This window comes from Lolium perenne, chromosome 3 (genome assembly GCF_019359855.2).
Source record: "Lolium perenne isolate Kyuss_39 chromosome 3, Kyuss_2.0, whole genome shotgun sequence".
Classification (NCBI taxonomy): Eukaryota; Viridiplantae; Streptophyta; class Magnoliopsida; order Poales; family Poaceae; genus Lolium; species Lolium perenne.
The window spans coordinates 271,690,148-271,834,326 of NC_067246.2; the positions used below are offsets into that span (position 1 = coordinate 271,690,148).

The 144,179-nt window shown below is 44.3% G+C and overlaps 2 protein-coding genes, 11 long non-coding RNA genes and 1 pseudogene across 15 annotated transcripts; 3 read left to right on the forward strand and 11 right to left on the reverse strand.

The window, feature by feature from the left end:
- Positions 1-6,877: 6,877 nt before the first annotated feature.
- LOC139837663 (uncharacterized) lies at positions 6,878-7,649 on the reverse strand. The gene is made up of 2 exons (XR_011754260.1): positions 7,567-7,649; positions 6,878-7,259 (listed from the first exon to the last, which is right to left on the reverse strand). It is a non-coding gene; the product is annotated as an uncharacterized lncRNA (long non-coding RNA).
- Positions 7,650-17,948: 10,299 nt separating this feature from the next.
- LOC139837664 (uncharacterized) lies at positions 17,949-20,697 on the forward strand. The gene is made up of 3 exons (XR_011754261.1): positions 17,949-18,198; positions 19,246-19,308; positions 20,483-20,697. It is a non-coding gene; the product is annotated as an uncharacterized lncRNA (long non-coding RNA).
- Positions 20,698-27,521: 6,824 nt separating this feature from the next.
- On the reverse strand, positions 27,522-30,597 carry LOC139837665 (uncharacterized). The gene is made up of 4 exons (XR_011754262.1): positions 30,370-30,597; positions 30,148-30,275; positions 27,833-27,950; positions 27,522-27,749 (listed from the first exon to the last, which is right to left on the reverse strand). It is a non-coding gene; the product is annotated as an uncharacterized lncRNA (long non-coding RNA).
- A 17-nt stretch (positions 30,598-30,614) lies between these two features.
- LOC139837666 (uncharacterized) lies at positions 30,615-31,834 on the reverse strand. Its single transcript, XR_011754263.1, has 4 exons — positions 31,706-31,834; positions 31,096-31,242; positions 30,858-31,012; positions 30,615-30,644 (listed from the first exon to the last, which is right to left on the reverse strand). It is a non-coding gene; the product is annotated as an uncharacterized lncRNA (long non-coding RNA).
- An 11,704-nt stretch (positions 31,835-43,538) lies between these two features.
- Positions 43,539-46,904, reverse strand: LOC139838597 (uncharacterized). The gene is made up of 4 exons (XR_011756034.1): positions 44,907-46,904; positions 44,701-44,788; positions 44,104-44,149; positions 43,539-43,796 (listed from the first exon to the last, which is right to left on the reverse strand). It is a non-coding gene; the product is annotated as an uncharacterized lncRNA (long non-coding RNA).
- A 3,512-nt stretch (positions 46,905-50,416) lies between these two features.
- On the reverse strand, positions 50,417-52,761 carry LOC127344542 (uncharacterized). Its single transcript, XR_007878054.1, has 2 exons — positions 51,355-52,761; positions 50,417-51,238 (listed from the first exon to the last, which is right to left on the reverse strand). It is a non-coding gene; the product is annotated as an uncharacterized lncRNA (long non-coding RNA).
- Positions 52,762-61,471: 8,710 nt separating this feature from the next.
- LOC127344541 (uncharacterized) lies at positions 61,472-65,450 on the reverse strand. Of its 3 annotated transcripts, none has more exons than XR_011756032.1 (7): positions 65,011-65,450; positions 64,749-64,843; positions 64,102-64,227; positions 63,049-63,205; positions 62,293-62,737; positions 62,020-62,183; positions 61,472-61,844 (listed from the first exon to the last, which is right to left on the reverse strand). It is a non-coding gene; the product is annotated as an uncharacterized lncRNA (long non-coding RNA). The 3 variants fall into 3 exon arrangements; XR_007878052.2 differs by having other exon boundaries at positions 61,473-61,844; positions 62,293-62,407; positions 62,508-63,205; XR_011756031.1 differs by having other exon boundaries at positions 62,293-63,205.
- Positions 65,451-72,891: 7,441 nt separating this feature from the next.
- Positions 72,892-75,728, reverse strand: LOC127344544 (putative protease Do-like 14). Its single transcript, XM_071828494.1, has 7 exons — positions 75,295-75,728; positions 74,686-74,832; positions 74,448-74,602; positions 73,961-74,236; positions 73,739-73,866; positions 73,218-73,335; positions 72,892-73,133 (listed from the first exon to the last, which is right to left on the reverse strand). The coding sequence occupies exons 1-7, from the start codon at positions 75,680-75,682 to the stop codon at positions 72,915-72,917; spliced, it is 1,431 nt and encodes a 476-aa protein (XP_071684595.1). The 5' UTR covers positions 75,683-75,728; the 3' UTR covers positions 72,892-72,914.
- Positions 75,729-79,600: 3,872 nt separating this feature from the next.
- On the reverse strand, positions 79,601-83,113 carry LOC139838596 (uncharacterized). Its single transcript, XR_011756033.1, has 5 exons — positions 82,972-83,113; positions 82,483-82,758; positions 82,261-82,388; positions 79,952-80,069; positions 79,601-79,868 (listed from the first exon to the last, which is right to left on the reverse strand). It is a non-coding gene; the product is annotated as an uncharacterized lncRNA (long non-coding RNA).
- Positions 83,114-95,252: 12,139 nt separating this feature from the next.
- LOC139838595 (uncharacterized) lies at positions 95,253-100,341 on the reverse strand. Its single transcript, XM_071828495.1, has 9 exons — positions 100,276-100,341; positions 99,788-100,063; positions 99,566-99,693; positions 99,045-99,162; positions 98,868-98,960; positions 96,695-96,763; positions 96,489-96,576; positions 95,891-95,936; positions 95,253-95,583 (listed from the first exon to the last, which is right to left on the reverse strand). The coding sequence occupies exons 2-8, from the start codon at positions 99,971-99,973 to the stop codon at positions 95,917-95,919; spliced, it is 702 nt and encodes a 233-aa protein (XP_071684596.1). The 5' UTR covers positions 99,974-100,063; positions 100,276-100,341; the 3' UTR covers positions 95,253-95,583; positions 95,891-95,916.
- A 5,542-nt stretch (positions 100,342-105,883) lies between these two features.
- On the forward strand, positions 105,884-106,721 carry LOC139837667 (uncharacterized). The gene is made up of 3 exons (XR_011754264.1): positions 105,884-105,978; positions 106,372-106,440; positions 106,559-106,721. It is a non-coding gene; the product is annotated as an uncharacterized lncRNA (long non-coding RNA).
- An 18,771-nt stretch (positions 106,722-125,492) lies between these two features.
- Positions 125,493-134,949, reverse strand: LOC139838598 (uncharacterized). Its single transcript, XR_011756035.1, has 3 exons — positions 134,717-134,949; positions 134,342-134,646; positions 125,493-126,618 (listed from the first exon to the last, which is right to left on the reverse strand). It is a non-coding gene; the product is annotated as an uncharacterized lncRNA (long non-coding RNA).
- Positions 126,505-126,876, forward strand: LOC127344543 (uncharacterized). The gene is made up of 2 exons (XR_007878055.2): positions 126,505-126,638; positions 126,780-126,876. It is a non-coding gene; the product is annotated as an uncharacterized lncRNA (long non-coding RNA).
- On the reverse strand, positions 129,298-130,145 carry LOC127340054 (protein EARLY-RESPONSIVE TO DEHYDRATION 7, chloroplastic-like; annotated as a pseudogene).
- Positions 134,950-144,179: the final 9,230 nt, after the last annotated feature.

A 144,179-nucleotide genomic window follows, 5' to 3' on the forward strand; every position in this document is an offset into this window, starting at 1 on the left:
GTGTGGCGCCCTCTGGTGCCCCACAGGTCATCCTCTGGCACTCCCAGGTGCCTCGTCGAAAAATAGGACCAACGGTATAATTTTTGTGAATTTTTGAAAACTTTGAAAAACGCACATTTCTGGGTTTTTAGTTTATTATTACTGGCCAGGAAAAATTTCGAAATCTTCAAATAACTAAAGAACTTTGCAAATTAAAAGTGCTATAGCAACTAGAGCAAGTGGAGGAAGAAAGATATGTTGTTTACCTCCTCTATGCATATAAAAAGTATCCGTTAACAAGGTTGATCAAGTCTTGTCACCAAATAACCTTTTCATAGCATAAGAAGAAATAAACCTCAAATCAATCATGTTACCTTGAATTGTATTGATATGGATCCAATCACGAGAGTTTGATATTCTTCCTTAGGCTCATATATAGGACAATCAATAGTTCCCACTTTGATAGTTCTCACATTAGAAATAGTATTAACTCCACATGCCTTCTCAATCCTCTTGGGAAAATAAACGGTATGCTCCCTATCATCAACATTGAAAGTAACCTTTCCTTTGTTGCAATCAATAACAGCCCCTGCGGTGTTAGGAAAAGGTCTCCCAAGAATAATAGACATATTATCATCTTCAGGCATTTCCAACACAACAAAATCAGTTAATATCAAGCAGTTAGTAGTAACTTGAACAGGAACATTCTCACATATACCAACAGGAATAGCAGTAGATTTATCAGCCATTTGCAAAGATATATCAGTAGGTATCAACTTATCTAAGTAAAGTCTCTTATAAAGAGAAAAAGGCATAACACTAACACCAGCTCCCAAGTCACATAGAGCAGTTTTAACATAATTATTCTTAATAGAACAAGGAATAGTAGGTATACCTGGGTCACCCAACTTCTTTGGAATTTTCCCATTGAAAGAGTAATTAGCAAGCATAGTGGAAATTTCCTCATTGGGGATTTTCCTTTTGTTAGTAACAATATCTTTCATATACTTTGAATAAGGGGGCAATTTAATAGCATCAGTCAAAGGGATTTGCAAGAATAAAGGTTTCATCCAATCGCAAAATTTATTATAGTGTTCTTCTTCCTTTGATTTTAGTTTCTTAGCAGGAAAAGGCATTTGCTTTTGCACCCAAGGTTCTCTTTCATTACCATGTTTCTCAGCAATAAAATCTTCTTTAGTATACTTTTTATTTTTAGCATGCTTTTCAGGTTCTTCTTCAACCTCTTCTTTATCAGGAGTATCATTCTTATCATTATCATTATCATTATCATGTTCATTACCACTTTCAGTTTCAGCATCAGAAATAGAAATACTATTAGGATCATTAACAGGTTCAGAGGATTCTACAACATTTTTATGTTTCTTCTTCTTTTTCTTCCTAGAATGAGCACTAGGTTCAATGCGTTGAGAATCTTGTTCAACTCTTTTGGGATGCCCTTCAGGATATAGAGGATCCTGGGTAGAGACATCGCCTCTAGTTGTTACTTCATAAGCATGTTTCTCTTTAGAATTATTCCCTAACAAGTCATTTTGCACTTTAGTGAGTTGATCAATTTGAGTTTGAATCATTTGAAAATGTTTAACAAGCATCTTAACATCATTGGAGGTTCTCTCCACAATATCATGCAATTCACTAATAGCTTGAGAATTTTCCATTAAATGATTCTCTACTCTCATATTAAAATTTTCTTGCTTAACAATATAATTATCAAACTCATCTAAGCATTGTGCAGGAGGTTTCGAATACGGAATATCTTCCCTAGTAAAGCGTTGAAGGGAGTTTACCTCAATCATGGATGAAGGGGGAATTATCTCACATATATCTTCAATAGGAGGTAAATTCTTAACATCTTCAGATTTAATACCTTTCTCCTTGAGAGACTTCTTGGCTTCCCTCATATCTTCATCATTCAATTTAATTAAACCCCTCTTCTTCACTATTGGCATTGGAGTTGGTTCAGGCGTATTCCAATCATCATAATTCCGGCCTATTTTAGCCAATAATTCTTCAGCGTCGTCTGGAGTTCTTTTCCTGAAAACACAACCAGCACAACTATCCAGGTATGCCCTAGAATCAATGGTTAGTCCACTGTAAAATATATCAAGTAATTCATGCTTTTCTAAGTCATGGTTAGGCAGAGCTCTAATAAGAGAGCAAAATCTTGCCCAAGCCTCAGGCAATTTCTCTTCATCTCCCTGATCAAAACTATAAACTCTTTGCAAAGCAGCATGTTGAGCACTAGCAGGAAAATATTTCCGAAAGAAAACAGCAAGCAATTCTTTTGGACTTTTAATAGAACTAGGTGGCAAACTATTATACCAAGTTTTAGCGTCATCCTTTAATGAGAATGGAAATATTTTAGCAACAAAGTAAGTACGCTTCTTAACATCATCAGAAAACAAGCTACTCAAAGTAGATAACTCAGTCATGTGTTCAACAGCACTTTCTTTTTCAGTACCACAGAAAGGTGTTTTCTCAACAATAGCTATATGAGATAGATCAAGAGAAAAATCATAATCTTTATCCCTAATGTTTATAGGAGATGTGGCAAATTTAGGATCAGGAGACAGTTTATATCTAACAGTATGTTCTGCAAGCAACTTTTTAATTTTTCTTGCATCAGTAGTAGCATTGCATTTTTCAATAAAATCATCATTAAGCTCCACATAATCTTCCTCAGGATCATCACTAAAATAATCAAGTTCAGGTGAACTAACAGGTGTAGTAGCATTAGGAGTTTCAGTATTTTCAATTTGTCTAGACCTAGCAATTGTAGCATCTAGAAAGGATCCCAATGAACCACTATCATCAAGCACAGCAGAAACATTATCAATATTATGAGAGTGTTCAGATTCAGCAGAAGTACCCGCATGCGAAGCATGTGGCGGTGAAACAAGTTTATCAATCACAGATGGTGAATCAAGTGTAGCGGAGGTATTCAGAATTGTACCTTTTCTTGTAGTGGATGGTAATATGGCGATCTTAGTATCGCGAGGTTTACCCATGATGGAGAATTTGCAGCGAACAATATTAATCCAAGTGAACTTCCAAATAAAGCTATGCTCCCGGCAACGGCGCCGGAAAATAGTCTTGATGACCCACAAGTATAGGGGATCGCAACAGTCTTCGAGGGAAGTAAAACCCAATTTATTGATTCGACACAAGGGGAGACAAAGAACACTTGGAAGCCTTAACAACGGAGTTGTCAATTCGATTGCACTGGAAACAGACTTGCTCGCAAGGGTTTATCGGTAGTAACAGGTTTATAGCATGAGTAGTGAAATAACAGCGAGTAACGAGAGACAGCAGTAGTGATTTTAGTAAACAGCAGGATTAAAATACCGTAGGCACGGGGACGGATGACGGGCGTTGCATGGATGAGAGAAACTCATGTAACAATCATAGCAGGGCATTTGCAGATAATAATAAAACGGTGTCCAAGTACAAAGCAATCAATAGGCATGTGTTCCATATATAGTCGTGCGTGCTCGCAATGAGAAACTTGCACAACATCTTTTGTCCTACCAGCCGGTGGCAGCCGGACCTCAAGGGAAACTACTGGATATTAAGGTACTCCTTTTAATAGAGTACCGGAGCAAAGCATTAACACTCCGTGAACACATGTGATCCTCACGTCGCTACCATTCCCTCCAGTTGTCCCGATTTCTGTCACTTCGGGGCCATCGGTTCCGGACAGCGACATGTGTATACAACTTATAGATAAGACCATAAACAATGATTATCTTCATGAAACAATAACATGTTCAGATCTGAGATCATGGCACTCGGGCCCTAGTGACAAGCATTAAGCATAACAAGTTGCAACAATATCATCAAAGTACCAACTACGGACACTAGGCACTATGCCCTAACAATCTTATGCTATTACATGACCAATCTCATCCAATCCCTACCATCCCCTTCGGCCTACAGCGGGGGAATTACTCACACATGGATGGGGGAAACATGGCTGGTTGATGTAGAGGCGTTGGCGGTGATGGCGGTGATGATCTCCTCCAATTCCCGTCCGGCGGAGTGCCGGAAACGGAGACTTCGGCTCCCGCGACGGAGTTTCGCGATGTGGCGGCGTTACGGAGGGTTTCGGCGACTTCGACTTCTCTCCTGGCGTTTTTAGGTCGAGGCGAATAAGTAGTCCGAAGGAGGGCGTCGAGGCCGGCCGAGGCCACACCACGGGGCCGCGCGGGCCCCCCCTGGGCCGCGCCGCCCCATGGTGTGGGGCCCTCGGGCCTCCACTTCAATTGCCCTTCTGGCTCCGTTAGTTTCCTGGGAAAATAGGGCCTTCTGCATAAATTCCGAGGTTTTTCCCGAAAGTTGGATTTCTGCACAAAAACGAGACACCAGAGCAGTTCTGCTGAAAACAGCGTTAGTCCGTGTTAGTTGCATCCAAAATACACAAATTAGAGGCAAAACAATAGCAAAAGTGTTCGGGAAAGTAGATACGTTTTGGACGTATCAAGGAGTCATGTCAATTTAGCCATTCAGGAATGAATGATGGAAATGAGAAAACTTACATCTGTACGACGGTGTCGAGGAGGCGCGATCGATGGGTCGCCGGTGGTGAGGGTAGACCTGATCTGCGTGAGGGTCCTCTGCGGCTTGATCACCCCACTAAGAAGCTTCGTGCGGCCATGCTCCGCGCCGCTCCCCGCCACTATAATCGCCGTCAAGTCGGTCTCCTGCTCAATAGGATCATCCACCTCCGGATAAAGACCCTTGAACACCGAGCAGTACTTCTCCAACTCCTCTTCGGCATAGCCGAAGTACTCGGGCAGCGAGGGCTGAGGCTGGCTCAGATCGGGCTGCTTCAGCTTCATCTTCTGCCACCCTCCCACCACGGTGAGAGGCTCCCCGAGTTCCGCCTCCTGCACAGCAAGAGAAATATTATGTGTATCAAGTAGTAATATGAGGGAAAATAAATGCAAGTTGTTCCATGTATATATGTACCTTGTGCTTCCTGTAGCGCTCAGTGCTGCGGCTTCCCGCACTGTGTGTTCCTCCGGTGCCCTGGTTTGCCTTGTTGCTGGTGATGTTAGTGGAGAAGACATGGCTATATATAGGACGACGACGGCTGAAACGGCGGGAATACTTGGTGGGAGAGAATGGGCGCGAGAAGAATGGCGGGAAAAAAGGGCGGGAGGGAAGGAGCGGGGAAAATGGCGGGAATGTTGGAGGAAAAATTGGTGGGAAGCTGTGCCGACGGCCTGGCCGTCGGCCCACATAGTGGGAAACTGTGCCGACGGCCTGGCCGTCGGCACAGTCTGGCGCCGTTTGCCACCTGCTGACGCCGTTGTCGGTGGCTGTCGGTGGCCCTACCATCTGCCCATGTGCCGACGGCTAGGTTACGTGTCGTCGGCACATACGGGGTGTGTGCCGACGGCTGAACTATGCCGACGGCGGCCTTCGGCCCTGGAGGTGTTGTGCCGACGGCCACTTTCCTGGGCTGACGGCGTGGCGTTATGTGCTGACGGCGGCCGTCAGCAAAGATTCTGGCCATCGGCCCCGCGGCGGGTTCCCGTAGTGTCATAACTGATTTTCAGCGTACGCAAATTTCACTGGTGCCCAGCTTCTCAAGATGCAATTCGCTCCCTCCTCTTCATCGGGTACTTGGTACGTGGATCTAGCAGTGTACGGCAACGTAGTTTCTCAGAAGAAAGTGCAAACTGTCGACAGCAGCACTAGGCATCGCGCGATGCCCATGGGGGGAGATTCCGCCAACACCATTTATCCGGCCATGGTTTTGCAAAGCCTCTTGAAAAGTTGTTCTCCTGTTAGAGCATTGATTGCTGATCGATGAGGAGACTTGTGGTGCATGTCTTTGACTGCTGCAGCGTCTGTCTTTCCAGAAACGGTTTTGCTATGTCTCAGTCAACTGAGATTTTCTTAAGTCTAAATCACTTACAAAAAAAGTGTTTGAGTGCACTTTTCTGTTAAAAAAGTGCAATTGCACTTTTCTACTAGAAATGTGCAACTGGATCGAGTTGCACTTTTCTTTGAACTGCAGTTGCACTTTTCTAAGGTGACTGAGATTTAAGAAAATCTCAGTGAGACATAGACACACCCTTCCAGAAAACCTCCCGATGATACTTGATCATGGGTAGACCTTGCAATGGTCTATACACTCTAGAGGGATCTGGTTCGAGTCTGAACATGAATTTTTTAATGCAACCGGTTCCTACCATTCTCAATCTGGTCGGTGGTGACCTCGTGATTCGTGCAAATATCACTTTATTTGGAGTCTATTTTACTCCGAAATGTTATATATATGATATTTATTAGATATAAGTGAAATTGGAGTCAAAACTTTGTTATTTTCACCACATTATACATATATTCCTGACATATTTGAATTAATTTTAAAAAAAATTAAGTTACCGTGAATCCTGATTTATATTGGAAAGTTACGATATTTTACTGAAAAAATTATTTAGATTCCAAATATATGTCATATGGAGATGATACACACTAGATATAGAGAAGGGGCCTAACATGAACCGTGAGGTGATGGATACCCGGTAGAAACCAGCTCCGTTAGAAATGACTTTCCCGTTCGAGTCTGAGTCTCTATAGCATCGAACTTTGCGATATTCGTGTTTACAGTGCACTCCGTAGCCTTGTTTGTCCGTGAGTACTCCACAACCCATTTCAAAATATAAGGCTAGATTGGCTTGTCGCGGTCACTAATTCACGTGGCAGTGGCACCCATCCAACGTCTCCATGTGTTTCCCTTCCCTCTAGCAAAAAATTAATCTTGAATAAACACTTACAAAAAAAGAAAAATGCATAGAAAGAAATAAGATGGCTATTGTCTATATGAGATAATATATTTATTTTTTATAAAGCGGGGCGAAAAGCTATATGAAGATATGAGATATAAATCACGTTCACCTAAAATGGGAGCAAGAAATATCTAACTGCGCGCGAGCATGTGCCTCGGGCAGGAAGAGGCAGCAGGTTGCGCTGGCCCAGTTCTGTTTGTCATATGATCCAGTAAAGTGCCTGCCGATGTGTCTAATCCATGACAATGTATGTCCGAGGTCCGACACACCGGTGTCCTTCATATCCGTTGCAAAATGCTAAACGAAAGGCGCATACACAGTTCATGACGGGACTACCTATGTTGTAGGCTCAGTTAGCTACTTAGCTGCTACCTCCTCCTGATTCACACAAAAAACAAAAAAAACTGCTACCTCCTCCTTCCTCCTGGTGCTTAATAGGCGTAACAAAGTTCCTCCTCTTGCCTGTTAAAGAAAATGCACACAATAGATTGATGTGAGAAAAGTACACAATATATTTGCTGTGAGACAAGTCTGAAGCAAAGATAGAAAGACTACTAATTTAGTGTCCCCCAAAAGATTAAGCAATGGCTTCACTATCTCCCAAAAGATCAGGAGGCATTTGCAAGACGCAGGTAAAGTATAGGGATTTGACACAAAATATATTTTTGTCATTTTAAAGATGCCCTCCCTTATATTATACAAACAACACAAGACACCATACATAGTTCACACCACAATAAAGATGCAAAGAAAGGCAATTGTCACTTGCCTGGGCTCACTTGGTGAAGTGCTGGTTCAAGTGGCCATACGGGAAGCTACACAAATAAATACAACTCAGTTAAAGCAATTGTTTGCAAATTCCAAAAACAAAGGCGAATATTTTGTATTTATGTAAATCAAGTCATCCCAGGCATTGACGGTTACGGCAAGCTTTACCAAGAGCATTGACACCGAACTGGTGACACCATCACTAAGGAAGGTCTTGGGTTCCTTCCTAAATGGTGTTCTGGTGCCACAAGAGGTGATAGAGCAGTGTGGGTCCTCATCCCATAGGTAAAAACAACATAGTGCCATGGTCACTGTGCACGCCCTGCATGGCTTGCAGATGGTCGGCTGCTGCCTGGTTGAGCTTTGGACGCAAAGAATGGACATGGGAGAGCGGGATGAAGTGCAGAACTATGTTGGATTATTTTCTTGATTATCTGACGTATTTTGGCGTATACATATCTATTTTACATACATGCTTCTATATTTTGGAGCCTAAATTATACTAACTCTGCCCATGGAGAATTTATATACTTAAAACAAGGAACAAACAATATGGGATCATCTTTAATGTAAGACTCGGCTGAGAAAACCTGTATACCTCTTGCAACAGATTCACCATCTTCAGATACCTTCACAGTCAATATTTTGATTCTCCGAAGATATCTACGCGGGAAGTATACCTGAATCTGTAAAGCCAACGATAAATATTTCTTAGTGATAGCATTGTGCTAATCACGATTTCATATAAAAATACAAACGTCACAGATCAAATAAATCATTATTAGAACATAAAAGTAAGCTTAGCTCCACATCCAGATCAGAATTAAGGCCATCTCCACTGTTCACCACTATGCTCAGCAACATGTTGTCTAACTGATAAACAGTAGCAAAAAATTAAAGAGAAGAATAGCATAAATCAATGTCCCCTCTATTTCAAAACAGATGTCATTTTAGAGTTGCGCACAAGATTAAGTGTGAGTTGGCACAAGAAATAAATGTGAGTGAAATGTCAATATTTCCAGCAAATAGTATCAACAAAGTTTCAGGGGATGTGGACGTGCCTCTGCACAGAAAAAACTTGTAGAGGCAGAGGTCCTGGGTGGAATGGCTGAGAGAAGGAGACCAGAGCAACATGTACTTCCATATGCAGGCAAGCTGTCATCCAACAAAGATAGGATCATGAAACTGAAAGATGGAGATGGAATTTGGGTGGAGAGTGCAGAGAAACATCAGAACAGATGATCTCAGATTTCTTCAAGGTGCTGTACACCAAAGACCCTGATGTCAACCCCAATCAGCTGTTAGCACTCTTTGAGCACAAAGTCAAGGAGTATAAGAACAGGCCCTTATGCAGAGAATTCGGTGATGGCGAAATACATGTTTCAACTAGGTCCCATCACTTCCAGTGAGATTTTTCAAAGTGCACACCGAGAGACAATGGTATCAATGCAGTCAAGGAATTCTTCAGACCAGGGATTATGCTGGCTGGTTGGACGACACTGTTACTTTTCTGAATGGTAACAAATCAGAAGAGCTCATCCTATTGACCAATGTAATGGTGATTTACGAAGTTGTGGCCAAACACTTAGTCAATTGGATGAAATCGATTAACTCCAAATCTCGGAGTGCTTTGTCCAGGGCACATGATTAAGGAAAATGCCACCATGTCCACTGAACTTTGAGTGCTTTCATGTGATCCAATAGTGCAAGAAACCTTATCTATTCCTGTTTGCGGCCGATGGACTAACCTGTATCCTTAATAGAGAAACTGAGAATGAAAATACTACACCCAGTGAGGCCCTGTCATTTCACATTTTCTCTTCGCGGACGACTGTCTGATCTACTTTAAGGGAATTGGGCCAGCAAGAGTGTACAATATATGCATCGTTGGATTTGTACAAGTGCACAAGCCAGCTCCATAGCATCGGCAAGTGTTGTGTCCCCTATAATGAAGATTGCCCAGATGTGATGCAACTAGAGAATAGAGATCAATCAGACTTTGCCAGAGACCAACTCAGATTTCGAGGAGAAATTCACAAAATGACTGAAATTGATCTGAGAAGTACTTATTTGTACAGTGGAAAGAATTGTTTTAGAAGTCAGTTGCTAAGGCCCTTCTAACCTACATTATTGGGTGTCTTCAAATGTTTGACAGATCCTCTGTGGAAGCCACGGGCAGGGAAGTGTGGGGATGGTTGCAAGGAATCATTTAGGAAATGTGTGCTCTCAGTATAGGGCAAAGGATTCAGTTGTACGCATGCGCATGTAGCAGACATTGTCGCGGTAGTTGTGCAGCTTCGACACCAGACCAAAATCTATGTAAGATCGGTTGTCATCGAGACTGAGTTTGCTTCTTTCCGTTTCACAAAGCATTGCCCAGGAAAACAGTGCACCGATCACGATGATGTACTGCTAACAGGAGGCACATAACTTGCTTCAGTTCTTCTCGGAGTGAAGAACTAGCAAAGTTTAAAGCGAGAGCAACAGAGCTGCACATGAACTAAGCAATTTTGCCAGAACACAAGGAGTCGATGCTTCTTCCAAGTGTGCCTAGACTCGACGACCTCGGTTGTTTGTAACAAGTGTAATACTTCTGTTATTTTGTCTGTAAAACTCCCATTTCCCTCAAAAAAAAAAAATCATTGCCCTTCTACGTAAATCTTCCTTTTCCAGACAAAGACACTAAATTATATATTTTTTTCCTCCCAAAACAAAGGCCGCACAAGAAGGGTTAATTGGGAAGGGCAGGCATCAACAAGTGTTAATTAGCTCTTTTCTTGATGACATCAGTGAAGGGCAAGATACCAAGAAAGTGACATAAACTGAATACGTGTAACATCCTGATTTTTACGGACTGAATTTTTTTTAACAAAGGATGTTGCAACGAGGTCGAATAAAATTAAATATTTCGTTTGGAGTTGTTAAAATTAATTTCGAATGTTTTGGAATTAGTTTGGCATATAAAAGAAGGAAAATAATTTCTCTCAATACTTGTATTGTTGTTGATCTGATTTTAATTTGGAATTTCCTTTTAATTTGGTTCTTTTCTAAAATTGCTTTTGAATTTGCCTATAGCTATGCACGTACACGCCATGTTTTGGCGAGCCTTTTTATTTACCTAGATGCATATGCATCGAGTCATTTTCTTTGCCTCTTGATCACCAACGCGACGAGCAAGTTGACCAGCCTTTCACTTCGTGTGAACAACGCTGCATTGCTTTAGTTGGCCACGCCCAGCCACAAGCCCAGCCGAGCGAGCGCTCTTGCCTCTCACGCGACAGCGTTCGTGCGCAGCACAACTAGCCTAGCGAATAGTCGCTCGTTCGTTTCTTCTTCGTCTTCCTGCATACACACACGAAAACGCCGGCCATCAATGCCATAAACTCATGCTAGCAAACTGCTGCCATTACTTCCCATCAATCTCTCTTTAAGCAAATCTTTTAGAACGCCCGTTCCTCTCCTACACAGCCTCAGACCGACGTCCCATTCTCCTCTTTCATCCCACATCAACACTGTAGCTCTAGACCTTCACACAACAAGGCAAACTCGCAAGAACGCCGTCGGACGCCGTTCCCGTTCCCGGTGACTCCAGCCATGAGAGGTTGAGCAGCTGCGCCACCAAGACCGCGAGGAAGAGCAGGACAGACCCACGGAAGAAGAAGGCGAACCGTTGATCACCGACGACACCTCCGGCAACGCGATCGACTCCGGCCACCGACGTCTACCTCAAACTGAGACGAACTCGGTGAGAACCAGCCGTTTCTTTTGCTCGGAACGCGATCCCCATCCATAGAGCTACCTCCTAGACATGATCCTGAGCCTTAGTTCGGTAGTTTGTCGCGCTGCCGGTGAACCGAATGCCACCGGATGGCATCAGCTTGGTAGCCTATCTTCCGCACGTCTACTGATCTTGAGCCCAACCTAGAAACCGCTATATATGACTTGACGAAACCAGCAGTACCGTTAGTTGGTGAATCGTTTGATGTTTAACAAACTAGTTGGCAAATTGAATTAGTATCGTTGCATCACTAGGAGTTTACGACCATGCATGTCTGTGTAGTCTAAGCATATGACTGTACATGTCTGTATAGACTGCATATGTATAACTAATATACTGCGGCTAGTTTTGTTTTCGGTATTGTCACTGTCTAGTTGAATCATAGCTTCTACGTTTGATCACATATGCTTAGCTATAGGATAGATAGCTAGATTTAATTAATGGCTGGCTTACATTTCATTTTCTGCCTTAACAAGTTTAGTTAACGTCAGTAGAACATGGCAGGTTATTTGTAAACCTTATTTGGTATCGTTGCTCACCATGCTCCTAGATTAAAATAACGTTTGGAGCTAATTTTATGGCATGCTTCTTATCATGTTGATTTTTAATTTAGCATGCAATTCTCTGGATTAGCATACCCATGTTAGATGCGGCTCTTGTTGCATGTGTAAACTGTTTTAATCGTAGATGTTTCACTTGTATGCATGTATGTCTAGCTAGTATGCATTTATTTTGTGCATTACATATTAAAATTGTATCGAGTATACATGTTGGCTTGATATATTTTAGTTGTCAAAATGGAACGATCCCCACGCCATATGCCTTAGATAACCCAAATCCGGTACGAACTATTCCGGTCTTTTTCGTGTACTCTATGTTAGCCGAACGACCGACACATACCTCTTATTTGGATCTTTTCATTTGGATCTTATTCACTTTTCATTTGCATCTTATTCATCGTATTGCTTGTATTCATTTGTATTGTTATTGCTTCGATACGACGATTAGGGGGAAACGGAGAGTGGTACGATCACGACCAAGGAGGCGAAGGGCAGGAGTTTGACAACGAAGGCATGCCCTCTCATCATATTTATCCCAGTTTTACAAATTGCATGATATTTTATATTTTACAAATATATATGCTATTTTATTCCAGTAACTAGCGTGTCGATTGACACACCAACCTTGATCTTCTTGTCGCCTTTTACTTGATACCCTGAGTAGAGATTATATAATTATCCTGATAGAGTAGAGATGCTTAGCGTGCTAAATAATCATTAGGACTATTGCCTCTTTGGAGGAATTGATCGACCTTCGGGTCAAACATACCCTTTTGAAAGTTGTTGAGCTCGTTGAGCTAGGCTGATTAGCCATTGTTGCTTCATCTACTCTCTCTTCTACTCTGGGTGAAACTTACCATCTAAACATGGCGCGGGCGACAGCTGAATCAAATGTTGAAGGAGCGATTGGCTGCCCTTCACAAGTTGGAGGGAGCAATCCGTCGTTCGTGCCGCATAAGGGTCCTAATAAGTCTTGGATTTGAAGATTGTGACAACCATACAACCACATGCTATATGGGCACTGGCCTGGTTAAGTAAGTTAGTCAGCCTTAGGTGTTGATGTCGTCGTACCGCAGATGAGGTGGCTGCCTACGGGAGAACCTTCGGCACAGATGGGGGGACCGGTTTGAGGACGTACTCTCAGTACCGTGCGCCAGACCCGGTGGGCATGTCACATCTTTGGGGGATCTAGCTAAAAGACCTTGTCACAATCCCTCTGCCGGTACACCAAATGGTGTGTACTAAACCAGAGGCCACTGGTGGGCAACAAGACGGGGTTGTGTCGTGTGGGCAAAGTGTACAATCTCTGCAGAGTTAAAACTATTCGAATAGCCGTGTCCACGGTCATGGACGACACATGAATCCTTCTTGACATACAGGAACCTGTCTTGCTATTTCCCTCTTCCCCTCTCTTTCCTTTCCTTCTTTCCCTTAGAATCTGAATCCTATGAGTTACGTGAGTTGTCGAGGACAACCACATTGATGAGAAATATTACACTCATTATAAAACATGTTTTCGTCGAAAACTGCTTTTATCAAATATATTGCAAATAAAATTGGCTTTTATGCAAAAGAACCTACAACCTTCCTTTGAAGCCTCATGTAGATATATTAGGTCTTGCATGAGGGGGCATGTTGAGTACGAAATGTACTCATGGCAAAACTTTTGTTGATATTCAGAGTACTATGAAGATGGTGAAGACTATGGCGACTATGATGAAGCTGAGGAGTGAGGCCTCGTGGACTACATCGACTGCCTGTGGCTGAGATGGAGTTACTTCGCATTTTATTATCCGATGTGCTTTCTGGTTGTAATAAATGTCACAAGTCATTTCACTATGTGGCTCAAACTTTGTAATAATTATTACTCTTTGCACGTTCTGCAATGATATTCATTTCGTTGTGTCGTCAACTTGATCTTGGGTTGACGAGTAACACAGGGGGGGTCGGAATGTTAAGTTTCGGTTCTTACAGAAGTGGTATCAGAGCCGACGTCGACCTAGTCACGTGGCCTTAGTTAGAATGGAAAACCTTTAGGAAAAATTTTCTTTTGTTAAAAAAATTATTTATAAAAATCCTCGTAGTCTAATTTTTGAATATTGCTATTCCTTGTCTCACCTTCTTCACCATTGTGTTTTGATTTTACATGCATACTTTCTTATATGGTGGTTATGGGTTAGTTTATTTCCCTCTCATCTATCCTAACCCGAAGTGACACCATGATGAATACCAACCAAGGTTGTGGCCACAAAGGAGGTGGGCACAAAAGTGAACATGGATGTGGGCCAGCTTTTGAAGATAACCTTTTTTAGGGTGAAGTCCATGGTACTGATACTCACAATTAAGATGGAAGAAACATTGAGGACTACAAGCCAAAGTTAGCATCCCAAAATGCAGTAGATAGTCCGATGAATAGTTTGAAAGAGATGGTGGTGACAGATGTAAGAGTTATTAAGGAATACCGAGATGTTTTTTTTCCGGATGAGTTACCAGGTCTACCACCAGACCGTGAGATAGAGTTTGCCATTGAGTTAGTCCCAGGCACCGCTCCTATAGCAAAGAGACCATATAGAATGCCAGCAAATGAGCTAGCTGAGATGAAGAAGCAAATTCAGGAGCTTATAGAGAAGGGATATATTAGACCGAGACCTCACCTTGGGGAGCACCCGTATTGTTTGTGAAGAAGAAGGACGGTACCATGCGAATGTGTGTGGATTATCGTGCCCTAAATGAAGTAACCATCAAGAACAAATATCCTTTGCCAAGGATCGATGATTTGTTTGATCAGTTGAAAGGAGCTTCTGTCTTCTCAAAGATAGATCTAAGGTCAGGATACCATCAGTTGAAGATCCGACCAGAAGACATACCCAAGACAGCCTTTGTTACTCGGTATGGTCTGTATGAGTTTCTGGTGATGTCATTTGGACTCACAAATGCACCAGCTTACTTCATGAATCTCATGAACAAAGTGTTCATGGATTGCTTGGATAAATTCGTCGTGGTGTTTATTGATGATGTATTGATCTACTCCCGTAATGAAGAAGAGCATGAGAAACATCTTCGAATTGTTTTGGAAAGGCTTAGAGAACATCAACTCTATGCGAAGTTTAGTAAGTGCGAGTTTTGGTTGAAGCAAGTGGACTTTCTTGGTCATGTTATCTCAGCTGAAGGAGTAGCAGTGGATCCAGCTAAAGTGGAGTCAGTACTTAGCTGGAAACAACGAAAGAATGTGTCAGAGATACGCAGTTTCCTCGGACTTGCAGGATACTACCGCCGCTTCATAGAAGATTTCTCAAGGATTGCAAGGCCTATGACACAACTGATAAAGAAGGATAACAAGTTCGAGTGGACACCAGCTTGCGAAACGAGTTTCCAAGAACTCAAGAGAAGATTGACATCTGCTCCAGTGTTAATACTGCCGGATATTTGAAAGGACTTCGAAGTTTATTGTGATGCTTCTAAACAAGGGTTGGGTTGTGTGCTCATGCAACAAGGCAAGGTTGTATCCTATGCATCGAGACAATTACGACCCCATGAAGTGAACTATCCGACACATGACTTGGAATTGGCTGCCGTGGTACATGCTTTGAAGATTTGGAGGCACTACCTTATTGGTAACCGTTGTGAAATATATACAGATCACAAAAGTTTGAAGTATATTTTCACTCAACCAGATTTGAACCTCAGACAAAGGAGATGGCTAGAATTAATTAAGGACTACAATATTGGCGTCAATTACCACCCTGATAAAGCGAATGTCGTAGCTGATGCGTTGAGCAGAAAAGTTTATTGTAATAACTTGATGATTCAAGAAGCTCAACCAGAACTTCATGAAGAATTCAGGAAGTTAAACTTGAATGTGAGCCTCGCTGAGAATGAGGATGTGCTAGAAGTCAAGTTCACTCTAGAGGATCGAGTTAGAGAGGCTCAGCATAATGATAAGGGAATCGAAGAGATTCGAGCAAAAATCGAGTCAGGAGAAGCGCTTGAGTATAAGGAGGATGAAAAGGGAAATATTTGGTTCTGAGATCGTTTATTGGTGCTAGACCAAAAGGATCTCAAGGATTCAATCATGAAGGAAGCGCATGAATCAGCATACTCCATACACCCGGGAAGTACGAAGATGTATCATGATCTTAGAGATAGTTTCTGGTGGTCAAGCATGAAACGTGAGATTGCAGAGTATGTATCACAATGTGATGTATGCAGAAGGGTCAAGGCTGAGCATCAGAAGCCTGCTGGATTACTTCAACCACTCAAGGTGCCCGAGTGGAAATGGGAAGAAATAGGGATGGACTTCATTACTGGCCTTCCAAGGACATCTTCCGGATATGATTCTATTTGGGTCATCGTCGATAGGTTGACCAAGTCGGCTCACTTTATCCCGGTGGAGACGACTTTTAAGGTGGAGAAATTGGCCGAATTATACATGGCTAGAATTGTTTGCCTACATGGAGTTCCCAAAAAGATTGTATTTGATCGACGTACTCAGTTCACCTCGAGGTTTTGGAAGAAGATACATGAAGTTCTGGGCACACAGTTGAATTTCAGTACCGCTTACCATCCGCAGACTGATGGACAAACTGAGCGAGTGAACCAAATCTTGGAAGACATGCTTCGGGCATGTGCTCTAACTTGCCAGCGCACTTGGGACAAGAGTTTGCCATACGCAGAATTCTCTTACAATAATAGCTTGCAAGCAAGCTTGCAGATGTCTCCATTTGAAGCATTATATGGACGGAAGTGTCGTACCCCACTCAATTGGCATGAGGTGGGAGAGAACCAAGTCTTTGGACCCGATACTTTAGAGGAGGCAGATAAGCAAGTGAAGATGATTCAAGAAAGGTTACGGGCTGCCCAATCTAGACAAAAGGTCTATGCCGATAGACGTCGACATGAGTTATCTTTTGAGAAAGGTGATGATGTGTACTTGAAGGTATCCCCACTTCGCGGGATGCGACGTTTTGGACTCGAGGGGAAGTTAGCACCTCGATACATTGGACCTTTTACAATCACCGCCTGACGTGGAGAAGTTGCTTATGAGTTAGCATTACCCGAGAAGCTATCGAAAGTGCACAATGTGTTTCATGTGTCTCAGCTGAAGAAATGTTTTGATAAGCCGGAGGAAGTGGCTCGGAAAACATCTTTGGATGACATAGAAGTACAAGATGATTTGACTTATGAAGAGTACCCCGTGAAAATTCTTGACGAACAATTGAGAACAACTAGAAGGAATGTGATCAAGTTCTGCAAAGTTCAATGGAGCAACCATAGCGAGGAAGAAGCGACATGGGAGCGGGAAGATGCCCTTCGGAAGGAGTTTCCAAATCTTTTCTCTTAGGCCGAATCTCAGGGTCGAGATTCCTTTTAAGGGGGTAGAATTGTAACATCCTGATTTTTACAGACTGAAATTTTTTTTAACAAAGGATGTTGCAACGCGGTCGAATAAAATTAAATATTTCGTTTGGAGTTGTTAAAATTAATTTCGAATGTTTTGGAATTAGTTTGGCATATAAAAGAAGGATAATAATTTCTCTCAATACTTGTATTGTTGTTGATCTGATTTTAATTTGGAATTTCCTTTAAATTTGGTTCTTTTCTAAAATTGCTTTTGAATTTGCCTATAGCTATGCACGTACACGCCATGTTTTGGCCAGCCTTTTTATTTACCTAGATGCATGCATCGAGTCATTTTCTTTGCCTCTTGATCACCAACGCGACGAGCAAGTTGACCAGCCTTTCACTTCGTGTGAACAGCGCTGCATCGCTTTAGTTGGCCACGCCCAGCCACAAGCCCAGCCGAGCGAGCGCTCTTGCCTCTCACGCGACAGCGTTCGTGCGCAGCACACCCAGCCTAGCGAATAGTCGCTCGTTCGTTTCTTCTTCGTCTTCCTGCATACACACACGAAAACGCCGGCCATCAATGCCATAAACTCATGCTAGCAAACTGCTGCCATTACGTCCCATCAATCTCTCTTTAAGCAAATCTTTTAGAACGCCCGTTCCTCTCCTACACAGCCTCAGACCGACGTCCCATTCTCCTCTTTCATCCCACATCAACACTGTAGCTCTAGACCTTCACACAACAAGGCAAACTCGCAAGAACGCCGTCGGACGCCGTTCCCGTTCCCGGTGACTCCAGCCATGAGAGGTTGAGCAGCTGCGCCACCAAGACCGCGAGGAAGAGCAGGACAGACCCACGGAAGAAGAAGGCGAACCGTTGATCACCGACGACACCTCCGGCAACGCGATCGACTCCGGCCACCGACGTCTACCTCAAACTGCGACGAACTCGGTGAGAACCAGCCGTTTCTTTTGCTCGGAACGCGATCCCCATCCATAGAGCTACCTCCTAGACATGATCCTGAGCCTTAGTTCGGTAGTTCGTCGCGCTGCCGGTGAACCGAATGCCACCGGATGGCATCAGCTTGGTAGCCTATCTTCCGCACGTCTACTGATCTTGAGCCCAACCTAGAAACCGCTATATATGACTTGACGAAACCAGCAGTACCGTTAGTTGGTGAATCGTTTGATGTTTAACAAACTAGTTGGCAAATTGAATTAGTATCGTTGCATCTCACTAGGAGTTTACGACCATGCATGTCCGTGTAGTCTAAGCATATGACTGTACATGTCTGTATAGACTGCATATGTCTAACTAATATACTGCGGCTAGTTTTGTTTTCGGTATTGTCACTGTCTAGTTGAATCATAGCTTCTACGTTTGATCACATATGCTTAGCTATAGGATAGATAGCTAGATTTAATTAATGCATGGCTGGCTTACATTTCATTTTCTGCCTTAACAAGTTTAGTTAACGTCAGTAGAACATGGCAGGTTATTTGTAAACCTTATTTGGTATCGTTGCTCACCATGCTCCTAGATTAAAATAACGTTTGGAGCTAATTTTATGGCATGCTTCTTATCATGTTGATTTTTAATTTAGCATGCAATTCTCTGGATTAGCATACCCATGTTAGATGCGGCTCTTGTTGCATGTGTAAACTGTTTTAATCGTAGATGTTTCACTTGTATGCATGTATGTCTAGCTAGTATGCATTTAATTTGTGCATTACATATTAAAATTGTATCGAGTATACATGTTGGCTTGATATATTTTAGTTGTCAAAATGGAACGATCCCCACGCCATATGCCTTAGATAACCCAAATCCGGTACGAACTATTCCGGTCTTTTTCGTGTACTCTATGTTAGCCGAACGACCGACACATACCTCTTATTTGGATCTTTTCATTTGGATCTTATTCACTTTTCATTTGCATCTTATTCGTCGTATTGCTTGTATTCATTTGTATTGTTATTTCTTCGATACGACGATTAGGGGGAAACGGAGAGTGGTACGATCACGACCAAGGAGGCGAAGGGCAGGAGTTTGACAACGAAGGCATGCCCTCTCATCATATTTATCCCAGTTTTACAAATTGCATGATATTTTATATTTTACAAATATATATATGATATTTTATTCCAGTAGCTAGCGTGTCGATTGACACACCGACCTTGATCTGCTTGTCGCCTTTTACTTGATACCCTGAGTAGAGATTATATAATTATCCTGATAGAGTAGAGATGCTTAGCATGCTAAATAATCATTAGGACTATTGCCTCTTTGGAGGAATTGATCGACCTTCGGGTCAAACATATCCTTTTGAAAGTTGTTGAGCTCGTTGAGCTAGGCTGATTAGCCATTGTTGCTTCATCTACTCTCTCTCTTCTACTCTGGGTGAAACTTACCATCTAAACATGGTGCGGGCGACAGCTGAATCAAATGTTGAAGGAGCGATTGGCTGCCCTTCACAAGTTGGAGGGAGCAATCCGTCGTTCGTGCCGCATAAGGGTCCTAATAAGTCTTGGATTTGAAGATTGTGACAACCGTACAACCACATGCTATATGGGCACTGGCCTGGTTAAGTAAGTTAGTCAGCCTTAGGTGTTGATGTCGCCGTACCGCAGATGAGGTGGCTGCCTACGGGAGAACCTTCGGCACAGATGGGGGGACCGGTTTGAGGATGTACTCTCAGTACCGTGCGCCAGACCCGGTGGGCATGTCACATCTTTGGGGGATCTAGCTAAAAGACCTTGTCACAATCCCTCTGCCGGTACACCAAATGGTGTGTACTAAACCAGAGGCCACTGGCGGGCAACAAGACGAGGTTGTGTCGTGTGGGCAAAGTGTACAACCTCTGCAGAGTTAAAACTATTCGAATAGCCTTGTCCACGGTCATGGACGACACATGAATCCTTCTTGACATACAGGAACCTGTCTTGCTATTTCCCTCTTCCCCTCTCTTTCCTTTCCTTCTTTCCCTTAGAATCTGAATCCTATGAGTTACGTGAGTTGTCGAGGACAACCGCATTGATGAGAAATATTACACTCATTATAAAACATGTTTTCGTCGAAAACTGCTTTTATCAAATATATTGCAAATAAAATTGGCTTTTATGCAAAAGAACCTACAACCTTCCTTTGAAGCCTCATGTAGATATATTAGGTCTTGCATCGAGGGGGCATGTTGAGTACGAAATGTACTCATGGCAAAACTTTTGTTGATATTCAGAGTACTATGAAGATGGTGAAGACTATGGCGACTATGACGACGCTAAGGAGTGAGGCCTCGTGGACTACATCGACTGCCTGTGGCTGAGATGGAGTTACTTCGCATTTTATTATCCGCTTTGCTTTCTGGTTGTAATAAATGTCACAAGTCATTTCACTATGTGGCTCAAACTTTGTAATAATTATTACTCTTTGCACGTTCTGCAATGATATTCATTTCGTTGTGTCGTCAACTTGATCTTGGGATTGACGAGTAACACAGGGGGGGTCGGAATGTTAAGTTCCGGTTCTCACAATACGAATTGAAGGACAAGAATTTGGACTTAAAATGGAGAGTCCGAAAGACATCTATTTTTAACACAGTGCAAGTAGAATGCAAATGTCACAAAAATATGATATCTATTCATTCTACCTAAACTTAACAATAATAAACATCTAATTAACCAAACCTCCACAGCAGTAGAAACACATTTTCCATCGAAACATTTGATCACGTCCCCAACTCGAATTCCACATCTTTCGGCAGGAGAGCCTGCTGACACCTGAGGTTGAATTGCAATAACTAATCCTTAGTCCAAACGATAAAACAAGCATAACTCAGGAAAGCAACAACAAACAGTATCTACCTCGTGAACAATAAGACCATCATTAATCTTATGCTCGATCAATATATCCTCAACTTGAATAGGGTTTAGAAGGCTGATGGCAGAAAATTTCAATCCAAGGTGGGGTCGCCGGATGCGCCTAACAAAAGAAACTTTAAATATAAAAGAACAGTATCTACCTCTAACAATAAGACCCTCATTAATCTAGCCTCACTTTTACATGATTTTTGCTATATGTGTTATTTAACAGAAATCTATTCAAACATACTCTCCGTAAACATATACGATGACAACCTAGAACACATCAAGGTTACGTCCCCAGCCTTACTCATACGTGATTTATTTCTAACTAAATATTTATGGATTCGAATATAAGAATTGTACAAATATGAACATGAATTGGATGGGAAAATAGAAGAAATAAAAGATAAAACAGACCAATCCAAATATAATTTTTGGAACTTACTCTACTTCTTAGAAAAAGAAATAAAAAATAAAAACGAATTAGCTTGAGTAGAATAGAACTGAGAAGCAAAACATACCCGAAGTTTCTCCACATATGAAAGCACTTGAGTAAAATTGAAGAAGGTATAAAAGACCCTTCTGGACAACTGTCAATCATTCCCACAACCACCCCATCTAAGTCAATGACAGGACCTCCGTTATCATACTACGACATTTGAATTGGTAATATTATTAGAAGTACCATTCGAATAAAGCACTAAAAATACAGTAGCTATAACTCGAGTGGAATGCATGTGTACCTCACGGTCTCGATGTGGACCTTCAATGCACATATGGTGATTCCGCTCATACACGTCTGGATTCGAATATTTCACTCTACCATGATGTATCACTAGTTTGACAGATTCATCTCTTCCAAGCTCAAAAATGTCTTGAGCACATTCCACTTTATCGATAAAATGGGGTAACTGAATAGATGGATGCATTTTAACCCTGAAGAAAGCAAGATTATAGTGCTTCTGGTGGTAGAAGCGTGCCCTTTGCAACGGCGCCACCCGCAAGTGGACGAATCGAAACAACAGTAGTAATAGAATGGCTACCAATAAAGACCAACTGCTGATCATAACAATCCTTTCGACAATATTTGTAATGTTTTTTTAATGTTTCTAGACAATAACAACATAATCCATGCAATTTGCAACTAGCTATGATACGTGCCACCATAGTAGATAACTTGAGAGTTGAGACAGAACAAACCAAAGGTTATTAATAGATTATTACCTTGACATCAGAAGCATACTCATATTTGCATAACCAAGCATCCGGTGATGGGCGCTTTGTGCGAATCAGATGTGCACTCGTCACAACGGTACCAATTCTCTTCTCGCTATCCAAATCAATCCAGAAACCAAAACACCATGCTAGCGGCTCACCATCTGCAATTTCACGCATATATTAGTAACAAACATAAAGTTTCCACAAAAATAGCCAAATTAGATGAGATGGGATGTTATTATACCGAATGATGATGAACGCCCAACAATAAATTGAGCAGCACGAAGCACTATCTTCTTTGAAGATTCACGGATGTGAAGAAGTGTTGGATCATTAACCAGGCAATTTGGAGGTGTAAGCTCACAAAGCATGGACATTTTCATCTGGCGTGCTACAAGAAGACCAACACACACAAAGTAAACACCAATATGCACACAAAAAATGCAGCATTGCAAGGATGATGCGTTGCGGTATTGCACTACAAATCTACATTGGACTTTCCAGGATATGCCTTATGCCCCCACATATGCCCGTCAAGATGTGGTCTCGGTGACACATGGAATGGAGTGGCATGCCATCAAACTCAACTTGGTGGAATCATAGTTCTTCAGTGTTTTTTCTTTATCATTTTTTGTAAATATTGTAATGTAACCTAAAACAATGTCAATGAAGCCATATCCTGAAAAAAAAAACTTGGTGGAATGAACATATCCTGAAATTTCTATGCTTTTTTGTAAATTTCGATTTTTGGACTTCAAAATGATTGGTAACACTATCTTCTGCTGGCTAGATGGTATATGATGAGTAAAGAAACTTCAAAATATGACGAAGATCGAGGGACTTGAATCACTAACCTATTTTCGCGTAGTACTCCTCTTGCATATCCCTATACTTGTCGGATATCGCGCTGTCCATGGGTTTGTTTATTTCAGTGCCATCAGGCATGTAAGGCTCCCGAAGCGGAGAGCTGACTGTCGAGGAGCAGGAGCCATCATCCTCATCCTCCCCCGTATTTCTCTTCTTCGACCTCTTCTCCAACCAATCCTGGCTACTTTTCCCTTTCTTGGAGGACCTCTCCGATGATACTCGCCGGCTGATCCCATCAAGCTTGGCCTTTTTCCTTTTCCCGCAGCCCTCTGATGGCAATCGCTCTTCGCTCCCATCAAGCTTGTTCCTTGCCGATTTGGATCGCGAAGATTGCTGCTGCTCGCGCCCCCTCGACCGGGTCGTCATCCCGAACATGGCCACGGCGGTAGAAGTCCCACCCCTGTTCCGCTTCCTGCAGCGGCGGAGCTCCAATCTTTTTGAATAGGGAGCTCCAATCTTTTTGAATCGGGGACGGAGGCGTCTTATGCAACCTCTATGAGTCCCAATCGCACTCCGGCGAGATCTCCTGGAAAGTGGCGCAACGGCGGCGCAACAGGATGTACGAGCGGTGCGAGGGAGGAGCGAAACAGAGGAGCACGATTCGGTGCTAGAGGAGAGCGATGCGGTGTGGGTTTGCACCGGACCAGGTGCGGCCTAGCTAAATACCACGGTCCACGTGGATACAAACCACTATCAAAACACCTCTCATTGGCATGTGGGGGTAATTTGCCTGGAATGTCGGGGGGGGGGGGGGGGGGTCATATGGAGAACGAGTTAATACTTAGGGGTTCTCTTTCCCAAAGGGGTTTATGTGCACTTCTTTCACTTTTGGTCTAGGTCAAATTTTTAGAAATCTACTCCATCCGTTCAAAACTTGCTTGACATTTATCAATATTTAGATGTATCCAAACCGTGGGGTCCCCCCCTCCGTCCACCTTGAAAAAAAATATTTTGTATCCATGTAAATCAAGTCATCCCAGGCATTTACGATTTTACGGCAAGCTTTACCAAGAGCATTGAGACCTAATTGGTGACACCATCACTAAGGATTAAGGAAGGTCTTGGCTTCCTTCCTAAATGCTGTTCTGGTTCCACAAGAGGTGATAGAGCAGTGTGCCAGATTGGGTCCTCATCCCAAAGGTAAAAACAATAGGGTGCCATGGTCAATGTGCACGCCGTGCATGGCTGGCTTGCAGATGGTCGGCTGTTGCCTGCTTGACCTTTGGAGGCAAAGAATGGACATGGGAGAGCGGGATTTTTTTCTTGATTATCTGACGCATTTTGGCGTATGCATATATATTGTACATACATGCTCCTATATTTTGGAGCCTAAATTATACTAACTCTGCCCATGGATAATTTATATACCTAAAACATGGAACAACAATATGGATCATCTTTAAAATAAGAATTTGCTGAGAAAACTTGTATACCTCTTGCAACAAATTCACCATCTTCAGATACCTTCACGGTCAATCTTTTGATTCTTCGAAGATATCTACGCGGGAAGTATACCTGAATCTGTAAAGCCAACAAGACATATTTCTTATTGATAACATTGTGTTAATCACGATTTCATATAAAAATACAGACGTCGCAGATCAAGTAAATCACTATTAGAACATAAAAGTAAGCTTACCTCCACATCTAGATCAGAACTAAGGCCATCTCCGCTGTTCACCACTATGCTCAGCAACATGTTTTCTAACTGATTAACAGTAGAAAAAAATTAAAGAGAAGAATAGCATAACGCAATGCCCCCTCCATTTCAAAACAGATTTCATTTTAGAGTTGCGCACAAGATTAAGTGTTAGTTGGCACATGTACTAAATGTGAGCGAAATGTCAATATTTCCAGCAAATAGTATCAACAAAGCTTCAGGGGATGTTGACGTGCCTCTGCACAGAAAAACTAGTAGAGGAAGAGGTCCTGACTGGAATAGCTGAGAGGAGACCAGAGCAACTGGTACTTCCATATGTAGGCAAGCTGGCATCCAACAAAGATAGGATCTTGAGACTGAAAGATGCAGATGAAATTTGGGTGGAGAGTGCAGAAACATCGGAACAAATGGCCTCAGATTTGTTCAAGGTGTTGTACACCAAAGACCCTGATGTCAACCCCAATCAGCTGCTAGCACTCTTTGAGCACAAAGTCACGCGGACGACAGTCTGATCTAATTTAAGGAATTGGGCCAGCAAGAGTGTACAACACATGCATCGTTGAATTTGTACAAGAAGTGCACAAGTCAGCTCCACAGCATCGGCAAGTGTTCTGTCCCCTATGGTGAAGATTGCCCAGATGTGACGCAACTAAAGAATAGAGATCAATCATACTTTGCCAGAGACCAACTCAGATTTCAAGGAGAAATATCTAGGGCTCCCGATTCTGAAGAACACATGAAAGGTAGCCAACTCTAGCCGATCAAGGATAAATTCACAAAATGAATGGAATTGATCTGAGAAGTACTTATTTGTACAGTGGAAAGAAATTTTTCTAGAAGTCAGTTGCTAAGGCCCTTATAACCTAAATTATGAGGTGTCTTCAAATGTCTGCAGATTTCTCTGATGATTACATGATGATAAGGAAGTTATGTGGGGAGACGAAGAGGGACACCACAAAGTTCATTGAATGTCGTGATAGAACATGATAAAACCTAAATGTTATGATGGCCTACATGAGTGAGGGGCTCCTGAAAAGAAATGTTATTTGAAGGAGAACCTAATAGACATGGTGTTTGCTACTGCCGTATCTACAGCTTGGTGAGGAATAGAAGACGGATTTGCGCTTCTGAAGAAAGGCCAAATCAAGAAGATAAGGGGATGGGAAGAAGGTACAAATCATTCCTGATCACTGCATTCCACGAGAAAGTTGGTTTACTGTGTTGGGTTTGCACATTCAATCATGGCTATGTTGGGTTCACCAGCTGGCAAATCAGAAACCAAGCAACGGAACACTCCTCTGCACTGCTTGTTCCAGAGCATGAGGTGGAAGGGATCACCGATCAAGTTACCCACCTGAGATGTAGAAGATTTTATTGGTTGTAACTTTGAAAATTGCTTGCTTCTTAGTACAAAGTGTGTACAAGCTTTACTCTTAAGGAATTTCTGAACATCGCCAACAATGGAAGTGATAGATTAAGAGGGTACAGCAGCAGGAAGATATGGAGCACCATCTGGGACACGAAGGTAAAGCAGAATCCTTGCCTCACATATAGCCATCGACTGTCTAGCACCAGAGATAAAAATGGGCATGAACCCTGGAATTGGACAATCTTTAATATGTGTGGTCAAGGTCCAGAGACCCCAACATGCTACGGTTTGGTGCAACAAAGTCATGGACCCTTCTATCTGAATTACACAAAAAGTGTGGGATTTGCCTTCACAGGAAACCTTCAGGGAACTGCTGCTCGAATGGCTTACTATTCTCCTTGCAGTTGTCACTGAAGAAACGAGATGCAAAATCATAATGATGATTTGGAGGGCATGGGATCTGGGAAATGACATTATGCATGAGTGACAAAGGTTGATTCTCCTGGCCGTGTCCTCGATTGAAAAGAATCCATCCAGATTGTCCGAAATAAACAGCAGGGACACAAAAAGGGAAACAACCACTGTATGCGGAGGCAAGGTGGCAGGTGAAACAACAGACCGTGATCCGAGGGTCATGGACAAAACATGATTCGAGGTGGATTAAACTGAATACTGACAGATCCTTTGTTGAAGCTACAGGCAGGGAAGTGCGGGGATGGTTGCAAGAAATCATTGAGGAAATGTATGCTCTCAGTAGGGCAAAGGATTCCGTTGTGCGCATCCAGATGTAGCAGAGATTGTCGCGGTAGTTGTGCAGCTTCGACACCTGACCAAACTCTATGTAGGGTCGGTTGTCATTGAGACCGAGTCTGCTTCCTTCTGTTTCACGGAGCATTGCCCAAGAAAACAGTGCACCGATCATGATGATGTACTGCTAGCAGGAGACATAATCTGCTGCAGTTCTTCTCGGAGTGAAGAACTACCAAAGTTTAAAGAGAGAGCAACAGAGCTGCACAGGAACTAAGCAATTTTGCCAGAACACAAGGAGTCGATGCTTCTGCCAAGTGTGCCTAGAGTCGATGACCTTGGTTGTTTGTAACAAGTGTAATAGTAATGTTAATTTCGTCTGTTAAACTCTCATTTCCTTCAAAGAAAATCATTGTCCTTATATGTAAAGTTTCCTTTTAATTAATTGGGAAGGTTAGGCATCAACAAGTGCTAATTAGCTCTTTTCTTGATGGATTCAGCGAAGGGCAAGATAGGAAAAAGTGACTTAAACTGAATACATATTGAAGGACAAGAATTTGGAGTTAAAATGAAGAGTCTGAAATACATGTATTCTAAAATAGTGAGAGTAGAATGTAAATGTCACAAAAAAATGATATCTATTCATTCTACCTAAACCTAACAATAATAAACATCTAGTGCACCAAACCTCCACAACAGTAGAAACACATTTTCCATTGAAACATTCAACAACGTCCCCAAGTCGAATTCCACATCTTTCGGCAGGAGAGCCTGCTGACACCTAAGGTTGAATTGCAATAACTAATCCTTAGTACAAATGAGAAAACAAGCAAACTCATGAAAGCGACAACAAACAGTATTTACCTCGTTAACAATAAGACCCTCATTAATTTTATGTTCAATCAATATATCCTCAACTTAAACAGGGTTTAGAAGGCTGATGGCAAAAAGTTTCAATCCAAGGTGTGGTCGACGGATGCGCCTATACAAAAGAAAATTTAAATATAGAAGAACAGTATCTAATCTTTTATATCTAAAGGGAGCCCCTCTCCCCCCCACTACCTTATTTCTCTCGACATGCAAGGTTTGGACCTAAGCAATTCTTCCACCTCAGCAAAAAAACTGCCACCATTTTCCACCGGAAATTGTCCACATTAATTTATATTTTATTTGTGCAACAACCCAATCGACAAGAAAATTAGTGACAAAACCCAGAGTACCCACGTATTCATTGTCGCCCAGTCTGTAACGGAAGAACTTCATGGGCGTGGATTACTAATCCTCCTCAGTGCGTTTTAATGTCCTCCACGTCTCTCTATCTTCCATCATATGCCTTGAGGAGATGCAGCCACTCCTCTTAATTTATACCCACGCCTCAGCATATCCCCTTTGCCTTTGCAGGTTAAGCTGCATGTTGCTTCCATTACCTCATAGCTATCCTCTCTGGCCAACCGCTCTTCTCTCAATCGCTGGCATCTGTATATAAGAAGAGGTGCTCAACTCCTGCTCCTTGACATCGCCGGTCTGGTGTATTGATTACATGTTGACACATTTGCCTTTCATACCCGCAACAAATATGTTCGGTGCCTGTGATCTGGAGGTATTATTTGCTTGCTGCTGATATGTTTGATGAGATGAAAATGAGGTCAAGAGGGTGCAGTGATATTTCTGGCATCTAAATTATATATGATTATTGATCAGAACTGAGAACTGAGAGGCATAGTCTTTTGTCTCTTCGTGGAAGTTGTTTTTCTCTCAGTTTCTTCGGATAATCAGAACTGAGAACTGAGAGGCATAGTCTTTTGTCTCTTCGTGGAAGTGGTTTTTCTCTCAGTTCTTGGGATGATCTGTTGCATGAAAATGCGAAACGATGTGCGGCTATGAAACGATTGAATGTATTGTTCTTAAAAATAAATGATCTCGCTGCTGCCTCCTTATGAACCTCTATTCACCGAGTTTAAAGACTTCGGTCTTTAGCATGTCAAGATCACAAAATCACTTCAATCAACTTTTACGCGATGCCCTTTAAAAAGACTTAACTGACGCATCTAGCTGTCTGTTTTTTTACTTTTGGAAGTAAGTAGCTAGATAAGTTCAGTTTACTTATAACTCATTGATCTGAAATATTGATCCTTTACTTATAGGCTTATAGCATCTAAAATTTATTTTTTCTAATCCTGATCATGTGGATGATTGTTGTCTTCTCCGTCTTCATGTATCAATAAGCAAGTTGTTGTCGTCTACCGCTGTTAAGCGTTTGAGCTAGGGAGTGATTTAGTGCTGACAAGAAGGGTACCAGCCGATTCCCACCCTAACCAAACGTTTTTACTGTTGTTTCCTTTCTATCGATCCAAACACTGACAGTACAATCTAGAAAGAAAAACAAAATGACAGGATCAATATAGCATGTACAACTCATATTTTAAAAGACATAAGCTGATCCCACGATTTTTTGCATTCTCCTACACACCTACTCAACCTGATATCGTTAATGATGTTATACTTATGAAATGAGTATATAAATATTCAACAAACTCATACTATTTATGTGTTCCATGAACTCCAATGCTTATTTTACCTATATATATATTTCTTATTTTCTATTACAAAATTGACCGTGTTCAAATGTACCACAAAACATTTTGTTCTTCGAGTGGTGAGTAAATATGTTGGGGCACTCTTGAAATCTTAAAATCATGTTGTAGTGACCAGAAATACCTAATTAACATTTTCATTCACCAATTTCATAATAATACTCATGTATGCGTATCCAAAATTTTCCGCAGAAAAGCACGGGGTATCATCTAGTTCTTTAACAATAAGACCCTCATTAATCTAGCCTCATTTTACATGATTTTTGCTATATGTGTTATTTAACAGAAATCTATGCAAACATACCCTCTGTAAACATATAAAATACTAAGATGACAACCTAGGACTCATCAAGGTTATGTTCCCAGCCTTACTTATACATGATCTTTTCTAAATAAATATTTATGGATTCAAATATAAGAATTGTACAAACATGAACATGAATTGGATGGGAAAAGAGAAGGAAAAAAAGATAAAACAGACCAATCCAAATATAATTTTTGTAACTTACTCTACTTTTTAGAACAAGAAATAAACAATAAGAACGAATTAGCTTGAGTAGAATAGAACTGAAAAGCAAAACATACCCAAAGTTTTTCCACAGATGAAAGCACTTGAGTAAAATTGAAGAAGGTATAAAAGACCCTTCTGGACAACTGTCGATCATTCCCACAACCTTCCCGTCTAAGTCAATGACAGGACCTCCGTTATCATACTACGACATTTGAATTGGTAATATTATTAGAAGTAGCATTCGAATAAAGCACTAAAAATACAGTAGCTATAACTCGAGTAGAATGTATGTGTACCTCACGGTCTCGATGTGGACCTTCAATGCACATATGGTGATTCCGCTCATACACGTCTGGATTCGAATATTTCACTCTACCATGATGTATCACTAGTTTGACAGATTCATCTCTTCCAAGCTCAAAAATGTCTTGAGCACATTCCACTTTATCGATAAAATGGGGTAACTGAATAGATTGATGCATTTTAACCCTGAAGAAAGCAAGATTATAGTGCTTCTGGTGGTAGAGCAGTGACCCTTTGCAACGGTGCCACCCCGCAAGTGGACAGTAACCTGAAACAACAGTAGTAAGAGAATGGCTACCAATAAAGACCAACTTCTGATCATAACAATCCTTTCGACAATACTTGTAATGTTTTTTTTAAATGTTTCTAGACAATAACAACATAATCCATGCAATTTGCAACTAGCTATGATACGTGCCACCATAGTAGATAACTTGAGAGTTGAGACAGAACAAACCAAAGGTTATTAATAGATTATTACCTTGACATCAGAAGCTTACTCATCTTTGCATAACCAAGCATCCGGTGATGGGCGCTTTGTGCGAATCAGATGTGCAGTCGTCACAACGGTACCAGTTCTCTTCTCGCTATCCAAATCAATCCAGAAACCAGAACACCATGCTAGCGGCTCACCATCTGCAATTTCACGCATATATTAGTAAGAAACATAAAGTTTCCACAAAAATAGCCGAATTAGATGAGATGGGATGTTATTATACCGAATGATGATGAAAGCCCAACAATAAATTGAGCAGCACGAAGCACTATCTTCTTCGAAGATTCACGGATGTGAAGAAGTGTTGGATCATTAACCAGGCAATTTGGAGGTGTAAGCTCACAAAGCATGGGCATTTTCATCTGGCGTGCTACAAGAAGACCAACACACACAAAGTAAACACCAATATGCACACACAAAAAATGCAGCATTGCAAGGATGATGCATTGCGGTATTGCACTACAAATCTACATTGGACTTTCCAGGATATGCCTTATGCCCACACATATGCCCGTCAAGATGTGGTCTCGGTGACACATGGAGTGGCATGCCATCAAATTCAACTTGGTGGAATCATAGTTCTTCAGTGTTTTTTTCTTTATCATTTTTTGTAAATATTGTAATGTAACCTAAAACAATGTCAATGAAGCCATATCCTGGAAAAAAAAGTTGGTGGAATGAACATATCCTGAAATTTCTAAGTTTTTTTTTGTAAATTTCGATTTTCGGACTTCAAAATGATCAGTAACACTGTCTTCTGCTAGCTAGATGGTATATGATGAGAAAAGAAACTTCAAAATATGACTGAAGATCGAGGGACTTGAATCGCTAACCTATTTTCGCGTAGTACTCCTCTTGCATATCCCTATACTTGTCGGATATCGCACTGTCGATGGGTTTGCTTATTTCAGTGCCATCAGGCATGTAAGGCTCGCGAAGCGGAGAGCTGACTGCCGAGGAGCGAGGAGCAGGAGCCATCATCCTCATCCTCCCCCCTATTTCTCTTCTTGGGCCTCTTCTCCAACATATCCCTATCCTGGTTACTTTTCCCTTTCTTGGAGGATCTCTCCGATGATACTCGCCGGCTGATCACATCAAGCTTGGCCTTTTTCCTTTTGCCGCAGCCCTCCGATGGCAATCGCTCGCCGCTCCCATCAAGCTTGTTCCTTGCCGATTTGGAGCGCAAAGATTTCTGCTGCTCGCGCCCCCTCGACCGGGTCGTCATCCCGAACATGGCCGCGGCGGTAGAAGTCCCACCCCTGTTCCGCTTCCTGCCGCGGCGGAGCTCCAATCTTTTTGAATAGGGAGCTCCAATCTTTTTGAATCGGGGACGGAGGCGGCGGATGCAACCTCTATGAGTCCCAATCGCACTCCGGCGAGATCTCCTGGAAAGTGGCGCAACGGCGGCGCAACAGGATGTACGAGCGGTGCGAGGGAGGAGCGAAACAGAGGAGCACGATTCGGTGCTAGAGGAGAGCGATGCGGTGTGGGTTTGCACCGGACCAGGTGCGGCCTAGCTAAATACCACGCTCCACGTGGACAGAAACCACTATCAAAACACCTCTCATTGGCCTGTGGGGGTAATTTGCCTGGATTGTCGGGGGGTCATATGGAGAACCAGTTAATAGTTAGGGTGCGTCTAGCGGGCACCCGCGTGCCCGTCGGTAGTCTCGGGCGGTCAGCAAATTTAGGAAAGTTCCTGCTCCACTCGTCTTCCAAAAAGATCTCATCCCCGCCGGAAATTACTCTCTCTGCTGCTCGACCGAACTCCACCCCACGCACATGTTCCTCAACCGCCGCCGCCACACCAGCTGCTCCCGCGCCGGACCCTGCCGGCATGGGCATGCACATCGCCGCCCTCATCCCCGGAGCCTCCCTCCTGTGCCACCACCGTCTCCTGCTGCCAGTCACCGTGGAGCATCATTTGGCAACCACGATAGAATCCTCGCACGCCCTGCCCTCCGCGGTGACCGCGCCTAGGCCTGGAGCAGCAAGCGGAGCAGCAACACGCGGGGGAACGGGGTCAGGCCGGTGGGGATCTAGGAAAGAGGAGGTCGGCGGGGCTCCTCTGGTGAACGGGAGCGGCAGAGGAGACTTTTGGCAGCCGGAATCGACGATGGTAAATGTCTTGACTGGAAGCAAGAGAGAGAACCAGGAGGGGGATGCGGTGGGAGGAAGAAAGGAACAAGGAGAGAGAGGAGATCGACCCGCGGACACATATGCCATGCCGCTCCTTTCGACCCAACTCCTGCTCCAACACATGACCTCAGTTCTGGAGCGACCTCCCGGTGTGGCGCGCCCCTCTCCCTACCTTGAAGTTGCCTAAAATCCACATATAGGTGGGAAAAGTGTATTTGACTCATGGGCACCAGTGCTCCTGCTGTTTTAAAAAATTCAAAAATCATACGTATTTGTTTCAAAAAAAATCTGGACATAATAAATAACCTAACCTACAAGCGTGTAAAATTTTAATATGAAATTCTTTATATTGTAGACTACACAAAAAAGACAAAATCTATTGAAATTTGGAGATTTGAAATATGTATATCCAGATCCACATGTTTACTACCTCCGTTTCAAGGAATAAGGCGCACGCTTATTCCAAGACGAACTTTGACCATAAAAATTGAGCAACAAAATCTTGATTATATTATATGTATATATTATCGTTGGATTCGTATTGAAAAACACTTTTAATGATATTAATTTCATACAAACAATCTTTATCTATTTGAAGTAATTCTTGGTCAAACAAAAAGCTCGTAAAACGAGGACGCCTTATTCCTTGAAACGGAGGTAGTATTATTTTTGTGTAGCCCAGAATTTTTTATATTTGAAATTGAAATTTTGCACGTTTATGGGATAATTCATTGGCTACACCATGATTTTTTTAATATTTTTAAAACACATAAATATGATTTTTATTTATTTTTAAATAGCAGGAGCACTGGTGCCCAGGAGCACCAAATCTCGGACCCATATAGGTGCCAATTTGTTGCCTATAATTACATAATAGTTGCTAAAAATGCTAGCTTCTTTCCTAAAATCATATAATAATTACTGGCCAAAAATTACCGTAGTTGTAATTTTCCCTATATGCACTATAGTTACCAAAATTTGAAATTGCGTGTCGGTGATATTAAATTTCCTAAGGTGTTGCGAATGGGGGGGTCACCATCCACACCGATGGCGGTCGATGTTTCACCAGATGTCAAGAGTGGTCCTCGAAAAGGTCCATAGAGGCACTCGAGAACTCAAGGGCACCAAGTTGCGCTTTCGACCACCTAAGTTGTGTTAAGTTGATTGTTGATCACTAGAATTGCACCGTCGGAAATAAAATACCAAAGTTGCGGTCGTGAAGGACCAAAGTTTCTTTGAGGCACTAAAATCAACTTAACACCTTCGCAATAGAGGTGCAACCCAACTAGTGATAGGCACTTCACATTAACTAAAAGCTGGTAGTGCATCGAAAACAACTACACATGTAACTACAGGTCATCGGCTTTGCCATGATCCAATTTAGAAGGTTTGGTTCATTGTGGCTGCCTCCACGCCCCTCGAACTCGTGTGACCGTCGCTTTGGCGCGAGGCACATAAGGGGCTGTGTAGGGATTGCTCGTTGGTAAAGAAAGAAGCATGAGAAGAAACAAAGACAGAGAAAAAAAAGGAAAAATACTTGGGTGTGAGAATTGCACCATTGGACTTCAAAGTTGCTTTATCACGCACAAAAGTTGCTTTATCATGAACCAAAGTTGCTCAGTTGGGCATCAAAATTGCTCCGTAGGGCACTATAGTTTCTTCGATGGACGCCAAATTTGGGTCGTCATGTACCAAAGTTGCGTCGTCGGGTACCAAAATTGCTTTATCGGATGCTAAAGTTGCTCCGCATGATTCAAAAATTACATCGTCTGGCACCAAAATTCTTTGGCGCGAGGCACACAAGGGGCATAGTGGAGAGATTGACCGGATCTATTCCTCATTTTTTCTGATATGGATTACTTGTTAGGAAATAAAGGGACGGGAGAACAAAATAAGGACAGAGGACAAGAGGGAAAAAAATTATTGGATCGTGCTCATGATTTGTCGGCTACAAAGTTGTGCACCAGAATTGCACCATCGGATACCAAAGTTGCAATGTTGCGCACCATAGTTGCTCTATTGGAACCAAATTTGCTCCACCAAGAAGCAACTTTGTTGCGTGAAGAATATATTAGATTCAGAATATCAGAAGCAACTTCGCAACCGCTATAGGAAATTTCAGAACAACAGTAGGCAACTTTATAATAACTAAAAGCAACTTAGCAATGTTTGGAAGGAAGAAACAACTTTGGTGCCCCACAAAACGAAATTGATTCCGATGAAGTAAATTTGGCAACGAAAAAACGACTTTGGTGCAGGACGAAGCAACTTTGATCCGAAGGAAGCAAATTTCAGACAATTGATTATCACAACACATAGTAATTGCTCAATTATCTCAATTTTTTGCCTCAATAACTCTGAGTGGCATCCTTGGCCAAGTTATCATCTGGAAAGTAACTTGATAACATCGGTAGACAGCTTTGTACCACCGGACACCAAAGTTGGGCCATCGGACATCAAACTTGCTCTTTTAGGCACTAAAGTTGCATCTTCCGGCACCAAAGTTGCACCGTCAGATATCAAACTTGCACCGTCTAGCATCAAATTTGCTCTTTTGTGCATCAAAGTTGCGCCGTTTGATATCAAAGTTGTGGGATCACACAGTAAATTTGCTCTTTTCGGCATCAAAATTGCGCTTTTGAGCACGAAAGTTGTGTTTTCCGGCATAAAAAATATCTAGCAGTAGAAAGTTGATTTGTCGAGCACCAAAATTACGTTATGAGGCACTAAAATTCCATTGCTGCATTGGAGCTAGGCATAAAATTCACTTTCTTCTTTGGAGCTTGCCCACTATGGAGCAGTAAGCTACAGCCTCGATCTCGCGAGATCTAGTCTCGTATCTAAGCCAGGAACCAAGAAAGACATAATACACAACAAACTGAAGTGATGCATAAACTGAACAGGGATTATGTAGCTTCAGGAGTGAAACAAGTCGGCAAAACTCAGTCAACCAGCCTGCATCCCATGGAGCGAGAGGCCGGCAGCGCGATTCAGAGAAGGTACATGGAGGGGATTCTGTTGGAGCGAGAGGTCGGGGTAGGTGCAGGCGGCGCGCTGGGTTGGTCAGCCGGCGCAGGCAGCCAAGGCGCTGGTCCGCAGGGAAGGGAACCGGATGGCGGGTGGTGCGTTGGGGAGCCGGCGTGGGGCGTGCTGCAGTGTTCCCTGCCGGCGCATGGACCGAGTGCAGCACGCTTGTTGGGTGGTCCGCCGGCGAAGGAAGTCAGGGGTGGTGAGGCGAGCCTGAAATTGGCGATAAACGGTGGCGGAGTGGGATGTCGCCGCTCGCCGGAGCAGCATGATGACGCGGGAGCACCAAAATTCGAAGGAGACCGGGGTGAGAAGCAGCGCCGGAGGAGAACGGTGGAGGGTTTGGCGGCGGCGGGAGATATGCGCCGGTGGGGAAGATGGATGGTTAATTAGGCGGCGAGAATCCGTGGCAGAAGGTTGCCGAAGGGATAGGGAGAGAGGTTTGCTGCTACGCGCGTGTGCTCGACTCGTCCAACGAGAGATACTTCCCCTCAGCTCGTTTTGTTGTTTAGCGTATGTGCTCAGGATGTTCATCTGGCACGCGCCCGCTCCGAAGAATTTGGGTAATAGTTAGGGGGTTCTCTTTTCCAAAGGGGTTTATGTGGACTTCTTTCACTTTTCGTCTAGGTCAAATTTTTAGAAATCTACTCCATCCGTTCGAAACTTGCCTGACATTTATCAATATTTAGATGTATAGATAAATTTTAACAAATTTAAGACAACTTTTTATGAGATGGAGGAAGTAACTACTAAATTTATAGAAAAGAGTATCAAAATATATGACATCAAATCTGCATATAATAAAAGTGCGTGTCAAGACAAATCAAGGTGTCTAAAATGTTGTAGTAACCTTTTTATTCATACAATTAATCAAATCTTAAAAAAAAATTGAATGGTCATCTCGGGATAGGTTTCCCACCTGAATTTTCCATTCATAAAAAAGACTAAAAAACCATTCAGTAGAAGTACTCGAGGGAGGAAATAGAGAGAATAGAGGGGTTTAAGGGTTAGGGCGGGGAGCAAAACACTCGTCCCATGAGTCAGTGTCGCCATGGATAGCTTCTAATGCTCCGGCGCACCACCGCGCGGCATCGCGGTGACAAGCGGCCAGGAGTCGAGGGAGCGATGGGTTGTCATTCTGAAAATGACCTTGTTCCGGTGCTTCCAAATATATATGCTAGCAGCAAAGGATGATGAAGGTAGATGCGGAGGCGGGCAACGTGTCGGCCGCCGCGGGAGCGGCGTATTCCAGGAGGTGGCGGACGTCGGCATCACGGACGTCGGCATCACGTAGGAAGCGGCTCCACGCGCGCCCAGCCGAGCGCGACGCCCGAGTATGTGAGGACCACCTCGGCGCGGTCGGCGCACGCCTTGGTCATCCGCAGCGTGAGGTTGAACGCCAGCGAGACGACGCTGGCCGGTCGGGCCACGTCGATGCCGTGGTAGCCGCCGGCGAGGGCGACGGAGAAAGCCGGCATGTTGGTCTGCACCAGGTACTCCACGGGCCCAATCATGACCACCATGAGTACAAGCGAAACAAGTATTGCGATTGGAAAGGCCCATTCTTCTTTGCAAGTCGCCGACGGTGGCGCGTTGCCGAGGACGGGTGGTTGGTCGTGGTGCGGATCGGCAGGGATGGCGTGGTAGGCCGGCTGTTCCAGGTCTACGCCCATGGTTGTGGTTTCCGAACCACGTGTAAATTCCGAACACTATATGCCTGTCAGCCCGTGGGTTCAGTTCGTAAGCCCAACTGCTGCATGCACGAACATATCGGCCAGGTGACCAGGTCTCAGCTGGAAGCAGTTTGGGACTGGATCCATATCCAGGCAGCAATAGATCGAACGATATGCAGAGCGCGTTGGATGAAAGAGAAACTATGGTGATCGGACGGCCTGTACCTAATTATCTCCGCCTTCTACGTGCGAGACGGCGTCCATGACGCGCATATCGCGCGTCCATGACGAAAACCTAATTAACGTCAGTTAGTTTCATTTCATTTCATCATCAAAAGAAAAGGCTCCAAACTTGAATCTAGGCGACCTCATCACCTCTGAGGTAGGTAACATCCATCCATGGAGAAAACTTCGCGCAGAGGCACCCTCGGCTCGCGGGGGTGTTGATCGTTTCCGTGGGTCTGCTCGCCGCGACCGTCATCATCGTCGTCAGTTTAACGATGGACTCCACTACGCCCGAGTTCTCCGCGACCGTCAGCGGCTACGATGGCCTCGTCCGGAGCGCGGGCGCGGGGTCCACGCCGCCCTCCTTCCGCGTCGCCCTCCGCGTCAAGAACGGCAACGTGTGGCGGCACTGCTTTGCGGCGCGGGCGACGGTGCAGTACGGCGGCGTGCCCCTGGCCTTCGCCTCCGACCTCGACGGGTTCTGCGTCCCGGCGAAGAGCGTCGTCGAGGTGCCCGTGGTGGTCAGTGGCGAGGGGTTGGGGATGCCCGACCAGCTGTACGCGAGCCTTCAGAGCCGGCGCGAGCGGCAGGAGCGCGTGCCGCTGGAGGTGAGGCTGATGCTGGAAGAGAAGGATACGGTTAAGGACTTACGGTTCATGCTGCTGCGGTGCACGGCGAAGCTGGATGGGATGCCGGACTTGCCGTCTCGCTGCCTGCTCTTCTTATTGGTGGAGCCAGGTAGGATTGATGGCGAGTGACTCGATCGTGCAGTCGGATCGAATATCAGGACATGATCGTGAACTTGTTCTCTGCTCGGCCTTTTCTATGATGTGTGTGACTAATTGTCGGATCTGATATAATCGTGAACTCTCATGATCTCTCTCAATAAAGATTGCTTCCGTTCCTCTTTGCCCATGCATCAAATGTTTGTAAATCCTCCCAGGCTCGCACATCACACTACGGGAACCCGCCGAGGGGCCGATGGCCGGCGGCCGTCGGCACAGCCTGCCTCACCGTCGGCCCACGCCTGTGCCGACGGCAACCGTCGGCACCTTGCCGTCGGCACAATATGGCATCGGCACAGCCATAGGAGCTGTCGGCACACGTCTGGCCGTCGGCACAGTCGCTAGCCCGACGGTGGGACGTCGCCGTCGGCACAGTTGCCGTCGGCCCCTTCGTCGAGGGCCCCACAACGCCCAAACGGCCGTTAGCCTAGCCCATCTTCTGTGCCGACGGCCAAGCCGTCGGCCTAGTCGCCTCGCTCGGACAGCCAGCACCTGCCACGCGTCCCCTGTCCATCTCCTGTGCCGACAGCCAAGCCGTCGGCCCAGGTTCATCGGCCCAGCCGCGTCGAAGCAGCTCCGCCCAGCTGCTGGCCGCCACCTTCCTGTGCCGACAGCAGCTCCTGCCATTTGGCACATCCAGGGGGCTATGCCGTCGGCACATACCATGCCATTTGGTTTTCCGCTTTATTTTCTGGCACAACACAGCAAGCATAGCAAAAATAGCAGTAATATACATTGAAATGCATCACAAATGTTGCGCAGCACATAATCATCATCGTCATCATATCAAATGTAGCAACAACATCATCGTTATCATATCAAATGTAGCAACAACATCATCGTGATACAAATATGTGGCATGTAGCACACACGATCATCATACATCGTCGACACATGGCACACACGATCGACGCACACCCGCTAGACACCTAGCTAAGGGAAACTAAGATCAGGGGGTCCAACCAAGTTCCTGACTCGTAAATTCAGGCGTCCGGGCTTTGTCGAGGTAGACCGAAGTAGAACCATGGCCTGAACCATCGCCAGCTGGAGAAAACCCTGAAGCACCGGGAGAATGGCGGCCGGGGTGCATTGGTGTGCCCTCGCGCGACGAACCAGGAGAGGGTCAGTTCCGCGAATTTCCCGTGCCCTACATGTTTGATAAGAGTTAGCATCTTAGACATGCGAAAGGAAAGCGGTGAAAGCATCTTAGACAATGTGATGCGGCCTAAGGCCACGTGGGTTGCCCGATCTCACGAATTGACCGAGGGAAAGGCGGGGGAGAGGAAGAACACAAAGAACACGGCGATGAACACGATGAACACACGCAAACACACACCAACCCGATACAATTCCGGTTTACTCCCGATAGCCCGAACCACTATCCCGATAGAATCTCTCAAGGGAGAGACACACGGTAGAATCCCCGAGAGGAAGATCGGTATACGATCGGTGGAATCACACGAGTGAGAGACCGGTGGTAGAATCACAAGTGTGAGAGACTAATCATATAAGGAGTGCCTTGTACAATAGATTTGGATAATCTAAGGAGGGGGTTACCCTAATCCCAAAGGGATGGTGGAGGCATGAGCCTAATTCTCTCAAGTTCATTCCTAACCTAATGAAGGGGGAGGTGGGAGCCTATATATAGGGAGCCACTAAGGAGGGGTAGTTTAGGCATACAAAGAGCATAGTGGGATGGTTTATATTATGAGCTTCATAGTGGGGACGGCGGTGTCGGCGTAGGCATGGCGACAGTGCCGTCTTCCTCTGGCGTCGAGTAGGGTGGCAGTGTCGGCCACTCCGTGGCGGTAGTGCCGGCCTTCCTAGACGCGTCTCCTTCTTCCGTCTCCTCTTCCATGCTTCCGTGACGTCGGACTTGAGCGTAGTTCTTGATGATGACCATGATGCGGATAAGACCGAAGGTCGGGCTGCATCACAATGGTTAGGCACAGGACTTACCGGAGTCCGTGCGTAGTATGTGGCCGCGAAAGCTTCCCTCGATGGGCACACTGGAGTCGGCCCCGGCCAAGCTGGCTCCTCTTCCAGAAGTGTGATCCTCTCTCCAGTCAAGAAGAACGTCCTGAGCGTCTGCAAGATAGTTTAGATGTCAAGCGCTGCAGATATAAAAAAGGGGAGGTGGGACTTGTCATGTCTTTGAACCATAAAAGATTGGAACTTACACGACTCGTCGCCTCCTGGTACTCTTCCCAAGCCGCTCTCTTGAGGTCCCACTCTGCTACAACCGTCAAATACTTCTCATCAGTGGCCGCGTAGGCGGCCTCAAAGTTAGCCTACAATTTCCAAGAAAAGGAGTCATGTCAATTTAGCCATTCAGGAAAGAATGATGGAAATGAGAAAACTTACATCTGTACGACGGTGTCGAGGAGGCGCGATCGATGGGTCGCCGGTGGTGAGGGTAGACCTGATCTGCGTGAGGGTCCTCTGCGGCTTGATCACCCCACTAAGAAGCTTCGTGCGGCCATGCTCCGCGCCGCTCCCCGCCACTATAATCGTCGTCAAGTCGGTCTCCTGCTCAATAGGATCATCCACCTCCGGATGAAGACCCTTGAACACCGAGCAGTACTTCTCCAACTCCTCTTCGGCATCGCCGAAGTACTCGGGCAGCGAGGGCTGATGCTGGCTCAGATCGGGCTGCTTCAGCTTCATCTTCTGCCACCCTCCCACCACGGTGAGAGGCTCCTCGAGTTCCGCCTCCTGCACAGCAAGAGAAATGTTATGTGTATCAAGTAGTAATATGAGGGGAAATAAATGCAAGTTGTTCCATGTATATATGTACCTTGTGCTTCCTGTAGCGCTCAGTGCTGCGGCTTCCCGCACTGTGTGTTCCTCCGGTGCCCCGGTTTGCCTTGTTGCTGGTGATGTTAGTGGAGAAGACATGGCTATATATAGGACGACGACGGCTGAAACGGCGGGAATACTTGGTGGGAGAGAATGGGCGCGAGAAGAATGGCGGGAAAAAGGGCGGGAGGGAAGGAGCGGGGAAAATGGCGGGAATGTTGGAGGAAAAATTGGTGGGAAGCTGTGCCGACGGCCTGGCTGTCGGCCCACATAGTGGGAAACTGTGCCGACGGCCTGGCCGTCGGCACAGTCTGGCGCCGTTTTCCACCTGCTGACGCTGTTGTCGGTGGCTGTCGGTGGCCCTACCATCTGCCCATGTGCCGACGGCTAGGTTACGTGTCGTCGGCACAGACGGGGTGTGTGCCGACGGCTGAACTGTGCCGACGGCGGCCTTCGGCCCTGGAGGTGTTGTGCCGACGGCCACTTTCCTGGGCTGACGGCGTGGCGTTATGTGCCGACGGCGGCCGTCGGCAAAGATTCTGGCCATCGGCCCCGCGGCGGGTTCCCGTAGTGTCATAACTGATTTTCAGCGTACGCAAATTTCACTGGTGCCCAGCTTCTCAAGATGCAATTCGCTCCCTCCTCTTCATCGGGTACTTGGTACGTGGATCTAGCAGTGTACGGCAACGTAGTTTCTCAGAAGAAAGTGCAAACTGTCGACAGCAGCACTAGGCATCGCGCGATGCCCATGGGGGGAGATTCCGCCAACACCATTTATCCGGCCATGGTTTTGCAAAGCCTCTTGAAAAGTTGTTCTCCTGTTAGAGCATTGATTGCTGATCGATGAGGAGACTTGTGGTGCATGTCTTTTACTGCTGCAGCGTCTGTCTTGCCAGAAACGGTTTTGCTATGTCTCAGTCAACTGAGATTTTCTTAAGTCTAAATCACTTACAAAAAAAGTGTTTGAGTGCACTTTTCTGTTAAAAAAGTGCAATTGCACTTTTCTACTAGAAATGTGCAACTGGATCGAGTTGCACTTTTCTTTGAACTGCAGTTGCACTTTTCTAAGGTGACTGAGATTTAAGAAAATCTCAGTGAGACATAGACACACCCTTCCAGAAAACCTCCCGATGATACTTGATCATGGGTAGACCTTGCAATGGTCTATACACTCTAGAGGGATCTGGTTCGAGTCTGAACACGAATTTTTTAATGCAACCGGTTCCTACCATTCTAAATCTGGTCGGTGGTGACCTCGTGATTCGTGCAAATATCACTTTATTTGGAGTCTATTTTACTCCGAAATTTTATATATATGATATTTATTAGATATAAGTGAAATTGGAGTCAAAACTTTGTTATTTTCACCACATTATACATATATTCCTGACATATTTGAATTAATTTTAAAAAAATTAAGTTACCGTGAATCCTTATTTATATTGGAAAGTTACGATATTTTACTGAAAAATTATATATGTCATATGGAGATGATACACACTAGATATAGAGAAGGGGCCTAACATGAACCGTGAGGTGATGGATACCCGGTAGAAACCAGCTCCGTTAGAAATGACTTTCCCGTTCGAGTCTGAGTCTCTATAGCATCGAACTTTGCGATATTCGTGTTTACAGTGCACTCCGTAGCCTTGTTTGTCCGTGAGTACTCCACAACCCATTTCAAAATATAAGGCTAGATTGGCTTGTCTCGGTCACTAATTCACGTGGCAGTGGCACCTATCCAACGTCTCCATGTGTTTCCTTTCCCTCTAGCAAAAAATTAATCTTGAATAAACACTTACAAAAAAAGAAAAATGCATGGAAAGAAATAAGATGGCTATTGTCTATATGAGATAATATATTTATTTTTTATAAAGCGGGGCGAAAAGCTATATGAAGATATGAGATATAAATCACGTTCACCTAAAATGGGAGCAAGAAATATCTAACTGCGCGCGAGCATGTGCCTCGGGCAGGAAGAGGCAGCAGGTTGCGCTGGCCCGATTACATTTGTCATATGATCCAGTAAAGTGCCTGCCGATGTGTCTAATCCATGACAATGTATGTCCGAGGTCCGACACACCGGTGTCCTTCATATCCGTTGCAAAATGCTAAACGAAAGGCGCATACACAGTTCATGACGGGACTACCTATGTTGTAGGCTCAGTTAGCTACTTAGCTGCTACCTCCTCCTGATTCACACAAAAAACAAAAAAAACTGCTACCTCCTCCTTCCTCCTGGTGCTTAATAGGCGTAACAAAGTTCCTCCTCTTGCCTGTTAAAGAAAATGCACACAATAGATTGCTGTGAGAAAAGTACACAATATATTTGTTGTGAGACAAGTCTGAAGCAAAGATAGAAAGACTACTAATTTAGTGTCCCCCAAAAGATTAAGCAATGGCTTCACTATCTCCCAAAAGATCAGGAGGCATTTGCAAGACGCAGGTAAAGTATAGGGATTTGACACAAAATATATTTTTGTCATTTTAAAGATGCCCTCCCTTATATTATACAAACAGCACAAGACACCATACATAGTTCACACCACAATAAAGATGCAAAGAAAGGCAATTGTCACTTGCCTGGGCTCACTTGGTGAAGTGCTGGTTCAAGTGACCATACGGGAAGCTACAAAAATAAATACAACTCAGTTAAAGCAATTGTTTGCAAATTCCAAAAACAAAGGGGAATATTTTGTATTTATGTAAATCAAGTCATCCCAGGCATTGACGGTTACGGCAAGCTTTACCAAGAGCATTGACACCGAACTGGTGACACCATCACTAAGGAAGGTCTTGGGTTCCTTCCTAAATGGTGTTCTGGTGCCACAAGAGGTGATAGAGCAGTGTGGGTCCTCATCCCATAGGTAAAAACAACATAGTGCCATGGTCACTATGCACGCCCTGCATGGCTTGCAGATGGTCAGCTGCTGCCTGCTTGAGCTTTGGACGCAAAGAATGGACATGGGAGAGCGGGATGAAGTGCATAACTATGTTGGATTATTTTCTTGATTATCTGACGTATTTTGGCGTATACATATCTATTTTACATACATGCTTCTATATTTTGGAGCCTAAATTATACTAACTCTGCCCATGGAGAATTTATATACTTAAAACAAGGAACAAACAATATGGGATCATCTTTAATGTAAGACTCGGCTGAGAAAACCTGTATACCTCTTGCAACAGATTCACCATCTTCAGATACCTTCACAGTCAATATTTTGATTCTCCGAAGATATCTACGCGGGAAGTATACCTGAATCTGTAAAGCCAACGATAAATATTTCTTAGTGATAGCATTGTGCTAATCACGATTTCATATAAAAATACAAACGTCACAGATCAAATAAATCATTATTAGAACATAAAAGTAAGCTTACCTCCACATCCAGATCAGAATTAAGGCCATCTCCACTGTTCACCACTATGCTCAGTAACATGTTGTCTAACTGATAAACAGTAGCAAAAAATTAAAGAGAAGAATAGCATAAATCAATGTCCCCTCTATTTCAAAACAGATGTCATTTTAGAGTTGCGCACAAGATTAAGTGTGAGTTGGCACAAGAAATAAATGTGAGTGAAATGTCAATATTTCCAGCAAATAGTATCAACAAAGTTTCAGGGGATGTGGACGTGCCTCTGCACAGAAAAAACTTGTAGAGGCAGAGGTCCTGGGTGGAATGGCTGTGAGAAGGAGACCAGAGCAACAGGTACTTCCATATGCAGGCAAGCTGTCATCCAACAAAGATAGGATCATGAAACTGAAAGATGGAGATGGAATTTGGGTGGAGAGTGCAGAGAAACATCAGAACAGATGATCTCAGATTTCTTCAAGGTGCTGTACACCAAAGACCCTGATGTCAACCCCAATCAGCTGTTAGCACTCTTTGAGCACAAAGTCAAGGAGTATAAGAACAGGCCCTTATGCAGAGAATTCGGTGATGGCGAAATACATGTTTCAACTAGGTCCCATCACTTCCAGTGAGATTTTTCAAAGTGCACACCGAGAGACAATGGTATCAATGCAGTCAAGGAATTCTTCAGACCAGGGATTATGCTGGCTGGTTGGACGACACTGTTACTTTTCTGAATGGTAACAAATCAGAAGAGCTCATCCTATTGACCAATGTAATGGTGATTTACGAAGTTGTGGCCAAACCCTTAGTCAATTGGATGAAATCGATTAACTCCAAATCTCGGAGTGCTTTGTCCAGGGCACATGATTAAGGAAAATGCCACCATGTCCACTGAACTTTGAGTGCTTTCATGTGATCCAATAGTGCAAGAAACCTTATCTATTCCTGTTTGCGGCCGATGGACTAACCTGTATCCTTAATAGAGAAACTGAGAATGAAAATACTACACCCAGTGAGGCCCTGTCATTTCACATTTTCTCTTCGCGGACGACTGTCTGATCTACTTTAAGGGAATTGGGCCAGCAAGAGTGTACAATATATGCATCGTTGGATTTGTACAAGTGCACAAGCCAGCTCCATAGCATCGGCAAGTGTTCTGTCCCCTATAATGAAGATTGCCCAGATGTGATGCAACTAGAGAATAGAGATCAATCAGACTTTGCCAGAGACCAACTCAGATTTCGAGGAGAAATTCACAAAATGACTGAAATTGATCTGAGAAGTACTTATTTGTACAGTGGAAAGAATTGTTTTAGAAGTCAGTTGCTAAGGCCCTTCTAACCTACATTATTGGGTGTCTTCAAATGTTTGACAGATCCTCTGTTGAAGCCACGGGCAGGGAAGTGTGGGGATGGTTGCAAGGAATCATTTAGGAAATGTGTGCTCTTAGTATAGGGCAAAGGATTCAGTTGTACGCATGCGCATGTAGCAGACATTGTCGCGGTAGTTGTGCAGCTTCGACACCAGACCAAAATCTATGTAAGATCGGTTGTCATCGAGACTGAGTTTGCTTCTTTCCGTTTCACAAAGCATTGCCCAGGAAAACAGTGCACCGATCATGATGATGTACTGCTAACAGGAGGCACATAACTTGCTTCAGTTCTTCTCGGAGTGAAGAACTAGCAAAGTTTAAAGCGAGAGCAACAGAGCTGCACATGAACTAAGCAATTTTGCCAGAACACAAGGAGTCGATGCTTCTTCCAAGTGTGCCTAGACTCGACGACCTCGATTGTTTGTAACAAGTGTAATTCTTCTGTTATTTTGTCTGTAAAACTCCCATTTCCCTCAAAAAAAATCATTGCCCTTCTACGTAAATCTTCCTTTTCCAGACAAAGACACTAAATTACATATTTTTTTCCTCCCAAAACAAAGGCCGCACAAGAAGGGTTAATTGGGAAGGGCAGGCATCAACAAGTGTTAATTAGCTCTTTTCTTGATGACATCAGTGAAGGGCAAGATACCAAGAAAGTGACATAAACTGAATACGTGTAACATCCTGATTTTTACGGACTGAATTTTTTTTAACAAAGGATGTTGCAACGCGGTCGAATAAAATTAAATATTTCGTTTGGAGTTGTTAAAATTAATTTCGAATGTTTTGGAATTAGTTTGGCATATAAAAGAAGGAAAATAATTTCTCTCAATACTTGTATTGTTGTTGATCTGATTTTAATTTGGTTCTTTTCTAAAATTGCTTTTGAATTTTCCTATAGCTATGCACGTACACGCCATGTTTTGGCCAGCCTTTTTATTTACCTAGATGCATATGCATCGAGTCATTTTCTTTGCCTCTTGATCACCAACGCGACGAGCAAGTTGACCAGCCTTTCACTTCGTGTGAACAGCGCTGCATTGCTTTAGTTGGCCACGCCCAGCCACAAGCCCAGCCGAGCGAGCGCTCTTGCCTCTCACGCGACAGCGTTCATGCGCAGCACACCCAGCCTAGCGAATAGTCGCTCGTTCGTTTCTTCTTCGTCTTCCTGCATACACACACACACGAAAACGCCGGCCATCAATGCCATAAACTCATGCTAGCAAACTGCTGCCATTACTTCCCATCAATCTCTCTTTAAGCAAATCTTTTAGAACGCCCATTCCTCTCCTACACAGCCTCAGACCGACGTCCCATTCTCCTCTTTCATCCCACATCAACACTGTAGCTCTAGACCTTCACACAACAAGGCAAACTCGCAAGAACGCCGTCGGACGCCGTTCCCGTTCCCGGTGACTCCAGCCATGAGAGGTTGAGCAGCTGCGCCACCAAGACCGCGAGGAAGAGCAGGACAGACCCACGGAAGAAGAAGGTGAACCGTTGATCACCGACGACACCTCCGGCAACGCGATCGACTCCGGCCACCGACGTCTACCTCAAACTGAGACGAACTCGGTGAGAACCAGCCGTTTCTTTTGCTCGGAACGCGATCCCCATCCATAGAGCTACCTCCTAGACATGATCCTGAGCCTTAGTTCGGTAGTTCGTCGCGCTGCCGGTGAACCGAATGCCACCGGATGGCATCAGCTTGGTAGCCTATCTTCCGCACGTCTACTGATCTTGAGCCCAACCTAGAAACCGCTATATATGACTTGACGAAACCAGCAGTACCGTTAGTTGGTGAATCGTTTGATGTTTAACAAACTAGTTGGCAAATTGAATTAGTATCGTTGCATCACTAGGAGTTTACGACCATGCATGTCCGTGTAGTCTAAGCATATGACTGTACATGTCTGTATAGACTGCATATGTCTAACTAATATACTGCGGCTAGTTTTGTTTTCGGTATTGTCACTGTCTAGTTGAATCATAGCTTCTACGTTTGATCACATATGCTTAGCTATAGGATAGATAGCTAGATTTAATTAATGGCTGGCTTACATTTCATTTTCTGCCTTAACAAGTTTAGTTAACGTCAATAGAACATGGCAGGTTATTTGTAAACCTTATTTGGTATCGTTGCTCACCATGCTCCTGGATTAAAATAACGTTTGGAGCTAATTTTATGGCATGCTTCTTATCATGTTGATTTTTAATTTAGCATGCAATTCTCTGGATTAGCATACCCATGTTAGATGCTGCTCTTGTTGCATGTGTAAACTGTTTTAATCGTAGATGTTTCACTTGTATGCATGTATGTCTAGCTAGTATGCATTTAATTTGTGCATTACATATTAAAATTGTATCGAGTATACATGTTGGCTTGATATATTTTAGTTGTCAAAATGGAACGATCCCCACGCCATATGCCTTAGATAACCCAAATCCGGTACGAACTATTCCGGTCTTTTTCGTGTACTCTATGTTAGCCGAACGACCGACACATACCTCTTATTTGGATCTTTTCATTTGGATCTTATTCACTTTTCATTTGCATCTTATTCGTCGTATTGCTTGTATTCATTTGTATTGTTATTGCTTCGATACGACGATTAGGGGGAAACGGAGAGTGGTACGATCACGACCAAGGAGGCGAAGGGCAGGAGTTTGACAACGAAGGCATGCCCTCTCATCATATTTATCCCAGTTTTACAAATTGCATGATATTTTATATTTTACGAATATATATGCTATTTTATTCCAGTAGCTAGCGTGTCGATTGACACACCAACCTTGATCTGCTTGTCGCCTTTTACTTGATACCCTGAGTAGAGATTATATAATTATCCTGATAGAGTAGAGATGCTTAGCATGCTAAATAATCATTAGGACTATTGCCTCTTTGGAGGAATTGATCGACCTTCGGGTCAAACATACCCTTTTGAAAGTTGTTGAGCTCGTTGACCTAGGCTGATTAGCCATTGTTGCTTCATCTACTCTCTCTCTTCTACTCTGGGTGAAACTTACCATCTAAACATGGCGCGGGCGACAGCTGAATCAAATGTTGAAGGAGCGATTGGCTGCCCTTCACAAGTTGGAGGGAGCAATCCGTCGTTCGTGCCGCATAAGGGTCCTAATAAGTCTTGGATTTGAAGATTGTGACAACCGTACAACCACATGCTATATGGGCACTGGCCTGGTTAAGTAAGTTAGTCAGCCTTAGGTGTTGATGTCGCCGTACCGCAGATGAGGTGGCTGCCTACGGGAGAACCTTCGGCACGTATGGGGACCGGTTTGAGGACGTACTCTCAGTACCGTGCGCCAGACCCGGTGGGCATGTCACATCTTTGGGGGATCTAGCTAAAAGACCTTGTCACAATCCCTCTGCCGGTACACCAAATGGTGTGTACTAAACCAGAGGCCACTGGTGGGCAACAAGACGGGGTTGTGTCGTGTGGGCAAAGTGTACAACCTCTGCAGAGTTAAAACTATTCGAATAGCCGTGTCCACGGTCATGGACGACACATGAATCCTTCTTGACATACAGGAACCTGTCTTGCTATTTCCCTCTTCCCCTCTCTTTCCTTTCCTTCTTTCCCTTAGAATCTGAATCCTATGAGTTACGTGAGTTGTCGAGGACAACCACATTGATGAGAAATATTACACTCATTATAAAACATGTTTTCGTCGAAAACTGCTTTTATCAAATATATTGCAAATAAAATTGGCTTTTATGCAAAAGAACCTACAACCTTCCTTTGAAGCCTCATGTAGATATATTAGGTCTTGCATGAGGGGGCATGTTGAGTACGAAATGTACTCATGGCAAAACTTTTGTTGATATTCAGAGTACTATGAAGATGGTGAAGACTATGGCGACTATGACGACACTGAGGAGTGAGGCCTCGTGGACTACATCGACTGCCTGTGGCTGAGATGGAGTTACTTCGCATTTTATTATCCGCTGTGCTTTCTGGTTGTAATAAATGTCACAAGTCATTTCACTATGTGGCTCAAACTTTGTAATAACTAGATGATGCCCCGCGCGTTGCAGCGGACATAAAAGAACAATAACTATGCGAAATCAGCATAAATAGTTTTGTGGAGAAAAAAGACGTGTACTATGTAGAGGAGTTTGCATAGATACAAATGAATACATCTGTTAGAAAATAGAATTCAATATTTTCACACGAAAATGGGAATACAATTCAACAAATAGTCATTCGGTACAGGTTGCGGTCTAAAACCTACAATGAGCTCCAAAAGATAAAGGAGATAAAAGTCATCAAACGGATAAACCAAATGCTAAATGTATATTGGCTCATAAAAGTGCAGTATAGATTGGTGGTGAAGCCAAACAAAGGAAGGACCCATGGTGACGACTGCGGCAATCTAGCTATCTTGAAGTTTAGTTACTTGGAATGCATTTGAATAAACAACCTTTTTGCCAAATACCTTTCCAGCGCGAAAAATGAAGGTACATCTGTACTGAACTTACATACCTGCATGTATACTAAGACTGATTCAATTGAAGGTACTTGAGTCACATCATTGGTTAAATTCGAAAATTACAAAGTCGTTTCCATTCTCCATGGACATAAAGTATTTCTTTATGAACAGGCAAAATGTTGGTGCAGAAATGGTATTTTGTTAGGACATTAAAAAACTAAAAGGTGGGTCAAGTTGTAACAGCTGACTGCTGGTAGAAACTGAGTCCTTCAGCAGTTGCATACATGTGGTGAAAGTCTACAGCCAAAGTGATGCAAAATCTGCAATATGTAGAGATGTAGTTCTTCAAATATATGAAAAACTGTCTAGCTGCCTCGCTCCTCACGATGAACATGAGCATGCTCTCAGTTGACAACTCTCATCTATGTGATGAGTAATCCAAAATACACCAAAAGCTGAATATACTGCTCTGATATGCTCTGATATAATGATATCTGGTTATTGAAAAGAAAAAAACCCACTTCTATGTGATGACCTGTGAAGATACGGACGCGAGTAAGACCACTGTGACAATTATGTACTATATGTATCTCGAGGGATGGACACTCGACTGCCTGAAAGTGACTTCAGAATGAAATTTTGTTTATTCACCTGTATGAAAGTGTCCATTATCATGCACAACCAAGTCCTTGTTAGCTACAGTTGAAGTCTCATATACCATCGAAGAAATCAAACCTGGGCATAAAAATTTAGAAAGGCAAGAGCAGTTGCCATACCCCAAATTGTTATAGAACATAGGAGAATAATGAGCTGGCATATGAACCCACTAAAAGAAATCTCTGTTTTACTAAAAGAAAGTGTGTCATATACTCATACCCTGAACTCCTACTGGGCTACACAACATTGGAGAAGAATGAACTCTGACGGAGAACTTGCACTGATGTATGAGCCTATCGAAAGTACTCTGTTTTCAAGATGAACTAAGAGGAAAAAGTTTGCCATATACCAAACTGCTGCACTGCACTGGAGGAGAATAAGCTCTGAAGGAGGAATTGCACTGATATATGAGCCCATGTGTAGAACTCAGTTTCCACAATAGAACTAAAAAACATAATCACAGGGAGAAATATACTTACAGGGGGTCCTTTAGTGAATATCGCTATGCAGTTTTGTAGTCCACCTCAAGAACTCAACAGGGAGTAAATATACTTCTCGTAATCAATCTGGAAAATTCCTAATCTTTGCAGATAAAATTATAGATAAACCAAAACAGGGGAGAGAGCGAATCAGTATTCTAGATCAAAATCCGCTAAATATTAACCACTCCAACGATAAACCAAAACAGGGGAAAGAGCAATCAGTATTGTAGATCAAAATCCGCTAAATATTAACCACTCCATCAATGTCAACGGGCAAGTAGAGATATGACTTGTCAAGATCTGCTGGTGGAACATGGCCGCAAGCCCCAACGGCAAGGCGACGGCCGGTGCAGGCCGGGGAAGGAGAAGCAATATTTTATTATGAAGGCAGATAACTAATCTTACTTTGGAGGTTTGGATAGATCAAATTTTGTAGATCTTCTAGCCGTGGCGTTCCTCAACGACTTTCAGATGCAGGCGGCCGCTTCCTCAACGAATTTTGTGGATCTCGAGCAGCTTGTACAATCCAATCAAAACCCAATCAAATCAGGTGCCGTGGGGAAATGTGGATCAACTCTCGAGCCGGGTGGAGCACAACCTGAAACACTAACAAACATATGCTGAGGGATTGAGAAAAGGAAAGATGAATTAGAATGGGGAGCGGCCATGTGTGGAGGCGTGAGCATGCTATCGTGCTTCATGCGGATGGCAGCAAGGCCTAGTTTTTAACATGGAGGCGGCGGCGACGGATGAGTTCCATCGAGCCGTTTTCACTCATTCAATCCCCGGATTTATTGGGTGATTTTATGAGAATTTGTGAGGAGGTCATAGCGGGAACATTCATGGCGAGGAAGCGCGTTGTTCTGGCGACGAAGGGCAGCAAGGATTCATGTGCCTCCGTTCGGGCTTGGTGCTGGAAAGGATTGGCCACCGAGCGTGTCAGGGCGTGTCGGTTGGCCAGATTTTTAACCTAGTGACGTGGCTTGCTGTGAGGGCAGCAAAATGGGGCCATCTATTAAGAAATAGAAGATTATTACTCTTTGCACGTTCTGCAATGATATTCATTTCGTTGTGTCGTCAACTTGATCTTGGGTTGACGAGTAACACAGGGAGGGTCGGAATGTTAAGTTCCGGTTCTCACAGAAGTGGTATCAGAGCCGACGTCGACCTAGTCACGTGGCCTTAGTTAGAATGGAAAACCTTTAGGACAAATTTTCTTTTGTTAAAAAAATTATTTATAAAAATCCTTGTAGTCTAATTTTTGACTATTGCTATTCCTTGTCTCACCTTCTTCACCATTGTGTTTTGATTCTTCTTCCTAGCCACTTCTTTAGTATATCATTTCCTATCTAGGAGAAGTAATCTCAAGAAAACATGGATTCAAGACTCTTATATCAAGCACTTAATTCTTCAAGGCTGAAGATGCTGAGAGAAGACAAACATATAGGATGAGTTTTTGTAGAACCCTTTAGATAGGTACTACGTATGTTGGAGAATTTTTTTTATGAGTATCGACTACATTTGTTTGTTGTTTTATGTAGTCATACTAAAACCTTATTTTACAAAATAATTTGCTTGAAGTTTTTATTTGGATTTTACATGCATACTTTCTTATATGGTGGTTATGGGTTAGTTTATTTTCCTCTCATCTATCCTAACCCGAAGTGACACCATGATGAATGCCAACCAAGGTTGTGGCCACAAAGGAGGTGGGCACAAAAGTGAACATGGATGTGGGCCAGCTTTTGAAGATAACCTTTTTTAGGGTGAAGTCCATGGTACTGATACTCACAATTAAGATGGAAGAAACATTGAGGACTACAAGCCAAAGTTAGCATCCCAAAATGCAGTAGATAGTCCGATGAATAGTTTGAAAGAGATGGTGGTGACAGATGTAAGAGTTATTAAGGAATACCGAGATGTTTTTTTTCCAGATGAGTTACCAGGTCTACCACCAGACCGTGAGATAGAGTTTGCCATTGAGTTAGTCCCAGGCACCGCTCCTATAGCAAAGAGACCATATAGAATGCCAGCAAATGAGCTAGCTGAGATGAAGAAGCAAATTCAGGAGCTTATAGAGAAGGGATATATTAGACCGAGACCTCACCTTGGGGAGCACCCGTATTGTTTGTGAAGAAGAAGGACGGTACCATGCGAATGTGTGTGGATTATCGTGCCCTAAATGAAGTAACCATCAAGAACAAATATCCTTTGCCAAGGATCGATGATTTGTTTGATCAGTTGAAAGGAGCTTCTGTCTTCTCAAAGATAGATCTAAGGTCAGGATACCATCAGTTGAAGATCCGACTAGAAGACATACCCAAGACAGCCTTTGTTACTCGGTATGGTCTGTATGAGTTTCTGGTGATGTCATTTGGACTCACAAATGCACCAGCTTACTTCATGAATCTCATGAACAAAGTGTTCATGGATTGCTTGGATAAATTAAATCGTGGTGTTTATTGATGATGTATTGATCTACTCCCGTAATGAAGAAGAGCATGAGAAACATCTTCGAATTGTTTTGGAAAGGCTTAGAGAACATCAACTCTATGCGAAGTTTAGTAAGTGCGAGTTTTGGTTGAAGCAAGTGGACTTTCTTGGTCATGTTATCTCAGCTGAAGGAGTAGCAGTGGATCCAGCTAAAGTGGAGTCAGTACTTAGCTGGAAACAACCAAAGAATGTGTCAGAGATACGCAGTTTCCTCGGACTTGCAGGATACTACCGCCGCTTCATAGAAGATTTCTCAAGGATTGCAAGGCCTATGACACAACTGATAAAGAAGGATAACAAGTTCGAGTGGACACCAGCTTGCGAAACGAGTTTCCAAGAACTCAAGAGAAGATTGACATCTGCTCCAGTGTTAATATGGGATATTCGAAAGGACTTCGAAGTTTATTGTGATGCTTCTAAACAAGGGTTGGGTTGTGTGCTCATGCAACAAGGCAAGGTTGTATCCTATGCATCGAGACAATTACGACCCCATGAAGTGAACTATCCGACACATGACTTGGAATTGGCTGCCGTGGTACATGCTTTGAAGATTTGGAGGCACTACCTTATTGGTAACCGTTGTGAAATATATACAGATCACAAAAGTTTGAAGTATATTTTCACTCAACCAGATTTGAACCTCAGACAAAGGAGATGGCTAGAATTAATTAAGGACTACAATATTGGCGTCAATTACCACCCTGGTAAAGCGAATGTCGTAGCTGATGCGTTGAGCAGAAAAGTTTATTGTAATAACTTGATGATTCAAGAAGCTCAACCAGAACTTCATGAAGAATTCAGGAAGTTAAACTTGAATGTGAGCCTCGCTGAGAATGAGGATGTGCTAGAAGTCAAGTTCACTCTAGAGGATCGAGTTAGAGAGGCTCAGCAAAATGATAAGGGAATCGAAGAGATTCGAGCAAAAATTGAGTCAGGAGAAGCGCTTGAGTATAAGGAGGATGAAAAGGGAAATATTTGGTTCTGAGATCGTTTATTGATGCTAGACCAAAAGGATCTCAAGGATTCAATCATGAAGGAAGCGCATGAATCAGCATACTCCATACACCCGGGAAGTACGAAGATGTATCATGATCTTAGAGATAGTTTCTGGTGGTCAAGCATGAAACGTGAGATTGCAGAGTATGTATCACAATGTGATGTATGCAGAAGGGTCAAGGCTGAGCATCAGAAGCCTGCTGGATTACTTCAACCACTCAAGGTGCCCGAGTGGAAACGGGAAGAAATAGGGATGGACTTCATTACTGGCCTTCCAAGGACATCTTCCGGATATGATTCTATTTGGGTCATCGTCGATAGGTTGACCAAGTCGGCTCACTTTATCCCGGTGGAGACAACTTTTAAGGTGGAGAAATTGGCCGAATTATACATGGCTAGAATTGTTTGCCTACATGGAGTTCCCAAAAAGATTGTATTTGATCGAGGTACTCAGTTCACCTCGAGGTTTTGGAAGAAGATACATGAAGTTCTGGGCACACAGTTGAATTTCAGTACCGCTTACCATCCGCAGACTGATGGACAAACTGAGCGAGTGAACCAAATCTTGGAAGACATGCTTCGGGCATGTGCTCTAACTTGCCAGCGCACTTGGGACAAGAGTTTGCCATACGCAGAATTCTCTTACAATAATAGCTTTCAAGCAAGCTTGCAGATGTCTCCATTTGAAGCATTATATGGACGGAAGTGTCGTACCCCACTCAATTGGCATGAGGTGGGAGAGAACCAAGTCTTTGGACCCGATACTTTAGAGGAGGCAGATAAGCAAGTGAAGATGATTCAAGAAAGGTTACGGGCTGCCCAATCTAGACAAAAGGTCTATGCCGATAGACGTCGACATGAGTTATCTTTTGAGAAAGGTGATGATGTGTACTTGAAGGTATCCCCACTTCGCGGGATGCGACGTTTTGGACTCAAGGGGAAGTTAGCACCTCGATACATTGGACCTTTTACAATCACCGCCTGACGTGGAGAAGTTGCTTATGAGTTAGCATTACCCGAGAAGCTATCGAAAGTGCACAATGTGTTTCATGTGTCTCAGCTGAAGAAATGTTTTGATAAGCCGGAGGAAGTGGCTCGGAAAACATCTTTGGATGACATAGAAGTACAAGATGATTTGACTTATGAAGAGTACCCCGCGAAAATTCTTGACGAACAATTGAGAACAACTAGAAGGAATGTGATCAAGTTCTGCAAAGTTCAATGGAGCAACCATAGCGAGGAAGAAGCGACATGGGAGCGGGAAGATGCCCTTCGGAAGGAGTTTACAAATCTTTTCTCTTAGGCCGAATCTCGGGGTCGAGATTCCTTTTAAGGGGGGTAGAATTGTAACATCCTGATTTTTACGGACTGAATTTTTTTTTAACAAAGGATGTTGCAACGCGGTCGAATAAAATTAAATATTTCGTTTGGAGTTGTTAAAATTAATTTCGAATGTTTTGGAATTAGTTTGGCATATAAAAGAAGGAAAATAATTTCTCTCAATACTTGTATTGTTGTTGATCTGATTTTAATTTGGAATTTCCTTTTAATTTGGTTCTTTTCTAAAATTGCTTTTGAATTTGCCTATAGCTATGCACGTACACGCCATGTTTTGGCCAGCCTTTTTATTTACCTAGATGCATGCATCGAGTCATTTTCTTTGCCTCTTGATCACCAACGCGACGAGCAAGTTGACCAGCCTTTCACTTCGTGTGAACAGCGATGCATCGCTTTAGTTGGCCACGCCCAGCCACAAGCCCAGCCGAGCGAGCGCTCTTGCCTCTCACGCGACAGCGTTCGTGCGCAGCACACCCAGCCTAGCGAATAGTCGCTCGTTCGTTTCTTCTTCGTCTTCCTGCATACACACACGAAAACGCCGGCCATCAATGCCATAAACTCATGCTAGCAAACTGCTGCCATTACGTCCCATCAATCTCTCTTTAAGCAAATCTTTTAGAACGCCCGTTCCTCTCCTACACAGCCTCAGACCGACGTCCCATTCTCCTCTTTCATCCCACATCAACACTGTAGCTCTAGACCTTCACACAACAAGGCAAACTCGCAAGAACGCCGTCGGACGCCGTTCCCGTTCCCGGTGACTCCAGCCATGAGAGGTTGAGCAGCTGCGCCACCAAGACCGCGAGGAAGAGCAGGACAGACCCACGGAAGAAGAAGGCGAACCGTTGATCACCGACGACACCTCCGGCAGCGCGATCGACTCCGGCCACCGACGTCTACCTCAAACTGCGACGAACTCGGTGAGAACCAGCCGTTTCTTTTGCTCGGAACGCGATCCCCATCCATAGAGCTACCTCCTAGACATGATCCTGAGCCTTAGTTCGGTAGTTCGTCGCGCTGCCGGTGAACCGAATGCCACCGGATGGCATCAGCTTGGTAGCCTATCTTCCGCACGTCTACTGATCTTGAGCCCAACCTAGAAACCGCTATATATGACTTGACGAAACCAGCAGTACCGTTAGTTGGTGAATCGTTTGATGTTTAACAAACTAGTTGGCAAATTGAATTAGTATCGTTGCATCACTAGGAGTTTACGACCATGCATGTCCGTGTAGTCTAAGCATATGACTGTACATGTCTGTATAGACTGCATATGTCTAACTAATATACTGCGGCTAGTTTTGTTTTCGGTATTGTCACTGTCTAGTTGAATCATAGCTTCTACGTTTGATCACATATGCTTAGCTATAGGATAGATAGCTAGATTTAATTAATGGCTGGCTTACATTTCATTTTCTGCCTTAACAAGTTTAGTTAACGTCAGTAGAACATGGCAGGTTATTTGTAAACCTTATTTGGTATCGTTGCTCACCATGCTCCTAGATTAAAAAAACGTTTGGAGCTAATTTTATGGCATGCTTCTTATCATGTTGATTTTTAATTTAGCATGCAATTCTCTGGATTAGCATACCCATGTTAGATGCTGCTCTTGTTGCATGTGTAAACTGTTTTAATCGTAGATGTTTCACTTGTATGCATGTATGTCTAGCTAGTATGCATTTAATTTGTGCATTACATATTAAAATTGTATCGAGTATACATGTTGGCTTGATATATTTTAGTTGTCAAAATGGAACGATCCCCACGCCATATGCCTTAGATAACCCAAATCTGGTACGAACTTTTCCGGTCTTTTTCGTGTACTCTATGTTAGCCGAACGACCGACACATACCTCTTATTTGGATCTTTTCATTTGGATCTTATTCACTTTTCATTTGCATCTTATTCGTCGTATTGCTTGTATTCATTTGTATTGTTATTGCTTCGATACGACGATTAGGGGGAAACTGAGAGTGGTACGATCACGACCAAGGAGGCGAAGGGCAGGAGTTTGACAACGAAGGCATGCCCTCTCATCATATTTATCCCAGTTTTACAAATTGCATGATATTTTATATTTTACAAATATATATGCTATTTTATTCCAGTAGCTAGCGTGTCGATTGACACACCGACCTTGATCTGCTTGTCGCCTTTTACTTGATACCCTGAGTAGAGATTATATAATTATCCTGATAGAGTAGAGATGCTTAGCATGCTAAATAATCATTAGAACTATTGCCTCTTTGGAGGAATTGATCGACCTTCGGGTCAAACATACCCTTTTGAAAGTTGTTGAGCTTGTTGAGCTAGGCTGATTAGCCATTGTTGCTTCATCTACTCTCTCTCTTCTACTTTGGGTGAAACTTACCATCTAAACATGGCGCGGGCGACAGCTGAATCAAATGTTGAAGGAGCGATTGGCTGCCCTTCACAAGTTGGAGGGAGCAATCCGTCGTTCGTGCCGCATAAGGGTCCTAATAAGTCTTGGATTTGAAGATTGTGACAACCGTACAACCACATGCTATATGGGCACTGGCCTGGTTAAGTAAGTTAGTCAGCCTTAGGTGTTGATGTCGCCGTACCGCAAATGAGGTGGCTGCCTACGGGAGAACCTTCGGCACAGATGGGGGGACCGGTTTGAGGACGTACTCTCAGTACCGTGCGCCAGACCCGGTGGGCACTGGCGGAGCTTCCTTAGGGCCAAACCGGGCCATGGCCCGCCCAGCTATTTCGTCAAAAAATTGTTAGTGTATTATTGGCCCAGCCCACCAGTTTCTGGTCCCAACCTTTCACGCTGCCTTCTAGATTCCTGAGTCCCGATCTTTACCTGTCTGGCTGTCTCCATGTATGCGCTCGTTTGCCGAACACTCCCAGATTGATGCGGTTGCTTGGCACGGCTGCTCGCTACTTCGCTAGATCTAGAACACAAGAATAGACCAGAAGCCGAGAGGGAGGGAAGCAGCAGCATGGCAGACAGCCGCCGGCCGCAGCGAGGCCCGGTGTCGCCGGACCGCCGGATGCATGGGGCGGCCGCACCGGCCATAGGTCCGGCAGCAGGCCAGCGATGGAATCGAGCCAGCGAATCATGCCCCTTCTCATCTCTAATTTCCTTGCCACCTATTTTTTCTTTCCCAAATTTGTAGCTATCAATTTGACAGCATGCTATCTTCTATTCTTCACTCAATTCGTTCTTTACATTTTACAAATTGCAACAGTTACATCTGTGAGAAAGGCTAGGCAGAGAAGAATTGGTTTATTTAAAGCAAAAATATATGACATAAGTGAAGCTGAGAAAGGCCTTTCATCACCAGTAGCCGATCCTTTGCCATTGCTTGAATTGGAACAATAATAAGGACTAATTTCTAGTAAAATGGTATGATTTTAGGAAAAAAATCGTGCTCTCCTTTAACTTGGCCCGCCCATCACTTTCTTTGAAGCTCCGCCACTGCCGGTGGGCATGTCACATCTTTGGGGGATCTAGCTAAAAGACCTTGTCACAATCCCTCTGCCGGTACACCAAATGGTGTGTACTAAACCAGAGGCCACTGGTGGGCAACAAGACGGGGTTGTGTCGTGTGGGCAAAGTGTACAACCTCTGCAGAGTTAAAACTATTCGAATAGCCGTGTCCACGGTCATGGACGACACATGAATCCTTCTTGACATACAGGAACCTGTCTTGCTATTTCCCTCTTCCCCTCTCTTTCCTTTCCTTCTTTCCCTTAGAATCTGAATCCTATGAGTTACGTGAGTTGTCGAGGACAACCACATTGATGTGAAATATTACACTCATTATAAAACACTAGGAAGTGGGCGGCGGTGCTGTTCGTGTTGCGGAGTTTGTGTTTGACAACAGTTCAGTTATATACGTGTTGGTGGTTTGTTGAATAATTTGAGAAGAGGAGCTAGATGGATGTATTTGAGAAGAGAAGGGAAGGTAGATGAGTATAATGAAAGACACTTAAATAGACGCTAAGTGAAAAAAAGAAGTCTAGCTGCTAGCGTCATGCGTCTGGAACTCAACCCGCCGACCGACAGACCTACACGAACAGTCACCTGTTCACACTTCACTTTCCCAGCTCGCCGGCATCCTCTCTTTAGCACTTCCAAAGTCGTTCAGCAGGCGGCTCCCATCCACAGCGAACTCAACCCGGCGGCGGCGTGGCAGTGATTTCATCTACGCCCCCATCGATTTCGGTTCCTGGAGGAGCCGGGGCCGCCGATGATGTCTCAATCTCGGCGCCACCATCTTCGGCCGCGTCGGGGCATGGTGACACGCGCCTACGCATCTCCTCGGAGACCCCTCGCTAACTCCAGGCAAGCCCCGAGCAGGCCGCTAGGTCGGAGCTTCTCGGTCTCCATCGCGCCGTCGCCGACGATTTCAATCCCTGGAGAGTGGATCTCCCACTCATGCGCGCCCGTGCAGCTCATCTGGCCTGCCAATCCGACTCGATGTATGTGGATGGAAAAACATGGGTGAGCTGAGATTGATACAACAGGAGCTGAAATGGGATCCCGAAGAGAAGTGCAGCAGAGCAGCGGTTTTCTGCTGCTCTTGAACTGCAGAGGAGGAGATAAGTTAACTCGATGCTTATCTGTCGTGAGGAGAAGAGAGAGTAAGCCTGCTATTGGGATATTGCTTCAATTGGATTTCGACCATGGTCGGAGTTCATCAGGTATAATGGATAAGCTATGTGTATCTTTTCCCGCTGGTCTATTTGGGTGATTCATGGACTTAATTAATCGGTGCATGCGCTGTAAAGTCATGGCTTTTGCACTACATCTTTTAGTTGTAACTAATGCATATATGCTAGTAATGTGAGCATTGTTTGGCCAGTCAATTGGGGTTACACCAGTACATAGCAGTTACATAAAATGGAAACTTGTATGCAAATGAGAGGAACAACAACCCATCCAAAAATTGTCAATACAAATGAATCTGGTTGTAATAAGGTAAACAGATTAAGATATCTTATTACAAAAACTGAGAGCAATATTAAAAACAATCATGGCTTGTAGATCTTTGCCAATTCGGGATGGTTCCTTAGGAATGCCCGCATGTTTATTACTGTGAAGGTTTCATCATCTTTGCCTCTTCCCTCTTCCGCATGTCTACTCCATTTGAGGAAGGAGTTGCACGACCCTCCAATTCCTTTTTTCCTAGCGCCTCCACCTGCAAGAAAATTCGGCTTAGAGCGTAACTCAACTTTTCCCGTCGACGGAAGCATAAATCCCTCGGTCGGTATTTTAGCATAACTACCAGGAAATGGATTCTAGCGTCTGGCTTAAGCTCCTACAGGGCACATAGTTATCTGCATTATGCTTATTGTTTACCTGCATAGATTTACCTGTTTTTTTTACATGTGTTGCTCTTCCTTGGAGCAGCAGCTGGGACATCGGCGTGAATTTCCGGCTGGAACCATTTTTTCTCAAGCAGAGTTTGCATGAATAAGTCCACCTGTATGTGGATCATCTACTTCGGTGACTACTATGCTAGCTTGTAGTGGTTCCCCTGTATGGTTCAGTAGCATTTAGTTGATAAGGTGACCATGGTAGGTCTGACACTTAAGAGAAATAAGGGCAATCAATATACGTGGATTGTCATTGCAAAGTATTGCTACCTATACTGTATGTTAGACCTTTCATCCTTTAAGTAGACATGCCTTCTTGGTTCTCCATCACCCGTTGATGGAATAAGTTCAGTTAGCCTGATCACTACTCCAACGATATCTAAAACTGACAGTAAAGGAGAGAACTGAATGAGCATGAGAGGTTGGTAAGTTCCCTTAAGTGTCATTTGATGCTTGTAATAAGTAGTCATTTTTTTGCTGGAGACCTGATAAGAGCATATTGTTTTCTGTGCGTGGCAGAATAGCATCAAATGAATTTGCGTCGTATGCATATAGAGTAAGTTTTCAGGCTCTGGATCCTGATTCTGTCAGGGTGCTTAGCTGTCCTGTATTGGTTCCAGGGACCAACAACCATGAAAGATTAGAGCCTGTAGATCTAGCCCTCTTTTAGCTTCTCGTTGAACTGATCCACTCAGTTGGCTAGTAGGGAGCCTTTCTACATTTAATGTAAAGAATCATCAGTTCTTGTAGTAATCACTCGCACAATAAAATTGCACTTACTGCTGTGTAGTGGCAGCCAGTAAAGAGAAGATGAACATGTCGAGCTAATTGTAGGAGTTTCATAGATGATAGCAGCTAGTGTAACCAAAATTCAAATGCTCGGATGAAAGATATTGTCATAGACTTCATCATCTAAAGGTTGAGTAAGTATCGACAGATAACTGAATGAGAATGCTAAGCTAACTGCCTGAATCTCATGTGTAGGTCATCATGGAGGGATCAAGAAGCTGAGTGTTCAGGAGCTACCAGGTGGTCAACGACAATGAACCCCAATTCATACACATTCAATTATTGGTCCTTGTTCTCCAAGATCCACGAAACAAGCGCAGGAGCTTTCATCGAAATCAAGGTGAGATATCTTTCACTCACTGGTGTGGCCTCCATTGCTACTTTCTTAAGTTTTCTGCAAGAAAAGTGTGGAGATCATGTGTGAACTGATTGAGTATAAAAAACCGACGCAAGAATGATCAATCTAAACCGATGCATAGGAGTACTGTTACTGCATGCACATGCTGTGAGGTCATATATTAATCTAGTGTTCAAGAATCAAGATCATAGAATCATGGCAGAGCCATCATGACGAAGCAAATGAATCAAAAGCTTGTGTGGATAGTTCAGATCATTTTTACCAAAAATTAAAACAAATTCATAATGCGGGTGGAGAAGGTAATAAGGAAACATAAATTATGAACATCTGGGCGTAATTTTCTAGCCTTTTAACTTTAAAGCAAGGTAGTAGTTTGAACAACTACTGCAATGGTTCTAAATCTGTGTCTCGCTCCTCTGGCCATTGGACTATCAAAATGAAGCTTCACGAAGCACTTCTTCAATGAAAGTTGTGAGTTGTGACAACACACTCTTAAAGGAGAATTGATTGTCAGAACACTGAACCTCTGTATGATGATGACCTTATAAAGAACATAGTAAACTCATAAAAGAAAAAATATATGTTATTGAAAACTTCAGTAGGCTAATTTAGGTATGTTTCTGAAAACAAAACAAAAATCAGAAAATAGAAGAGGCAACCTGCTACTATATTTACACCATGAAAAAATTTGTGCTTTTGTTTGTGTAACATCAACTTAGTCTGCATCTCCTCTGTTACACTGGAAAGGAAACATACATAAATATCTTGATATTGTAACCTACGTATCATGTGTATTTCTCAATGGTAGTCAAATGTGTAACTATCACTTGCAAATTTCCATGTGCTTTCTACATCAAGTTCAGTACCTTGGCATGTTTTATTTGATATTTCGTTTGAGATCATCACATAATTAAAATAGGAAGGATACATACCATAGGTATCTCAAGCGACTAAGCATAGTCCATTGCTTGAAAAATTTGTGAACACAAAGATTGATTGGGCCACCATTGCAAAGAACTCCTACACGCCAGGCAACAATGTAAGCATTTCACCATTGCCTGAAATGAGAAGATAGAGCCAGAGTAAGAGAACTTAACTTAACCAGATCAGTTGGGTCTATGCAGGGGTAAGCTTAGACCGAAATATGCAAACAGTGGAAGACAATTTCACTGAAGCTGTAATACCAAATGTAAAAAGAGGAGAAAATTTGTGCATAATAACACTAATCGAAAATGCATTCAAATATTAGTAGTGTATCTGAAACAAACAAAAAAGGCAACCTAGTTATAATAGTGCATTCTGTTATGTAAGTCTTCCCCACAAGAATTGATGAGCAACAGTTCAGTAAGGGCTTCATCTGCTATTTAACATACGTAAGGTTATCTCCAAGCAACATAAAATGTATACACCTATTAACTAAGTATTCTAAATGCTCAAAAGATAAAAGACATAGTTGTTTGGTTCTGCAAAAAAATAGATTTATCTCTGGTCAGAAACAAATATGTTGTCTATCAGACGGAAACTTGTGGTTTGAAATCTGCAAGCACTCCAAATTTGGCTCAGCTGCACCGAAACCAACCTTTTCAATTTGATTGTCTTGTAGATTATATTGCGTGGCCAGAATTGGAAGATCTGAAGACGCGAAGAGAGGTTCTGCAAATTTGCTCGGCACTGCTGCAGATTGAACAACAAACCTAGAATGAGTAGTAGAAAAAAAATGGCGTTCCGGTGAACCGATGATATCCCCGCTTGACTAACTTAGAAAGGAAAATAGAAGATGAGAGAGAAGACCAGATCGAGGGGAAGGAGGTGCAGTGGGAAGAGGAAGTAAGGAGTAGCACCTGGACGGTGGAGTTTCGACGCTGCTTGTCGGTGGGCTCACCGGCATGCTCGCCCCGGAGCCATACTGCACCGGCTGTTGTTGTCCTTGCGTTGCTGGCAGCGGCCTCACCTTCCTCTGCTCCCCTTGGCCTGGCTCCCACCTACGCGAGGTAACGCTTCCGGCGTTGCTCCTCCAGGTACAGCTCATGGTCCATGGCTGTAGCAGCGGACGGCGGGACTGGCGAAGACCTCAAAGACGCAGGTGTAGTACCCTTTGGTCATCTCTGCCGTGGCGGCGGATGGCCGGACCGGCGATGTGCTCTGGATGAGAGAGAAGCTCCCAGGGAAGGCCGGTGGAGGTGGAAATTGGGTAGGGAGAGGGCCAATGAGGAAGGTCGTGAGGGAATTGGGCAGAGTTTCTGGTTTGTTCGGTGGTGGGCCCCTATCACCGCTTTGACCGAACCCACGGAGGCATGATCTACCGGAGCACCGGGATTCACAGGTGTAAAAGAGGAAAAAAAATTAAACTGATAGCAGGATTACCGGAAGGATAAGATATGCTACCGGATACCAGCCAGTCAATCCGAATTTCACACGGGAAAAAAAATGAGAAGGGAGAGACATGCTTGACCATCTACAGACTTCGTTTCCTCTATGAACAGTGAAAAACCTATCGTGGCTAAAGCTGATTGGAGTAAACTGAAGGAGTAACAGTATCCAAAATACTCTCCTTACGGCAAAGGGGTTCAGCTTTTATATAGGTACTAGAAAGTTTGCGGCGTGGCCGCGCCCGGCACGTCTATGGTGCGGCATTCTTTTTTAAAAAACGGCGTTTTTAGGTTTAAGAGTGCGGGATTCTTTTTCAAAAATAGCTGAAGAAACATCTAAAACTCGACCGCGCCTTTGGTATAATGATCGTTGGTTACAATTTTGTAGAAATAATACAATATTTGGGTTGCTAAAGTACAACAGAAGTGCCAATGAAATAGACGGCGAATGGTTTAGTGCTTTTGTGTCTAGATCGTTGGTTAAAATATTGTAGAAATAAAACAATATCTGGTTGGTTGCTGAAGTACTGTAGAAGTGTCGGTGAAATAGGCGGCGAATGGTGGAGTGCTTTTGTTTTCGGTGTTTCTACAAAATGAAATGGTAGTATTTCTCCGGCCGAAAGAGACAACGGGCGATGGAGTAGAAGAAGGTCTAGACGGCGGTAGTTGTTGTGCCTAGAGCATTTTTGGAGTTGCTACATGCTACTGAAAGAGGCGGCGAACGGTAGAATAAGTATATTTTTTTGAATATAGTAATATTTTTTCGGGTGAAAGAAGCGACGAATGGAGTATTTTCATAGGGTAAAAGATGGCCGTAGTCTAGACGAAAGATGGTTAAGTAACAACATGTTCTGATGGTTCCCGAGCAAATGTTAGTACTATTTCCCCAGATAAAAGAGCCATACGATGGTCGTCGTAGTATAGGAGACAGAATGGTGGATAAACTATATAGTTCCGAGGAGATTTCGTAAAGAAGATGGTATGATTTTCCCGGCTAAAAGAGGCGGCAGACGGTGAATTTTTTTTGTTTCCGGTGTTGCTACCAAAGAAGGCAATAGTACTTCTCTCGGCTAGAAGAGGTGGCGGATAGTGTAGGAAATATATTTTTTCGAAAGCGTAGAAGAAGATTGTATTGTTTGTCCGGTTGAAAGATTGCAGTAGTATAGACGGCATACATGCAAAGAGTAACTATACTTTCCGAAAATATCATAGAAAAAAGGAGTAGTATTTTCCTAGAATAAATAGTGTTAACAAATGATGCAGTTTGTCCCAATAATTGTTCATGTAGCAATGAAGAAACATCTAAAACTCGACCGCGCCTTTGGTATAATGATCGTTGGTTACAATTTTGTAGAAATAATACAATATTTGGGTTGCTAAAGTACAACAGAAGTGCCAATGAAATAGACGGCGAACGGTTCAGTGCTTTTGTGCCTAGATCGTTGGTTAAAATATTGTAGAAATAAAACAATATCTGGTTGGTTGCTGAAGTACTGTAGAAGTGTCGGTGAAATAGGCGGCGAATGGTGGAGTGCTTTTGTTTTCGGTGTTTCTACAAAATGAAATGGTAGTATTTCTCCGGCCGAAAGAGACAACGGGCGATGGAGTAGAAGAAGGTCTAGACGGCGGTAGTTGTTGTGCCTAGAGCATTTTTGGAGTTGCTACATGCTACTGAAAGAGGCGGCGAACGGTAGAGTAAGTATATTTTTTTGAATATAGTAATATTTTTTCGGGTGAAAGAAGCGACGAATGGAGTATTTTCATAGGGTAAAAGATGGCCGTAGTCTAGACGAAAGATGGTTAAGTAACAACATGTTCTGATGGTTCCCGAGCAAATGTTAGTACTATTTCCCCAGATAAAAGAGCCATCCGATGGTCGTCGTAGTATAGGAGACAGAATGGTGGATAAACTATATAGTTCCGAGGAGATTTCGTAAAGAAGATGGTATGATTTTCCCGGCTAAAAGAGGCGGCAGACGGTGAATTTTTTTTGTTTCCGGTGTTGCTACCAAAGAAGGCAATAGTACTTCTCTCGGCTAGAAGAGGTGGCGGATAGTGTAGGAAATATATTTTTTCGAAAGCGTAGAAGAAGATTGTATTATTTGTCCGGTTGAAAGATTGCAGTAGTATAGACGGCATACATGCAAAGAGTAACTATACTTTCCGAAAATATCATAGAAAAAAGGAGTAGTATTTTCCTAGAATAAATAGTGTTAACAAATGATGCAGTTTGTCCCAATAATTGTTCATGTAGCAATTTGCATACATGTACTGTTCATATGCATTTGCATGAACAGTAGCCAAGGGGGCTGAGGAGGCAGCAAATGGGGTCAGCCTTTATATATAGTATATATATGTTTTCGTCGAAAACTGCTTTTATCAAATATATTGCAAATAAAATTGGCTTTTATGCAAAAGAACCTACAACCTTCCTTTGAAGCCTCATGTAGATATATTAGGTCTTGCATGAGGGGGCATGTTGAGTACGAAATGTACTCATGGCAAAACTTTTGTTGATATTCAGAGTACTATGAAGATGGTGAAGACTTTTAGGAACTAATGATTGAGAGAATCAAGTGATGTTTCATTGATGATTGTTGGGGGTATATATACCCACCGAACAGACGCCAATAAGGCGGTTACAAAGGCACCTCTTCGGTATTACAGCGTTTGGACAAAACTAACTGCCTACTTAGCTTAGGACCTAAGCTAATCTTAATAACTGCCTAGTGAGCTTAATATCAAAGCTATCCTACTTCTAACACTCCCCCTTGGACAACGCTGTTTCTTGAAAATCTCTTGTGCAATCTTTAAGATCTTCTCGCATAGTCTTGAAAGTCTTCTTGCTTATATATGAGGATGTCCTTGTAAATAACTGTGCTCTTTGTAAATATTCTATCATCTTGAAAGTCATCATCTTTAAAATCTCTCCCCCAAAAACCCTGTGGGAAAAATATGAGGAGAGTTGTATTTGATATGTTGTTAAAACTCCTTTAAACCCTTTGGGGAAAATAAGGAGAAAATAGTACAACATGTAAAGATTGTTGTCTCCATGAGAACTCATATGAGAAAACCTTAGAGAAAGGAAAAACCTCACGAATGAGTTTGGAGAACAATAAATATGCCTTTTGTACTTCCTTTAAAAACCCCAGCGGGGAACATAGGAGGCACGGCATATATCTTGTGTAAATATTGCAAAGAGTGCAATATGATGTGCCACGGAAAACTCCTTTAAAACCCAATGGGAAAAATATAAGGAGAAAACAATGTGGTATATCTTAACACGTGTATTTATATCGTCTCATTAAAAACCTTTTATGAGAAACCATTAGGAAAAACTCATTAAGGGAAAAAGAGTACAATATATGATCTAATGATCATCAACGGGTTATAATTTGGGAGTTTTACTCCCCCTGGACTTTGCAAGACTAAGAGTTGTCTCACGCCAATCCATGAACTTAAGTTCTGGAATATGGAAATATGTAAAGCACTGTGAATAAATCTATTAGATTTCACATGATATGTTTGCAAAGTGTTTATCTCCCTAGTTTGGAAAATATTAATTTAACCCTTATGCATTTGGGCAATACAAGTGGTATTATTTGATAAATAATGGTGGGTGATTCTGTTGAATCTCAACCACATGATCTTGAATGGGGTCAGTCATTATATGAATCCAATAGAGTTTATTTTGTTCTCTTAGTTAGAAGGCTCTTTCATTGAATTCAGTCTATGATATGGCATTTTTGGGATCGGTAATATTATAGCCAATGTAGAGTACACGATGGTCAAATCTTGATATTCCTAAGGGAATTAATCAAGATCATTTGAGCCTTAAATATATCGGAGGATATTACTTACACCAACCTTTTAGTTGGGGCTTGCACTTTAAAGAAGTTGACAACAAAATATTCACATGAATGATGTAGTTTGTATTGAGATATGGAACAAGAGGTCCAATATCACTCCATTACTACTACAATGTATGAATGAATTTGTATCCCTGTTAGGGATAGTGTGACCATATGTATCTTTGATTTGATTTATCCATATTTAATTTCTCCAAAACTTTATGGACATATAAAGACTGATAGATATGTATTCCGAAGGAATATACTCAAGTTATAAACTTGGTTAATACTTGGTTCAATCCAAATCTCCGTCTTGATATGATTGAAAGGACCTTTCATGTATATTATAAACTTTGATGATAAAAGCATTGATATATACAAAGGTCATGTAGAATCCAATTAGGGATTTTGTTTATGACTACATATAAGCAATCATCATTGTACGAGTAATCCTTTATAAGAAGGAGCTCTTATAGTCAATTGTACCACACAATTTGTGTTTGACTATTTTAAAATCATAGAGTGACTTATGTATTATTACACATATGTTGCGATTTAATTTTGTATTTGGATTTATAAGTCTTTAAGGACTTTAATATAGATATCCAAATTGAGTGACCCATATGATTATGTAATCACTACATCCATCAGCTGCATGGATAATTTATTTATAACTGCTTATCCCTTTTACCATGTCTACTGTGATTTGTTTTGTCATTTTACATCCACTTTACATTGATTTCTCATGGTCCTTTTTGTGACCATTGAGATTTTTAGTATTTTGAGTACTAATATGAATTTCAGGTATTGGTATATCACCCGTAGGGTGTTTCACATGAGTCTTCATAAGAAGATAAGATGTGTTATTACCCTGAAATAAATATGATAATTTATTGCATTATCAACAAAAGAATAGGTAAAGTGATTTTGAGGTTTGAATCAGATTTTTATATCACAAACAATCAACTTCGAGTTGATTTTGTAGACACTAGGAAAAAAAACTACAATGTACTAGAAGTACTCAAAAGTGTTTGAGAAACTATTAACATTGTGTTTATGCATCATATATCTCCTTGCTGGAGATTTATGGAGAAATCGATATGTATCCAATTTCTCTCATGTAATGTGAGTTTAGTGATCTCCACTAATATAAATGCTAGGCATGTCCAAGAGATGATCATGCTACTCATTTACTGTGATATATTAATGGTCAAGTTGTTAATGACCATTGGTAGACATTTAAATGTTGATACATTAAATGATACTTCTATCAATGATTTGAACTTTATTCCCAAAGTGATGGGTGATGTTACATTATATATACTATTGACATTGGTTGTTCATGGTGAATATAATTATCACCACATGATGTAGAACTTTTGATAGTTTATGAGAAATTTCTATTTATCATGGATTGTCTTGATAGACATTGCATCCATGTCCAATGATTAATGATTCCACATCTTACCAACATAGTAGAAGCATGCAATAATCATGCATCATTTTTTTTTACTATGATAGTAAAATTTATTTTGGTAAACAACAAATATGCTCTAGAGGAATTATTTGAATATTAAGCTGATGCTTTTATGCCATATATGTGTGTGTCTATATCAAACTCCATATTTATGGGGTAGATCTCTCGGTAATGGAAGATATGCAATTTTTGCAGTCCATGCCATTACCTTGTGATTCATAATATATATTTTTTAAGGATATTCACATATTTTATTGGCAATATCATCACGTATTTTCAATGAGAATTTTGCAAGAAAAAAAAATGATTTGAATTGCAAAATAATTTTATTAGACCAAAATACCATGTTATGGAGAATGCTAGTGAAGGAAAACACATTGAGTGTGTCTCAAAATCCACATGAAAAAGATCTTGAATATAGGCAAAATATTATTTTGCTATAGCATTGCCTTGTCTGTACATCTAAATGCAAAATTATTTAATGAATATGCAATATATGACCTGAGGGCCACATATTGCTAGTCTAATAGCTTAAGCTTGGACAGACTTTTACATTTAGCCAGAGGGTTGTAAGAAAAATCAACTAAATAAATGAGACTAATCTCCATAATAAGTACAGAGTTATAAGGCGAGCTCTACGTTGTAAAGTCTCATAAGTCTGAGAACTTATATGTATTATAGGCAGAAATTTAACGACTAATTTGCATAGTACGTTTCAGCCTGAGAGTCAAACAGAGAAAGCATGAACTAATACGTAAATGCTATGAAGCTAGAGTGTCAAATTAAAAAAAAAATAACCGAAGGGATAAGGTTCCCGTCGTTTTCCTCCATTGCTGTGTGCATGAATCAATCGATTCTTTTGCTGATAGCTTCATACAGAGTCCATGATCGTTGTAGGTTCGTGTACGCCGGAGGACGCCGCCGGTTGAGCCGGCTCCCGAAGAGGCGCAGCGCTGCTGGGAGCCGTGGGCTCGGGCGCCGCCGTGCCTCCTGTCGTGGCCCGGCCGCGGCTGCGGTGGTCGCACCGCTCGTCAGGGTCTGTAGCTCCGCCGCCGAGCCGCAGGCTGGCTGTGGGCATCAATTGGAGTTGCCTCCGTGCCGGTAGGAGTCAGGACGAGAGGCGGGGCCGCGCGCTCCGCCACGCCGGTGAGGGCCGAGCCGAAGGCTGCCGGGTGCGCCCGCACCGGTGGCGCAACCGTGTGGTGCGCTGTCCGTTCGACGCCGTCTCTGCGTCCACCGCGAGGAGTCGGTCGAGGGCCGTTGTCACACGGAGAGCCGGCTGTTGGCCGTCGTCCCCTTCGCCGCGCGAAAGTAACCGCCACCGTCGCGTGCGCGCTGGCCGTTTTGCCGGAGTTGCGCGCCGAGGAGTGCTAGCCACGGCGTTGCAGGAGCCGCGACCTCGGGCGCCTCCCTGCTGCGGCCTCCGCCGCGGGACGCGAGGGAGTTTGTGCCTGCAACGCCCGTTTCGCCGACAACCAGTACTTTTCTTGGCCTGCCGCTCTTTGGAGAGCAAAGTGCGTGATAACGTTTTAGGAACTAATGATTGAGAGAATCAAGTGATGTTTCATTGATGATTGTTGGGGGTATATATACCCACCGAACAGACGCCAATAAGGCGGTTACAAAGGCACCTCTTCGGTATTACAGCGTTTGGACAAAACTAACTGCCTACTTAGCTTAGGACCTAAGCTAATCTTAATAACTGCCTAGTGAGCTTAATATCAAAGCTATCCTACTTCTAACAAAGACTATGGCGACTATGACGACGCTGAGGAGTGAGGCCTCGTGGACTACATCGACTGCCTGTGGCTGAGATGGAGTTACTTCGCATTTTATTATCCGCTTTGCTTTCTGGTTGTAATAAATGTCACAAGTCATTTCACTATGTGGCTCAAACTTTGTAATAATTATTACTCTTTGCACGTTCTGCAACGATATTCATTTCGTTGTGTCGTCAACTTGATCTTGGGATTGACGAGTAACACAGGGGGGGTCAGAATGTTAAGTTCCGGTTCTCACAATACGAATTGAAGGACAAGAATTTGGACTTAAAATGGAGAGTCCGAAAGACATCTATTTTTAACACAGTGCAAGTAGAATGCAAATGTCACAAAAATATGATATCTATTCATTCTACCTAAACCTAACAATAATAAACATCTAATTAACCAAACCTCCACAACAGTAGAAACACATTTTCCATCGAAACATTCGATCACGTCCCCAACTCGAATTCCACATCTTTCGGCAGGAGAGCCTGCTGACACCTGAGGTTGAATTGCAATAACTAATCCTTAGTCCAAACGATAAAACAAGCATAACTCAGGAAAGCAACAACAAACAGTATCTACCTCGTGAACAATAAGACCATCATTAATCTTATGCTCGATCAATATATCCTCAACTTGAACAGGGTTTAGAAGGCTGATGGCAGAAAATTTCAATCCAAGGTGGGGTCGCCGGATGCGCCTAACAAAAGAAACTTTAAATATAAAAGAACAGTATCTACCTCTAACAATAAGACCCTCATTAATCTAGCCTCACTTTTACATGATTTTTGCTATATGTGTTATTTAACAGAAATCTATTCAAACATACTCTCCGTAAACATATACGATGACAACCTAGAACACATCAAGGTTACGTCCCCAGCCTTACTCATACGTGATTTATTTCTAACTAAATATTTATGGATTCGAATATAAGAATTGTACAAATATGAACATGAATTGGATGGGAAAATAGAAGAAATAAAAGATAAAATAGACCAATCCAAATATAATTTTTGGAACTTACTCTACTTCTTAGAAAAAGAAATAAACAATAAAAACGAATTAGCTTGAGTAGAATAGAACTGAGAAGCAAAACATACCCGAAGTTTCTCCACAGATGAAAGCACTTGAGTAAAATTGAAGAAGGTATAAAAGACCCTTCTGGACAACTGTCAATCATTCCCACAACCTTCCCGTCTAAGTCAATGACAGGACCTCCGTTATCATACTACGACATTTGAATTGGTAATATTATTAGAAGTACCATTCGAATAAAGCACTAAAAATACAGTAGCTATAACTCGAGTGGAATGCATGTGTACCTCACGGTCTCGATGTGGACCTTCAATGCACATATGGTGATTCCGCTCATACACGTCTGGATTCGAATATTTCACTCTACCATGATGTATCACTAGTTTGACAGATTCATCTCTTCCAAGCTCAAAAATGTCTTGAGCACATTCCACTTTATCGATAAAATGGGGTAACTGAATAGATGGATGCATTTTAACCCTGAAGAAAGCAAGATTATAGTGCTTCTGGTGGTAGAGCAGGCGGCCCTTTGCAACGGCGCCACCCCGCAAGTGGACAGTAACCTGAAACAACAGTAGTAAGAGAATGGCTACCAATAAAGACCAACTGCTGATCATAACAATCCTTTCGACAATACTTGTAATGTTTTTTTAATGTTTCTAGACAATAACAACATAATCCATGCAATTTGCAACTAGCTATGATACGTGCCACCATAGTAGATAACTTGAGAGTTGAGACAGAACAAACCAAAGGTTATTAATAGATTATTACCTTGACATCAGAAGCATACTCATATTTGCATAACCAAGCATCCGGTGATGGGCGCTTTGTGCGAATCAGATGTGCAGTCGTCACAACTGTACCAATTCTCTTCTCGCTATCCAAATCAATCCAGAAACCAAAACACCATGCTAGCGGCTCACCATCTGCAATTTCACGCATATATTAGTAAGAAACATAAAGTTTCCACAAAAATAGCCAAATTAGATGAGATGGGATGTTATTATACCGAATGATGATGAAAGCCCAACAATAAATTGAGCAGCACGAAGCACTATCTTCTTCGAAGATTCACGGATGTGAAGAAGTGTTGGATCATTAACCAGGCAATTTGGAGGTGTAAGCTCACAAAGCATGGACATTTTCATCTGGCGTGCTACAAGAAGACCAACACACACAAAGTAAACACCAATATGCACACAAAAAATGCAGCATTGCAAGGATGATGCGTTGCGGTATTGAACTACAAATCTACATTGGACTTTCCAGGATATGCCTTATGCCCCCACATATGCCCGTCAAGATGTGGTCTCGGTGACACATGGAATGGAGTGGCATGCCATCAAACTCAACTTGGTGGAATCATAGTTCTTCAGTATTTTTTCTTTATCATTTTTTGTAAATATTGTAATGTAACCTAAAACAATGTCAATGAAGCCATATCCTGAAAAAAAAACTTGGTGGAATGAACATATCCTGAAATTTCTATGCTTTTTTGTAAATTTCGATTTTTGGACTTCAAAATGATCGGTAACACTATCTTCTGCTGGCTAGATGGTATATGATGAGTAAAGAAACTTCAAAATATGACGAAGATCGAGGGACTTGAATCACTAACCTATTTTCGCGTAGTACTCCTCTTGCATATCCCTATACTTGTCGGATATCGCGCTGTCCATGGGTTTGCTTATTTCAGTGCCATCAGGCATGTAAGGCTCCCGAAGCGGAGAGCTGACTGCCGAGGAGCAGGAGCCATCATCCTCATCCTCCCCCGTATTTCTCTTCTTCGACCTCTTCTCCAACCAATCCTGGCTACTTTTCCCTTTCTTGGAGGACCTCTCCGATGATACTCGCCGGCTGATCCCATCAAGCTTGGCCTTTTTCCTTTTCCCGCAGCCCTCTGATGGCAATCGCTCTCCGCTCCCATCAAGCTTGTTCCTTGCCGATTTGGATCGCGAAGATTGCTGCTGCTCGCGCCCCCTCGACCGGGTTGTCATCCCGAACATGGCCGCGGCGGTAGAAGTCCCACCCCTGTTCCGCTTCCTGCCGCGGCGGAGCTCCAATCTTTTTGAATAGGGAGCTCCAATCTTTTTGAATCGGGGACGGAGGCATCTTATGCAACCTCTATGAGTCCCAATCGCACTCCGGCGAGATCTCCTGGAAAGTGGCGCAACGGCGGCGCAACAGGATGTACGAGCGGTGCGAGGGAGGAGCGAAACAGAGGAGCACGATTCGGTGCTAGAGGAGAGCGATGCGGTGTGGGTTTGCACCGGACCAGGTGCGGCCTAGCTAAATACCACGGTCCACGTGGATAGAAACCATTATCAAAACACCTCTCATTGGCCTGTGGGGGTAATTTGCCTGGATTGTCGGGGGGGGGGGGGGGTCATATGGAGAACCAGTTAATACTTAGGGGTTCTCTTTCCCAAAGGGGTTTATGTGGACTTCTTTCACTTTTGGTCTAGGTCAAATTTTTAGAAATCTACTCCATCCGTTCGAAACTTGCTTGACATTTATCAATATTTAGATGTATCCAAACCGTGGGGTCCCCCCCCCCCCCCCCCCGTCCACCTCGAAAAAAAATATTTTGTATCCATGTAAATCAAGTCATCCCAGGCATTTATGATTTTACGGCAAGCTTTACCAAGAGCATTGAGACCTAATTGGTGACACCATCACTAAGGATTAAGGAAGGTCTTGGCTTCCTTCCTAAATGCTGTTCTGGTTCCACAAGAGGTGATAGAGCAGTGTGCCAGAGTGGGTCCTCATCCCAAAGGTAAAAACAATAGGGTGCCATGGTCAATGTGCACGCCGTGCATGGCTGGCTTGCAGATGGTCATTGTTGCCTGCTTGACCTTTGGAGGCAAAGAATGGACATGGGAGAGCGGGATTTTTTTCTTGATTATCTGACGCATTTTGGCGTATGCATATATATTGTACATACATGCTCCTATATTTTGGAGCCTAAATTATACTAACTCTGCCCATGGAGAATTTATATACCTAAAACATGGAACAACAATATGGATCATCTTTAAAATAAGAATTTGCTGAGAAAACTTGTATACCTCTTGCAACAAATTCACCATCTTCAGATACCTTCACGGTCAATCTTTTGATTCTTCGAAGATATCTACGCGGGAAGTATACCTGAATCTGTAAAGCCAACAAGACATATTTCTTATTGATAACATTGTGTTAATCACGATTTCATATAAAAATACAGACGTCGCAGATCAAGTAAATCACTATTAGAACATAAAAGTAAGCTTACCTCCACATCTAGATCAGAACTAAGGCCATCTCCGCTGTTCACCACTATGCTCAGCAACATGTTTTCTAACTGATTAACAGTAGAAAAAAATTAAAGAGAAGAATAGCATAACGCAATGCCCCCTCCATTTCAAAACAGATTTCATTTTAGAGTTGCACACAAGATTAAGTGTTAGTTGGCACAGGTACTAAATGTGAGCGAAATGTCAATATTTCCAGCAAATAGTATCAACAAAGCTTCAGGGGATGTTGACGTGCCTCTGCACAGAAAAACTAGTAGAGGAAGAGGTCCTGACTGGAATAGCTGAGAGGAGACCAGAGCAACAGGTACTTCCATATGTAGGCAAGCTGGCATCCAACAAAGATAGGATCATGAGACTGAAAGATGCAGATGGAATTTGGGTGGAGAGTGCAGAAACATCGGAACAAATGGCCTCAGATTTCTTCAAGGTGTTGTACACCAAAGACCCTGATGTCAACCCCAATCAGCTGCTAGCACTCTTTGAGCACAAAGTCACGCGGACGACAGTCTGATCTAATTTAAGGAATTGGGCCAGCAAGAGTGTACAACACATGCATCGTTGAATTTGTACAAGAAGTGCACAAGTCAGCTCCACAGCATCGGCAAGTGTTCTGTCCCCTATGGTGAAGATTGCCCAGATGTGACGCAACTAAAGAATAGAGATCAATCATACTTTGCCAGAGACCAACTCAAATTTCAAGGAGAAATATCTAGGGCTCCCGATTCTGAAGAACACATGAAAGGTAGCCAACTCTAGCCGATCAAGGATAAATTCACAAAATGACTGGAATTGATTTGAGAAGTACTTATTTGTATAGTGGAAAGAAATTTTTCTAGAAGTCAGTTGCTAAGGCCCTTATAACCTAAATTATGAGGTGTCTTCAAATGTCTGCAGATTTCTCTGATGATTACATGATGATAAGGAAGTTATGTGGGGAGACGAAGAGGGACACCACAAAGTTCATTGAATGTCGTGATAGAACATGATCAAACCTGAATGTTATGATGGCCTACATGAGTGAGGGGCTCCTGAAAAGAAATGTTATTTGAAGGAGAACCTAATAGACATGGTGTTTGCTACTGCCGCATCTCCAGCTTGGTGGGGAATAGAAGACGGATTTGCGCTTCTGAAGAAAGGCCAAATCAAGAAGATAAGGGGATGGGAAGAAGGTACAAATCATTCCTGATCACTGCATTCCACGAGAAAGTTGGTTTACTGTGTTGGGTTTGCACATTCAATCATGGCTATGTTGGCTTCACCAGCTGGCAAATCAGAAACCAAGCAACGGAACACTCCTCTGCACTGCTTGTTCCAGAGCATGAGGTGGAAGCGATCACCGATCAAGTTACCCACCTGAGATGTAGAAGATTTTATTGGTTGTAACTTTGAAAATTGCTTGCTTCTTAGTACAAAGTGTGTACAAGCTTTACTCTTAAGGAATTTCTGAACATCGCCAACAATGGAAGTGATAGATTAAGAGGGTACAGCAGCAGGAAGATATGGAGCACCATCTGGAACACGAAGGTAAAGCAGAATCCTTGCCTCACATATAGCCATCGACTGTCTAGCACCAGAGATAAAAATGGGCATGAACCCTGGAATTGGACAATCTTTAATATGTGTGGTCAAGGTCCAGAGACCCCAACATGCCACGGTTTGGTGCAACAAAGTCATGGACCCTTCTATCTGAATTACACAAAAAGTGTGGGATTTGCCTTCACAGGAAACCTTCAGGGAACTGCTGCTTGAATGGCTTACTATTCTCCTTGCAGTTGTCACTGAAGAAACGAGATGAAAAATCATAATGATGATTTGGAGGGCATGGGATCTGGGAAATGACATTATGCATGAGTGACAAAGGTTGATTCTCCTGGCCGTGTCCTCGATTGAAAAGAATCCATCCAGATTGTCAGAAATAAACAGCAGGGACACAAAAAGGGAAACAACCACTGTATGCGGTGGCAAGGTGGCAGGTGAAACAACAGACCGTGATCCGAGGGTCATGGACAAAACATGATTCGAGGTGGATTAAACTGAATACTGACAGATCCTTTGTTGAAGCTACAGGCAGGGAAGTGCGGGGATGGTTGCAAGAAATCATTGAGGAAATGTATGCTCTCAGTAGGGCAAAGGATTCAGTTGTGCGCATCCAGATGTAGCAGAGATTGTCGCGGTAGTTGTGCAGCTTCGACACCTGACCAAACTCTATGTAGGGTCGGTTGTCATTGAGACCGAGTCTGCTTCCTTCTGTTTCACGGAGCATTGCCCAGGAAAACAGTGCACCGATCATGATGATGTACTGCTAGCAGGAGACATAATCTGCTGCAGTTCTTCTCGGAGTGAAGAACTACCAAAGTTTAAAGAGAGAGCAACAGAGCTGCACAGGAACTAAGCAATTTTGCCAAAACACAAGGAGTCGATGCTTCTGCCAAGTGTGCCTAGAGTCGATGACCTCGGTTGTTTGTAACAAGTGTAATAGTAATGTTAATTTCGTCTGTTAAACTCTCATTTCCTTCAAAGAAAATCATTGTCCTTCTATGTAAAGTTTCCTTTTAATTAATTGGGAAGGTCAGGCATCAACAAGTGCTAATTAGCTCTTTTCTTGATGGCATCAGCGAAGGGCAAGATAGGAAAAAGTGACTTAAACTGAATACGTATTGAAGGACAAGAATTTGGAGTTAAAATGAAGAGTCTGAAATACATGTATTCTAAAATAGTGAGAGTAGAATGTAAATGTCACAAAAAAATGATATCTATTCATTCTACCTAAACCTAACAATAATAAACATCTAGTGCACCAAACCTCCACAACAGTAGAAACACATTTTCCATTGAAACATTCAACAACGTCCCCAAGTCGAATTCCACATCTTTCGGCAGGAGAGCCTGCTGACACCTGAGGTTGAATTGCAATAACTAATCCTTAGTACAAATGAGAAAACAAGCAAACTCAGGAAAGCGACAACAAACAGTATTTACCTCGTTAACAATAAGACCCTCATTAATCTTATGTTCAATCAATATATCCTCAACTTGAACAGGGTTTAGAAGGCTGATGGCAAAAAGTTTCAATCCAAGGTGTGGTCGACGGATGCGCCTATACAAAAGAAAATTTAAATATAGAAGAACAGTATCTAATCTTTTATATCTAAAGGGAGCCCCCCCTCCCCCCACTACCTTATTTCTCTCGACATGCAAGGTTTGGACCTAAGCAATTCTTCCACCTCAGCAAAAAAACTGCCACCATTTTCCACCGGAAATTGTCCACATTAATTTATATTTTATTTGTGCAACAACCCAATCGACAAGAAAATTAGTGACAAAACCCAGAGTACCCACGTATTCATTGCCGCCCAGTCTGTAACGGAAGAACTTCATGGGCGTGGATTACTAATCCTCCTCAGTGCGTTTTAATGTCCTCCACGTCTCTCTATCTTCCATCATATGCCTTGAGGAGATGCAGCCACTCCTCTTAATTTATACCCACGCCTCAGCATATCCCCTTTGCCTTTGCAGGTTAAGCTGCATGTTGCTTCCATTACCTCATAGCTATCCTCTCTGGCCAACCGCTCTTCTCTCAATCGCCGGCATCTGTATATAAGAAGAGGTGCTCAACTCCTGCTCCTTGACATCGCCGGTCTGGTGTATTGATTACATGTTGACACATTTGCCTTTCATACCCGCAACAAATATGTTCGGTGCCTGTGATCTGGAGGTATTATTTGCTTGCTGCTGATATGTTTGATGAGATGAAAATGAGGTCAAGAGGGTGCAGTGATATTTCTGGCATCTAAATTATATATGATTATTGATCAGAACTGAGAACTGAGAGGCATAGTCTTTTGTCTCTTCGTGGAAGTTATTTTTCTCTCAGTTTCTTCGGATAATCAGAACTGAGAACTGAGAGGCATAGTCTTTTGTCTCTTCGTGGAAGTGGTTTTTCTCTCAGTTCTTGGGATGATCTGTTGCATGAAAATGCGAAACGATGTGCGGCTATGAAACGATTGAATGTATTGTTCTTAAAAATAAATGATCTCGCTGCTGCCTCCTTATGAACCTCTATTCACCGAGTTTAAAGACTTCAGTCTTTAGCATGTCAAGATCACAAAATCACTTCAATCAACTTTTACGCGATGCCCTTTAAAAAGACTTAACTGACGCATCTAGCTGTCTGTTTTTTTACTTTTGGAAGTAAGTAGCTAGATAAGTTCAGTTTACTTATAACTCATTGATCTGAAATATTGATCCTTTACTTATAGGCTTATAGCATCTAAAATTTATTTTTTCCTGATCATGTGGATGATTGTTGTCTTCTCCGTCTTCATGTATCAATAAGCAAGTTGTTGTCGTCTACCGCTGTTAAGCGTTTGAGCTAGGGAGTGATTTAGTGCTGACAAGAAGGGTACCAGTCGATTCCCACCCTAACCAAATGTTTTTACTGTTGTTTCCTTTCTATCGATCCAAACACTGACAGTACAATCTAGAAAGAAAAACAAAATGATAGGATCAATATAGCATGTACAACTCATATTTTAAAAGACATAAGCTGATCCCACGATTTTTTGCATTCTCCTACACACCTACTCAACCTGATATCGTTAATGATGTTATACTTATGAAATGAGTATATAAATATTCAACAAACTCATACTATTTATGTGTTCCATGAACTCCAATGCTTATTTTACCTATATATATATTTCTTATTTGCTATTACAAAATTGACCGTGTTCAAATGTACCACAAAACATTTTGTTCTTCGAGTGGTGAGTAAATATGTTGGGGCACTCTTGAAATCTTAAAATCATGTTGTAGTGACCAGAAATACCTAATTAACATTTTCATTCACCAATTTCATAATAATACTCATTTATGTGTATCCAAAATTTTCCGCAGAAAAGCACGGGTATCATCTAGTTCTTTAACAATAAGACCCTCATTAATCTAGCCTCATTTTACATGATTTTTGCTATATGTGTTATTTAACAGAAATCTATGCAAACATACCCTCTGTAAACATATAAAATACTAAGATGACAACCTAGGACTCATCAAGGTTATGTTCCCAGCCTTACTTATACATGATCTTTTCTAAATAAATATTTATGGATTCAAATATAAGAATTGTACAAACATGAACATGAATTGGATGGGAAAAGAGAAGGAAAAAAAGATAAAACAGACCAATCCAAATATAATTTTTGTAACTTACTCTACTTTTTAGAACAAGAAATAAACAATAAGAACGAATTAGCTTGAGTAGAATAGAACTGAAAAGCAAAACATACCCAAAGTTTTTCCACAGATGAAAGCACTTGAGTAAAATTGAAGAAGGTATAAAAGACCCTTCTGGACAACTGTCGATCATTCCCACAACCTTCCCGTCTAAGTCAATGACAGGACCTCCGTTATCATACTACGACATTTGAATTGGTAATATTATTAGAAGTAGCATTCGAATAAAGCACTAAAAATACAGTAGCTATAACTCGAGTAGAATGTATGTGTACCTCACGGTCTCGATGTGGACCTTCAATGCACATATGGTGATTCCGCTCATACACGTCTGGATTCGAATATTTCACTCTACCATGATGTATCACTAGTTTGACAGATTCATCTCTTCCAAGCTCAAAAATGTCTTGAGCACATTCCACTTTATCGATAAAATGGGGTAACTGAATAGATTGATGCATTTTAACCCTGAAGAAAGCAAGATTACAGTGCTTCTGGTGGTAGAGCAGGCGGCCCTTTGCAACGGCGCCACCCCGCAAGTGGACAGTAACCTGAAACAACAGTAGTAAGAGAATGGCTACCAATAAAGACCAACTTCTGATCATAACAATCCTTTCGACAATACTTGTAATGTTTTTTTTAAATGTTTCTAGACAATAACAACATAATCCATGCAATTTGCAACTAGCTATGATACGTGCCACCATAGTAGATAACTTGAGAGTTGAGACAGAACAAACCAAAGGTTATTAATAGATTATTACCTTGACATCAGAAGCTTACTCATCTTTGCATAACCAAGCATCCGGTGATGGGCGCTTTGTGCGAATCAGATGTGCAGTCGTCACAACGGTACCAGTTCTCTTCTCGCTATCCAAACCAATCCAGAAACCAGAACACCATGCTACCGGCTCACCATCTGCAATTTCACGCATATATTAGTAAGAAACATAAAGTTTCCACAAAAATAGCCGAATTAGATGAGATGGGATGTTATTATACCGAATGATGATGAAAGCCCAACAATAAATTGAGCAGCACGAAGCACTATCTTCTTCGAAGATTCACGGATGTGAAGAAGTGTTGGATCATTAACCAGGCAATTTGGAGGTGTAAGCTCACAAAGCATGGGCATTTTCATCTGGCGTGCTACAAGAAGACCAACACACACAAAGTAAACACCAATATGCACACACAAAAAATGCAGCATTGCAAGGATGATGCATTGCGGTATTGCACTACAAATCTACATTGGACTTTCCAGGATATGCCTTATGCCCCCACATATGCCCGTCAAGATGTGGTCTCGGTGACACATGGAGTGGCATGCCATCAAATTCAACTTGGTGGAATCATAGTTCTTCAGTGTTTTTTTCTTTATCATTTTTTGTAAATATTGTAATGTAACCTAAAACAATGTCAATGAAGCCATATCCTGGAAAAAAAAGTTGGTGGAATGAACATATCCTAAAATTTCTAAGTTTTTTTTTTGTAAATTTCGATTTTTGGACTTCAAAATGATCAGTAACACTGTCTTCTGCTGGCTAGATGGTATACGATGACAAAAGAAACTTCAAAATATGACTGAAGATCGAGGGACTTGAATCGCTAACCTATTTTCGCGTAGTACTCCTCTTGCATATCCCTATACTTGTCGGATATCGCACTGTCGATGGGTTTGCTTATTTCAGTGCCATCAGGCATGTAAGGCTCGCGAAGCGGAGAGCTGACTGCCGAGGAGCGAGGAGCAGGAGCCATCATCCTCATCCTCCCCCCTATTTCTCTTCTTGGGCCTCTTCTCCAACATATCCCTATCCTGGTTACTTTTCCCTTTCTTGGAGGATCTCTCCGATGATACTCGCCGGCTGATCACATCAAGCTTGGCCTTTTTCCTTTCCCCGCAGCCCTCCAATGGCAATCACTCACCGCTCCCATCAAGCTTGTTCCTTGCCGATTTGGAGCGCAAAGATTTCTGCTGCTCGCGCCCCCTCGACCGGGTCGTCATCCCGAACATGGCCGCGGCGGTAGAAGTCCCACCCCTGTTCCGCTTCCTGCCGCGGCGGAGCTCCAATCTTTTTGAATAGGGAGCTCCAATCTTTTTGAATCGGGGACGGAGGCGGCGGATGCAACCTCTATGAGTCCCAATCGCACTCCGGCGAGATCTCCTGGAAAGTGGCGCAACGGCGGCGCAACAGGATGTACGAGCGGTGCGAGGAAGGAGCGAAACAGAGGAGCACGATTCGGTGCTAGAGGAGAGCGATGCGGTGTGGGTTTGCACCGGACCAGGTGCGGCCTAGCTAAATACCACGCTCCACGTGGACAGAAACCACTATCAAAACACCTCTCATTGGCCTGTGGGGGTAATTTGCCTGGATTGTCGGGGGGTCATATGGAGAACCAGTTAATAGTTAGGGTGCGTCTAGCGGGCACCCGCGTGCCCGTCGGTAGTCTCGGGCGGTCAGCAAATTTAGGAAAGTTCCTGCTCCACTCGTCTTCCAAAAAGATCTCATCCCCGCCGGAAATTACTCTCTCTGCTGCTCGACCGAACTCCACCCCACGCACGTGTTCCTCAACCGCCGCCGCCACACCAGCTGCTCCCGCGCCGGACCCTGCCGCCATGGGCATGCACATCGCCGCCCTCATCCCCGGAGCCTCCCTCCCGTGCCACCACCGTCTCCTGCTGCCAGTCACCGTGGAGCATCATTTGGCGACCACGATAGAATCCTCGCACGCCCTGCCCTCCGCGGTGACCGCGCCTAGGCCTGGAGCAGCAAGCGGAGCAGCAACACGCGGGGGAACGGGGTCAGGCCGGTGGGGATCTAGGAAAGAGGAGGTCGGCGGGGCTCCTCTGGTGAACGGGAGCGGCAGAGGAGACTTTTGGCAGCCGGAATCGACGATGGTAAATGTCTTGACTGGAAGCAAGAGAGAGAACCAGGAGGGGGATGCGGTGGGAGGAAGAAAGGAACAAGGAGAGAGAGGAGATCGACCCGCGGACACATATGCCATGCCGCTCCTTTCGACCCAACTCCCGCTCCAACACATGACCTCAGTTCTGGAGCGACCTCCCGGTGTGGCGCGCCCCTCTCCCTACCTTGAAGTTGCCTAAAATCCACATATAGGTGGGAAAAGTGTATTTGACTCATGGGCACTAGTGCTCCTGCTGTTTTAAAAAATTCGAAAATCATACGTATTTGTTTCAAAAAAAATCTGGACATAATAAATAACCTAACCTACAAGCGTGTAAAATTTTAATATGAAATTCTTTATATTGTAGACTACACAAAAAAGACAAAATCTATTGAAATTTGGAGATTTGAAATATGTATATCCAGATCCACACGTTTACTACCTCCGTTTCAAGGAATAAGGCGCACGCTTATTCCAAGACGAACTTTGATCATAAAAATTGAGCAACAAAATCTTGATTATATTATATGTATATATTATCGTTGGATTCGTATTGAAAAACACTTTTTAATGATATTAATTTCATACAAACAATCTTTATCTATTTGAAGTAATTCTTGGTCAAACAAAAAGCTCGTAAAACGAGGACGCCTTATTCCTTGAAACGGATGTAGTATTATTTTTGTGTAGCCCAGAATTTTTTATATTTGCAATTGAAATTTTGCACGTTTATGGGATAATTCATTTGCTACACCATGATTTTTTTAATTTTTTTAAAACACATAAATATGATTTTTATTTATTTTTAAATAGCAGGAGCACTGGTGCCCAGGAGCACCAAATCTCGGTCCCATATAGGTGCCAATTTGTTGCCTATAATTACATAATAGTTGCTAAAAATGCTAGCTTCTTTCCTAAAATCATATAATAATTACTGGCCAAAAATTACCGTAGTTGTAATTTTCCCTATATGCACTATAGTTACCAAAATTTGAAATTGCGTGTCGGTGATATTAAATTTCCTAAGGTGTTGCGAATGGGGGGGTCACCATCCACACCGATGGCGGTCGATGTTTCACCAGATGTCAAGAGTGGTCCTCGAAAAGGTCCATAGAGGCACTCGAGAACTCAAGGGCACCAAGTTGCGCTTTCGACCACCTAAGTTGTGTTAAGTTGATTGTTGATCACTAGAATTGCACCGTCGGAAATAAAATTGGCATGTCAACACCAAAGTTGCGGTCGTGAAGGACCAAAGTTTCTTTGAGGCACTAAAATCAACTTAACACCTTCGCAATAGAGGTGCAACCCAACTAGTGATAGGCACTTCACATTAACTAAAAGCTGGTAGTGCATCGAAAACAACTACACATGTAACTACAGGTCATCGGCTTTGCCATGATCCAATTTAGAAGGTTTGGTTCATTGTGGCTGCCTCCACGCCCCTCGAACTCGTGCGACCGTCGCTTTGGCGCGAGGCACATAAGGGCTGTGTAGGGATTGCTCGTTGGTAAAGAAAGAAGCATGAGAAGAAACAAAGACAGAGAAAAAAAAGGAAAAATACTTGGGTGTGAGAATTGCACCATTGGACATCAAAGTTGCGTTATCACGCACAAAAGTTGCTTTATCATGAACCAAAGTTGCTCAGTTGGGCATCAAAATTGCTCCGTAGGGCACTATAGTTTCTTCGATGGACGCCAAATTTGGGTCGTCATGTACCAAAGTTGCGTCGTCGGGTACCAAAATTGCTTTATCGGATGCTAAAGTTGCTCTGCATGATTCAAAAATTACATCGTCTGGCACCAAAATTCTTTGGCGCGAGGCACACAATGGGCATAGTGGAGAGATTGACCGGATCTATTCCTCATTTTTTCTGATATGGATTACTTGTTAGGAAATAAAGGGACGGGAGAACAAAATAAGGATAGAGGACAAGAGGGAAAAAAATTATTGGATCGTGCTCATGATTTGTCGGCTACAAAGTTGTGCACCAGAATTGCACCATCGGATACCAAAGTTGCAATGTTGCGCACCATAGTTGCTCTATTGGAACCAAATTTGCTCCACCAAGAAGCAACTTTGTTGCGTGAAGAATATATTAGATTCAGAATATCAGAAGCAACTTCGCAACCGCTATAGGAAATTTCAGAACAACAGTAGGCAACTTTATAATAACTAAAAGCAACTTAGCAATGTTTGGAAGGAAGAAACAACTTTGGTGCCCCACAAAACGAAATTGATTCCGATGAAGTAAATTTGGCAACGAAAAAACGACTTTGGTGCAGGACGAAGCAACTTTGATCCGAAGGAAGCAAATTTCAGACAATTGATTATCACAACACATAGTAATTGCTCAATTATCTCAATTTTTTGCCTCAATAACTCTGAGTGGCATCCTTGGCCAAGTTATCATCTGGAAAGTAACTTGATAACATCGGTAGACAGCTTTGTACCACCGGACACCAAAGTTGGGCCATCGGACATCAAACTTGCTCTTTTAGGCACTAAAGTTGCATCTTCCGGCACCAAAGTTGCACCGTCAGATATCAAACTTGCACCGTCTAGCATCAAATTTGCTCTTTTGTGCATCAACGTTGCGCCGTTTGATATCAAAGTTGTGGGATCACACAGTAAATTTGCTCTTTTCGGCATCAAAATTGCGCTTTTGAGCACGAAAGTTGTGTTTTCCGGCATCAAAAATATCTAGCAGTAGAAAGTTGATTTGTCGAGCACCAAAATTACGTTATGAGGCACTAAAATTCCATTGCTGCATTGGAGCTAGGCATAAAATTCACTTTCTTCTTTGGAGCTTGCCCACTATGGAGCAGTAAGCTACAGCCTCGATCTCGCGAGATCTAGTCTCGTATCTAAGCCAGGAACCAAGAAAGACATAATACACAACAAACTGAAGTGATGCATAAACTGAACAGGGATTATGTAGCTTCAGGAGTGAAACAAGTCGGCAAAATTCAGTCAACCAGCCTGCATCCCATGGAGCGAGAGGCCGGCAGCGCGATTCAGAGAAGGTACATGGAGGGGATTCTGTTGGAGCGAGAGGTCAGGGTAGGTGCAGGCGGCGCGCTGGGTTGGTCAGCCGGCGCAGGCAGCCAAGGCGCTGGTCCGCAGGGAAGGGAACCGGATGGCGGGTGGTGCGTTGGGGAGCCGGCGTGGGGCGTGCTGCAGTGTTCCCTGCCGGCGCATGGACCGAGTGCAGCACGCTTGTTGGGTGGTCCGCCGGCGAAGGAAGTCAGGGGTGGTGAGGCGAGCCTGAAATTGGCGATAAACGGTGGCGGAGTGGGATGTCGCCGCTCGCCGGAGCAGCATGATGACGCGGGAGCACCAAAATTCGAAGGAGACCGGGGTGAGAAGCAGCGCCGGAGGAGAACGGTGGAGGGTTTGGCGGCGGCGGGAGATATGCGCCGGTGGGGAAGATGGATGGTTAATTAGGCGGCGAGAATCCGTGGCAGAAGGTTGCCGAAGGGATAGGGAGAGAGGTTTGCTGCTACGCGCGTGTGCTCGACTCGTCCAACCAGAGATACTTCCCCTCAGCTCGTTTTGTTGTTTAGCGTGTGTGCTCAGGATGTTCATCTGGCACGCGCCCGCTCCGAAGAATTTGGGTAATAGTTAGGGGGTTCTCTTTTCCAAAGGGGTTTATGTGGACTTCTTTCACTTTTCGTCTAGGTCAAATTTTTGGAAATCTACTCCATCCGTTCGAAACTTGCCTGACATTTATCAATATTTAGATGTATAGATAAATTTTAACAAATTTAAGACAACTTTTTATGAGATGGAGGAAGTAACTACTAAATTTATAGAAAAGAGTATCAAAATATATGACATCAAATCTGCATATAATAAAAGTGCGTGTCAAGACAAATCAAGGTGTCTAAAATGTTGTAGTAACCTTTTTATTCATACAATTAATCAAATCTTTAAAAAAAATTGAATGGTCATCTCGGGATAGGTTTCCCACCTGAATTTTCCATTCATAAAAAAGACTAAAAAACCAACTGTTTTCAGTAGAAGTACTCGAGGGAGGAAATAGAGAGAATAGAGGGGTTTAAGGGTTAGGGGCGGGGAGCAAAACACTCGTCCCATGACTCAGTGTCGCCATGGATAGCTTCTGATGCTCCGGCGCACCACCGCGCGGCATCGCGGTGACAAGCGGCCAGGAGTCGAGGGAGCGATGGGTTGTCATTCTGAAAATGACCTTGTTCCGGTGCTTCCAAATATATATGCTAGCAGCAAAGGATGATGAAGGTAGATGCGGAGGCGGGCAACGTGTCGGCCGCCGCGGGAGCGGCGTATTCCAGGAGGTGGCGGACGTCGGCATCACGTAGGAAGCGGCCACCGATTGTGTCCCAGAAAACCACCGCAAACAAGCAGCCGAAGACGATGTTTGAACATCAATGAAAAGTATTACAATATGTCTCTTACTTATAAAAATGTTAAATTTAACTGTGCTAGCCTTTTATTTTTCCCACCAAAAGGAAAAGTGCCACAACAACAAAATACCACGTTAATTGGTGAAAAACATGTTCAACTTGCCACGGTCGGTGTATATCAGCACGTCGGCGTTGAGCTCGACCTGCCCGGAACGGCGCCACTCCGCCGCCAATGCGCTCCCAGAGGCTTCTGGAGAGACCCACGCCGTGGGCCTTGCTGACCACCTCGACGTCTCTCCCCCAGGGCTCCCGGGACACGCAGCCGCGCGGCTCCACGCGCGCCCAGCCGAGCGCGACGCCCGAGTATGTGAGGACCACCTCGGCGCGGTCGGCGCACGCCTTGGTCATCCGCAGCGTGAGGTTGAACGCCAGCGAGACGACGCTGGCCGGTCGGGCCACGTCGATGCCGTGGTAGCCGCCGGCGAGGGCGACGGAGAAAGCCGGCATGTTGGTCTGCACCAGGTACTCCACGGGCCCAATCATGACCACCATGAGTACAAGCGAAACAAGTATTGCGATTGGAAAGGCCCATTCTTCTTTGCAAGTCGCCGACGGTGGCGCGTTGCCGAGGACGGATGGTTGGTCGTGGTGCGGATCGGCAGGGATGGCGTGGTAGGCCGGCTGTTCCAGGTCTACGCCCATGGTTGTGGTTTCCGAACCACGTGTAAATTCCGAACACTATATGCCTGTCAGCCCGTGGGTTCAGTTCGTGAGCCCAACTGCTGCATGCACGAACATATCGGCCAGGTGACCAGGTCTCAGCTGGAAGCAGTTTGGGACTGGATCCATATCCAGGCAGCAATAGATCGAACGATATGCAGAGCGCGTTGGATGAAAGAGAAACTATGGTGATCGGACGGCCTGTACCTAATTATCTCCGCCTTCTACGTGCGAGACGGCGTCCATGACACGCATATCGCGCGTCCATGACGAAAACCTAATTAACGTCAGTTAGTTTCATTTCATTTCATCATCAAAAGAAAAGGCTCCAAACTTGAATCTAGGCGACCTCATCACCTCTGAGGTAGGTAACATCCATCCATGGAGAAAACTTCGCGCAGAGGCCTCTGCGCCCTCGGCTCGCGGGGGTGTTGATCGTTTCCATGGGTCTGCTCGCCGCGACCGTCATCATCGTCGTCAGTTTAACGATGGACTCCACTACGCCCGAGTTCTCCGCGACCGTCAGCGGCTACGATGGACTCGTCCGGAGCGCGGGCGCGGGGTCCACGCTGCCCTCCTTCCGCGTCGCCCTCCGCGTCAAGAACGGCAACGTGTGGCGGCACTGCTTTGCGGCGCGGGCGACGGTGCAGTACGGCGGCGTGCCCCTGGCCTTCGCCTCCGACCTCGACGGGTTCTGCGTCCCGGCGAAGAGCGTCGTCGAGGTGCCCGTGGTGGTCAGTGGCGAGGGGTTGGGATGCCCGACCAGCTGTACGCGAGCCTTCAGAGCCGGCGCGAGCGGCAGGAGCGCGTGCCGCTGGAGGTGAGGCTGATGCTGGAAGAGAAGGATACGGTTAAGGACTTACGGTTCATGCTGCTGCGGTGCACGGCGATGCTGGATGGGATGCCGGACTTGCCGTCTCGCTGCCTGCTCTTCTTATTGGTGGAGCCAGGTAGGATTGATGGCGAGTGACTCGATCGTGCAGTCGGATCGAATATCAGGACATGATCGTGAACTTGTTCTCCGCTCGGCCTTTTCTATGATGTGTGTGACTAATTGTCGGATCTGATATAATCGTGAACTCTCATGATCTCTCTCAATAAAGATTGCTTCTGTTCCTCTTTGTCCATGCATCAAATGTTTGTAAATCCTCCCAGGCTCGCACATCACACTACGGGAACCCGCCGAGGGGCCGATGGCCGGCGGCCGTCGGCACAGCACCGTCGGCCCACGCCTGTGCCGACGGCAACCGTCGGCACCTTGCCGTCGGCACAATATGGCATCTGCACAGCCATAGGAGCTGTCGGCACACGTCTGGCCGTCGGCACAGTCGCTAGACCGACGGTGGGACGTCGCCGTCGGCACAGTTGCCGTCGGCCCCTTCGTCGAGGGCCCCACAACGCCCAAACGGCCGTTAGCCTAGCCCATCTTCTGTGCTGACGGCCAAGCCGTCGGCCTAGTCGCCTCGCTCGGACAGCCAGCACCTGCCACGCGTCCCCTGTCCATCTTCTGTGCCGACGGCCAAGCCGTCGGCCCAGGTTCATCGGCCCAGCCGCGTCGAAGCAGCTCCGCCCAGCTGCTGGCCGCCACCTTCCTGTGCCGACAGCAGCTCCTGCCATTTGGCACATCCAGGGGGCTATGCCGTCGGCACATACCATGCCATTTGGTTTTCCGCTTTATTTTCTGGCACAACACAGCAAGCATAGCAAAAATAGCAGTAATATACATTGAAATGCATCACAAATGTTGCGCAGCACATAATCATCATCGTCATCATATCAAATGTAGCAACAACATCATCGTTATCATATCAAATGTAGCAACAACATCATCGTGATACAAATATGTGGCATGTAGCACACACGATCATCATACATCGTCGACACATGGCACACACGATCGACGCACACCCGCTAGACACCTAGCTAAGGGAAACTAAGATCAGGGGGTCCAACCAAGTTCCTGACTCGTAAATTCAGGCGTCCGGGCTTTGTCGAGGTAGACCGAAGTAGAACCATGGCCTGAACCATCGCCAGCTGGAGAAAACCCTGAAGCACCGGGAGAATGGCGGCCGGGGTGCATCGGTGTGCCCTCGCGCGACGAACCAGGAGAGGGTCAGTTCCGCGAACTTCCCGTGCCCTACATGTTTGACAAGAGTTAGTATCTTAGACATGCGAAAGGAAAGCGGTGAAAGCATCTTAGACAATGGTTAGGCATAGGACTTACCGGAGTCCGTGCGTAGTATGTGGCCGTGAAAGCTTCCCTCGATGGGCACACTGGAGTCGGCCCCGGCCTAGCTGGCTCCTCTTCCGGAAGTGCGATCCTCTCTCCCGTCAAGAAGAACGTCCTGAGCGCCTGCAAGATAGTTTAGATGTCAAGCGCTGCAGATATAAAAAAAGGGGAGGTGGGACTTGTCATGTCTTTGAACCATAAAAGATTGGAACTTACACAACTCGTCGCCTCCTGGTACTCTTCCCAAGCCGCTCTCTTGAGGTCCCACTCTGCTACAACCGTCAAATACTTCTCATAAGTGGCCGCGTAGGCGGCCTCAAAGTTAGCCTACAATTTCCAAGAAAAGGAGTCATATCAATTTAGCCATTCAGGAATGAATGTTGGAAAGAAGATGGAAATGAGAAAACTTACATCTGTACGACGGTGTCGAGGAGGCGCGATCGGTGGGTCGCCGGTGGTGAGGGTAGACCTGATCTGCGTGAGGGTCCTCTGCGGCTTGATCACCCCACTAAGAAGCTTCGTGCGGCCATGCTCCGCGCCGCTCCCCGCCACTATAATCGTCGTCAAGTCGGTCTCCTGCTCAATAGGATCATCCACCTCCGGATGAAGACCCTTGAACACCGAGCAGTACTTCTCCAACTCCTCTTCGGCATTGCCGAAGTACTCGGGCAGCGAGGGCTGAGGCTGGCTCAGATCGGGCTGCTTCAGCTTCATCTTCTGCCACCCTCCCACCACGGTGAGAGGCTTCCCGAGTTCCGCCTCCTGCACAGCAAGAGAAATGTTATGTGTATCAAGTAGTAATATGAGGGGAAATAAATGCAAGTTGTTCCATGTATATATGTACCTTGTGCTTCCTGTAGCGCTCAATGCTGCGGCTTCCTGCACTGTGTGTTCCTCCGGTGCCCCGGTATGCCTTGTTGCTGGTGATGTTAGTGGAGAAGACATGGCTATATATAGGACGACGACGGCTGAAACGGCGGGAATACTTGGTGGGAGAGAATGGGCGCGAGAAGAATGGCGGGAAAAAAGGGCGGGAGGGAAGGAGCGGGGAAAATGGCGGGAATGTTGGAGGAAAAATTGGTGGGAAGCTGTGCCGACGGCCTGGCCGTCGGCCCACATAGTGGGAAACTGTGCCGACGGCCTGGCCGCCGGCACAGTCTGGCGCCGTTTGCCACATGCTGACGCCGTTGTCGGTGGCTGTCGGTGGCCCTACCATCTGCCCATGTGCCGACGGCTAGGTTACGTGTCGTCGGCACAGACGGGGTGTGTGCCGACGGCTGAACTGTGCCGACGGCGGCCTTCGGCCCTAGAGGTGTTGTGCCGACGGCCACTTTCCTAGGCTGACGGCGTGGCGTTATGTGCCGACGGCGGCCGTCGGCAAAGATTCTGGCCATCGGCCCCGTGGCGGGTTCCCGTAGTGTCATAACTGATTTTCAGCGTACGCAAATTTCACTGGTGCCCAGCTTCTCAAGATGCAATTCGCTCCCTCCTCTTCATCGGGTACTTGGTACGTGGATCTAGCAGTGTACGGCAACGTAGTTTCTCAGAAGAAAGTGCAAACTGTCGACAGCAGCACTAGGCATCGCGCGATGCCCATGGGGGGAGATTCCGCCAACACCATTTATCCGGCCATGGTTTTGCAAAGCCTCTTGAAAAGTTGTTCTCCTGTTAGAGCATTGATTGCTGATCGATGAGGAGACTTGTGGTGCATGTCCTTGACTGCTGCAGCGTCTGTCTTTCCAGAAACGGTTTTGCTATGTCTCAGTCAACTGAGATTTTCTTAAGTCTAAATCACTTACAAAAAAAAGTGTTTGAGTGCACTTTTCTGTTAAAAAAGTGCAATTGCACTTTTCTACTAGAAATGTGCAACTGGATCGAGTTGCACTTTTCTTTGAACTGCAGTTGCACTTTTCTAAGGTGACTGAGATTTAAGAAAATCTCAGTGAGACATAGACACACCCTTCCAGAAAACCTCCCGATGATACTTGATCATGGGTAGACCTTGCAATGGTCTATACACTCTAGAGGGATTTGGTTCGAGTCTGAACACGGATTTTTTAATGCAACCGGTTCCTACCATTCTCAATCTGGTCGGTGGTGACCTCGTGATTCGTGCAAATATCACTTTATTTGGAGTCTATTTTACTCCAAAATGTTATATCTATGATATTTATTAGATATAAGTGAAATTGGAGTCAAAACTTTGTTATTTTCACCACATTATACATATATTCCAGACATATTTGAATTAATTTTAAAAAAATTTAAGTTACCATGAATCCTGATTTATATTGGAAAGTTACGATATTTTACTGAAAAAATTATTTAGATTCCAAATATATGTCGTATGGAGATGATACACACTAGATATAGAGAAGGGGCCTAACATGAACCGTGAGGTGATGGATACCCGGTAGAAACCAGCTCCGTTAGAAATGACTTTCCCGTTCGAGTCTGAGTCTCTATAGCATCGAACTTTGCGATATTCGTGTTTACAGTGTACTCCGTAGCCTTGTTTGTCCGTGAGTACTCCACAACCCATTTCAAAATATAAGGCTAGATTGGCTTGTCGCGGTCACTAATTCACGTGGCAGTGGCACCCATCCAACTTCTCCATGTGTTTCCCTTCCCTCTAGCAAAAAATTAATCTTGAATAAACACTTACAAAAAAGAAAAATGCATGGAAAGAAATAAGATGGCTATTGTATATATGAGATAATATATTTATTTTTTATAAAGCGGGGCGAAAAGCTATATGAAGATATGAGATATAAATCACGTTCACCTAAAATGGGAGCAAGAAATATCTAACTGCACGCAAGCATGTGCCTCGGGCAGGAAGAGGCAGCAGGTTGCGCTGGCCCACTTCTGTTTGTCATATGATCCAGTAAAGTGCCTGCCGATGTGTCTAATCCATGACAATGTATGTCCGAGGTCCGACACACCGGTGTCCTTCATATCCGTTGCAAAATGCTAAACGAAAGGCGCATACACAGTTCATGACGGGACTACCTATGTTGTAGGCTCAGTTAGCTACTTAGCTGCTACCTCCTCCTGATTCACACAAAAAACAAAAAAACTGCTACCTCCTCCTTCCTCCTGGTGCTTAATAGGCGTAACAAAGTTCCTCCTCTTGCCTGTTAAAGAAAATGCACACAATAGATTGTTGTGAGAAAAGTACACAATATATTTGCTGTGAGACAAGTCTGAAGCAAAGATAGAAAGACTACTAATTTAGTGTCCCCCAAAAGATTAAGCAATGGCTTCACTATCTCCCAAAAGATCAGGAGGCATTTGCAAGACGCAGGTAAAGTATAGGGATTTGACACAAAATCTATTTTTGTCATTTTAAAGAAGCCCTCCCTTATATTATACAAACAGCACAAGACACCATACATAGTTCACACCACAATAAAGATGCAAAGAAAGGCAATTGTCACTTGCCTGGGCTCACTTGGTGAAGTGCTGGTTCAAGTGACCATACGGGAAGCTACACAAATAAATACAACTCAGTTAAAGCAATTGTTTTGCAAAGTCCAAAAACAAAGGCGAATATTTTGTATTTATGTAAATCAAGTCATCCCAGGCATTGACGGTTACAGCAAGCTTTACCAAGAGCATTGACACCGAACTGGTGACACCATCACTAAGGAAGGTCTTGGGTTCCTTCCTAAATGGTGTTCTGGTGCCACAAGAGGTGATAGAGCAGTGTGGGTCCTCATCCCATAGGTAAAAACAACATAGTGCCATGGTCACTGTGCACGCCCTGCATGGCTTGCAGATGGTCGGCTGCTGCCTGCTTGAGCTTTGGACGCAAAGAATGGACATGGGAGAGCGGGATGAAGTGCAGAACTATGTTGGATTATTTTCTTGATTATCTGACGTATTTTGGCGTACACATATCTATTTTACATACATGCTCCTATATTTTGGAGCCTAAATTATACTAACTCTGCCCATGGAGAATTTATATACTTAAAACAAGGAACAAACAATATGGGATCATCTTTAATGTAAGACTCGGCTGAGAAAACTTGTATACCTCTTGCAACAAATTCACCATCTTCAGATACCTTCACAGTCAATATTTTGATTCTCCGAAGATATCTACGCGGGAAGTATACCTGAATCTGTAAAGCCAACGATAAATATTTCTTAGTGATAGCATTGTGCTAATCACGATTTCATATAAAAATACAAACGTCACAGATCAAATAAATCATTATTAGAACATAAAAGTAAGCTTACCTCCACATCCAGATCAGAATTAAGGCCATCTCCACTGTTCACCACTATGCTCAGCAACATGTTGTCTAACTGATAAACAGTAGCAAAAAATTAAAGAGAAGAATAGCATAAATCAATGTCCCCTCTATTTCAAAACAGATGTCATTTTAGAGTTGCGCACAAGATTAAGTGTGAGTTGGCACAAGAAATAAATGTGAGTGAAATGTCAATATTTCCAGCAAATAGTATCAACAAAGTTTCAGGGGATGTGGACGTGCCTCTGCACAGAAAAAACTTGTAGAGGCAGAGGTCCTGGGTGGAATGGCTGAGAGAAGGAGACCAGAGCAACAGGTACTTCCATATGCAGGCAAGCTGTCATCCAACAAAGATAGGATCATGAAACTGAAAGATGGAGATGGAATTTGGGTGGAGAGTGCAGAGAAACATCAGAACAGATGATCTCAGATTTCTTCAAGGTGCTGTACACCAAAGACCCTGATGTCAACCCCAATCAGCTGTTAGCACTCTTTGAGCACAAAGTCAAGGAGTATAAAAACAGGCCCTTATGCAGAGAATTCGGTGATGGCAAAATACATGTTTCAACTAGGTCCCATCACTTCCAGTGAGATTTTTCAAAGTGCACACTGAGAGACAATGGTATCAATGCAGTCAAGGAATTCTTCAGACCAGGGATTATGCTGGCTGGTTGGACGACACTGTTACTTTTCTGAATGGTAACAAATCAGAAGAGCTCATCCTATTGACCAATGTAATGGTGATTTACGAAGTTGTGGCCAAACACTTAGTAAATTGGATGAAATCGATTAACTCCAAATCTCGGAGTGCTTTGTCCAGGGTACATGATTAAGGAAAATGCCACCATGTCCACTGAACTTTGAGTGCTTTCATGTGATCCAATAGTGCAAGAAACCTTATCTCTTCCTGTTTGCGGCCGATGGACTAACCTGTATCCTTAATAGAGAAACTGAGAATGAAAATACTACACCTAGTGAGGCCCTGTCATTTCACATTTTCTCTTCGCGGACGACGGTCTGATCTACTTTAAGGGAATTGGGCCAGCAAGAGTGTACAATATATGCATCGTTGGATTTGTACAAGTGCACAAGCCAGCTCCATAGCATCGGCAAGTGTTCTGTCCCCTATAATGAAGATTGCCCAGATGTGATGCAACTAGAGAATAGAGATCAATCAGACTTTGCCAGAGACAAACTCAGATTTCGAGGAGAAATTCACAAAATGACTGAAATTGATCTGAGAAATACGTATTTGTACAGTGGAAAGAATTGTTTTAGAAGTCAGTTGCTAAGGTCCTTCTAACCTACATTATTGGGTGTCTTCAAATGTTTGACAGATCCTCTGTTGAAGCCACGGGCAGGGAAGTGTGGGGATGGTTGCAAGGAATCATTTAGGAAATGTGTGCTCTCAGTATAGGGCAAAGGATTCAGTTGCACGCATGCGCATGTAGCAGACATTGTCGCGGTAGTTGTGCAGCTTCGACACCAGACCAAAATCTATGTAAGGCCGGTTGTCATCGAGACTGAGTTTGCTTCTTTCCGTTTCACAAAGCATTGCCCACGAAAACAGTGCACCGATCATGATGATGTACTGCTAACAGGAGGCACATAACTTGCTTCAGTTCTTCTCAGAGTGAAGAACTAGCAAAGTTTAAAGCGAGAGCAACAGAGCTGCACATGAACTAAGCAATTTTGCCAGAACACAAGGAGTCGATGCTTCTTCCAAGTGTGCCTAGAGTCGACGACCTCGGTTGTTTGTAACAAGTGTAATACTTCTGTTATTTCGTCTGTAAAACTCCCATTTCCCTCAAAAAAAATCATTGCCCTTCTACGTAAATCTTCCTTTTCCAGACAAAGACACTAAATTACATTTTTTTTTTCCTCCCAAAACAAAGGCCGCACAAGAAGGGTTAATTGGGAAGGGCAGGCATCAACAAGTGTTAATTAGCTCTTTTCTTGATGACATCAGTGAAGGACAAGATACCAAGAAAGTGACATAAACTGAATACGAATTGAAGGACAAGAATTTGGACTTAAAATAGAGAGTCTGAAAGACATCTATTTTTAACACAGTGCAAGTAGAATGCAAATGTCACAAAAATATGATATATATTCATTCTACCTAAACCTAACAATAATAAACATCTAATTAACCAAACCTCCACAACAGTAGAAACACATTTTCCATCGAAACATTCGATCACGTCCCCAACTCGAATTTCACATCTTTCGGCAGGAGAGCCTGCTGACACCTGAGGTTGAATTGCAATAACTAATCCTTAGTCCAAACGATAAAACAAGCATAACTCACGAAAGCAACAACAAACAGTATCTACCTCGTGAACAATAAGACCCTCATTAATCTTATGCTCGATCAATATATCCTCAACTTGAACAGGGTTTAGAAGGCTGGTGGCAGAAAATTTCAATCCAAGGTGGGGTCGCCGGATGCGCCTAACAAAAGAAACTTTAAATATAAAAGAACAGTATCTACCTCTAACAATAAGACCCTCATTAATCTAGCCTCACTTTTACATGATTTTTGCTATATGTGTTATTTAACAGAAATCTATTCAAACATACTCTCCGTAAACATATACGATGACAACCTAGAACACATCAAGGTTACGTCCCCAGCCTTACTTATACGTGATTTATTTCTAACTAAATATTTATGGATTCGAATATAAGAATTGTACAAATATGAACATGAATTGGATGGGAAAATAGAAGAAATAAAAGATAAAACAGACCAATCCAAATATAATTTTTGGAACTTACTCTACTTCTTAGAAAAAGAAATAAACAATAAGAACGAATTAGCTTGAGTAGAATAGAACTGAGAAGCATAACATACCCGAAGTTTCTCCACAGATGAAAGCACTTGAGTAAAATTGAAAAAGGTATAAAAGACCCTTCTGGACAACTGTCAATCATTCCCACAACCTTCCCGTCTAAGTCAATGACAGGACCTCCGTTATCATACTACGACATTTGAATTGGTAATATTATTAGAAGTACCATTCGAATAAAGCACTAAAAATACAGTAGCTATAACTCGAGTGGAATGCATGTGTACCTCACGGTCTCGATGTGGACCTTCAATGCGCATATGGTGATTCCGCTCATACACGTCTGGATTCGAATATTTCACTCTACCATGATGTATCACTAGTTTGACAGATTCATCTCTTCCAAGCTCAAAAATGTCTTGAGCACATTCCACTTTATCGATAAAATGGGGTGACTGAATAGATGGATGCATTTTAACCCTGAAGAAAGCAAGATTATAGTGCTTCTGGTGGTAGAGCAGGCGGCCCTTTGCAACGGCGCCACCCCACAAGTGGACAGTAACCTGAAACAACAGTAGTAAGAGAATGGCTACCAATAAAGACCAACTGCTGATCATAACAATCCTTTCGACAATACTTGTAATGTTTTTTTTAATGTTTCTAGACAATAACAACATAATCCATGCAATTTGCAACTAGCTATGATACGTGTCACCATAGTAGATAACTTGTGAGTTGAGACAGAACAAACCAAAGGTTATTAATAGATTATTACCTTGACATCAGAAGCATACTCATCTTTGCATAACCAAGCATCCGGTGATGGGCGCTTTGTGCGAATCAGATGTCACAGCGGTACCAATTCTCTTCTCGCTATCCAAATCAATCCAGAAACCAGAACACCATGCTAGCGGGTCACCATCTGCAATTTCACGCATATATTAGTAAGAAACATAAAGTTTCCACAAAAATAGCCAAATTAGATGAGATGGGATGTTATTATACCGAATGATGATGAAAGCCCAACAATAAATTGAGCAGCACGAAGCACTATCTTCTTCGAAGATTCACGGATGTGAAAAAGTGTTGGATCATTAACCAGGCAATTTGGAGGTGTAAGCTCACAAAGCATGGACATTTTCATCTGGCGTGCTACAAGAAGACCAACACACACAAAGTAAACACCAATATGCACAAAAAAAAATGCAGCATTGCAAGGATGATGCGTTGCGGTATTGCACTACAAATCTACATTGGACTTTCCAGGATATGCCTTATGCCCCCACATATGCCCGTCAAGATGTGGTCTCGGTGACACATGGAATGGAGTGGCATGCCATCAAACTCAACATGGTGGAATCATAGTTCTTCAGTGTTTTTTCTTTATCATTTTTTGTAAATATTGTAATGTAACCTAAAACAATGTCAATGAAGCCATATCCTGAAAAAAAAAACTTGGTGGAATGAACATATCCTGAAATTTCTATGTTTTTTTTGTAAATTTCGATTTTTGGACTTCAAAATGATCGGTAACACTATCTTCTGTTGGCTAGATGGTATATGATGAGTAAAGAAACTTCAAAATATGACGAAGATCGAGGGACTTGAATCACTAACCTATTTTCGCGTAGTACTCCTCTTGCATATCCCTATACTTGTCGGATATCGCGCTGTCCATGGGTTTGTTTATTTCAGTGCCATCAGGCATGTAAGGCTCCCGAAGCGGAGAGCTGACTGCCGAGGAGCAGGAGCCATCATCCTCATCCTCCCCCGTATTTCTCTTCTTCGACCTCTTCTCCAACCAATACTGGCTACTTTTCCCTTTCTTGGAGGACCTCTCCGATGATACTCGCCGGCTGATCCCATCAAGCTTGGCCTTTTTCCTTTTCCCGCAGCCCTCCGATGGCAATCGCTCGCCGCTCCCATCAAGCTTGTTCCTTGCCGATTTGGATCGCGAAGATTGCTGCTGCTCGTGCCCCCTCGACCAGTTAATACTTAGGGGTTCTCTTTCCCAGAGGGGTTTATGTGGACTTTTTTCACTTTTGGTCTAGGTCAAATTTTTAGAAATCTACTCCATCCGTTCGAAACTTGCCTGACATTTATCAATATTTAGATGTATAGATAAATTTTAAAAAATTTAAGACAACTTTTTATGAGATGGAGGAAGTAACTACTAAATATATAGAAAAGAGTATCAAAATATATGACATCAAATCTGCATATAATAAAAGTGCGTGTCAAGACAAATCAAGGTGTCTAAAATGTTGTAGTAACCTTTTTCTTCATACAATTAATCAAATCTTTAAAAAAATTGAATGGTCATCTCGGGATAGGTTTCCCACCTGAATTTTCCATTCATGAAAAAGACTAAAAAACCAACTGTTTTCAGCAGAAGTACGCGAGGGAGGAAATAGAGAGAATAGAGGGGTTTAAGGGTTAGGGGCGGGGAGCAAATCACTCGTCCCATGAGTCAGTGTCGCCACGGATAGCTTCTGATGCTCCGACGCACCATCGCGCGGCATCGCGGTGACAAGCGGCCAGGAGTCGAGGGAGCGATGGGTTGTCATTCTGAAAATGACCTTGTTCCGGTGCTTCCAAATATATATGCTAGCAACAAAGGATGATGAAGGTAGATGCGGAGGCGGGCAACGTGTCGGCCGTCGCGGGAGCGGCGTATTCCAGGAGGTGGCGGGGGTCGGCATCACGTGGGAAGCGGCCACCGATTGTGTCCCAGAAAACCACCGCAAACAAGCGGCCGAAGACAATGTTTGAACATCAATGAAAAGTATTACAATATGTTCCTCCTACTTATAAAAATGTTAAATTTAATTGTGCTAGCCTTTTATTTTTCCCACCAAAAGGAAAAGTGCCACAACAACGAAATACCACGTTAATTGGTGAAAAACATGTTCAGCCTTTTGGAACAAACACATAAATAAATATTTATGGAAGATAAGAATAAATCCTGAAAAAGGGGGTAGATGCAATAAGTAAGAGAGTGCATACTGCATAGAAGAAAAAAATAAAAAATGCTCCAATGCGTGCCGGTCTAGGACTCCAGGTGGAGGTTATGCGGCCCACTTCGACTCGGGAGACAATCCAATTCACCCCTCGTACTAATTTCTTTGTCTCACAAACTAACTCTTCCCGCTTTTTAAAAAAAAAAACTAATTTCTTCCCGCAGCGTACAGGAAAACCTGCTCGAGGGGAAGAACGCGGTCGACGACGCTTCTGGAATTCAGGATAACCCCTGCTGTGCCCCGCCGCAGCAACCGGAACAGGTGAGGGAGCTATACCACCGCAGTCCGCAGCCATGTCCACGATGTCGACCCGGTCGAGAGGGCGCGCGCAGCAGCCATCTCCGGGCTCCCAGTCCGCGCGAGCACCATCGGAGCGGTCCAAGAAAGGGAAAAGGACCAAGCCTGCTAGCACCAGTCATGATAGGGCAGAGAGGGAGGCGAAGAAGAGGAATCAAAGTAGGAGGGAGGAGGAGGAGGACGACGACGACTCCTGCTCCTCTGCAGTCAGCTCTCCCCTTCGCGAGCCGTACATGCCTGCAGTGGAAGTCGAACGGTATCCTGATGGCACACAGATACGTAGACCAGTCGACAGGGAGATATCCAGCGCCTATAACCACATGAAAGCGATCTACTACGAAAAAATAGGTTTGCTATTGAAGTCCCCTCGATCTCTCGTCAAGTTTTGAAGTTCCTTTTCCCCGTCCTATACCATGCATCTAGTAGAACCAACAGAAGAGTACCAGATCACTTTAAAATTTAGATATCTACAAAATTTACAGAACATGGGATCTAGAAAAACGTTACCAATGGATATGCCACTCTACCAAGTTGAGTTTGGGGATATTCCACTCCATGTCTCACTAGGATCACATGTCATGTCAACGAAAATATGTGAAGCATAGCCTGAAGGTTAAGTTCTGCATATCCTGAAAACCCCATTGTACTGAGACATCACAAGCATCATCCTTGCTATGCCTTTTTTTTTGCATACTGGTGTTTACTTTGTGTGTCTTGGTCTTCTCATAGAACGCCAGATGAAAATGCCAACGCTTAATCCGGATACACCTCCAAATTGTCTGGATAATGATCCAACGCTTCTTCACATCCATGAATCTGCAAAGAAGATAGTGCTTCATGCCGCTCAATTTATTGTTGGGCTTTCATCATCATTCGGTATAATAACATCCCATCTCATCTAATTTGGTTATTGTTGTGGAAACTTTATGTCTCTTACTAATATATGCGTGAAATTGCAGATGGTGAGCCGCTAGCATGGTGTTCTGGTTTCTGGATTGATTTGGATAGCGAGAAGAGAACTGGTACCGTTGTGACGACTGCACATCTGATTCGCACAAAGCGCCCATCACTGGATGCTTGGTTATGCAAAGATGAGTTTGCTTCTGATGTTAAGGTAAGCTTTTAATGCATGGGAAGTGCACTTTCTACTTGTAGTTGACTCGATCTATGGTTTATTTTGTCTTAAGTTATCTCAAATAACTCTCTACTATGGTGGCATAGCTAGTTGCAAATTACATGGATTATGTTGTTCTTGTCTAAAAACTTTTTTTGGAAACTTACAAGTCTTGTCCAGAGGATTGATATGGTCTGCAGCTGGTCTTTATTGGTAACCATTTTCTTAAATTGTTTTTAGGTTACTGTCCACTTGCGGTGTGGCACCGTTGCAAACGGCTGCTTCCTCTACCACCAGAAGCACTATAATCTTGCTTTCTTCAGAGTTAGAATGGATTCATCTATTCAGTTACCCTCTTTTAGCGATAAAGTGAAATGTGCTCAAGACATCTTTGAGCTTGGAAGAGATGAATCTGTCAATCTAGTGATAAATCACGGTAAAGTGGAATATTAAAATCCAACCGGGTATGAGAGGTACCACCATATGTATATTCAAGGTCCACATCGAGATCGCGAGGTACACATATATTCAACTCGAGTTGTATCTAATGTATTTTTAATGCTTCATTCGAATGTAACTTGTAATATTACCATGTTGTAGTATGATAAAGGAGGTCCTGTCATTGACTTGGACGGTAAGGTTGTGGGAATGATCGACAGTTGTCGAGCAGGGTCTTTTGTACCTTCTTCAATTTTACTCAAGTGCTTTCATCTGTGGAGAAACTTAGGGTATGTATGTTTTCATTTTCAGATCTATTCTATCCAAGCTGAGTTCCTTGTTGTTTATTTCTTGTTCTAAGAAGTAGAATAAGTTCAAATAATTATATTTCCCATGCAATTTATGTTCATATTTACAGTTGTGATATTTGAATCCATAAATACTTATTTAACAAAGATCATGTATAATGGGTATGTAACATTGACGAGTCCTAGGTTGTCATCTTATATGTTTACGGTAAGTATGTTTGAATAGACTTCTTTTAAATAGCACATATAGCAAAAAATTATGTACAAGTGAGGCAAGGGTGGAAAGAATTGAAGCAGAAAAACACCAACAAAGATCATGAATGATTCATAGTGAAATATTTATGGAGGAAGTGGGTGGTTAACAATCTATTCGCTAGCATGTGTTATCAGTACTCCCTTTATGTCTCATTAAGTGTTGTTTTGGACAATGATATGGTCTCCAAGGCTACACATTGAGCATCAGTTCCATAAAATTATGTACCCTTTAATCAAAATAGAAGTATATATTATGAAGTATATTTCTGATAGATCTAGCTAGACCGTAGATGATGCCATTTTTCGCGATATTAATGGCCAGATCTTAAAATGTTGAACAATGTGGATCCCAAAAACGACATCTATTGTGACACAGAGGGGTCGTATTTATAGCAAAAGACACACGAAAATGATCAGTTGAAAAGATGTTTCTGTTAGCTTTGATAGCCTTTTAATTTCCATGAACCGCAGTCATATTTCTAGGAATGTGGGGTATATCAACACTAAGATGTACATAGGAGGACCAAGTTTCTGTGATAACTTTATTTGTGTTGATTGTAGCATATTGGAATTTAAGGTTATGATATGCCCTCTTTGAGCTTCTTAAAATGCTAATTTATGTCAAGTTATTTGATGTACTATTTGCAAATTATAATTATGTTGGCCACATGGTTTTAACCAGAATTATTTATTTAGATTGGCCCGCATTATTGTATTTACTTAATTTAAACTTAATATAATTTTATTTTGTATAGGCGCATCCCTCGACCCCACCTTGGATTGAAATTTGATGCCATCAGCCTCCTAAACCCTGTTCAGGTTGAGAAGATATTGATCGAGTACAAGATTGATGAGGGTCTTATTGTTCATGAGGTAGATGTTGTTTGTTGATTTCTTGAGTTTGATTGTTTAGTCTTCCATACTAAGGATTAGTTATTTTAATTGAACCTCAGGTGTCAGCAGGCTCTCCTGCCGAAAAATGTGGAATTAGAGTCGGGGACATTATTGAATGTCTCAATGGACAATGCATTTCTACTGTTGTGGAGGTTAGTGTATGACACGTTTATTATTATGGTTTAGGTGGAACGAATAGATATCATATCTATGTCACATTTGCATTATAACATCCATAGATATCTTTCAACCTGTCCATTTTTTACTCAAAATACTTCTCTGTCAGTTCATATTCAGTTTAAATCACTTTGTTCATATCTTTCCCTTCATATATTTATGTCATCAAAAAAAGAACTAGTGAACCCTTCTCGTGCCTCCAGACTCCTTCTCTCACCGGTACATGACTTCTTGTGCATCACACTTAATTTTTTGTTTGTAGAAATACTGACATTTCAGTCACATTTAATTCTTGTGCATCACACTTAAATGGAGAGAGTATTGCTTTGTACTATTCACGTCTGTAATTTCTTGCTGTTGTTTATCAGTTGGAAGACATGCTGCTGAGCATAATGGAGAACAGTGGAGATGGCCTTAAGCCGGATCTGGATGTTGAGGTAAGCTTACTTTTATATTTTGATTGTGATTTACTTGATCTCTGTAGTTCATATTTTTGCACGAAACCTTGATTAGCACAATGGTGTCCCTAAGAAATATGTCTAGTTGACTTTACAGATTCAGGTATACTTCGTGCGTAGACATCTTCGGAGAATCAAAACATTAAGGGTCAATGTGTCTGACGATGGTGAAATTGTTGTAAGAGGTATACATATTTTCTCAGGCAAGCCTTATTAGAGATTATCCACGGTGTATGTTCCATGTCTCAAGTTATTTACATTTCTCCTTGGGTAGTTACTATAGTTTTGGCCCGAAAAGTAGAAGTATATATATGCATTTATACCCCAAAATGTATTAGATAATCGGGAAAACAGTCTGAAATAGTTCAGCACTTCAGCCCGCTCAGCAAATATGCAATGAATCAGCGATAGTTCGAGATACAGCCTCTGATCTTCTTGCAAGTATGATTACTCAAATGGAAGCCACTCATACATCAATTAGCCACAACTTGAGCGACAGATCTTAGCAGCACCTCCCATCTGGCAGAAAACTCAATTTCTTCTTACTCCATCGTGGAACCAGGTTCCTTCTTCTCTCTGTGATTTTCTCGAAGGCCCCCTTTGTTGAGCGATACAAAGCTGCTGGAAGGTCTAGATAATCCAATACTCAGGTAAGAAATCCAAGCGGCATTAATACCGATACGAATTCTATTGGACAAATGCCTTGGACCTGGTATTTTACAAAGCAGGACAAACCATTAGCGCGCATAAGAAACAAGTAGGGTGAGATGGCTTGTCGTCCATAAGCATCCTATCAGTTCTGACCTGAGCTGTATTCCTCTCCAGGGGCGAAAAACTCTTGGTCACCAGTAACACTGACAGGGAAGGTGACAGAACGGACAAACTCCATGATTCTGCCATCCATGCTGAGGCAAAGCCCATCTTTAATTACTCAAGATAATCACATTCGACCCGATCAAGCTTTGGCCTTTTTTTTAGATAACAGGCATTCATGCCCAGTTCCATTTCATCTGAAACGAAACTACAAATGTCAGGATTCTTTTGAGTTTGTTGTTCCAAAACTAGACCCTCTCACACCTCTCAAGAGGCTAACTTCTTACAACTAACACCAAGCAAAACCCCAAAACATGTCCAGACTTTGACATTCCATCAGGAAAGATACAAAGCTACCAACAATGTCATTTTCACCACTCTTTTTTATCAACTTCCATCTGCTGCAAATTTTTCCCGTCCGAGGATGGCCAAAACTCTTCTTTTTTTGCTTTCCTTTTCTTCATTCTCACAGCTTCACTCTAATGTCTTCACGCGCCTCCAGCGTCCCCGGCCCGGTCATCTTCGTCACAATCTTCCTCTTCATCTGCTGTCATTTGGAATTTGTGGAAGATGAGAAATGAATTACATTTTGGAAGTCTAACATGGACTGGTTTTCAGGTGCTCCCCAAGATTTATAAATGAATGGTTGTTTTAATTTTGTGATTGGCTCCTGGAACATCCGTGGCCTCGGTGATTCTGATAAATGTGACATTGTGCGTGCGACCCTTCTGTCCGCTAAACCTAGCATCATCTGCGTGCAAGAATCCAAACTTGGAACCATCTCCTTGGCAAAAGCCTCCTCCTTCCTCACTCCCCCTTTGCGCGCTTTCGACAATGTCGACTCTGTTGGGGCTTCCGGTGGACTTGTTTCTGCCTGGGACCCTGATCTCTTCACCCTCATGGGATCGATCGCTTCTCGTCATGCCTTATCCGTTGACCTATCCTTCACAAATAATGGCATGCCCTTTCGGTTCACAAATGTCTATGCGCCTTGCGACCGTGAAAGAAAAATCCTCTTCCTCCGTAACTTAGGGGCTCACTATCCCGGGGATGGCCTCCCCTGGCTCGTTGCGGGTGACTTTAACCTAACCCGCGACCCGTCGGATAGGAACAACGCCAACTTCTCCTCTACTGACGCCAACCTCTTCAATGATTCCATCAACGACCTTGCCCTCATTGAGCTCCCCCTCCGGAATCGTCAATTTACCTGGTCTAATGGTAGGGCCTCCCCCACTCTTATCTGCCTCGACAGGGTCTTTATCAACCAAGCTTGGAACGACTCTTTTCCGGCCTCTAGCCTTGTCTCCGTCAACGGGGATACCTCTGACCATGTTCCCCTTATGGCAAAAAGCTCCTCGTCCATCCCCAAGGGTGGGTTCTTCCACTATGAGCCTTCCTGGAGCATGCATGCTAGGTTTCGCCAGATCATCCACTCTGCCTGGAGCTCTACCTCTACGGCTGACGCCACGGCTAGAATGGTTGCTCGCCTCCGTTTGTGCAGGACCAAATGTAAAACTTGGGCGCGACGTATCTCCCCCTGTTCTTAGAGGGAGACTGGCTGCTGTCTCCTTATTAGTTTGCTCGATGTGCTGGAGGAAGGGCGAGCCCTGTCCCCTCCGGAGAACCTGCTTCGCTCTCTTACTATGGACGCTCTTCACCTGTTCATCAAGGAAAGGTCCATGTACTGGAAGGCCAGAGCAAAAATTCGCTTTGCTCTGGAGGGGGATGAAAACACTAAGTTCTTCCATTCCTCTGCAACTTGTCGGATGCGGTGCATTGTTATCCCTTCCCTCCTCGTGGATGGGGTCAAGATCACAGACCACTGCGCTAAAGCTGCCACCCTGAAAAGCTTCTACACGGACCTCCTAGGTACGATTGTCCCCACGACCTGGCGCTTTGACATTGGTTCTCTCTATGGTGATGCCCCCCCGCCTGCCAACCTTAGTAACCCCTTCTCCCCTGAGGAGATAAAAAATGCCTTCCAGGGCATGAATAAGTTGTCCTGTCCTGGGCCTGACGGCTTCGGTCCGTCCTTTTTCTCTACTTTCTGGGACACTGTCGCTCCGGATACTTATAAGGATGACAAACTTAATTGTGGTAGACTTTTATTTTTCCCACCAAAAGGAAAAGTGACACAACAACGAAATATCATGTTAATTGGTGAAAAGCCTAGGTTGTTCTCGCGCGGGGGCAGGTCCAGAGGGCACCCAACCCTAATAGAACCTCACCAGATCCCAACCACTCCTAGCCGCAGAAGGCGGAGGGCATGGCGGGGCATCCCCTAGACCTCACATGCACGTTGAGAGGCGGCGGTTCTAGGGGTCGCATGGGGCGGCGCGGCGGCCCGTTGGCGGGTGTTGTGGTGCGAGTTCGGCAAGGAGATGGTGCGGCGGAGGTTCAGGAGGCGTCGACGGAGGCTCGGGAGGCATCGATAATGGTTGCGAGCTCGGCGGCGCTTCACGGGTGGCGCTGGCCCATTCTGGGCCTGCTCTGGGATGCAGCGCGCTGTAGAGAAGGCAAGGTGGAAGCCAAGGGATCCGGTGAGGGAGGCAGGCTGTGGCGGCGGTGTCCGTCCTGCGTGCGTGTTCTGGTCGGGTCGGGGCACCAAAGGCCCTACAACGTGGGGCTTCGGTGGAGCTGGGCGGCTAACCCAGGATCTCGGTGGTGGCTCCTATGCGGCGGTGGCGCTGTTGCCGCGCAGGAGGTGTGTTTCAGCGGGGGGCGGGCTGGCGGCTGATGCCCACAAGTATAGGGGATCACTGAAATCTTCGATGAGAAGTATTACCCAAATTTATGAGGGAAACACAAGAATACCAATAAGAATTTAGCAATTGAGACGTCGCTCTTAGCCACATCTATATCAATAAACTCACAAAGCAAGTGGTGATTTTGTAGCAGTTAATTTAAAGGAGTAAAGATAAGTAGTAAACAATAGCAGCAAATTTCTAGTTTTCACCGAAAGTAGTAATGTGTAACTTTCAGTAACTAAAAGCGTAGGCATGAGGTAGTTGTGGGGTGTTCTATGATATTTATCATATAATGCAATCCAACTAGCAAAGAATCCATTTCTAATTCAGTTATGTGTAGGTGTGTGATCCAAATATAGCTATGCATACTAATAAAGAGAATTTGCATAACATCTTTTATCCTGCTTGCCCATTTTACCGGAGCCAACTTGAAACTACAAGCAATTAAGGTCTGTCATTACGAATAACATGGAACAAAGCAGTAAGTTTCATGAACACAAAATATCCTCAAAGTATCACATATTCCTCTAGTTTTTCCGTATCTAACACCTTAGGGATTCACAAGTTTAACACAATAATAAGTAATACACCTTGCAAATAGATACAAACCTCATATATATGATAAAACAATATAGGTTCAGTACTGAAATCATGTCACTCGGGTCCTAGTAATAAGCATTAAACATAGCAAAGGTGTACGAACACTCATACATGAATATATCCTCAAGGCAAATACCTCAAATGTCGATACATATGAATGATTACATACATGATCAATCTCATCCAAACCCCATCCATCTCTTAGGCCTACATAGAACTACTCACTCATGGTGATGGAGAGTGAGCCCATGGTTGTTGATGATGATGTTGGTGGCGGTGATGATGAAGAAGCCCTCGAAATCCCTCTCTTCGGGGTGGAGTGCAGGATCAATCTCACCCCTGAAACGAAGATTACGGGCTCTGCAGCGCTTTGTTTCGCGAAACGCTTTGTGCTGGAAGGGTAGGTTTTAGGGTATATAAGGTAACACGTGAGGGGAGGGCGAGACGATGATCGAGGGCCAAAAGGGCCTTGGTGGCGCGCCCAGGGCAGGGGCGCGCCACCCAGGCTCTTTTGACCCATCATGACCACTTCGAGTTCGTGGTGATGCCCTTCGGCCTCACCAACGCGCCAGCGACATTCCAGGCCCTAATGAACGATGTACTCCGCCCCTATTTACGTCGGTTCGTGCTCGTTTTCTTTGATGATATTTTGATCTACAACACCTCGTGGGCGGAGCACTTACAGCATGTCGCCATCGTCTTCAACGAGCTTCGAGCGCATAATCTTCACCTTAAGCGCTCGAAGTGCTCGTTCGGGACGACTTCGGTCGCCTACCTCGGCCACGTCATCTCCGCCGAGGGGGTGGCCATGGATGCCGACTCCTCGTACGCCGCGCACTCTCTGTGGCTTCCTGGGTCTCGCCGGGTACTACCGAAAATTCATCCGGGACTTCGGCATCATCGCGACACCTCTCATGCGGCTCCTACGCCGCGACGCCTTCGCCTGAGATGACGAGGCCACCGCCGCGTTCGAGGCCCTGAAGGGGGCCCTCACGACGGGCCCCGTTCTCCAGATGTTGGACTTCGCGCGGCCGTTCATCGTCGACTGCGACCCCTCCGGAGTGGGGTTCGGTGACGTGCTTCACCAGGGCGATGGGCCGCTTGCCTACTTCAGCATGCCCTTCGCCGCGCGCCATCTCAAGCTTGCGACGTACGAGCAGGAGCCCATTGGCTTGGTGCAGGTCATGTGCCATTGGCGTCCCTACCTTTGGGGGCGCTCGTTCCAGATTCGCACAGACCACTACAGCCTCAAGTACTTGTTGGATCAGAGTCTCTCGACTGTTCGGCTTTGATTTCACCGTGGAGTACCGACCCGGGAGCCTCAACATTGTCGCCGACACTCTCTCCCGCCGCGACGCTGCCGACGAGGATGGCGCACCCGAGGGGATGGCGTTGTGCATTCGTTCGGGCCCCTCCTTCGCCTTCTTCGACACCATCCACCAGGCTACTGCGGAGGCGCCTGACGCCCAGCTTCTGCGACAACAGATGGAGGCGGGCGAGTTGGAGGCGCCATGGCGCCTGGCTGAGGGGCTCCTCTTGCATGGAAGCCGTATCTTCGTGCCCGACCATGATTATATTCGACACCAGGTGCTCCTGCTGGCCCATTCATCCGGCCATGAGGGTGTCCAGAAGACCCTCCACCGTCTCCGCGCCGACTTCTACATCCCTGGTGATCGGGCCTTGGTCCGGGACTGGGTGCGCTCTTGCGAGATATGACATCGCAACAAGATGGGGATGCTGCGACCGGCGGGGATGTTGCAGCCACTGGAGGTGCCCTCCCAGGTCTGGGCCGACATCTCCATGGACTTCATCGAGGGCCTCCCCAAGGTGGGCAGCAAGTCCGTCATCCTCACGGTGGTCGACCGCTTCTTCAAGTACGCACACTTCATCGCGCTAGGCCACCCGTACACCGACGCATCCGTTGCTCGTGCCTTCTTCGACGGCATCATCCGCACGGTTTTCCCGCGTGGATCGTCAGTGATTGGGATCCGGTGTTCACGGGGCACGCCTTTTCAGGATGGCGGGCGTCAAGCTCCGGTTCAGCACGGCGTTCCATCCTCAGATGGACGGCCAGTCCGAGGTGGTTAACAAAATGATCGCCATGTACTTACGTTGTGTTACAGGTGATCGTCCTCGCGCATGGGTGGATTGGCTCGCTTGGATGGAATATTGCTACAACACCTCCTACCATTCCGCCCTCCGTGCCACACCATTTGAGGTGGTCTACGGTCGACCGCCACCGCCCATCTTGCCGGTCGATCCGGCGACCACTCGGACGGAGGCTGCGGGGGAGCTTCTCCGCAACCGTGACGAGATACTTGCTGAGGTGCGGCAGCGTCTCGTTCAGGCCCAGAAGCTCGCCAAGCACTACTACGACGGCCATCATCGCGAGGTGGACTATGCGGTGGGAGACTGGGTGTGGCTGCGCCTTCTTCATCGATCCACCCAGTCCCTCGACCCGCGTGTGAGGCGCAAGCTTGATCCTCGCTACGATGGCCCCTTCGTCATCTTGGAGCGGGTGGGAACACTTGCATATCGCCTTCAGCTGTCAGAGGGCTCTCGCATCCATGATGTCTTCCATGTGGGCCTACTGAAGCCATACCATGGGGAGCCGCCCGCAGCACCACCGGCGTTACCATCGATCGCCGATGGCCATCTCCTACCGCGCCTGGCGAAGGTGTTACGTGCCCAGCTCCGTCGTGACATTTGGTACTTGCCGGTGCAGTGGGAAGGCCTTCCGGAGGAGGAGGCCACTTGGGAGAAGCGCGATGAGTTCAGCCAGCACTACCCCGACTACCAGCTCGAGGACGAGCTGTTTGCACAGGCGGGGAGAGATGTTATGACCGGTATCAGTTATGTGAGGAGGAGGCCCAACCGTGGGCCCAACTAGGGGATTAGCCCATTAATCTTTATCAGTTTTAGCTCTTTATATACCATTTGTCAATGAGGCAAACACCAAGCAATAATAATAATCATTATTGCCGACTCCGAGAGGAGTCGGTATCCCTAACCTAGCCGCCGCCTCTCCTCTTCGACGCGCACGACGACGCCTTGTCGATGGCGTCCGTCGCCTCGTCCACACACCGCCCCCTCTTTCCCCTACAAGCTACGCCCTAGGGCCGGTAGAGCAGTTGGTTCTACCACAACCCTTCTCTTGTGCCTCCAGACTCCTTCTCTCACCGGTACATGACTTCTTTTCTGCCGAACCTCATCAACATACACTGAAACATTCTTGATATTGTTTGCTAGAAATAGTGACATTTCAGTCACATTTAATTATTGTGCTCAAATCTATTTTATTTTGAAATGGAGAGTATTGCTTTGTACTATTCACGTCTGTAATTTCTTACTGTTGTTTATCAGTTGGAAGAAATGCTGCTGAGCATAATGGAGAAAAGTAGAGATGGCCTTAAGCCCCATCTAGATGTTGAGGTAAGCTTACTTTTATATTTTGATTGTGATTTACTTGATCTCTGTAGTTCATATTTTCGCACGAAACGTTGATTAGCACAATGTTATCACTAACAAATATGTCTAGTTGACTTTACAGATTCAGGTATACTTCGTGCGTAGACATCTTCGGAGAATAATATTAAGGGTCAATGTGTCTGGCGATGGTGAAATTCTTGTAAGAGGTATACATATTTTCTCAGGCAAGCCTTATTAAAGATGATCCACGGTGTATGTTCCATGTCTCAAGTTATGTACATTTCTCCACGGGTAGTTAGGGTAGCTTTAAGTTTTCAAAAAAAAAAAAAAATGATAGACATTTTAAAAACTAAAATCCTTTGAGATGCCCATGTGTTATGTCATCTAGTTTTAAGGAAAATTAACAAAAATGAATTTCGAATTTGTTTTACAAAATGGCGCCATGTTTTAGTAAAACGTTTTTTTCTCGTTGCATACGACCTCCGATGAAAAAGTCTTTTATATGAAAATGTATCTATAAAAAAATTACATTCAATTTCAACGATTATGACCGTTTACCAATTTTTTAGATTCCGCAAAATCGAAAAGAAAATATGAGTTTTTGGAGGTTTAAGATTTTGGTGAAAAATCGAAAACTTAACCTACCAGATCAGCTACCCGCCCTGACTCCACCTTATCATGTCCCGTCCACAAAACCCTCACCCATTCCTCTCTCACCTTCCTCTTCTTCCTTACTCTCTCTCAGAAGGATACGGTGGCATTCCTCTCTTTGGTGTCCCTGCCACCTCTCTGGCAAGTGGGGCATCTAAATAGCAAGATATAAGAGTAAATCCTCACATAACATTTAATCTGATTAGTAATTTTCATTTGGCCGGGACATAGAATGGTATATGATGCATGATAATTTAATATTTGGATTCCTCATATTTTTCTGATACAAATAGACATAAATTTTGTTGCATTTGGAAAGTAGAAGTAGAGATATGGAATTTCCAAGTTTCAAGGGCCACCCCTCCACTTTGGCCATTGCATCCTCCTCCGGCCGCCGGCCCCTGCCACCTCTCCGCCTGCCCGCTCCTCCTCTCCGGCTGCTTGTCCGCCCCTCCTCCCTCCGGCCCGCCCCTCCTCGCTCCTTCGACCACTAGATAGGGTTAAGAGAACGAATATATTAACAAATAACCAAAAAAATGAGCAAAAAAGCGCAAAAAAAAGGAAAAAAACGCAAAAAAGCGCATTTTTTTAAAAAAAAAATCCAAGTGTACACGTGGCGCACGACGAGTAGTGTGCCACGGGTAGCAAAAAATGTGCACCACGGGTAGCTTTTTCCACTAGTGCATCTGGCAAAACTCAATTTCTTCTTACTCCATAGTGGAACTAGAGCATCTCCATTCGCGTCCCCAAACCGTCCCCAAAGGGATTTGGGACATGTCGGACAAAAAGACGTTCCCAGCCACGCGCCCCAAAGGCCTTTTTTGTCCAGCGCGGCCGAATACGGTGTCCGGCGTCCCGAGCCCATCCCCGCTACACAGGGGACGCTCCGGACGCGTCGGACACAACGAAATGAGAGGCGAGGAGGCGCGGGCCCGACGCGTCAGCGGCTCGGATGCTCGACTGCCGCCTACGTAGCGACGGTGCAGTTGCCGGGAAGCGGAACCGTTGCATTGGCAACCGCGTCGACCGACGCGCAACCGCCGGAATGGAGCGCGAACTCCTCGGAAGAGCAACCACCGCTCTCTTCGACTTCTGTATCGCCGTTCATACGTCGGCGCTTTTGGATCTTCAACCGGCCGCCATTCATCCAAGTTCCCATACGACACCTCCAGCGATGATGAGCTACATCTCGGAGCTTCCATCCGACACCTCCAGCGAGGGCAAGCCTGCTGGATGGTGCCATTGGTGGGACAGTACCCGGACAGCCAGCAGCGGCGACGATTCCCCGTCGTCAGTTGACAACGCGGAGGAATGGCTGGGCGTGGAGGAGGACGCAGAGGAGGAAGGGTCGGAGGAGGCGGTGGCCCATGCGAAGGCGGAGGCAGACGCGAAAGCGAAGACCAAGGCCAAGGTCAAGGCCAAGGCGCAGCCAGCGAGCACTGGCGACGATGAGGATGCTGATTTGTCGCCACACTGGTGATGCCAAACTCTTGCCCCTCGCCAAAGGTGTGGACTTCGATTTGCACCAGGCCGTGGTATGTTGTTGACTCTTATCACAAGAGTTCAGTTCAAGCCCCACGATTTCGCCGCCACGGCCTACCTCCAGGTCCAGATCTTGCGAGGCAGGGGCTGATGGGGTGACCTCGCTTGATCCGGTCCCCAGAGAGTTGCAGAAGTAAGGGCATCTCTAACGGGCGACCCATCCCGCGCCCGCGCGTCCGAATGTGTCGAACCAGACAAAAACGCGGCCCAGCGTGCGGACCCATCCCTAAAACAGATGACCGCAGCGTCCGGGATGACCCAAACCCGTCCCAAATCTGGGACGAGTTTGCGTGGCCGCGGACGCCGAAGGCTGGTCGCTCGCGTCCTCCCCTTGTCCGCCCCTGGCCCGCCTGTCAGTCTCCCAAAACAGAAACCCCTAGCACACATCTCCCGCCGCTCCGCCGCCAGCCAAGGACCGGCGATTTGGGAGCAGCGTCGACGCCGGCCACCGTCGTCGAGACGCCGGCAAGCGGGGCGGAAGCATAGGTCGCGGCCCCGCGCTGCTTTCGCCGCGTCGTAGCAGAGTCGGAGGACGCCGTCGCCGTCGCTGTTGTCCTCTCATCGTCGCGAGACCTCCCCCGTTCGCAGGTGCACCGTTGCCGCCGGAGGTGAGCTGTGGTGACCCGGCATACCACTGCATGGTGTAGTATGCAAGTCTGATATAACACCAATGAAACACCGTTCCACTCGTATTATATCGCTCAGAGTGGTACAACAGAAACATATGCGGGTCCAAGGCATGTCTATAGAATTACAATAGACTCTGTTACATAAGATCAGCACAGCCTCCTACTTTACAATGAGGTAAATCTGCAAATAAACTCCAGAAGAACGACTCGTAGTCTAGTCTTATCACGGACTCTATTTGGAGAGTATTTAACTAGCTACAGAGGCTACGAATAGATTCTAGCTAAATAGGAGCTAGGTTTAGGAAGCTAGTTTCCCTCTATGGCTAGACTAGGTTTTCTCCTTGTTGGATGGGGTATCTGACTCCTCTGCCAGGGTCCTGTCTCTTGAAGTAGTTGTTGACTTCTTGGTCCTTGAGTTGCGTTGTAGATCCTCCTTCGATGCCTCCATATCTAAGCAGGGGATTTAAGAGTGGGATGAGTACGAGCGTACTCAACAAGTTCATTATAGGAAAGAGGTGTTTAATGCACTAGCTACAGCATTAGACCAGAAAGTCTAATACCCATGCAAGTTTTCATAACCATTTCTTCAAAAGGTTGCTTTTATTCAGAAGAACTATGTCCGTCAGCCTTCACCGGTTTACTAGAACTTCATGGAGCTCCTTTCCGGCCGCGTTCGCAGTTCCATATCCCGGAACAGGGAGTGACAGGTCACGGTTCTTTACACTCTGCAGAGGTGTGTTGCTTTACCCATAAGAGATCTTAACCTTGGTGCCAACCGGGCATATTCCCCGTCCACACTTCCTATGGTGTGAGGCCCGGTATAAGGTCTAGCCAATCATGTTCCTCCGCTACCTCGAACACCCACCCTTTGTTGCATGCGCCGACCCTGGGTCCACGTCGGTCCCATTATTCCCGTAATTTCAGGGTGGACCCCGACCACGACAACAGTGCTGGGCTCTACCATACACTCCTACGCCGGTGGCTGCAACCCATCATAGACCGCAATACCGTGGGGACTTAAGGCTTCCCCAGCCTACCGCTTGTTCTTCGAACGACAAGTGTCTACGGACTGTGCCGTGGGGACTTAAGGCTTCCCCAGCCTACCGCTTGCCGCCGACAGATACAAGTATCTACGGTAAAGCGCATCCGTTGATGAACGAGAGGTGGAAACACTTTTGACTACTCCGTCCCACTCCGGATCTTATGGTTAACACGGGTATTACGGCACAAGAATCACTGGCGACATTTGTTGTTTAATCCTAGATGGATATAAACCCGTGCAATGGAACCTCCACCATATCAACACAATCCATGGTTCCATTGCCCACCACTTAGTCATATTCATAGTTATGAAAGTAGTGGTTTTGATTTTCATGCAATAGTGATAACCATAATATTTTGTAAGTAATTTGATAGAAATACTCAAATGACATGAGCAAGTGATGAACTTGCCTTTCTTGACTGCAAGATTATGCAGTCAAGGTCTTCGTTACGCAATAACTCCAAATTCTGAAATAGCATCATCGTCCGGTAAGGACGATGTTTAAAAGATTGGCAAGGATGCAATAATGCATAAGTATGAGATGCAATCGCTCTAAGCGTGATCTAACCCCGATGATTTAGGATTAGTGAGTTGTAATGATTAGTTCAGGGTGTGTTGCACTTTTAGAGTGATTCAAAGATTCACAAATAAGGTTCTTATTAAGAATTGGTTGCTTGTTATCATAAACAGGTGCTGTAATAAATAATAATAACTAGAATAACACATAGCATTAACAATTGGTATAATCTTAACATGTAGTGAATAGTGGTTTGTTTTAGCACTATATGGTATGGTTAATGATTAATTATCATATATTTCAAAAGAATAACTTTTGAAGAACATATTCTTTAATAAAGAACAAGTATGATAATTAGATTGAGGGGGTTCTATGGTTGACTATGGTTTCAGTTAATTTTGGGAGTAAGTATTAGATGGATCCTAACAGGGTTGGATTCATTAATAACTAGGGCTTTTATGGATTGAGTTAATGCCTAGGCATCCTAAGCAATTCATTATACATGGTTGTTGTCAAGGTGGGTTTATCTTGCTAGTGATAGCTAGCTAAGGTTGATAGGTCCTTATAAGCAGGGTTGGTGATGATTCTTTATTTACTTCAAAAGAATAACTTTTGAAGAACATACTTCTTAAGTAATAAGAAGTATATCAATTAGGGTTGAGGTTGTCGAGGGTTTGCTATTGGATTCACTAAGTAAAGAATGGTGGTTTCCTAAATAGGATGATTAATAATTATCTCACACAGATAGGGTTTAGTGGAGTATGGTTAGGTAATGCAAGATAATGGCATGGTTGCTATTAGGGATCATCACCATGGTGTGATGCTAATTAAATAGGAATGGTTAAGGTTGATAAGTTGGATGATAGGAACTAGGGTTTAGATGTGGTTGATCCAATTGGATCAACAAAGTTGGATAGGTATGCGTATATGACTACTATATGATTGATGATGGGGCTCCTACAATTTTTATGTGGCATGGCATGTGTTTAATTCCTGTTATGATATTATGGATGAAAAATAGAATACCATGATTACATGTGAGGATCTAGGGTTTAGGTTTTTCACATGAAATGATAAGGTTGTATTATCATTCCATGTGGAATTTAGGGTTTGCTATTTATCATTTAATTCTATGATTAATAACTTCATGTTAAAGTTGAAGTTATTAATAACTTGGAAAAATAAAATAATATGGAATTTGGTATTTTATTATTTTTAAACAATAAATAATTAAGGTAATTATGATTTAGGGTTTAATTTCCAATATTAAGGATTAAATAAGTTACAAATAAATAAAATTAGTGTTAATGTTTTCTTTATTTACTTTACTGGTTTTTATTTATTTTGGAAAGTTTTCCTAATTATTGAATTTTGATTGAACTTAGAATTAATAAATAAAGCTTAAATAACCAGTATTAAATAATTGAATTTTTAATAAAAATATAAATTTCATTTTATATTTTTATTGGATAGAGTTTTCCTTTCTAAGAATTTTAATATCTTATTTATATTTTTCTGACTTATAACGAATTTTATACGTTTATTTAAAGTTGCAGAGATAATTGGATTTGAATTAAAACGAAAAGGAAAATGCTAAATGTACCCGGGCTAGCCTACACTCAGTGGCTGACTGGTGGGCCTAGGCCACATCAGCTGCCACTGTGTCCTTGACCGTGGTCAAAATTGACGGGGTGGAGTTACTGTGGCCGACCGGCGGTCAGACGGCGATGATCGCCGGCGATTTGGCGCTCGCGTGGACGGAAGACTACTTGCATTCGGTTCGGGGTGGTGTGGTGAACGTTTTGAGGGTGGCGCCGCTAACTATTTGTCGCCGGAGCCTGCTCGCCGGCGTTGGCGAGCGGCGGTGCTCACAGACGTGCGACGCAACAACGATAGAAGGCGCGCGCGAAGGGGCTACGGGGTGCTCTTGAAACAGGAGCTCACCGTGATTACGCAGGAGGCATCGGCGAGGGCTGAGGTGGTCTGCATCGCCCGAATTGGATGCTCCCGGCGTCGGGGTTGTCGAGCTCGACGCGAATGATTCTGAGAGCGGGGGCTCGATTCCTTGCGCATGGTGAACACGTCGAGGACGGTGACGACGGTGGTGATCACGCCGTGGCTTGGGAAGGCTCCAGTCACCGGCGATAGGTGGTGGCCGTGGAGGCTAGGGTTTCGGGCATGGGGAGAATTTAGGAGAGGAGAGGAAGAAGACGATGGCCAGGGTTGCTCTGGGTATTTATACCCCTCCGGCGTTCGTCGATGGTCGCGGAAGTCCTCGTTGGCGGCCGGGACGTGGCTCGCCGGTGTCGTGGCGCTCACCTGCGCGTCGAGCAGGCAGAGACGAAGACGAAGACGTTGTCTTCGGTCTTATCCTGGCGAAGGGTTAAGTGGGCTATGTGGGATGCGACTTGGGCCGTGGTGCTGGGCTCCTCTGCAGGCTGCTGCTGGGCTGTGGTAGCCCAATAGGTATGTCCCTCCTTTTCTTATTTTCTTTACTATTTTCTGTTTTTCTGTTTTGTATTTGCTATATTTGAATTCTGTTTTTAATTCGAATTTGCATCTTTTTATTTTGCAGGTGTTTGTCAATTGGAATTTACTGAGGACTAATAAGAAGATCATTTTCCTACTGTATTGTTTTTGAATGATCATTTAATATTTATGTATGAACTTTCAATTGCAATTTTTCATTAATCATGATTTTGTGCTCTCATTATAATTTCCATTTCTTGTGAATCAAATATTTGGATTATTATAGTTGATACTTTTAACTCAAAGTATTTCAAAGGTTGTATTAAGATTTGGTTTGAATTTAGGGAATTGGTCACTTGCATTTTATGTGAGCACTTGCTTGTTAGGGTCTTGTAAGTTTTATTATAACCATCTCTCAAAGGTGGCACTAGGATTGTATTTAATAACACCTTGAATTACTTAGAGTAGGTATTACTCTCATTATAGTTGGTTCTTGGTTATTAAGTCAAATGGTTGACATGAGTGGTTATTCACCTCACATGGGCTTTTAATTATGGAGCTTAGCATTAGATGTTTCTTATGTTTTATAAATGAAACATTGGATTTAATTAATGAACCATTAGGGTTCTAATGATATTTACCTAATGGCATTTGGTTTGAATCTCAATTATGGCATGGGTTTATATTATGATCACCATAGTGATACATAAACTAAGGTTGGGATTTAATTATAGGTTGTAGAGATGAGGGGACTCCATATTGCATTTGCTAGGGTTTAGTCTCCCCTAACCATGGTAATATGGTTACTTGCTTCATATCTTATGTGCTTCTCTAATCACTAAGGATTTGAGAATGGGCTCTATCTTATTCCATTGGACTTCTATTAGAATCCTTAATTCATCATTGAAGTAACTAAATTGGTTATAGTTCTTTTTATAGTTAACTTTGGTCATATTGATGTATGGTTTCTCACCATATAAAGTCTAGAGTTTAACTCTAAAGTTTTCTTAGGTTCTTAAATCTATGGAATATAGATATGGTAGGATTCTACTTATGAGCACCAAGTGATTCACAAGTTAAGGTTGGAATATAAGCATATGGTTGCTTACTAGTGATCTCCCAGTAATTTCATGTGGGAATGAGATCTACTTATCCTATTAGGGTTTATTCTCAATACCTCAAGTTCTTAGGGTTTATGATCATCACTGAATTAATAATGATCAAGGTTTGGCTTCCTAAGGATCTCTCATTAAATGGGGTTCTCACTTCCATGATCAAGTATTGTCTTGATCAGCTAAGGTATGGTACTTATACTTTACTTTCTTGGATGGGACTACTATGGTTGCCTCTAAAGTTTATATCCCAGGAGAATGCCTGAGATATAATGTTAGGGTTCTACTCAACAATGATGATACGATCATCTGGTTATAAGAATAGTTCTCTCTCTCTCAAATCCAGGTGTTGCCTCATCTATTTTTAGTGTAACTCCATAGCTTGAGTTCTCTCATATAGGAATGGATTATTCTAGAGTTTATGGTATGTTCACAAGATCTCATTAGATAATAAAGGGTTAAGCCTCCACCTAGATGCTTAGTTGGATTAGTTGCTACTTTACTTCATCATTTCATAGATATGATCTTAATCCATTTGGCATTGGCTATCTCACCACTCCCAAATGATATGGTTTAACTCCTAATGCTTTAGTTCAATGGTTGTCACTTATTCTTAAATAAGTAAAGCTATGATTAGTATGAATGGTCTCTCTCATTTGGGAAGGACTTCAATATTAAGCTGAGGTTAGGCTCTATAGTGATTGATGTGATCATCAATGTCTATGTTAAATATAAATGGTTTATCTCTCTAGGAATTGTCTTGGATAATATCCTAGGGTTTCTCTTAGAGATGATGATTTGAATACCTGGATGTATATCCAAGGTTTAGCTCAAAGCTTGTCATTGCTTCTCTAAGGATTAACATAGAACTCTCACCACTCTAGGTTTGTATAATAATATGTAATAGAGAAGAATATATATTTCTTAGTTGGAACTCCTTGTCTTGCTTCCAAGATTAAAGTAAAATGAATACCATGAGGTTCATGGTAGGATCATAGATTAGTTTGAGGCATGGAAAAGATTAGTCAAGAATGGCTTCTCCATTTTATTGTTACTTGATTTGCAATTGAATTGGTGTTCATATGTTATGACCAGGAATATCATGTTGTGATCTTTAATAAGATCAAGTAGTTGCTACTTGATTAATAAATTCTTGTGTTGATTTTAATTCCATTTGATCTAATCCCTTAGGTCAAATTATCTCTATCCAAAACAAGGTTTTAACAAAGTCACATTGAGGTTTATAGCGCTTGACTTGATGAGCTACTTCAATTCCACCAAGGTCAAGTGAAACTTCAGTTACTGTGACTGTTTTACTTTAAAGCGCGAAAATTCCCCGGATTTTCTATGCATGAATGCAATGCACATATCTGTTTCCTCTATTTTTGTAACCCCATTACCTGGGATATTACATGAGCTCTCGTGCACCGTGTCTCCAGACCGCAAGTCGGCCGAGACGGCCATGGCCTGCAGGTCCCTACGGGCGCATTGAATGGCCTCCGCCTGCGATGTGTTCGATGAAATGGGCGGACTAAAATTTGTCCCTTTTCATCTGTAGATCATGGTGGACAGCGACGACGACTACTTCTTCAAGAACTTCATCGACACGTCGTCAGACGAGGAGTCTGACGACAAATTTTTCACGGAGGTTGCGTTGATCATCCACGAGCACATTGTCTCGCAGATCCCCGTGCACCGGGGGTCCTTGTCGGGGCGCGCGGCCGCCTTGGACCGCAAAAGAGAATGCGGCCACGACCAGCTCTTCACCGACTACTTCCAACCCAAGGCATTGTTCACACCGGCCATGTTTCGCCATCGTTTTCGGATGTCCAGACCGTTGTTCCGCCAGATAATGGATGGCGTCAAGCTGTACGACGACTACTTCTGCGCGAAAGTGGATTCAATTGGCAAGGTAGGCCTCTCTTCGTACCAGAAATGCACGGCAGCGATTAGGATGCTCGCATATGGCGTTGCCGGTGAATTCGTAGATGAGTACACGCGCATGAGTGCGCAGTGATCGATTCGTTCGGAGAACAGTACCTCCGGCAACCTAATGCAGAGGACACAGCTCGTCTGTTGTCAATCAACGCTTCCAGGGTTTTCCAGGGATGCTAGGCAGCATAGACTGCATGCACTGGGAGTGGAAGAACTGCCCCTTTGGTTGGCAGGGGGCATACATCGGTCATTCTGAGGGGTGCACAGTAATTCTTGAAGTTGTTGCTTCACAGGATACATGGACTTGGCACTCATTCTTCGGAATGGCTGGCTCGCACAATGACATCAATGTGCTGCAGCGCTCTCCGGTGTTTGATAGGCTAGCGTACGGTCAGTCCCCTGATGTGGATTTTGAGATCAATGGACACCACTACACCAAGGGGTACTACCTTGCTGATGGTATCTATCCACCTTGGGCTACACTCGTGAAGACAATCCGAAAACCCGGCTCAGAGCAGGAGGCAAGGTTTGCCAAAGAGCAAGAGGCAGCCCGGAAAGATGTCGAGCGGGCGTTTGGCATCCTCCAAGCTCGTTGGGCTATCGTCAGACACCCTGCCAGAGCCTGAGATGTGCAAACTCTGTTGGAGGTGATGACCGCTTGTATAATCAGGCATAACATGATTGTTGAGGTAGAGCGGGATGATTCACTCTTTGATAATGACTCGGAGGGCCAGGGAGAGTTGGTTACTCCTCAAGGTGGTCCGACATCATTCCAGGACATTCTTCATGCACACCATGAAATTCGAGATCTAGCTGTACACAACCAGCTGCAGGCTGATTTGATCGAGCACGTGTGGCAGCATGTAGGCAACAATGCTGCAAACAACAATGATAATGGAAATCCCGAAGCCTAAAGCATTTGTAACGTTTTTACATTTTATTTGAATAATACTTTATCATTGATTACGTGGACAATGTACTGTGTAATAAATTTTGAGCATTTGAACTATTTTCTATATTTTCTATAATTTATTTGAAGTTTATAGTCAATTTACAAGCAAAAACATACCATATGGCGCCGCGACCCATTTTAGCAGCGTTGGACGCACCGCGCGACCCAAACGAACGCGCGAACGCGGGGCTCCGTCCGCGCATCCGCTCGACCACCCAAACGGCCTAAAACGAACGACCCAGCGCGTTCGTTTGGGTCGCTCAGTTGGAGATAGCTTAACGGAGGGAGAAAAGAGGTATCAGGAGCATGGCCGTCAGCGACGAGAGTCGGGCGACGACGCGTTCTGTGGGGCCTTCAAGGCAGCCGTGAGGGCGGCATGCGCTTGTTTGCATGCAGCTGCTGATTCCTTGGTGTTCCTCTCTCCACCGAACACTGAGGCGGGCAAAGGTCGAAAAGCTTTTCAGTGACAGAGATTACGTCCGCACCACCAAGACAGCTAGAGTAGTAGAGTATACTAAACCATTCTAATCTCTGCCGTAGGTGAATTTGGTGACCTGCAATACATCCACGCTCAAGTTTAGCAACCTAATTATAAACTATATCAAAGTTGAACCTTTCTGCCGGAAGGAGAGCGATTTGGGAACTGTTTCTCCACGTTTTTCTCTAATCACGCTCAGCCTCGTAAATGTTTTTCCCTGTAGAAGTGAGATGGGTTCTGGTAGATGCCTTATGTTAGTTTCTTTTCCTTCTTTTTTTCCCTTCATACAATTTGTGGTTACCGGCAGTCAGCCGGTCGATCCGTTCTTTGGAGGCCGGTTGTCTTCTTTTCCTTTTCTTCGGTTCACCTCTAATCTCCGGTGGTACCGGTTTTGGCTGGTCGTGGGTGATTTTGGCCCATCGTGTGTATTCTCTCCTCCTCGCCAGCAGCGGCGGTCAAAGCGGTGCGGATGACCATGGAGCAATCCAGGCTCTTCCCAATCCCATCTCCCCCGTCCCCAATCTCCATCGCCGGCTTCTCTCTTCCTCCCCAATCCCCACCCCTGTTGTCCACACCTTCCACCTAGGGTCTACCCCCTCCTCTCCCTCCGTGGCAACCATGAACATGCGGAGGCGTCCACGGTGCGCTCAGGCCGAGCTCCTCTGTGGCTGGTGGCATTACCGTCACTTGCCGCTACAACTCCTCACTACGTCTCCGGTTGGTCCGTCGCACGACGGCCAGGAGCGTCTGCCACGGCAGTACGTACGTTTTGGCTGTGGCCAACAAGGGAGATGTGGGTGAGGCACTCGGAAATCTTTCCGATGGCTACGAGAACGAAGGAGGGCGGCGCTCGGAGGATCCTCTGGCGGCGATCAGGGTCGACGGCCGCCATGACTTTGATGGGTCGGCTTTGGGTCAACGACCGCGCCGGAAAGCCCGCACCTCTCCGCCTCCATCCGACCACGACGCCGTCGAGGAAGGCACTGTGGCACACCGTCCCTCTCTCCATCTGACGCTCTCCTTCCCATGTCTTATTTTCTCCCATGTGCATATCCTTTTTTTGGGCCTCTATGAGGATGGACAGGTTGGGTTGCCTGCCCCCGGTTAGGGATTGGAGGTAACTGTCAGGGTGAAGTAGAGGGTAAGAACAGAGAGGTCCTCTTGGGCCCTGAATCTCATGGTGTTGGTTGTCTTCGGCCAGATTGGAGGCTGCAGGCAGGCTGAACAGCAGCAGATAACCCCTGCCAAAGAGGAAGAGCAGGTCAGTGTCAAAAATTGAGTCATCTTCTCCTCTCTTCTATATTTCTTAGTAATGCTAACTATAGATTTTAACCAGATAGAAGATACTATCCTCTCTTCTATGTTCCTCAGTGATGCTAATTATGTAACATATATTAACCAGATGTAGATACCGGTCACATGGCTGTAGATGCTGATCAAGAATCAAATTGGCTGTATTTTTGGTTAACTTGATGAGCTATTAGCACTAAGAACATAAATAGATTCGGAGACGTGCTATCACTTTACGCAAGTTGGTAGAACGGGGCTTGATGATGAGTTTGAGCCACTTGTTCTCTTGGAGAAACAGATAACACATGTGAGCAAATCACAGGAAATGATGTATGACAGAAGATACAGTTCAGTTCCGTTTTGACTGAGAGGCCAACTTGATTTTCATTCATAGTTCATGTCTAATTTCATTGCTCCTTTTCTATTTCTCATGATGAATGATTCATTCTGAGAACCCCACTAGGAACATTTGATGTTAGAGCGTTGGTCTTTTGTTAACTACCAATGTTTTGGGCATCATCCAACGAATTAGCTTATTTTTGTTTGCCACTGGGAGTAAAAGTACATGCTTATATTTTAATTATTCATGGTCCTGCCTTTTCTATTATCAAATACATGTGGATGCTTTATCTTGGCGTTCTTATTATCGTTGCCTTTTCATTTACGTTATATGACTATTACCATTTTCAGTCAGGTTGCAAGCGGGGCGGGTTGCGGTTGACTGCTACAGAGCAACGCGGGATTGTGTTAGGATTGCGGGTCGTTCGCACCTTGCCGCAACAAACCGCTATAAGTAGCGCGGGACACTCCTTAATCCCGCGTCATCCCGCATTAGTCCGCGTAGACTGCTATAGCTAGCTAGCTGATCGATCCCAACTTCGCAAGTAGCTAGCTGCCTAGCTCATCGATGAGAAATGGAGAGCTCGGTCCCCTCCGTCATTAGTCCGCGTAGACCGCTATACGGCATTAGTCCGGGTGCACACGGGAAACTCCCATTTTCTATTGCGACACTTCTAAATTTTCAAAAAATGCAAACTAAAATTCTAGACATACATTGTGTTGTGTCTTGTGTATCTGTGAAGTTTCATCCAAAAATATGTCAAAATGTGACCTGTGTAAAAAAAAGAAGAGGTACGTAAATAGTGTCACATATTATTTACACATCATTTGTTCTTTTTGTGTAGGCCACAATTTTGACATATTTTTGGATGAAATTTCACAGATGCACAAGATACAATAGAATGTATGTCTATAATTTTAGTTTGCATTTTTTGGAAACTTGGAATGTCAGAACAAAAATGGGGTGCGGACCCAACTAGTTGCGGAATATCCCCTCCCGCGTGCACACCATAGCTTGTCCCCTCTCGGTCACGCGGACTGGCAAATGCGTCAGGAACCAGGTTAGTGGCCCGACACATAGTGACCGAGCCATCCGCACAGATGCAAACGCGATGCATAATTGCGTCTGGAATGCTTCGGCGGTCATCTCTTCCACATCTACGTCGCAGACTTCGCTATCAACATCGTGGCTACCTTTTCTGCACGCGCACTGGTGGACGGCGGCTGGGCTACTACGTCACCATCAATAGCATCGTGTCCAAGAAGGCGGAGCAGACGAACAGGGTGTTGCTGCCCATCGAGGTGGTGCGGCTCATGCACACGGACTGGACATCGTGCGACGGCTGGCGGGACGTGCACCTGCCGAGCGGAGCCGCCTCCGGGTGCCTGTCCTGCCCGTGCCTCTGCGCGAGCCAGGCAAGAGCATCGAGATCCGGCGCAGGCGGCGGTACCTGCCGCCGGACCTCCGCGCCGATCCCGCCTTCACAGTGACTCCAATACCTGGCACAGCTGGCGCCTGACCGAGGACGATCCAAGGAGGCAGGCGTGCTTTCTCAGCGACAGGGACTTCCCGATTGACCGGCCACCGCCGCCTCGTCGTCGAACACAGCAGCCGCCGGAGCCTCCACAGGAAGACGATGACGCCGACAAGAACTGCGACGCGCTAGCCTACCACAACGAAAAATTGGTCACATTCATTTTGCGTCTAGCCGCTGGAGCGCATATTTTTATCCGCGCAGAGGCAAATGAACACTTTTGATCCGTTTGCGTCTCCAGAAACCTGATGATCGATTTTCAGAGGACATGGGGATAACCTAGTCATGTTTATACTATATGGTACGCATCATGCAGAAAAGAGAGACCGCAAGTTTCCACTCATACGTGTCCATCAGTTCCAGAACAGTAACAAAATGCAGTAGTACTCAGAAAAGTACTGATCGGAAGTACCATACAAACAATATTTAGGGAACAGAATAACAAAGTACCATGCAATCTTAGCAAATATTGGAATTTTGGACACTACAAAATAAGGTTGATTGCAAGAAATCCTGTCTGCATAGCACTCCAATAATCAGGCTAATTATTATAACTTAGCACCATGGTTTGTGCAGCACACTCCGCACTCTGGCAGTGATCTCGTGGAGTTTAGATTCTTCCACATGGTCAACGAGGGTGGGGACTAGGGAGCGTTTGCGTCTGGACGAGGGGTCTTGCGGGTTATGCAGTTTTGCGGTTTTCTAGCGGGCCAGGCGGGATGACCGCTTTGTCTCGCGAGTAGGTTTGCGGGCTGTTTAGCGGCGCCGTGTGGGCTTTCTTTGCGGGGCGGCCCAGCGGCGTGGCGGGATATCCCGCTCCGCTTGCAACCTGAGTCATGACCCCACACCAGACGATCCCCTTGGCGAGGCCCTGGGCTCCCGAGGCGATGGCCCTGGCGACCGCGCCGCCGTACTCCTCCACATTCGGCGCGACGGCGGTCCAGTACGCGGCAGCCTCGACCTCGCTCCCGCCGGCGAGCCCCTCGGCGCCGGCCACGGAGTGGGCGGAGAAGCTGGTGCAGGACGCGAGCACGCCGTCGAGGCGCGGGTCGGGGCGCGCGAGCGTGAGGCCGTAGTGGAGCGGGCCGGGGGCCGGGTCGTCCGCGGAGGCGGGGACCGTGAGGGAGAAGGAGTAGTGGCAGGGGTCGAGCTTGACGGCGGCCACGTCGCGGGTCAGGGGGAACTGGACGGGGCCGAGGACCGCGATGGCGGCGAGGGAGGTGGCGCCCGCGTGGATGCGGAGGAGGGTCAGGTCGCCGGTGGCGAGCGGGTGGCTGCGGTGCCGGTCGATGAGGTGGAGTTGCGTGGATGGGATGCGGAGGAGGATGTCCTCGGAGGGTGGCGGAGCGGTGGGGGAGTTGGGCGTGTTTGGGGAGGAGGGGATCTCGACGGGCGCGAGGTCCGCCATGGCGAGCGGCGGGGCTGAGGGGGCGGGGTAGCTGGGGTTGGGGGTGTAGGACGCCATGGGGAGAGATTTATGGCCGGGAGGGGAGAGCCGTGCGGAGGACGACGGCGGCGGCGGCGACATGGCTGTTGACAGGTTGCAAGCGGGGCGGGTTGCGGTTGACTGCTACAGAGCAACGCGGGATTGTGTTAGGATTGCGGGTCGTTCGCACCTTGCCGCAACAAACCGCTATAAGTAGCGCGGGACACTCCTTAATCCCGCGTCATCCCGCATTAGTCCGCGTAGACTGCTATAGCTAGCTAGCTGATCGATCCCAACTTCGCAAGTAGCTAGCTGCCTAGCTCATCGATGAGAAATGGAGAGCTCGGTCCCCTCCGTCATTAGTCCGCGTAGACCGCTATACGGCATTAGTCCGGGTGCACACGGGAAACTCCCATTTTCTATTGCGACACTTCTAAATTTTCAAAAAATGCAAACTAAAATTCTAGACATACATTGTGTTGTGTCTTGTGTATCTGTGAAGTTTCATCCAAAAATATGTCAAAATGTGACCTGTGTAAAAAAAAGAAGAGGTACGTAAATAGTGTCACATATTATTTACACATCATTTGTTCTTTTTGTGTAGGCCACAATTTTGACATATTTTTGGATGAAATTTCACAGATGCACAAGATACAATAGAATGTATGTCTATAATTTTAGTTTGCATTTTTTGGAAACTTGGAATGTCAGAACAAAAATGGGGTGCGGACCCAACTAGTTGCGGAATATCCCCTCCCGCGTGCACACCATAGCTTGTCCCCTCTGTCAGTCTGCGGACTGGCAAATGCGTCAGGAACCAGGTTAGTGGCCCGACACATAGTGACCGAGCCATCCGCACAGATGCAAACGCGATGCATAATTGCGTCTGGAATGCTTCGGCGGTCATCTCTTCCACATCTACGTCGCAGACTTCGCTATCAACATCGTGGCTACCTTTTCTGCACGCGCACTGGTGGACGGCGGCTGGGCTACTACGTCACCATCAATAGCATCGTGTCCAAGAAGGCGGAGCAGACGAACAGGGTGTTGCTGCCCATCGAGGTGGTGCGGCTCATGCACACGGACTGGACATCGTGCGACGGCTGGCGGGACGTGCACCTGCCGAGCGGAGCCGCCTCCGGGTGCCTGTCCTGCCCGTGCCTCTGCGCGAGCCAGGCAAGAGCATCGAGATCCGGCGCAGGCGGCGGTACCTGCCGCCGGACCTCCGCGCCGATCCCGCCTTCACAGTGACTCCAATACCTGGCACAGCTGGCGCCTGACCGAGGACGATCCAAGGAGGCAGGCGTGCTTTCTCAGCGACAGGGACTTCCCGATTGACCGGCCACCGCCGCCTCGTCGTCGAACACAGCAGCCGCCGGAGCCTCCACAGGAAGACGATGACGCCGACAAGAACTGCGACGCGCTAGCCTACCACAACGAAAAATTGGTCACATTCATTTTGCGTCTAGCCGCTGGAGCGCATATTTTTATCCGCGCAGACGCAAATGAACACTTTTGATCCGTTTGCGTCTCCAGAAACCTGATGATCGATTTTCAGAGGACATGGGGATAACCTAGTCATGTTTATACTATATGGTACGCATCATGCAGAAAAGAGAGACCGCAAGTTTCCACTCATACGTGTCCATCAGTTCCAGAACAGTAACAAAATGCAGTAGTTACTCAGAAAAGTACTGATCGGAAGTACCATACAAACAATATTTAGGGAACAGAATAACAAAGTACCATGCAATCTTAGCAAATATTGGAATTTTGGACACTACAAAATAAGGTTGATTGCAAGAAATCCTGTCTGCATAGCACTCCAATAATCAGGCTAATTATTATAACTTAGCACCATGGTTTGTGCAGCACACTCCGCACTCTGGCAGTGATCTCGTGGAGTTTAGATTCTTCCACATGGTCAACGAGGGTGGGGACTAGGGAGCGTTTGCGTCTGGACGAGGGGTCTTGCGGGTTATGCAGTTTTGCGGTTTTCTAGCGGGCCAGGCGGGATGACCGCTTTGTCTCGCGAGTAGGTTTGCGGGCTGTTTAGCGGCGCCGTGTGGGCTTTCTTTGCGGGGCGGCCCAGCGGCGTGGCGGGATATCCCGCTCCGCTTGCAACCTGAATTTTCAGCTTGCATGCTTTCTATAATAAGTAGTTACTGATATATGAAAAATTACTGTTAGTATTAAAGTTGTAGGATCTAATTTAAGTGACCAATATGCTGTGTGTAGTTCTTTATAGGTGGCAGTGAGTTTAGATAGATGAAAAAGATCCAACATCAGTTCTATGTATGTGAGTGTGGCTGCTGGAGTGGCTAGGATATAATGTACACTGCAATGTTTATCTTACTTCTAAATTTTCCAGTACTAACGGTGTGAAATCTGTTTGGACCTTCTCTTTTTAGTTCAAATTGGCCCACAAAGCAGTCAACTCACAGCTTAAATGTGTTGCTAATATGATTGCAACTGTTCATTAATACAAAGTTGTATATGGTCCGGTTTAACACTACCAAGTAGATGTTAATTTCTTTGTACTGTGTATTGAGAAATCAATGAGAAAAAGTATCTAGATTCTCCGGCAGGACTATATGGTGTACGAGTTCAGGTATGATCTTTGGAATGTGGTTTTCATGATTATTTACTCATAGTTTTGCTCTTTGGTATAATATATGCATCACCATATTTTGTGGTTTTAGGAGTAATGTTTAAATTATAATTGGTGTAATATATGCATCACCTTGGTTGTCTCTATCGACTTTCTATGGGAGTTACACTGATTCATTTAAGGAGCATAACGATTGGTCGGGTACATCTGACTCTAAAAGAATTTGATTTGCAAATGTGAGTAAGTGCCATCGGAGATCCATAGTGTGCTAGCATATATTGATCTCGAGACAAGAACTATGGATGATCTGTCAAGTTTCAAGTGCATTGTGCGTTCTCAGAAAATAATACCTATACCAGATGAAATCAGTATCAACGTTCCGGAGAATGATTTACCAGAAAGCTCCTCCTTGCAGAACAGCTATGTCTCTGTTTCTAAATAAGTATACATTTTTCTCGGATAAGGCTCAATATATGCATGGTAAAACTAGAAGATGTATGTACAAGGGTGCACCTACAGCTGCATCTACAAGTCTAACAGTGGCCCCTGCTGAGTGTTATATTTCACAAAAAATGTTTCAGCACTGGTTTTGCATCCCAATCCTGATACCTATTTTTCAGACTTAAACATGTGTGTGAATTTGACAAAAAAAATGCGTGTTCATGTTCAAGTGAAGAAATTACGTGACAGTGCATTTATGATTCTTTCCCAAGATTATCCCTTCATATCTTTGCACAAAATGTTGTCTGTCTCATTTGAAGAGTGGACACCTGAATATGGCTCAGTTGGATGTGTGGTCACCCGGTTTGTTAAGTTTAAGACATCTGACTTACTGTGCAACTTGAGTTCATCCCCAATAGTTGAGTATATTCTACCTCCATTTTTTTTATGAAAACTCACATGACAGCAAAAAATGACAGTACCTTGGATCGGCAATACAGTTGCTGCTTACAAGTGCACTGTGTTGTGTGCTGCTATTGAGGCTATACCATGCATGGTGCGCGTCAAAGTTTTATCTTCCCATCTAATCAACCTAGCACATACCTGACCAGATACTAGATGCAACTATCCATCACTTATTCTATTCATAAATGCTGATGCTATTTTTGGTATGACACTTCCTCTCTAAAACTTCTATGGTAAGCCTTTATATATATTTGCTTAGTTTGGAAACTTGCATTAGTATGCACGAAGTGGAAACTAATCATTTATCATCAACTGCAGATCCAGGATCACATTCAGGCAATCAATTTACGAATTCTGTAGTTGTTGAATTTTGTTTTTTAGTAGGAGTATGTACTTAAGAAGAATGCTTTGCTTGCAACCATAATGTGTTTGGTTTAGGTGGAAGAACCCTGTAGACAGCGCTCTGCTTTCTGTGCTTTGCTTGCAAGCATAATGTGTTCGGTTTAGATAGAAGAAAAATGTAGGAATTGTCCAGTTCTCTCTGTTTCCTTATTTGTTATTTTGAAGGTTCGATCTTCTTTATCTTTGTCCAATAATGTATGGTATACTACTGCGTGTAATTGCTGTCAATGGATAAATCGAAGGCTGTCCTTTCTACACCCTGTCGCTATATTACTTTCTATCATTATATATACTGTCATTTTGCTTGGTGATAATCCAGTGTAATGTTAGACTTATGGGATCATGTAGCCGCGATTTTTTATCAGATCTCAGCAGCTCAGCCATCTTTGGACAAAGAAAATGAACGGATGTATGCAGAATTTAAAGAATGAGATAGGTACAAGTGAAGAAAAAACCTATCGGTTTCTCCTTCCTCATACCACACAACGGGTGGAACTGCGGGCTGCGGTCATGGAGTCTGGAGAGGTCGCATTGACCCTGTAGTCGCCTTTGCCGAACAACCACCGGACGAACAGGGTCGCGGGCTCGCGGCTACTGCCCCAACCATGGCACGGTGGCGCATCCATCTCCGATTCCGGAGCTTCTCCGCTGCCGGTGGGTGTGCGTCTCCCTCGGCCGAGCCACTATGGCTCGATGCACCCTTAGCTTCTACTGCTTCGCGGCTCCGCTATGTGTGACTGCTTTCCCCAAAAAAAAAAGGCTGCACGGCGGCCAAGAGCTCACGGACTAGGTTCTGCGTCTACAGTGCGAGCAACGGCAGAAAGACATACCGGTGGTGACGAACCGGCGATGCAAGCCACGAGGAGCACTGTAGTATGCTCGCCTTTGCCGATTGATGCTCCGCTGGCCGGAATTGAGGAGGACCAGCGGTGGCTGTAGCTTCACCGAAATGAGAGTAGAAGGGGATCAGATGGTCAGTGCTAGGAGTCTTGAAGATGCTCGAGACTTCCGCATGCGTGCCGCGTGCGTTTTGTCTGCTCCATGCCTGTGAGTGTGAGAAAGAAACTAGGACGGTTATGTGCACCGTCTCCGCAGTGTGTATTGATTTTCATTAAATATATTTTATAAATATTTGCAACATTTAAAATTTTAGATTAAATTTAAATTCTTTGTGTCTTCTCAAAGGATTACCAAAATAGGTGCGGCGGTAATATATAAAAGCCAAATCTATTTGCTTGCACCACAGCGGTCCAAGTTACTGTTCATGCATCGATGAACAGTAACGCGTATGAACAGTGACATGGGTTCAGTTTTTTCCCCCTTTTCCTACTTTTTTATAATTTTTCTAGGGATTTTGTTGACAATTTTTTATGCTGAATTCCTAGCTTTGGTAATCTTTTTAACACTACTTTTTAATGAAAACCTCTAATTTTTAGCCATGAATTTAATATATAAATAAGCTGGAAAAAATTCGCAGCAATTTATCGGTACAAATATTTTAACACTATTTTACCGCGTTAACTATTGAGCAGTTATTTTTTTTAAATATATTGTCTCGGTAAAATTCTTAGACGTCAGAAGTAATTTGCCGATGTCAACTTATTCAAGGGTGCATATTCTTGCGACGGTAATTTCTCAACAGTGCACAAGCATGGGTCGATGTCAACTACGAAATATGTCGTTAACTAGCTAACAATAATTATTCGAGGGCACATATTTCAGCGACGATAATTTCTCAACGGTGCAACAACATGGTAATGTCAACCTCGAGTTTAGTTTCCGTATCATCATGTGGTAACTACCTATATTTTTCTAGAAAGCAATTTCTTAGTAGACATCTTGAACATTGCCGATGTCAACTATGAAAAACACCGTTAACTACCTACTATTAATTATTTAAGGCCACATATTTCTTTGTCGGACATTTTGCAACGACGCAGAAGGGTAGTAATTTTTACCCGAACGTTCAACGTACCGTGGTTCTGGAAAGTGATTACGCGACGATATTTCTTTAGTAGTGCATAATTCTTCAACGGTGATTCAAAAAAAATCCAACATCCGTCCCCTCTTTTACTTAGGGAAAATAATGTCGTGTTTTTCTACGTTAGCATCGAAAAAATGTACTTACTCCATCATTCGTCGCATTTTCACTTGGGATAACCTTCTTCTACTCCATCACCCGTTGCCTATTTCGGCCGGAGAAATACTACCATTTCTTTTTCTAGCAACACCGAAAACAAAAGCATTCCAGCATCCGTCGCCTATTTCACCGGCACTTCCGCGGTACCTCAGCAACCCAGATATTGTTTTATTTCTACAATACTTTAACCAACGATCTAGAAACAAAGCACTCCACCATCCGCCGCCTACCAAAGGCGCAGTGGAGTTTTAGATGTCTATTCGGCAGCTGAAAAGGAATCCCGTACTCTTAAAACTAAAAAAATATTATTTTAAAAAAGAATGTTGCACCGTAGACAACATGGGCGCGGCGTGCGCCGCGCCGCAGATTTCCTAGTCAAATCTAATGTGGGATCAACTGTCAAGCACTAATCAAATCTACGCCATCACTTGGGAACGTGAATAAAAAAACCAAAGGGGAAATGTAGTAGATTTTCTTCCCGATCTCTTTGATTACATCCCACACCTCCTCATCCGTGAATATGCTCCAAATCAGTGAGATCCACCGGCTGGATCTCAGGCCTTTCCAGGTCAAGCCCATGCTCTCTATTGTGTATCTTTCCAAGGAGGTGCACATATGCACTGGTCTACTTTCCTATCTTATTCGGTGGTGATTTCCATACCAACTCTCACCGACGGAATAATTTTTTTTTGGTCCTTCTCCCATTAGCCACCGCGTGGAAGAACTTGGAGTTGGCATCTCCATCCTTCAGCCACCTGATCCGTGACCTCTGCCTCACTATAGTGTGTTCCAAGGAAGCCAACCCAAGGACAGTAACCTTCAAGAGCCTACGCAACCACCTCTCGCCAGGGGATAGGCCACGGGCATCTCGGGCCGCATCCGGTCTAAAGATAATTGAATTGGCAATTGCTAGCTGCAACTTGATGTTTCACATCCTCCTTTGGCCCCAAGACTATAGGAACACAGCGGTGTTTCTGAAAAGAGCGTCCAGCCTGCGGAAAGGGCCGATATATTTGTGGCGTAGACCCAAGCTTCCTTGATAGCCTCGTCAAAACCCTCAAGTTTGAGCCAGAACAGCTCAAATTTAAATCTCTTCTTCGGCCTAAACGATGCATTCAGATAAAGGTGCAGGGGCGCGTGATCCGAAGCTGAAGATGACAGCGCTTGTAAGACAGAATCTGGGTTTTGCAAATCCCAGTCAATAGAAACCAGATCTCTCTATCAATCCGCGTGAGACGTCGGAATCTCACTCATATTGCTCCAAGTGTACGTCCTACCATGCATGTACAGATCTTTGAGCTGCAGCTCTTGAGCAAAGCCCATGAAGCGCGCCATCATATTCATGTCCAAGAGGTCATTGTTCTTCTCAGACGTATACATGATCATGTTAAAATCTCCCACCACCATCCAGGGCCCCGGGCACAGCGATCTGTGCTCCGTTAGTTCAGCGAGGAAGGTGATTTTATCCGTCATCGATTGTGGTTCGTCAACCGTAGTTAGCCACCACCTAGTGTTATCTTTCGTCGTCACCTCGCCGGTGATGGCGAAGGAGTTAAAGCTCATGTTACTAATCTCCACCATTGTTGAATACCATGCCAAAAGAATTACTACACGTGTGTCGTTAGCATGTAGATACACATAACCATCGAAAGATGGCCCCAACAATTGCATAACCAAGAAATCATCCACTACAGTAGTTTAGTCTCTCGTAAGCAAATAATGTTAACATTAAGACTATCAACAAACTCACGTATTACACTCCTCTTAGTTGGATCGTTCAGCCCATGAATGTTCCAGTTTAACATTTTCGGGTTCAAATCACTGGTGGAAAAAGGGCCTTTGGTCACGGTTCGCAACTACCATTAGTCGCGGTTGCGCAACCGCGACCAAATAAGCGCGACTAAAGCCCCCCCCCCCCCCCCCCCTTTAGTCACGGTTGCTTACGAACCGCGACTAAAGGCACGTCCACGTGGGCACCAGGCGACCGTCGGGGCGGAGGACCTTTAGTCGCGGTTCTTCTGGCCAACCGCGACTAAAGGCCGCCGTAGGTTTAGGGTTTTAGCCCCCCCCCCCCCCCCCTAAACCTGTTTTCTTTTTAATTTGTATTGTTTTATTTCTTTTGTGCTTTATTTTAATTTTGAAGGAGTTTCACATATTCTACGGTACTACATACATGCATATGAATGTACGATTTCAAACAAATTTGAAATTAGAACCGAAAAGAATTCAAGAGGAATATACAATATATATTCAATATCATCGGATGACCATATACAATTTTGAACAAGTTTCCATACATAATTTAATGCATATGAAGTTCTACGTCCTCGTAATAGTGTTCTCCTTTAGGATGGAGGACTTCCCTCGTGAACCATCCAGCTAGTTCCTCTTGAAGTGGTCGGAAGCGAGCTTCTGGACTAAGCATCTTCCGGAGGTTATTCCTCTTCTCATTGTTATCACTCGGAACCCGCTCAGAGGTGTATCTCCGGATCATCTCACAGACATAGTATCCACATAGATTGGTCCCCGCTGGCTGAATATCGCCACCATTCTTAGCCATTGACCGCATGAAATGTAGCTCTTTTTTGAAATCACCGACCCTTTCATCTGAGAACCGTCTCCAAACCCTACGAGGCAAAGAAAATTAAATGAACAAGAGAGTTATTAGTTACTTGATATTAGGAAATGAACGAAATAGGCCGATCGATATAGAACGCAAATGAATGAAAATAATTACTTCTGCAACATTCTTCTCATGTCGCCCCAAAGCTTTGAATCCAGAGTCAGAGAGTCGTGGACGAGACATGTGGAGGTGTCAAATTTAATTACTAGCAGAATCCAGTGAAACCTGCGGACACGATACATGCACAGTCATGCATAACTCATTGATTAGCCGGCCACATACCATGCATGGATTAAACAAAAGAGAATGTGCTCAAGACAGAAACATTCACCCAAAATGGTAAGGAAATAGAATATCACTTTTGAGTTCCTGCTTTGTAAGAAACTGCCACAGGTCTTCCTCCACGTCGGCGGGGTGATGCTCTAACACATATCCATTAACGATGTGTGGGTCAATGAACCCAACATCAAGGATGTTCCTTACTCTGCATTCCTTAATCTTCATTCTGCATATATAATAGCGTACACAACAATATATTTAGGACATATATATAGTGCAGGCAATATGAACGAGATGGGGTAGAAATAAATCACTTACATAACGTAGCAACTGATGATATATTTATCGAGCTCGCGCAGATTGAAAAGCTGGAACAATTCACTCAGATGAATTTGTACATAGTAATGTTTGAAGTGATGCTCATATCTAACTTCCGCATAAATATATTCTTTGGCGTTTTTATTTTTTATGTAACCCTTGTACCATTTCAGCAGACTTGTCATTTGTGGAGGTAGATCCTCTTCCTGCGCAGGCTCGACGAGAGGCCCATTCGGCACATATGTAATTACTACCTCCTTCACTGGTGCCTCATCAAGGCCTAACAGTTCACGAAGAGTCATACCTAAGTTGGTCGCTTGTTCTCTGGCACTCGTTACAGTCAATCCCTGTGTTGCCGCAGCTTCTATGATATCGGGGGCATCTGGACCGGCGGCTTTCACTATGAGCGGGGCAATCGATTGTTTACTTTGTTCCCCGAGCTGGGCAACTCGTTTCCCGCTTTTTTTATTTTCTAATTCTTTCTCGGCCTCCTCCAAGGCTTTCTTCTCCTTCTTCTCCGCCCGCTCTTTCTTCTCCTTCAACATGAGTGCCTGCCTACGAAGTTCACGTGCATAGTCGTCAGGCAGATTCTTCGCGGCTTGGGACGGTGTGCTCAAAAATGACTTAGCCCACTTCTTTTGCTCATCAGAAAATACTGGCTTGGGCTCGGGCTCTCTTTTCTTCTTGCAGTCCGCCTTCCATTTCTCATAATCAGCAGTCGCGGCCGCGTCGACTTCCTCGGCACTACGTTCCCAAGGCCTCGTGGGGAGAGGCTTCAGTGATGGCTCCGGTACCTTTGTTATCTTAGGTACATAAGGGTCCGGGTTAATACTCCAGGACTGCTTCTGCTTCTTCGCCGGAGGTGGATTGGGGGGCGGCGTCTGCTTACCCGCCCGGGGCGGACTGGGGGGCGGCAGCTGCTTACCCGCCGGAGGTGAATTGGGGGGCGGTGTCGGCTGACGTGAAGGAGGTGTAGGTGAAGCACCACCACCACCACCACCACCACCGCCACCACCACCGTAGGGGGTGGACTTGTTGGCCTTGGCGCCTCGCCTGGAAACTTGATAAACTTCTTTTGCCAAAGAATGAACTGGCGCTTGACATCTCCAAGTCTTCTCGCCCCTTCAGGTGTAGCAATGTCAATCTCCAGGTCCTCAAACCCTTGGACTATGTCCTCCACCGTGACACGAGCATAGCCATCTTGAATGGGGTTGTTGTGGTGGAGTGCTCCAGGTAAACATGGTAAAGCACTGCCGATGGCTACCTTCATGGACATGTTCCCGATTGGATAATATAGATGACATTCTTTCATCTCCTTTACATCGTCCACGGGGTAGCGAGGAGGCTCCGGTGCAGTAATTTCGATCGCCGGAGGCTCCGGTGCAATAATTTCGATCGTCGGTGCATGTGCACCAGCCGGTGGGGCCTCCGTGGAAGCCACGCTGCTTCTCCGCTGCTGGCTTCCGAGATCCGCTGGATGATCTTCATGCTGCGTCCGAGCTGCATCTCTTTCTTGTACTAGTACATTCACGGTTTTCTTCATCTCATCCATTTCCGATGCCAACCGCGCCACAACATCTGCATCCCGATCCATCTTTCTCTTACGGCTTCTGTAACCGTACGGGTCATCGTTCTGGGAGAACCCTATTTTCCACGGAATGTTCCCCATGCCTCGTACACGTCCTCCGTGTTCAGGATTCCCGAGGGCTTTTGTCAGCGCGTCGTTCTCTCTATTGAACTTGATCTTCCCCTCTTGAGCATCCCTCATTGCGTTAATAAGGGCTTGGGTGGGTTTAAACATTTTGCCCCGGTAAACACACTCCCCTGTCTCCGGGTGTAGCGTTCCCCCATGCCCGTACCACCAGCTTTTGGCCCTTGGGTCCCATCCCTCCGTACCTGGACGGATTCCTCGCGCCATCAGCTCGTTCTCCATCTTCTCCCACCTAGGCTCCCAAAGGCGATACCCTCCTGGCCCCATAATATGATTGTACTCCTTCTTAGCCGCATTTTCCTTATTTTTTTGATATTTGAATGAACTACTCCGATTTCTTTTGCTTCACAAATTCTGGCCAATCATGTTTCAGTTTCTCATATTGTCCTTTGAAATCCGGAGTCTTGTTCTCGTTGACATAGTCACGGGCTAGATTTTGCTTGAATTTCCGGAATGCGTCGGCCATCTTATGAAGACCGAACTGTTTGACTAGCCTCCTCCTCTCCTTGTTTTCCTCAATCTTGTTACCCTCCTCATAGAATTTGTTGTATTCCGGAGGTAGAACGAAATGTTGCATAAGCTTTTTCAAGCAATCTTTTTTTGTTCTCTTATCGACAAAAGTGAAACCAAGACGTGCCTTCTTTGGCTCATTCCACTCCTGGACGGTGATCGAGACGTTGTCTCTAACAACGGCTCCGCATTGGTTGGTAAACTTGGTGGCGTTCTTGTGGGGCTCCAGCGGCTTGCCGGTTGCACTGACAACCTCGATGGTATAAGTTTCTCCTTGTTTCAGCGTCTTGGTTGCGTCACGCTTTGATGACGTACTCGATTGTTTCGATGATCCGGCCGAGGGCTAAAATAAGAAAGAGAGTCGCGCGCGTTAGTACACACATATTTATTCAAATCAGTAAGTTTGTATCACCAGAGGCTCAATGTATATATATACCTCGGCGCCGGAGGTGGTTGCTACTTCCAATTGAAGATCGTCGTTTATCGACGTTTCTTCGTTATCATCTTGCTGACGGCCTTCATCTTGACCATCAAGGTTCAGATAAGAAGAGATATCCTCTTCTTCTTGTTCGGTCGGCACATAAAGAATATCACCCTTTATGATGCCCATTATATGTTCTTCAGCGTCCGAATCATAGTTGGCCATAATCGGGTCAGCTCTATCGTCCGCCATATGTCAGTCCTGAAAACATGTAGTAAAAACTAATTAATTAAGTGAAGAAGGGGAGCGGTGGCGGTGGCGAAAGGGGGGCGGCGGTGGCCATATATGAAAATTTGTTATTTACGATGTACGATGATCCCTGTTAAGCATCCATGGCTGAATGGTTAAAGCGCCCAACTCATAATTGGTGTCAGATGGGCAGGGCCGTAGGGCTGGGTTTCAGGAAACCCTAGGGCTTTACCACTCATTTCATTTGGGCCAGGCCATTGACGGTGGATTTTATTTCCCTTTAAGTTTGGGTTCGCTGTTCAAAAACAAAAAACTTTCCTCTAAAAATAAAGGATTCCATAATAAGTATTAAATATCGCACATATCAATTTTCGAAAAATTATAATAAACCATACACACACTTTGGTTATTTTATAAATTGCGTAGCTATCTTTTGTGTCAAAATATGGCCATCTGTGACCTATGCAAAAAAAAGACATTACTATTCACATATTATTTGTTTTTTTCTGTCCATTCTGCATGTCATAAATTGTTATATCTTCTCCGTTTTCATTAAAATTTTATTATAAGTTATAATTGTAGTTTAACTTATATTTTAGTTTAGGTTTTAATTTAGTTCAAATTAAAAAAACAAAACAAAAAATGGTCGGGCCGGCCGCCGGCGCCCTCTCTCTCCTCTCTGTTTTCGCTCCCTCTCCTTTCTCTCTTCTCTCTGGCGCGCGAGGGCCGGGGCGCGCGGCGCGCGGCGACGGCGGCAGAGCGGCGCCGGGAGGGCGGCGGCGAGAGGACGGCGTGCGCGCGGCACGGACGGGACGGCACGCGCAGCTGCACGGACGGGACGGACGAGATGGCGGCACGGACGGTAGGGCGCGCGCGCGCCGGGAGGGCGGCGGCGAGAGAGGAGGCGCGCGGCGGCGAGCACATACGCGCGACGACGGAAGACGACGAGGGCGAGCGGTGAGTCGTCTCTGTGGGGCGGCGACGCGTCGTCTCTGCGGGGCGGCGGCGAGAGTCGTCTCTGCGGGGCGGCGGCAACGAAGAAGGTACCCTTTAGTCGCGGGTGGTATCACCAACCGCGACTAAAGGGGGTACCCCTTAGTCGCGGTTGGTATTTACCACCGCGACTAAAGGTATTTTCGCCCCATTTCAGCGGTTCCCGCGCGAAACACCCTTTAGTCGCGGTTGGCCAGGCCAACCGCGACTAAAGGTGTTTTTTCAAAATTCTTGTAATTTCTGAATGTTAAAAATGCAATTAATATATCAAAAAATTTAGAAAAATAAAACTAATTCATTTCAAAATCTGAAAAATACAAATAATATATCAAAAAATTCAGAAAAATAAAACTAATTCATTTAAAAATCTGAAAAATACAAATAATATATCGAAAAAATCAGAAAAATAAAACTAATTCAATTCAAAATCTGAAAAATACAAATAATATATGAAAAAATTCAGAAAAATAAAACTAATTCATTTAAAAATCTTAAAAATACAAATAATATATCAAAAAAATCAGAAAAATAAAACTAATTCAATTCAAAATCTGAAAAATACAAATAATATATCAAAAAATTCAGAAAAGTAAAACTAATTCATTTAAAAATCTTAAAAATACAAATAATATATCAAAAAAATCAAAAAAAATAATTCAATTCAAAATCTTAAAAATACAAATAATATATCAAAAAATAAAGAAAAATAAAACTAATTCATTTAAAAATCTTAAAAATACAAATATGTAGCCCGGCTTTCTTCCCGCCTCTTTCTTCCCGCCTCTTTCTTCCCGCCACTTTCTTCCCGCCTCTTTCTTCCCGCCACTTTCTTCCCGCCTCTTGTCTTCCCGCTCCCATTTTTCCCGCCATTTCTCACTACATATATGTAGCCCGGCTTGGCCAGCATTATCACATCTCTACAATCTCTCATCACTCTCTCATGGCTTCCACTGTACCCACTCTAACCTACCAGCAGGTGGAGGAGCTTTGCGCCTCGAACTACCCTTGCCCACCGGGCTACCGCGTCCCCGCCGGCTGGAGCCTAAGCG

Bases quoted from the DNA above. Each gene is read 5' to 3' on its own strand.
- LOC127344544 (XM_071828494.1), bottom strand. From the start codon at position 75,682: ATGTTCGGGATGACAACCCGGTCGAGGGGGCGCGAGCAGCAGCAATCT. The intron at 74,833-75,294 runs GTTAGTGATTCA...GTCTTCTTGTAG, and splicing joins GGAGTACTACGCGAAAATAG to CACGCCAGATGAAAATGTCC. The intron at 73,134-73,217 runs GTAGATACTGTT...ATTCAACCTCAG, and splicing joins ATGGTCTTATTGTTCACGAG to GTGTCAGCAGGCTCTCCTGC.
- LOC139838595 (XM_071828495.1), bottom strand. From the start codon at position 99,973: ATGCATCCATCTATTCAGTCACCCCATTTTATCGATAAAGTGGAATGT. The intron at 99,694-99,787 runs GTACACATGCAT...CAAATGTCGTAG, and splicing joins GTCCACATCGAGACCGTGAG to TATGATAACGGAGGTCCTGT. The intron at 98,961-99,044 runs GTAGATACTGTT...ATTCAACCTCAG, and splicing joins AGGGTCTTATTGTTCACGAG to GTGTCAGCAGGCTCTCCTGC.